Here is a 144,179-nt window from a genome sequence, read left to right as displayed (position 1 = left end):
TCCGTCTTGCTGCATCGGGCCCTATAGGGAGTCAGATTATGCTGGAAGTGACTGTACATTTAGACGCTATCTACAGTGTACATAATGTAATCTAGGCATCACTTCCTAGTATTTTGATTCCTGGTTCATAGTTTTTTTTTTTTTTTTTTTTTTTTTTGGTTCTTTTTGTTCCTCTTTTACTAAAATCTTTGCCTTGTAAATGTTTAATCGCTGCTCTTGCTGAAGGCTGGGTCACATGGTGCAGACCTAAAGTTGCAGATGCTGGATATTTTAAGGATATGAATGTTTTCTTTTTTTAGGTTTGATCAGTCAGGTTTGAAAACTATGAGATGATCACTGCTTCCACCGCTGGCTAACCTGACCTTTTTCCCTTCTCGGCAGAGGCAAGTTGCAGGTGAGGTGCAGACACAGCCACAAGACCGTGCCATCAACCAGATAGCCATGATGCTGGCCATCATGGGCCTGAGTTTATCTTACTACAGTGCCAGACAAATGACAGAGAAGGTCAACGCCCAGCCTGCACCCTGAAGAGACCTGGTGCAGTTTGTTGAGATAATGGGTGATCCAGTGACAAATGATGGCGGTGGAGTGAGGAAGTAAAAGTTGAGACATAGCACTGTCTCTCAGGACCGCACCTTTCTCACCTCAGACATTGTCACACTTAAACACTGAATATTTGGGATCCCTCACTTACTATGTGCAAAACTCTAACCTGTCGCTGAATGTTTTCTACTCTTTCTATTGCCAGGACTTTCAGGGATTTGTGGGGTTGGCTCACTTTGGGTCGTGGATAGGACTATTTTCTTTAGACTGGTTTGGGTGGGTGATCAAAACCTTGAAAGCCAATTGGGTCTGACTGCTATTTACCAGGCTAGATGCTTGCAAGATGCTGTCAGTATTGTTCTGGGCTAAAAAAAAAAAGCAACCTAAACTGTGAAACAATCTTCTTCAGAAGGGATTCAGTGATATGAAGAGTAATGCCTTTTTAAGGGAATGCTAACTGCAACTGAGATTTAACTTGTCATGAAGGGAATGTGAATAAAGGGGATGAAAATGTAGCGTTACCCTTTCTAACTTTTTTTTCCCTTTTTTTTTTTTTTTTTTTTTTTTTTTTCCCTTCATCTGAAGAACCTTGCACAGACTTTTGAACAGAACGGGATATTTTCAAATGACGTCTATGCACCAATTAGCCACAACATTAATATTTTGTAGGTTCTCTTCATGCTGCCAAAACCAAAACGTAGGCTCATTCCACTTTGGGCTCTTGGTGTTAATTTGTTCCCCAAGAGTTTTTTTGCGGTGGGTTGGAACACATTGTTCTAAGGGAGGCTGCTGCCATGGGGGAGTGCCATCGCCATGGGAGTAGTGTGCTTGGCCTGTAACAATGCTTAAAATGCCAGGAGCCAAGTCAAAACTTAACACTGTAATGAAATGATCAATGTTAATCCCGTCACCTGCCAGTGGTTTTTAAAGGTGTGTGTGTGTGCACGCACGCGTGCATGTATGTGCGTGCCCGTGTATAAAACTTGATCTGTCGGGTGTCTGAGATTAAGTGAATATTTGCACAAAACTGCAGTAATGTGTAAATGCTAAGTTGATCTGCAAAGTGACTAAATGCAGTACTTTTTTTTTTTTTTTTTTTTTTTTTCTGGTTGTGGTCTCACTGTTTTAACATTACTTTGAAATCCTGTATGTGCAACAACTTTGATAAGCACCCTGGCTAAGAACCCTTCCTCTGGGATCTACAAATTTTAATGCAAACGTTACTGAAATGCATGGGTGTGCAGAACTGTAATCGAAACAAGTCTCACGAGTCCCTGTTTTTTTTTTTTTTTTAATTTTTTATGAATGTATCACTTTATTTTCATATTGACTTAATAAAGCTGTGAATATGTTAAGATGTATGCTTTAATTTATTGGGAGAGATCTTGCTCATTCCTTGGACAGTTCCTTCTAAAATTAAAATGATGGCCGCAGGTTATAAACCACTCTGAGGTTGGCACTGGGAGCTGCACAGCTACAGCATTTCCTGCAACGCAGAATCTTGTGTCATCTGCATGCAACAGGATGTGGTCACTAATGTCTGCCTTTTTAAATGAGACATGCTTGAGTCAGATGGATACCTATGCAGTAAATGCATTTGCACATTAAAAATTGCAGAAGATATGCTGGAAACGTCCACAATGTCTTTCAGCTCCATTTTCCTGCTGTCTTTTATACTGAATCTCAAAGTGTGGAATGTCGCCAACAAAACAGCTTAACATAATATGCTCCATATAAAACAAAATCTTCATTCTAACATGGTGGAAATATTCACAATATATTTAGAACGAGTTCCTCATCAGAAGTGCCCTGGCCAAAGGTCCAGTGCAGCAAAATGTGACGGGTTAGTCACACAAAACTGACCCCTCAGTGTTTTGGTGCTTGATTCTCATCTACTACACATAAGTGTGAATGAAATACACTAGCAATTGTTTTTCTGCACGCTCTCCCTTTCTCTTGCACGGTGTGGAGGATATAAATTGCGCATGCCTGCTCACAGCCTGATGAGATGCCCTCTGACAGGCTGAGAACTCGTTGGGCGCCACGTGTCCCCTCTGCCCCCGCCAAAAGCTCCTCCCCCTCACACGTTACTGGGGAAAAAATTCACTGATGCTAGCATTGAGACACAGCCCTTAACGAAGAGCGCCCATTGGTTGACTGGTGATGCGTCATCAAAATTGGTTCTGAGCCACAGAGACAAAAGAATGCCTACCAATGACCCTATCCCCAATGTGGATTGGAGGATCATTATTTGGGATGAAGGTGGGGGGCTCCATTCCCTCTGGTTTAACCTCTGACAAGTTTTATTAAAGAAGCTTTGGATTACGCTCGGATAAATGACTCCAACATTTAAAACCAAGTGGAGTTATGTAGATGAGATGATTTTGCAGAGATTTGTTTTAGGGCAAAAAATATTCAGTTGTGCATGACATTCAAAGCTGTAGGTGGTGCAACAAACAAATGGATTGTGAGGCTGATTCTCAGATGAGTCACCTTTTATTATTCGATCCCTGAGTTCACAATCTCTCAGAAAAACAAATGCCACTTGTATGTGCACGAGATTCCTTTGGAGAGCAACAAGGAAATATTGTTTAGGGATGAGTTTCAGCACTGCCTCTTCTTGTGGCACGAACAGCTTGTGAAGTATGTGCTCAAATTTATGTTGGAAGTGTTTGAGCCTCATAAATGTTTTAAGAGCCATACCAACTGACATAAGCAGGTGTGTTAAGCTACAGTATTAAGAGTATAAACCTATTTGTCATTTTGTTGCATCTGGCTTTTTCTTTTCCTGTATTCATGTCTGTCCTGAGATTTTGTACCCTATATTAGGAGCACATAGTGTATATGTGCAGTGCTGGGTTAAGAAACCTTACTGCCGTAGGCTAAAGGCCTTTGGCTTGGATAACACAGGTGAGTTCATGGAGATGGAGGTGCTAACGCTAAAAGGAAATCTAATAAATGTTTTAAGAGCCGTTCCTGTAGGTGCGTTTCTTGAAATTCTTGTTGGACATTATCAAGTTAGGATACTTAACGGCAAAAGATAATGTGAAACCAGAATTCCAGCTGACAGTTTCAAAATAAAAAGCAGTATCATAACTCCAGTCTATTTCCAGGCCCTACATTTGTGTTTAGCTTATAGAGGGTATATAAAAATGAGTATAGCCACTGTGACATCATACTGATTTCCCAACAGAAGTATTTTGGCTGCTGTCATGTTGTTTTTTTTTTTTTTTTGGTGCCCAAAGTCACCATTTTAGGGCAGCAAAGGGTGAAATGCTAAGTTATCAGCTAATTCTAGCGTCAAGAATGGATAACACAGAAACAGGTAACTGCTAATTCATGCTGACAGCACAAAACAAGAATTTTACTCACAAAAAAAAAAAAGTCTTGCTTTAAAAGGCACCAACAGTCAAAGTGGCCACTCCCCTAAATTTAATCCTTAATAAAGTTCAGATGAGTGAGTTATACTTAATACTATACTACCAAATTAGCTGTAGAGACTGTTCTTTGTAGAAGGCTTTAAACATGTTTCTCTACTGTGAGTTGGGCATTTTAAAGCAAGCATTTGAAGGCCACTGAAGGAACTACACTGTCATTTTTCAGCCTTAGGGGTTGCCACTTGATTGGTAGCTGCGTTCATCTTTTTCTTTCAGTTCTAAGACCTAAAACAGCACAGCAGAAATTAAATCCTCATGTGCAATGCTGCATCTTTAATAAATAAAAAAGAAGCATTGTTATAAAAAAAACTAAACAATTTAGAGGTTGCAAAAGGTTTTCCGAGTTAGATATCTTGGTGTAGCTGGTGCAGAAATGAAAAAAAAAAAAAAAGCTCTTAATCATAGTGTATTATAGCCGTTAGCTGCACATCTCTTCTGTGCTCAGAAATTTCTTGCTGATTTATTAGACACACAGAAGTTTAAATGCACAAGCACATTGCAGTCACAGACCACATGAGGTCACATCTCTGCATCCCTGGCAGAATCAGGCTGAGGAGACGGCAGCATGCACGTGTCTGGCTGGAGCATGTGCTGGATGGGGGGGGGGTTCACTCTGGGGTGGCCTCTGCCCAGGGAGCCGCTGTTTTGACTGGCATTCAATGTGCAGACTGCAAAGAATACTCTGTCTCTCACATCCCACACACTCCCATCCTGCAGCACATCATCAGCTTCCATTTTTATTCATTGCCCCAGTGAAGCCTTCAGACTATTTCTGGGTTACTATTAAATTTAGTCTACTTTCTCAAAGATTTTTATAAACTGTAATAAAAATGAACAGCCCTGCTCTCAACTGCAAAGTGAGAGATACAGAATTCACCTCTGTTAGTAGATTTTCAACAGAAATTAATGTCTCTATATTGCAGCCCTTTAACCTTCTTGGTCAGTGATGTAGGACGCCATGTTCTGTCTCTTAATCGCTCTGCTTTTTTTCTCTCTCCCTGTGGGTCACATTTGGTTGGGATTTACTGCAAAGCTGCTTACCGCTCAATTTGAGAGCTGTTTGTTTCTCTGTTTCTGGGCTCAGATGTTTTGTGTTGTTTCCCTCAGGGTTTATTATCCTTGTCTTTTTATCACCTTTATCTGATGTCATTCCTTCAACAGAAATAGATAAAGAAGCCTGTGTCTGGATATCAAATTAATCCGCCAAGCCTGTTTTTAGTGAATCCGTTTCACACCTGGCCTGCAAGTGCAAACAGTTATTGCATAAGAATAAAGGGACTGACACCAACTAATATCACATGTCCGTTAATATCAACAAATTTATTATGCATACAAATGTCAAATTAGAGATCAGTCACTAAATAAGAGATGAGTCACTGCTGGTGAAACAAGGTAAAGACTATGGTGAGATGCGATATCTATCTATCTATCTATCTATCTATCTATCTATCTGTCTGTCTGTCTGTCTGTCTGTCTGTCTGTCTGTCTGTATTCATTCTTCCCTTTCCGCTGACTCTTCAGGATTTGCCTTACTCTGCAGGTACTTGGCAGTTGCAGCTTTCATAGTGGCCTCTTTATGGTTGCGTGTGGGATTCCAAGGTACTTGTAGCTGTCTTCACTGTCTGCAGCAATCATTTCGTTGTGTGCACAATGACAATGAGTTGAATCTTAACATCTAACATCTAACTGATGGCTTCTGGTAGTGCAATCCCCTCAGTTCTAACTACCTTCCCTCTCTTTGTTACCATCTAACTACACTTCTCCAGTCTGAATCACATTCCGATGTCATTGTTGTTGATCTGTGTGGTGTGGATCAGTGAATCGATATCGTGTTCACTCCTGGCACACAGCCTGATGTCATCCATGTACAGGAGCTGGTTGATGTTTACTATATGTTGTAGTCAGTATCCGTAGCCAGTCTTGTTGATGATCTGGCTGAGGGGGTCCAGGCCTATGCAGAACAATAGTGAGACAGAGCATCTCCTTGGTAAATCCTGCACTTGATGGTGACTTGTGAAACTGGATTGTAGTTGGCCTCTAGTGTTGTTCTCCACATTTTCATTGAGTTCCTGATGAAGGCTCTTAGGGTTGATCATAGTTTTAGGCATTCCAGGAGCCATGTGTGCAGCATCAAATCACAAACTTTCTTGTAATCAATCCAGGCGGCGAACACGTTAGTCAGTCTAGTCTTACAGTCTCGAGTGACTGCTCTATTTACCAGTAGCTGGTGTTTTGCTCCCCTGGTATCTCTGCCAGTTTCTTTCTGGGCCCCACTCATGTATTGTGCCACGTGCCTGCTCATCTTAGCTGCTGTGATGCCGGACAGGAGTTTCTGTGTTGTACTGAGGCAGGTTATTGGCCGATAATTTGATGGGTTCACTCCCTTTAGGGGATCCTTGGGAATCAGGACCATCCCCCCTTTAGTTAGCCATTCTGGATGTGTCTTACCTTCTAGCAGCAAGTTCATTTGTGCTGCCAGGCGCCCATGGAGTGCAGTTAGCTTCTTTAGCCAGTAGGCATGAATCATGTCAAGGCTTGGTGCTGTCTCATATTGTTCCCCTTCCACTGAGAGTATACCTTGGATGGTTCAGTGGAGAACATCTGGTTTATTCCCCTGGCTTCTATCTCTCTGGTATACCTCTTCAAGCGGTTAGCCAAGGCTGTGAGTCTTTGCATGGCAGTTTCTAAGGCCTCAGGTATGACACCTTGTTGTAGTTCTTAGGCACTCCTTTCTATATAGTGGTGAGCTCCAGTAGAAAAAGGAGACAGAGATCTTGTTCTAACTTTGCAATTCCTGTGCTCCACCCACTGATCAACTACAGGAATGCAGCTTTATTAACTTAAAACAAAGGCGCACCCACAAACAGGAACAGTGAGATGCCATGGCCATCTCAGTCATTGCTGGCTAGCCAGATAAACGTGCAGTTCACAGCACAAACTAATAGTAACAGTGAGAGACCAATCTATCTATCTATCTATCTATCTATCTATCTATCTATCTATCTATCTATCTATCTATCTATCTATCTATCTATCTATCTATCTATCTATCTATCTATCTATCTATCTATCTATCTATCTCTCTCTCTCTCTCTCTCTCTCTCTCTCTCTCTCTCTCTCTCTCTCTCTCTCTCTCTCTCTCTCTATATATATATATATATATATATATATATATATATATATATATATATATATATATATATATATATATATATATATATATATGATTTGTCTGAGGTGGCTAAATGGCAAGACTTGCTTCTAGGAAAGCTTTGATTTAAGGGGTTTTACTGGCAAAGTAACAAGGTATGGGCAAGCAAGCTAACGAGTAGCTGAGATCTGTCTGCCAGTAAAGTGTTAGTGGACAGACTCTGAGATGACTAAGTGCTGCTACCAGCTGCAGTTGAGTGTGATAGTGGTGCATTTGCTTGTACACAGGAAGTGTTGTTCATGCCTTGTTTCATATGGCCGTGTACTTCTCCGCACATGTTTGAAATCATATACATACATGCATAAATCATACACATAGTTTTGCTTGTAATTTTATTAAAAGGATGTTTGTTTGTTTTCTAATCTACAAAAAGTTTCTGCTTTTTCACACAGTCTAAAACTACTGACTACTAGCAGGCCTTCCCTTGTATTAGAACTGCGACTGACTTTAGTTTTCAAATCAATAACTTTTGAGATGTTTTATAACTAAACACATGGGGGATGTGATGTGTTATCTGCAGAGCCTGCTGCAAAACTCAGAAGGAAATCACTGAATGTGGAACCAGAAACTTGGTAAACCACAACTATTTCACACTGTCACGCAAATTCGTGTCTGTGCTGTCATGGAAGGATATGATCTGACAATCTAGTTTCTATATAACTTTGCTGCAGGATCATCATTAGGTTATTATAGATTAGGTTATTATAATCATTAAAGTGTTCAAATGTGAGGCTTTTTGTCTTGTGCATGTACATTGTAAATGTACAAGTATTTACAGAAGTAACAAACTTGCTGATTTGTTGTAACACTTTTAGTAGTTTACAATGTATGTACAAATGTACATACATTAATGTAAATGTACAAAGTATGCATAACATATTTATTCTTATTAAAATAATTCAGACTGCATTCAGACTATTCTTTTTGTTGATCAAAATCCACGGCCTGAGATTGTTGTTTTAATTCCAACATAGTCTGATGGGCACAGCTTTTGCTGAGCTTTTGTATGAGGGCAGCAGGGCCGCTGAGCTGCTGATTTCCTGACTGTATTGGTGGGGAATGCTTGTGAGAATACCAGTGATTGTGGGAGCCAGAGCTGGAAATAGGCAGCGGTTTGGGAATTACAGGCTCTCACTCACTCTCTTTTAAAAGCTGCGTACTCTCATTATTGTCTCCCTCTGAGAGTTATTTCTGTCATATGAGGTTTTGAAAATTGTTACTGTGTGAGATAAAAGGTGCTTTCATAGATTTTTATGTTATGAAAACTGCCTGTTTGTGAGCTTTAAGTGTTGCATTTCATCGATTTAGGGGAAATGTTTGTGTACGTCTCAGGCATTAGGGAACAGCATTTTCTTGTAGATTATTATTTTCGATGCCTACTTTATCTTAGATTTGTTTCTCTTCTGAGTTTCTGAGTAAATATATATATCATCCCGAGGGCATGCCTTTGGGCCTTGTTACCTTTTTCAGCCATAAACAGAACCTTACGTAAGTGTTACGACATTACACATTACTTATTTAAACCTCTCCTGTTTTACCATTTTTAACTCCTCTTGAAAGTAAGTGGAATCTATCTGCAAATGAAGTAGCACTTTTTGTCAGAAGAGCTATTTAATGATGATGTGCCAGTTATCCTGGTATTTATTTACACACGTAATCACCAGATTCTGTGGCATTAGACATTTATATTAGTTCTAAATAAACAACGCAAGAACTGTAAGTGTAGCACTGCAGGTCATTTATGCATTAAGTTTACATTAGATGTCTTTGCTTGGTGGTATTTGAAAATTTATTTCTCACTTGTTCTCAGTCTGTGTTCGCACTTTCAGAACAGTCCAATTTTGGTCCAGCAACATATTTTGCACATTGTGTCCTTAATTATATGCCAAGCTGCTTTAGCTCATAGTTTGATATGTTTTCCTGTTCACAGACTTTCCCAGCACCATACAGTGCTGAGCTTCTACCTGCTGACCCAGGGTAGAAGTCCTGCATGGACTTCAGTGAATTAATAATAATGTCCAATATATTTTCACTGTGTCAGCGGCTTATACCTGCATCTTTATGGACTTTAAAATATGAGCTTGCATGCTGGAGTGTATATTTACTATACATAGCAAACTCAAAGTCAAGAACAGCTTTGTAACCTGGCTTACATTAAATGTCATGTTTTCCCTGCCACACAAGTTGATCATGTACAAATGAAAGATACGCTCCTCTGTTATTTCCCCAACCCCTTCCCTATTTCCTTTTCTGTCACTGCTATATCACACAGCACCTGATTTAGTTCCAGTTACACTGGTAGCTGTTCCAGCGCTACACACCCAAGACTGCTATAAAGAGAATTCAGAGTTGAGCGATAGCTGTTAGGTCCTAATCCTCTCATTTCATCCCTCTGATCCCCCGATCTTTCCATCTGATCTTCCAATGGCAGCAGCCCCTCTACCTCTTCACTGATACTATTAACAGGCTATTGCAGGTTAATTTTGGAGACAACATTTAAAGACAGGTGTGCATGGATATCTGAGAGACTTGGGTGTTGCAAGAAACGCTGGAGAGGCATGTGATGCTTCATATGAATGCTGATTATAAACTGTGAGGCTACATCCACTTGAAACCTCGAGGACACCTAGCACCAGAAAATTTACTGCCAGTGCAGGCTTGTGAACATTTTTCTGGATCAGAGTGGCTCCTCAGTGGTCAAAAGAGCTGTCAGATGATTGATATATTAAGGTCAAAGGTCTAGGATTGGCACGGATGAGAGAAAGAAGTTGCTTGTGCTCGATCATATGAGGTTGTGATTTGCTGAGGTCATCTGGCTCTGTTGCATTACAAGATTTGTGGCTCTGTCATGTACACTGGTCATTTATTTATGCTTGCTAGCATGCTCTCATATAAAGAACACCCCCCCACAAGCATACTGATATATGATCATGTCTACTAACACACATGATGTGTATGAGTGTCGGTTGTTTGCTGCATTAAATCTTGTTCAAATTCTTTTTAAACAAAATAGCAAGCTGACTGCTGGGAAACTACCTCCAGCCGTGCGTTAAAAATGTGCATGTAACCGCTTCACAGCCAGTTTGAACAGGTTATATCCAGGAAAAAAAGTATAGGCAAGCGTGCAACCACATACACTGTTACTGAAATGGGTTGGGCTTTCTCCTCAGGGTACCTTGTGACTGTGGAAATAACAACCTAGAGGATGTACTATACAATCATACATACACTATATTGCTAAAGGTATTCACTCACCCATTCAGATCATTGGATTCAGGTGTTCCAATCACTTCCATGGCCACAGATGTTAAAATCAAACATCTAGGCATACAGACAACAACATACAAACATTTGTGAAAGAATGGGTCACTCTCAGGAGCTCAGTGAATTCCAGCGTAGCGTGATAGCACCTGTGCAACAAGTCCAGTCGTGAAATTTTTTCACTACAAAATATTCCACAGTTAACTGTTAGTGGGATTATGACAATGTGGAAATGACTGGTATTGGCAGCAACTCAGCTACAAAGTGGAAATGACAGAGTGGGTTCAGTGGATGATGAGGCGTATAGTAAACAGAGGGTCACAAACTTTCTGCAGAGTCATTTGCTACAGACATCCAAACTTCATGTGGCCTTCAGATTAGCTCAAGAACAGTGCATGGAGAGCTTCATCTAATGGGTTTCCATGGCCGAACAGCAGCATCCAAGCCTTACATCACCAAGCGCAGTGCAGTGTCAGATACGGTGGTGTAAAGCATGCCGCCTCTGGACTCTAGAGCAGTGGAAACATGTTCTTTGAGGGACAAATCATGCGTCTCTGTCGTGCAATCTGATGATGAGTTTGGTGAGGAAGAACATGTATGGCCTTCATAGAGTGCTGACTGCAACCCGACAGAACACCTTTGGGTTGAATTAGAGCAGAGACTGTGAGGCAGACCTTCTCGTCCATCATCAGTGTCTGACCTCACAAATGCACTTCTGGAGGAATGGTCAAAAATTCCCATTAACACACTTTTAAACTTTGTGAAAAGCCTTCCCAGAAGAGGTGAAGCTCTTATAGCTGCAAAGGATGGGCCAACATCATAGTAGACCCTGTGGATTAAGGCATGGGATGTCACTCAAGTTCATATGTGTGTGAAGGCAGACGAGAGAATACTTTTGGTAATATAGTGTAAGTACACCAACAAAAAAGTGACTACAAAAATATTACTGAAGTAACCGTCAGGCAGGTTTTGTAGGGATTCAGCAGACCTGCAACATTAGGTGAAAAGTTGTGACTGTAAAACTAGTTCTTCTAACCCAAATAAACCGAGTGTAGTTATGCTGTTGCTGATGAAAGTACTACGGTGTAACAGCAGAAATGTCATGCATTTAAGAGTTATCTTTTATTTGTGTTCATGCATTGTTTGTTGTGTAATTATTCTGTTACATGCTCCATAAAACTTCCACTGTTTCCATCCATCCATTTTCTTGCTCCCAGCTGTCATTGGGTGAGAGGTGGGGTGCACCTGGGGCTGGTTACCAGTCCATCATATGGCCAGAATGCCAAAACACACAACGACACACTCTCACATCCACCCCCACAGCCGTTTTAGAATCATCAGTTAACCTAGCAAGGATACGTTTGGACTGCAGGACTGAGCCCATAACCAGGCTTTTCCCTTTTCTTATGTGAAGCCCACTGCAAATTATAAACACTAAGTGAGAAATCTACTGCACGAATAAGAGTAAAAAAGGTATTTTGAAAGAGGTGTATTTTCTTCAGAAATGTCCTTTTATTAGCATTTTTACCAAGTTGTGAGAAAAAAAAAAAGATTGCTAGTAATAACCTTGAGAGTTCTTATGTAAAACAAAAGCCTGAAGCCAAGATGGCCACAATGGAACCATAACGATAATTAAAGTCTGTTTTGGAAGGTAAGACGAGCTGTGAAAGGGCATTTTACTGTATGTTACACAACTGCTGGCACAACAGGAAGCAACTGCGCTGACACTCACACGCCTGCAGGCCCTCAAAAAAGAATGTGCAACACATAGAAAAACACGTGCATGGAGAACTATTTATGCAACATGCACAACATTGCATTATATCACTGCTGATTGAAATTACAAAAAAACCTCACGCATGCTGACACATGCATTTTGCCTGTTTTGTTACAGTGCAAGATCCTACTAATCTAACATTTTTCAGTGCGTCCATTCGTACAGCTGGCTGTAAATGATCAAAACATGCCTGCTTGATTACTTCATTGATTCTCACAGATTTCTTGTCTTTTTTGCTTTTTGAATGGTGCTACTCTTCATTGTTTAAACCAATGCAGCTCACCACACCGTACTAAGAACCCATGTGACATATTACATTTACATTTGGCCATGTTTTCATTTGCATAAACAAAGTGTGAGCGAGTTTGCTGCAACCTGACTCATTTTGAGACATGAGAACATTTTAAAGAAACAAAATGATAATTTATTAAGGTGCTATTAAGTAGTTTTACATATTTATGAACATCCATGTTTACCTTTCCACATATTTCCCAACCTGGGGAAGTGTGTTTGTGGTAAATTTTCTCAAATCTTTCCTTATTTCTGTTAAATAATATTCTGCTAAGAAGGAAGGAAATTAGTTTGTGGAAGGAAGGAAGGAAGGAAGGAAGGAAGGAAGGAAGGAAGGAAGGAACTCTTGTTTATTTCTTGGTTTCTTGAGTCTTTAGTTCTTGTCATCCATACATCCTCTTCTGCTTATCCAATCCAATCCAGGGTCACGGGGGCCTAGAGCCTATCCCAGCTACCATAGGGCAAGAGGAGGGGTACACCCTGGACAGGTTACTGTTCTGTCACAGGGCCAGTTCTTGGTATATCTTATATTTTTTCCTATATGTCTCCCCCTCTGTTCACTTGTGTCCTGTATATCCTTGCATTTAGTTTTACTTCCCCTCCTGTTTCAATGTCACTGTTTACCTTTACCTGTGTGATTGCACTCACCTGTGTCCTATTCCCTGAAAATCTTATGTGTGTATAAAAAGTCATGTCCTTCCCCCCGGTTTATGTTTCACTGTCTGTTTTTCCTGTTTCAGTTGCTTGTGGATGTGTTGCTTGTTTAGTTCTTGTTGTGGACTGTGAATTTTTGGATTTTTGGATTTCTCATTTCCTTTTCTGTTTATTTCAGCCTGTGTCAATATCCTGTATTTGGGTCCTTTTTACCTGCAAACACAAAGGTGTTCTGCATTCACTCACAAATCCAATCACTGTTCCAATCACTTCCATGGCCACAGGTGTATAAACCAAGCACCTAGGCATACAGACTGCTTCTACAAACATTTGTGAAAGAATGGGTCGCTCTCAGGAGCTCAGTGAATTCCAGCGTGGTACCGTGATAGGATGCTACCTGTGCAACAAGTCCAGTTGTGAGATTTCCTCACTGCTAGATATTCCACAGTCAACTGTTAGCGGTATTATAACAAAGTGGAAGTGATTGGGAATGACGTCAACTCAGCCACAAAGTGGTAGGCCACATAAAATAACAGAGTGGGGTCAGCGGATGCTGAGTTGCATAGTGTGCAGATGTTTCCAACTTCCTGTGGACTCAATCGTTACAGACCTCCAATCTTCATGTGGCCTTCAGATTAGCTCATGAACAGCGTGTAGAGAGCTTCATGGAATGGACTTCAGTTGCTGAGCAGCTGCATCCAAGTCTTACGTTACCAAGAGGAATGCAGCGTAAAGCACCCCACCACTGGACTCTAGAGTAGTAGAAACATGTTCCCTGGAGTGATGAATCGCGACTCTCCATCTGGCAATCCAATGAATGAGTATCCAATGACTTTGCACCAGAGCACAACGTAAGTTCCATAAAGACATGAGACATGGACAAGCGAGTTTGGTGTGGAAGAACTTCACTGACCTTCACAGAGTGCTGACCTCAACACGATAGAACACCTTTGGGATGAATTAGAGGGCAGACTGTGAGCCGGACCTTCTCATCCAGCATCAGTGTCTGACCTCGCAAATGTGCTTCTGGAAGAACGGTCAAGAATAACCATAAGCACACTTCTAAACCTTGTGGAAAGCCTTCCCATAAGAGCTGAAGCTCTTATAGCTGCAAAGGGTGGGTCAACATCATAGCAGACCCTGTAGATTAAAATAAGGGATGTCCCTCAAGTTCATATGTATGAAGGCAGATGAGTGAATACTTTTGGTGATATAGTGTTGTTTACAGCCTAATACAAAAATAGTTTGGATCTCTAATTGCCAGTTAATTTGTTCATAAGTTTAAGCTTACCTTCTTAAATTGTAAATTTTAAAGTTGCACGTGACTAAGGCTGCGTGGTTTTATTTATTTTCTTTTGTACTTTTCTCAGTTACAAAAACACCCCCAAACAGTTGGCAATTGATTTTTTATGGTAAGTGATAGCTACCACGTTTTATCCTCCCATCTCTTGTGTATCTTAAAAATAAGCAATTAAAGAAAAGGAGGGACAATATATCAAACCAGATGCATCAAAATATTCCACTCTAAAAACTCTGGGTGCTTGAATTTCTGTTCTGTTAATGTATCTGGAGCCAGAGAAGCATCAGCTTAGCAAGAGAAACAAGAGAGTCATATAAAACCCACTTACAAGCAATTATAAGGTCACAAATTATTATTTTATTTTATATTTCTTTACTGCTCACAAAAGGGGCTGGGAGTTTAAGATAAACCTAAAAAAACTACACTGCTCAAAAACTCAAAGGAGCACTTTTTAATCAGTGTTTAGCATCAAGTCAGTTAAACTTCTGGGATATTGATCTGGTCAGTTAGGTATCAGAGGGGGTTGTTAATCAGTTTCAGCTGCTTTGGTGTTAACAAAATTAATAGCTGCACTAGAGGGGCAACTATGAGACAACCCCCAAAACAGGAATGGTTTTACTGATATTTTCTCCCTCCTCATATTTTCTGACTGTCTGGCTGTAGAAGGTCCTTAACCCATCAGCAGGACTGGTATCTGCTCCTATGTAGAAGGAGGAATCGGGTGAACACTGCCAGAACCCCACAAAATGACCTCCAGCAGGGCACTGCTGTGATCCTCTCTGACCAAACAATCAGAAACAGACTTCATGTTGTGGCCTGAGGGCCCGATGTCCTCTAGTGGGCCCTGTGCTCACCGTGGAGCCTGATTGGCATTTGCCGCGGAACACTAGAATTGGCAGGTCCACCACTGATGCCCTGTGTTTTCCACAAATGAGAGCAGGTTCACCCTGAGTGACAGATGTGAAGGGCTCTGAAGAAGCCGTGGAGAACGTTATGCTGCCTGTAAAATTAATCAGCATGACCGGTCTGGTGGTGAATCAGTGATGGTCTGGGGAGGCATATTCAAGGTTGGACACGCAGGCCTCTACAGGCTAGGCAGCGGCACGCTGACTGGCATTAGGAAGATGCACCTCAGCCAGGTGCTTTTGGTAGCCGTCAACAAGCTTTTGGCATAGTTCTGGATGGGATGAGTGTGAGTAAACTTCTGATCGGAACAGGAGATTTTTCTCACATGTGCTCAGTTCCAGGTCATCATTCTAGTTTCCAATTTTTAATATGACCAGGCTAAATGATTTCTGCTGCAGCTTCATATTCACCTCATGTTACAAAAGCCATTAGGCACATGCTTCAAAATCTGAAACCTTTCAGTTAATCTGCTGTACTAGATGAGCAAGTGGCCATGCAGCTGTCCTGCAGCCTGACCTACTGACATGCATACTGGAACGTCACTGCAGCAGTGAACATATCTACACGCTCTTGTAACTTAAAACTGAATGTCAGATCCCTTTTCTTTAAAATCAGCTGTATTTGCTTTGATCTTCAACACTACAGTATATGACTCATGTTTTTCAGACACTGCACACTGCAAAATAAATCAAGCAAAGGGCCCAGTGGGTTCATGTGTACACTAGGGTAACCAGACACCTTTGTTTTCTCAGTACATCGGGCATTATTTTTAGCTAATGCTGCTCAAACACATGACAGCGTTTTTAAACAGCTGTAAAGTGGAAAAACATTTTATTTGGCAAGAAACAACTAGTAGCAGAGCCTTACTATTGATATCTCAAGTGCCCTGTGCTGTTTTAGGAGGCTAAAAAGTGGCATTTGTATATAGTAGTGTAGCATGGTTGTATTTTCCTTTAAAAAGTAGCATTCGTAAAACTGAAATAACTCCTTATTTATTTCACAGATAATCACATTGGATCTTGCAGTGATATTAAACTGGAAATTAAACTGGCTTTCATTCCAGGCATTCCACTTTATTCACATTATTCAACACGTGACGCATAGCGTTTTAGAAGATTGGTAATCTTTACATGAATTTGTCTTTACACTGAGGTCTCTTCTGGTGTGGAAACATTTCGTCTGGTGTGCATTTACGCAGCATCAGCTCCTATATGTTGCAGGCCCACGCACACACTGTTCCTTCCAAGTCGCTGCGGGAGGCGAAACAACAAACTCTTAAATAGCCTCATGCCAGCGAATATGAGCATGTGGCAGTGGTGTGACAAGATACCGTGGCTGGGGAGGTGAGAAGAGGGAAGAACACAGATGTGAGTCAATGCCTGCTGCTAACTCCAAATTAGTTATAAATGTGTTTTTTTTTTTTAAAGGAGGAGGTCAACCGGTTCACCTGCACTGACTTCTGGGTGTTTCCTGTATAGCACATGTTCAACACACATGGTAGTTTAGTGGTATTTTTCACACCAGTGCTGAGAGTAACAATACACTGCAATGCAAGTAAGAACACGCATTTACTATACTAGTTTAATGTGACTTTTCCTGCCTCGTTACTCTGACAGTTAATTAACTGTTATGGGGAAAATATTTTCATTGAAAATCAAATACAAGCTAATAAAATATGGTGCATTGTTATAGATCAAATTACCAGCCGAATGTTAATAAGTACAAACACATTGAAATGCTGTTTGAGCATGATCTACAGGGAAGTCACTCCAGGATTTTTCTTTTTAAATAATAATGCACGAACATTTTCTCATTTAACTTAGTTTAAGCACAATGTTGTAATTAAGCTATTTTATAAATGACATACTACATACCTACAGTATGAAAACTGGGCTCATTTAAACGTAAAGTACTAACCTTAGCTCCACCTCAGCAATAAAGTGTCACTTTAACATCACTGAAGATAAATAAAATTAAAAACTGCAGATGATGTCAGTTTTACAACATCAAGCAGCTTGACAGAGGAAACCAGCTTTAAGCTCAGTCACTGAAATGCGTGACATTCCTCTGTGGTGGGATGTCTGCTCAGACAATAGAGCTTGTACAGCGCCTTTGTCCACATGATTAGCTTACATCAAAATCTTCCTAATTTCAGTTGGCTGTGATCTCTGGCATGACAAAGGAAAACAAAAAACAAAACAAAACTGGATCTAGGAAAGCAGCTCCTGTGCAGTTACATTTAGATTGCTTAAGATGCTTCCTGTCCCAAGAAAATCATCTTCACTTTTTAATATCTCTGATGACGTTGGGGAGGCTTTCATGTGTACACTGTATCATGAATGCACAGACAGTGTATGGATGACATTAGGTACACTGTGTTCTGTACTTTGTGTTCCACATCTCTCAGGCAATCCGCTGAAGCAGGAAACTGTTTCACTGTCGCCCCCCAGTGGTCGACAGAGATAGGCTACACACAGAGATGAACTCAACAACCCCTTGCAGACAGCATTGTTTTCCCAAGAACCAAAAGGAGGCAGTATTTATTTATCTCCATGAAATCAAGAGTGGTAGATTTTTTTATTTTTTTAAATTGTTGTTTTTGTCTTGCCAGCTATTTTTGAGAGTCATGCAGTTAAAACATTGCGAGCAATCAAACTATCAAAGCAGTCCTAACTTAATATTTAGTAGTAAGCAGCATGCTGAGAGAAGACCCATTCTTGTCTCTGGGGAGTCATTTCCTGTTAAGGAGGACCAGCTAAAATGCAAATATACTTGCTCTCAAACATTCAAATACAACATAAACTGCCGAGACAAAGACCTTTGGCCTAATTTAGACACACAAATTTTCTGAATTGTGTGAGACCCCACACAAAGTACCTCACTCTGACATCAAAATGATACAAATATAGTTAGCCTGACAAAAATAACAATAAACTGGCTGACAAAGGTGAAATAAAACGAAACAATCTTGACTTCAGGATCTATCTGTATAGAGTTTATTTGCAATGCAAAGAAGATCATTTGTAAAGCAGCTAAAGGCTATTGTTGCTTGTGTGGGATAAAATCATGGTGATAATCATTTAGCATTTGAAATAAAGGAAAGGATTGCTTCCTCTGGGTTCTCTGAAACTGATGGACATAAGGACTCTTGAGCCACCTAGTGGTAATCTAAGGCTATCTGTGTTTAATGTGGAGAACTGATGGGTGGAAACAGAAAAGGTTATAAAGAAGTAAATACCCATATAAATTAAAACAAGGTAAATAAAATCCAGAAGGGGAGAGCATAAGAGGTGCCGGCGCAGCCTGAGTCAATAACAGTTACAGTCTTTTGTTGTTGCGCTGATGGTCACAATGCATTTTTTTAACTGATCAAGTGAATTATTTGTTAAAAGAGCCACGGAAATCTAAACAAAGAGGCTAACAAGTAGTGAACAATACAAAATGTTTTTCATAAAATGTGGACGTAATGGGTCAAAACTCAAAAATGCTCTTCATGTTACAATGAAAACAGGATTAGTGCATTTACAAATGTGTTATAAACTCTATATTTCCTACATAATGCAGTGTTTGAAATCTGAGGCTCATAGTTAATGCAAAGGGCAAATTTAAATTTAAAAAATATATAATTAAAAAAGGAACTTGCAGTCTTATTCTTTTTCTTTCGGCTGCTGTCACTGCAAATCATCAGCCGTCTCACCCTGTCTCTTCCATCGTCCTCTGTCACACCAACCCTCTGCATGTGCTCTCTTCATAAACCTCCTCTGGGGTCTTCCTCTTCTCTCTTACCTGGCAGCTCCATATTCGACATCCTTTGTCCAATATATCCACTATCCCTCCTCTGTACATGTCTAAGCCATCTCAACCTTGCCTCTCTAACTTGCCACTTGCCACTTTCCTGTGTCATAAAATCAGGAAAATATTCCGGGAGCTGGAGAGCCAGAAAATTCAATCAGAAAAAGGACAATTTCTTTTCTGGGATAAAAAAAAATGTAAAAATTAAATCCTACTGACTCGTGCTGGTAGGATTCGAACTACCAACTTTCTGATCAGGCCTGACCCTGCTGAACTTCCAAGCTTATTGGACTGTAAGCTGTCCTGACAGTTTACTAGTACTGGCAGATGTTACATACTACATCCATCCATTTTCTTCCTCTTATCCGGGGCCGGGTTGTGGGGGCAGCAGCCTAAGCAGAGAAAGCCAGACCTCACTCTCCCCCGGTCCTCCTTCCGGTAGGACATGCCCGTAATACCTCACCCAAGAGGCGCCCAGGAAGCGTGATCTTTGGTCACTACCCAAAGACTAGACCCCCCCGAAAGGAGTCAGTTGCGGTGGTTCAGGCATCTGACTAGGATGCCTCCTGGGTGAGGTGCTACCAGGAGCACCTCACCCAGGTGACAGAGGAGGCCCCGGTAGCACCGGGGAGGAGGCACGCTGGAGAGAGTATATCCTTCGGCTGGCCTGGGAATGTGTCGGTGTCCCCACAGATGAGCTGGAGGAGGCAGCTGGGGAGAGAGAGGTCTGGGCTTCTCTGTTTAGACTGCTGACCCTGCACCTGGCCATGGATAAGTGGAAGAAAATAATACATTTTTTTTCTGGTCCTTTAGACATGTTAATTCATGGTCTGTTTTGTGGTTTTATTGATATTTCACATATTTCAGAATAATAGGGAAATTCTGTAAAATGTATAGAATAAATTCTGTTAAATCACAGAGTTTTTTTTTTAACAGTGCAAGGTTGAAAGCCCAGATTAGTGTTATGTTTTTACCTAATCTAAAGAAATATTGGGCAGTTAATATTCCCAAGGAGCCACACAAGAAACTGGGACTGTTGTGGACGGCCGCACCAATAATCTGAACTCAATTTCATCTCTTCATAAGCTTGTAAAGGCATAAAAATGATACTAAGCAGAATTTTGGTTCAGCCTATTGATGCGGCTGCACAGCAGTATCAGTTTCTCATGTGGCCCCCTTAAGAAAATTAATTGCCCTCCCCTAGAAGGGTTATATGTAATATCACCACAGTGATCTGCAGGTATGAAAGTCTATTTTCTGTCACATACCTAACAAAAATTTTATATGTAAAAAGAAGTTTTCTGCTAATTAAATAAAACTATTGCTGTCAGATAAATGTATCAGATAAAAAGTATCACAAAAATACTAGTATGTCAAGATTTCATTCAGGTATAGTAAGTAGATGCTGGTACCATTTAACTTCTGAAAAGTTCATTTCAGACAAATATGTCACATATGATCATTTAGGCTTGCAAACTGTAGTTTGAGGAGCGTAGGGATAGAGTGAGGCTGTACTGGATCAGCTTCATTTCCAGGAATGCTTCATTTCCCAACAGCACCTAGCTCTCCTTGATTCAGTTTCTCTTAAATGTATTTTAAACACCTCGCCACATACATTACTTTGCAGCTTCCTTTGTAATGCTTTAAAAGATATGTAGGTCATAATGGGTCAGTCATCCATAACAATCCACTGCCTCCGTGTGGTGTGTGTGGTGTGATAAATCCTTGGGTGTGACCTTTCCCGTCTGAAACCTGAGCAGCTCAGGTTGCCCAACCTGGCTGCTGTTCAAATGTCCAACTTCCATCCATCTTTATGCATAGATGCGTCGTCCATAGACGTGCGTTCATAATTCATGCTGATCATATGGATCTGCCTGACCTTACAGTTTCATTACTGTAGAAGTCTGCATGGTAATCAAAACCAGGATCAGGAGAGCTATAGAACAGCTCAGATCAAATTTCTCTGCTCTATAATCAAGATCATGATCAATCTTTTCCTGCAGCTTTCAGGAGGTGTTATATTCCTGTTGGTTGAATCTATCACTGCGGTTAAAAAGATAATTCTGTCAGTGTCTCTGAGTGTTTGAAGCAGGTAAGCAAAACATAACTTATTTCTGTAGCCGGCTGTTGTGTTGTGGCTGGTGAAATCCAATCTGTCATCAGAGCTTTATACTTCTCTCTTTATCTGCATGACACTAGCCGACCGGCTTGGGTTGCCAGGCAACTAGTCACAAAAAAACAAAAAACCTTGCAGTGGTCCTGAATCTGATTGGTATTTGGCTCATCTGCTGCAGCAACCAATGAGAGCAGAGAGGAGGACAGCAAGGAAGGAAGTGGCCAGGTGACAGCGGGAAAAAAGTTGCTTGTTAGTACAGATGGTATAAAGATGATTGGCCATAAATAAAGCAGGATGAACATGTGTGTGGGGTTCATTCAAATACAGTTCAGTTTACAAGTGACTGATGCAAGTTTTTACACAATCCCCCTCTGGGTATGTCGTTGAATAAGACTGGAGTTGGAAGGTCAGTGGTTTGCAAATCTACAACCCTACTACACAGCATTTGTATACCAGTGAACCTGTGCACACACTGTGGTGAGTACCCACATTAAACTAGAAACAGTACAAAGACAAAATATAAACTGGGAAAATTTCGATTTTTTTATTTTGTTTTTTTATTATTTTATTGTTAAATTGTATTTACATTTTGACACAACTTTCTTCGAAGCAGGTTTGTAATTGTGTGCATGTGTATCAGGGTTATAGGAGCCATCCTGCCAGCACAGGATGACAATGGACCTCTGGCTCTGTAAAAGAGACCCTCTGAAATATGAATGAGGAAATCCACACCTGTTTCCAGGTAACCAAGGCAGAACCATGACACTGACAATTAGTGCGCGCGCGTGTGTGTGTGTGTGTGTGTGTATTCCTGCGTAGGCGTATGCACAAGCAGCACAACTTCCTAGCTGTACCTGCTCAGACACTCTGTGGGGATGAAAGCAGCTGTCAGCCCCGTTAGCTTGACGAGACAGACATAATCTGACCAGGAGAAGCAGTATGACAAAGTTCGGGCCTCAGTTCTGAACAAGTTCAGCGCATTTATAATCTGCTGAGAACGTTACGCATGGAAACAGGCCAAAGTCGGCCCAACTGAGCTGAAGCTGGAAGTGGAGACTTGGCGGAGGGTGGACCACAGAGGCATCTTCACAGGTCTTGCCCCTCAGTGTTGATCATCTGTCTGTGCAACTATGAATCCAATGTGGAAGGTTTATAAAAGCAAAGTGCTGAAGACTCTTAATCCTGAGTATGAGGAGGACACTGCTGAGGAGGTACAGAACATACACGCTTCTCCACATTTATTCATGTTACTCATTCATTTGTCAGAAACACGGTAAAGTGTGAGAACGCCGACATGATTGTTGGCACTGAAGTCAGAGAGTCAGCTGGTTTTGTTTTGCTGATCATTTCTTATTCATCACAGCATTAGATGAGCTTGCGGGGCTCATTTGTTTTCCATGCAGTGGGAACTTTAAGACAGATGTTAGGCCTTCAAACAGTAACTCTCATGCACACTGGCAAAATTGACTCTGTCAATTACTGACAGATGAAACCGTGTTTGCTAACACTCACATATAAATCTACACGGATCAAACCTACTTTTTAAAAATTCTTCTTAGTGCGCTCTGCGAGACGAGAAACTAACGTGAGCTGTAAATGAAACCCAGAAGCATGAAAGCATTTATAGCAATAATAAAACAGCTTTTAACCAAAGTTCAGGCAACACAGAAAGCAATATGCAAAGTTTTCAGCAGCCGAGAACTGTGCCTAAATCTATTTATTCAACTAATGCATTGAGTTACTTCTCTCCTACTTCCGCTCCACTACATTTTGAAGGAGAATAGCCAAGTAGACACTTTTTAGATTAAAGATTATATATTTAAAAACATACATTTTAAAGAAAAACCCGTGGCTCCCCGGCCAGTTTTGGTTTGGAGCTTCTTTCATAAGGCCATTATTGAGGTTCAGTCTGTGGTCATATTTTAGATGCCTGAAGTGATTTCAGCTAAACATAACCAACATTTTATCACAAAAAGAAAGAAGTTTGAGAGAGAATTAAAAAGTTATTACAATATTTAAATTAGAACAGGGATCCTCACATCCAGGCCTCGAGAGCCCCTGTCCTATAGGTTTTAGATGTGTCCCTGATCCAACACACCTGAATCAAATGTCTGAATTACCTCCTCAGTATGCAGTCAAGTTCTCCAGAGTCCTGCTAATGACTTCTATATTTGACTCAGGTGTGTTGAAGCAGAGACACATCTAAAACCTGCAGGACACCGGCCTGAATGTGAGGATCCATGAATTAGAATATGAAACAGAACATTCTTTTTCTTCTTTTCTACCTTTTTAATATTCTCGTGGTGTCTCAGTTACATTGTTACCCTTTTTGCAGGGGTCTGTATATGAAACAGTTAAAACTGGCTTCACTTGAACCCACTAGCACTACTTGCAAAGAACTTTGGATGCAGAGTTTTGCTATTTTTTTTTTAGTAGTTTTAGTTGGTTTATACACCTGAGTACTTTTTCCACCACTGATATTCACTGCTCCATTGCAACACCTGCACTTCATGCAGCATTTGGCTCTTGTGAAACAGTGTTGCGCTGACCCAGATCTCTGGAGAGCTGAGAAATTCGATCCTGCACAGGAGCTGAACAAACGGATTAGTTGGCATTCCACCGAGTGACGGGCTGACAGGCGGACGAGACGGACAGCCAGGTTCCTCACCAGTGTGTTCAGATCTGCCAGCTGACTGCTTCAGACTGTGGCCTCTAGAGCTGCCAGGGCATTTGCAAGGACAAGAGGGAATCTGTTAAGATAGTTTCCATCTAGATAGATATGTAGAGATGTCATCACCCGCTATTTGAGTCGCCATTGCTTCACACGTTCTTGTGAAAGATGAGACAGGTGAAGTGTATGGCTATCACTGTTCCTCATGTCAAAACATCGACTGATGTGCAAATGTGACTGTTAAATAATTAGTAGGTTAGTAAAGAGATAAAACAAGTAATTTGAATACAATGTTTAAAATGTTAAAGTTAGTTTTAATAAAGAAATTTCTCCAGTAATCCATGTGTGACGCCAAGTCTTGTCTCGTGTATGACTTCAGGTCACATGGTAGGTCTGCTTCAGGTCCAGCATCCCCTATATGTGACCACTGTCCACAGATTCTGTTATGCATTAAACTCAGACAGAATGTGGTGAATAAATTGATGACACTGCAGTGTGTGTGGACGCGTTCATTAAGTGTTGTACTGTTTGCTCGTGTTGCAGGTCACAGAGGCGGAGAACGACATGTGTCCAGTGCAGGAAGCTGAGGGGCCCAACGCCGTCTCCCAGCTGGCCAGGAAGGTATGTGGACACTGGCAGCTCTTGCAAAGCTTGTAGAGTAGTTTCTGTTTATTAATCACACAGACTTCACAAATACTTCATAAAAGGGTCACACATGTAAATTCACACTGAGACTGTCCACTGAAAGGTTAACCACCAGCAGAAATAATACATCACAGCTTGTGCTAAACGTATGACAGAGGACCATTATTCAAGTGATCATTTGAAAGCACTAAATCCCTACTTTGACCTTTGACCTTGTCCAGATGCAGGGGGCAGGAACTAAAAGCTGGAACCGGCTATCATCACTCTTCAACAAAGATGACGAACACCAGCTCCTAGAGGAGACTGAGAGCCCCCCTGTCGCTGACCAGTGAGTTTGTTGTTGTCTGTCTTCTCAGATGCATTCATGCACATTGGACCAATAGAGCTTTAGACTTTCCAGTACAGATTCTATTAAATTTTGGAAGTCATAAGATTGGAGTTTTAATTTCATTACACTTGAAAGTTTTCTGGATAATCTTGTGGCAGAAACTGGAGAACAGACTGAACCGAAGGGAATGAAAGGATTTTGAGTAAAAAAATACAAGTATAAATTAGAAGACTTGAACTCTTATTTGATGCAAATACAGGATAAAGAATGTTTAAAGATGAGTTCATCAGACTCTCAGATTAGTGATCACGCATTTACAGCATTGCCTTAGTTCTTCTTATAAAGTCTCTGTATTCACATGTCATTTAAAAACATTTGGCTGAGATGAATCCAAATTTGAAGCACCCAATACTTTCTCTAAATTCTCAGTCCACTTGCAGCAAAGCCAGAGGAGCCTGCACGACCCACCAGGCGCACGGGATTCTGGGATAGCTTTGCAGCCAACTGGGCAGCCAAGAAGCAAGCTGAAGCTGCAGCAGCAGCAGCTGCAAATGAGGCAGCGACAGGGGAGGGTGAGGAAGGGGTGAGCGAGGCTGGAGGGGAGGAAGGCCAGCAGGATGGGCAGGCCACTGAGGGAGAGGAGAGTGAAGGGGGAGGAAGGAGCAACAACAGCTTCTCTAAGTACGTCTCGCTGGGAGGAGGCAACGAGGATGCATCTTTCAAATGGAACTTTGTTACGAGCAAGCTGGCAGACCTGAAGACCAAGAGCATGACCAAAACCAATTAGACGTCCCGTGAAGGAGAAATCAAAAGAAGATAAACAACACGATGAGGCTGGTAGATGTAGGAGGAAGGTCAATTTTGCAAAGGCGACCCTGTAACTAAACTGGTCCCTCTTATAGTCCCTCTTTACTATCAGCTATTTTATGCTCCAGAAAGATATTTGTTCACAGCCACATTACAACCAAGATTGTTGATATAAAAAGTCTTTTAAATCTTTGGTTCCCCTTTACTTTAACTCTTTCCCCCATAAAGACAACATTTGATGACCTCTGTAGTACCCTTAATGATGAGTGTGACACCTCACACTCAAAAAAAATATTTATGGCCAAAATGCTGAATTGATTTTAAATGCTAACTTGATTACATGTAAATTGTCCACGTAATTTTGTTGCATAAGTACAATGTGAAATGTTAAATTTCATTAAATCTGGTTAAATTCAGTTTACTTGATTGGTATAAATTCAGTTTATACCAATCATATTTTCCTTAATGATTAATTATATGAATAACTAAACCATTGATTTTTATAGATTTCAGTTGCATTTGACTCTAAATTATTACTTAATGTTTATGAAGGCAAATAATCATTTTCCTGAGTGACATATCAATAAAGAACCATTAGAACAGGTTCGAGGTTTTTCCAAGGGTAGCCCCGGTAAGATGGATAGCTCACTAACTTCTGATGCACACGCAGTCATTTTGCTCTGGACGCAGGCCTGACTTACAACAGAAACCACTCAGAAAAGAGGAAGAAGGGGTACCCCTGGCAGGTGTCCAAAGGCTGAAAGAGTTCAGATCAGTCTGTGTATAGAAGAGCAAAGAGGAAGTGTAACATAGATGACATTTAACATTTAACCAGAGCTTGAACTCGAACCACTACTACATTATTACTACACAAAAAATAAAACGTTAAGAGTTTCGCTTCAGAGAAAAGTTCTAAATTTGCTTGAAATTAAAAGTTGTTAACGATAATTTATGAAATTCTTTATTATTTCTGGAAGACGAGTTGAGGATACTGCATAACTGTACACCTTCCTACAGCTGTCTCTTAACTGTCCTGACATGCAGCACAGAGAAAGGCAATACATGACAGTGTTTTATTTTTGCAGTTGTATGACGACATTTACTTTCTTTCACCATGAACATGTGCCTTCACACCTGTCAGCAAACTTAATCTAATCTGTAGGTGAACAAAAACTGGATTAAGAGATTAAAGGCATTGATAGATGGATTAGACGAGGATTATCTCACTTAACCTGTTCAGAGGGCAGCGGATTACAGAAAGCAGATTTGGCAGTGTGATGTACTTATTACATAATATTCTGAGTTTTTCCTCAAACTTCGGGAACGCAAATTGTGGCGCACATTTATGTGACATGTGTGCGTGTCTGGTGAGAAAAAGCCAGTCAGACTGATGACTTGATTTTCTGATTGCGACTGAGACTGAAATGTGTAAAGTGTGACTTTTTGACTTTTCTAATTTTGTGATTTAAAAAAATTTAGCCTAAAATTTTATTATATTCTGTTCTTTTGTGGTTTTGCCTTATTCTGTGTTTTATTCTGCTGTTACAACTATGCTATAATAAAGACTGTTGCACTAAAAGTCATGGTAAGCATAAGCTTGTGACTGAAAAATGTATTTTTTGAGCCACATAGGCAATAATTTGATGTCTATCAGATTTATTTGCTGATCTCTGTGGTTGTTTTTAGAGGCTTTGACTTGGTTTCTTTTGTTGGTTTCTACGACACAAACCTGCCTCTGGACAGCAGGGGGCTCCCTTTGCCTCTGAAACTTTAGCTCTACTTCTATTCAGATGGCTTTTTCCTGCCTTCATCTCCATCACACATTTACACCAAATCTGTCTTTCAAAAATGGCAACATTCTGATCAGATACTTACATAGGAAAAAAAAAATCAGATGCATATCAGCTTTATATGCATCAGATTGTTAAAAATAGTTCATTTTCCCCCTGGTCTCCCATTTCCTTCATCTCTTTTATGTCCTGTTTTTCACACCCATTTCCCCTCTTACTGTACCATGTTTCCTCAGATAGAATACAGCTTCCTTTTTTCATTTAGGAGTTTCTGTTGACAAGTCTATATGAATTTGGCAGTGCATGAAAGGTGAGAATGATGGAAGCAAATGCAGCCCGCGCTCAGGCCCATGCTTTTTGCACCATTATTTCCATGTGTTTTTATGCTGTCAGTCATATTTCATCCTGTCATAGTGGAACATGGGAAATCAGTGAGTTTCACTAGCTTTGTACAGACTTTCAAGTCAACAGTCTCAGTTTGAGTCAGAAGAGACCCTTCACCACTCACAACTCAGTGACAAGCTCAGCCTTTGAATATATTTAAGACAAGCTAGGAAGGAACATTTATTCCACAAGAGCTGATTTTTTGGTTGCAGGGTGGATGGCTGGAGTTGGGCAGGTTGATGAAATTCTGACGACTACTTTCTCGATGTTTTGAGGTCCATATTTTAGTTTCATGACATCAAGTCAGCAATTCTCAGTGGAAACGTGGTTTGTAGAGCATGAAAGCATCAGAGGGTGAGCAGGCAGGGCTGGCAGTCTGCACAGGGGGAGATGAGAGGGAGTGAAGAGAGACAAAGCTGGATGAGGACTCGAGGGGGTCTGGTAGTTTTGTTTAAGATGCATCTCAGGGAACTCAAAAATAATGAGCTGCTTATCAGTACTGGAAACCATTTTTGCAGAGACCACAAGCTGAGGGGAAATAAAACAACATACAAATACTGCAAGTAATGCAGTTTTTGTCAGTTCTGGCTATATTTGAGAGGACATCTTTGAGAGGAAAACATTAAAGTAGCCTAGGGTAAAGATTTTTGGTCACTTTGGCAGTAGATTAAATTGACTTTGAGACACCTCCTTAAATAAGATGTCAGGGTTTTGTTAATCATTATTCAAGCTCCATTTTTTGGTCTCTCAGTTGTCATGAAAGTTGTCATGAAACTGATGAACAGTGAGATCAAACGGCACTACTGATTTTACTCACTGAAGTCTGTTTACAGGTCTTAGAGAGAAGGCCACAATAATCCATACATACTGTTGGTAATGGAATTTTGTCAGACTCTGTTGGCTCTGAAAACTACAAGTCATAAAAATATAGATTATTAATAGACGTGTGTGTGTGTGGAGTTAGAAAAAACTACGTACTATGTACTCTTGTAAGACTTAAGGCTCTACTTGCAAAACACACACGAATCTCCCTCTGGAGACACAAGCAGCAACATCTGGGGTGAAAAGGTAGCCAACACAGTTCCACAAATGACCACTTCAGGCTGGCTCAAAAAGTGGGTCAGTCCCTGCAGGCTGCAATGACATAATGCTCAACTTTACAGCACATATTTACAGCCCACAACCAACAGCGCTTTTGGACTCTATGGTCGATTTCTTATTTCATGGCAGCTCTATAGAATATATATTTTTATATCTCACCTGTACTTAAAATGATCTTTTATTAAAGGCCAAAGAAAGTATGGTGACAAACATTAAAAAACAACAACCAATGGGTGAAGCCTTGAAGTCAAAGTCAGTGAGCATGCTGGATTTAGGTTGGTGTAGATACCAAGTTTTAACGAAAATGAATCCTTTATTTCCTTGTGCATCATTAGTCTGCAATAATGGAAACTGTTTTCTGGATGCAGATTAACATTCTTGTTACATTATGATCACCAATTGCTGTAACACCAGTTCATTCACATGGGATTTATCTAACAATGTTGATACTTCTCAAAGAGCTTCATCTGATCATCAGATTTCGTTGCAATCACTGTTTATTTTTTCAAATGCCCTCTTTTGTTTAACGCCCCTTAAGCCCCTCAGAAGACTCCCACAGGTGTTTTCTCTTAGTCTGCCTGATAAGATCTCTTCTTGGGCCTGTGTGGTTTTGGGCAAGGCCTTCCTCAGCAGGCATTTTTGTGTCAAAGCAGGAAAAGCACAGACGCATTACCGATGGAGTCATTCCACTTAAGAGTATATCCTGCCTTTGTGGATGCTGGTTCAGTGCCGCAGTTTATCATGAGTTTGCTGTACTTTCTGTACTGTGATAAGTAAAGAAAAAAAAAAAGAAAAGCATATTTTTTTCATCTGATAAACAGAATATAAACTACTTTCTTACATCTGCTCCTTTCATACACACACAGAGCAGGAACAGGTTCAGCGCTGAGGACTCGAACATTAATCAGCTCACTCATGCACGCATGCTCATACTGGTAAAACTCTTTGATCGCTTGTAGTCCTATCAGCCAAGTGTGTGATCGCCCCACTCTCTCTCTCTCTGTGTCCTGTAGACCTTTGCCATTTGGTTCACTTTTGGCTTTCAGTGCAGCACAATCATCTCACTACCCACCCCCCCCCCCCCCCCCCCCCCCCCCCCCTCCACAGAGACAAAACACAGACAGGAACACAGTTTTTTTTTTTTCTCGTTTTTTTTCCTGCTCTTTGACTGATCTTCTTCACTGCTTGCCTTGGGCTTTGTGCCACGCACTGCAATTACTTAAGACAAAAGAAACCCACAAAGATGTGTGAGCCCACCTTAATTGCTACACAAAACCCCAAACTCAAGAGAAGATGACATTATCCTGTTTATAGATATATTTTTTTTGTGTGGTGTTTACACCTTTGACATTATGATGGTGCATGGTAATAATGTATGGTAATTAAGGAGACAGGTTAATGTTACAAAAGTGTAGATACTCTGAGTAGGAATCTAGAAGTTTAGGCAATCTAAAATAGAAAAAGATCAAATTTATACCATATGTAGATGCTTTCTAAATCCTCTGAGGCAAATGTGGTTATCCGAAAACGATTTTCTTTATGGATTTGCTAACAGAGTTTTAAAAAAGCATCACATGAGGTCAGCGGAATAAGTTTTAAGACATAGTGTAGTCTGATGACTTTGGAACAAACTACCATGTGATTATGTTGTAAGCTGTTGCACTGGCATCGTCTGTCCCTTTGTGACCTCGATTGGCCAACACTGGTCATAAATCATGGAGCCAAAGTGACCAGGCCGTGCCAGATTCTAAGAAGTTTGTCTTCAAGATCACAGCTCAAGGTCTCAAAGTTATACTAAGCTTATGAAATGAGGTTAATCAGTAAAAGAAATGTGGGCCTTCTCATTGTAGGGGTGTTCTGTCTGTAAAATCTAAGCTCAGAAATAGGAGAAGCAAAGATTTATGTGGGTTGTAAAAGCAAAATAGACATATCTTTTACAAAAGCCCTCACAGGTGGACAGAAATGTCTGGTTGCGCTCAGGTATGACCAAGTTGTGTCGGGCGTCTCAACAGACGAGATGAGTCACACAACACAGCAGCCCCATCTGGAAGCAAACCTATGGGACCAAAGCTGTTCTCACAAAAACAGTGACTGAGCTCTTTCAGCAACTCACCACCACACCTGCTTGAGGCAAAAACTGTGGCTTTTCTGAGGGAGGCACATGAACACTTACTGTATATACAGTGTAGTCTAGAGGAGAATGGCATTTTTCCACTATTTTATGAAAAAGGAATACACACGATGCATTTTGGTGAGAGCGAATGTGATCATTATTTTCTTGTTTACAAAAACCCCCTCCCCTCTAATCTAATCTTGCAGTGGTTCTTTGTCTTTTTTTTGACTTTCATTTGCGAGAGTGCAACATGCAGCGTTTATCGTAAAGCATTTCTTCCAGTCGATTTAATGTGAAATCACACCCAGTAGCAGCCACAATATAAAACGTCCTCCGAGGCTCCTTATCTCCTCCCTAATGGTCCTGTTTGTTTACAGAAATTACACTAATGTCCCAAAGTAATGGGCATTAGTATATTTAAGAGAGTGGACGTTTCAGAATCACTGCACAGGGGTCATTTTCAGGGAGAAGACTTTGACAGATTAGCTGTAACTTTGCACTAGACATCAGCCTGATAGGTTTATCAGCTAAAAGGAGGAGATCCACCAAACAAACAGGCAGACAAAGCAGTTCGCAGGGTTAATCTCCACTGTTTGCAGTGTGTCTGCATAGATAAGGTGGCGACTTGAGTTTTGAAGTTAGACTCAACTCTCTGCAGGGTTATTATGACCTCTGTTTCTGTGGCCTTGTTAATCCTCAAGTGCTAATGTGTGGATGCCTGCATATTAGCGTATTTATTTAAAAATGCCGACCTGCTTAAACTTTGACTGCGTAGCAAATTCTTGTTACTTAATATTCAGAAACAGGATGTCCCTGGAAATTAAGCTCGTTAATTATTGTGCTAAACATATTTTTAAACAATGTTACAAATAAATATATAAATTCTACAGCTACATAAGGTCAAAGGGAATAAAAAACAACAGCATTATTAGTTTTATTGTGTCTTCAAGGGGGTCAAGGGGCCCAGAGGGGTAAATAATTCAGAGAACCACAGTCCCTCACCTCACATTACAGAAGTTCACACGGTGTCTCATCCCTGTAATCTACCGGCTCAATCTAAGCTTTATAATCTTGTGACTCTTCAGGAATGGATTTGGGATCCCTTCGAAAATAAAACCTGCCTCCTGCCCCCTCTATTTCCCAGCAAAGAGGGTAATCTCGCTGCAAAGCACACCCCCCTGGCCACATCACGACCCGGTAAAAAACACACAAGCACAGGCACGCAAACACACACACGTCCTGCCACCCTTCAACTATCTGTATCTCTGCTGAAATCTGAGCACCCATCTCCAAATGCTGGCCTGTGTCTGTCTGCTGTAAATAGATCGATTTTTTCTGGGCTCATTCATACTTTCTAACAAGAGCTCAGGGCTTGAAGGACTGTTGCATGACCACAAGTCGATACAATTTCAGTCAATATGTGTGTTTATTCCTCGGCTCAGGTTTGCACTTGTTGGCTGCATTGATTATTTTCAGATAACAGTGGCGACCTAACGGGAGGAGCGCTGAGCCCGAAGAACTTGAGCTGTGGGATTTCCATACATGGCACAGAAAATATAACTCAGCAGCTGCGATGTTTCTCTTCTGAAATTATAGTTTGTGGAGTTATTTTTAAGGGAGCTATATGCAAGAGGGGGTTATGATCCATCAGTCATGCTGATTTTGAAAGCTGGTTTGTCAGCTTGATGTTAGGGGTCACTGGCTGTAGTGGTCACACACGCACAATAAAAGTGATAGTTTGTGTTATATCTTTATATTCTATTGTATAGTTACTGGAATGCAAATTCTTTGGCCCTCCACAAACTCTGTCAGGCTCAAGTTACTGTTTCTACAGCTGTTATGGCTGTTGTTCTTTGCTGTTGCTCCTGACTTGCAGCTAAGCCTAAACACACACACAAACACACACCAGACACACACACACACACAGCTCACCATGAGAACCAGCAGACTCCACCAAGACACTAAGAAGGCATCTGAAAAATGTATCTTGAAAAGATTCTTTAAAAATTCCTTAAAAATATCCCATCATATAATTTTTTTCCTACATTTTGTGTTTCAAATAATTTCAGATTTAAAAAATCAGATATAGCAGAATATTCTTTTTTTATAGTTAAATAAGTCTTGCCACTCAAAAATACTCAACTGGTTTTGAAAGCTTTTGGATAATTAAGGTCATAGTATCCTTCAAAAACTTATTGTTAAATTATTGAACACTTCAAAATGTTTTGTTCCAAAGTTATTACCAAAAACCGAGTAATTGTTTCACTTATTAATGTTTCATACATGTTATGGTAATATTGAATAATGGCACAATCAGCACTGGATCCATATAAGCATTTCTTTCACTCTGCAATTCAGTCTATCACTGGATATGAAATCTCCCAGGAAAGCTTTGAGAAAAAGCTAGAAGAGGTTAATGCTTTTATTTCCCCAGGAACAACTGGTAAGTTTCCAGTTTGCTGAAATGGTGGACAGCAGAACAACTGAAGTCACTGTAAAAACATTTACAGAAAAAAGGAAAAGAGGACCAAAAAAAGCAAAGAGGGAACGTGAAGGAAGTTGAAAGTCAAACAAGAGTGTATCTCAGTTGGATGCATTCAGCAGAGACTTGAGGGGGATTCAAAAGCAGCATTCAGTTGACATTAATTTCTACTGGACCAGTAAATAACAATTATCAACTGCTGCTTTAAGGGAAACCCTTATTACTGATACCAGTCTACTAGGTACATACTCTACTAGGCCAGTAGATGATAACGGCCCTTTTTAAAGCACAGGAAATCACGTCTGTGTAGGTTCTCAGTCATCCAGGTCATAGCAGTCTCTGGAGCTTGAAAAAAGGGCGACTCCTGAATCCAAGCTGGGAGCTGGTCCCACAGAAGAGGGGCCTGAAAGCTGAAGGCTCTTCCTCCCATTCTACTCTTAAATATCCGAGGAACCACAAGTAAGCCAGCAGTGGGAGAGTGAAGTGCTCTATTGGGGTGAAACGGTACTATGAGGTCTTTAAATAATTGATGTGTGTCATCTGGCTTAATGGATATAAAAAGCTGGGTATTATCTGCATAACAATGAAAGTGTATGCAATGCTTTCTAATAATACTGTCTAAGGGAAGCATGTATAATGTAAATAAAATTGGTCCTAGCACAGAATCCTGCGGAACTCCATAATTAACCTTAGTGTGTGAAGAAGACTCAACATTTACATGAACAAAATGTCTGTTAGACAGATATGATCCAAACCACTGCAGCACATTACCTCTAATACCTACTGCATGCTCTAGTCTCTATTATATTATGGTCAACTGTATTGAATGCTGGACTGAGGTCTAACAGGACAAGTACAGAAACGAGTCCACTTTAAGAGACCATACGAAGATAATTTGTAACCTTCACTAATGCTGTTTCAGAACAGCCTACATCTAGCAGTCAGCAATTAAAAAAATAATCTTCCCTTCAACATTAAAAAAAGTGGCTTCCGTCGCAAGTACACCACCAAGTTACATTTTTGATTCAAGGAATACATTTAAATTAGAAAAAAAAAAAGTTTCTTGTTTCTCCACTACATTATAAATAACCCTCATGCACCACAGACTGATCATGCATCCATGCTCAAGCAAATCGAGCCTCAGGGAACCAGTGACCCATAACTAGCCAAGGCGGAAATTACTCATTGATGCACAGCTGGAGATTTCACTGCCCCTGTTTCTCATCATTTATGATCAGTGCAGGTATGAAGACACACTGGATCATAGTGTAAAAGACCAGACATCTATTCACAACTATACAAGCCCATATGGCTTATCTTACACCCTTCTCTTTCTCTGCTCCTGCAGGAGTCTTGCATACTCCCTTCCAGCCTGTCATCAAAATGTCATTAAAGCCCACTCCATCTCTCTTTGGCTGGTCAGACATTTGCCCCCCCCAAACAGAAATTCCTGTGCTCTTTTGCATGTTTGCTTCTCCTCTGAGTCGTTGTCCTCCTTCCGTCCATCTCTATTTTTGACATGGGAATCTGGGGTGTCAGGCTGTCTGAGTGGAGAAGTGGAGAAGGAGACAGTGCCACTTGATAAATTGATGGTGGCTGTCAGGAGGTACAGCTATTGTGGGATAAGCCTGTTGTGGGCAGTCGGCACTGGAGTTCACACTGAATTTGTGTTAAATCAAGCAATTTCAGCACAGCCAATTTGTATGTGATCACTGACGTCGTTTATGTTTAGCAAAACTGAGAAAATGTTTCTTTACTTTTTATCTTATCTAATTCACACTTTTTTTGGGTCTTTTTTTTTTATCGTTTATTTCTCAGATATTATGAAGTCATCACATTGGCCTAGCTACTGCCTGCCTAGCAGCGGGCTAAAATAACCCATTTGTAGCACTGATATACCCATAACACCTTAGAGAAGCATTGCATCATTTAAATTTCATGACAGTAACATCTCATTTATATCCACAAAACTTTCATTATGTATGTTATATTATGATGTCATTATATTGCCTGGCAACTCCCTATAAGCAGACTAAAATCCCAGACCAAACAATACTGTGCATGGACATGTTCTATGTTTTGAAAGTACATAATGCAACATAATGATCAACAGATGATATATGATCAATGTCCAGAGGCTACAGCCATAAAATTAAAAACTGGCTGATCTCTCCTCCAATATTGTCTCCTTGTGCACCTCTGGACTGCTTCTGATCACATGCCTTCACCTCAACTATGTCTGCTTCATCTTGTGTTTTATCAAGTCCAAGCCACCCTAAATGTGTTTAAAATTCATAGCACATCTTTTATTTTCATGGGCATAAACAAAGTATCCACCAGTTTGCAATATGTCACACCAAATGTATCAGTTAAACATATTATCCATTTGGATAATATTGAAATTCCTCTAAAATTTGACCAGTCAGTATGAAGTGTGACCATATTTTAATGGAATTATGAGCAGAATCTGATTGAGTTTAATCTCATAATACTTTCAGTCATTAATTTTGAGTCCAAGAGTAACAAATTATCTATGTAATTATTTAATTAGTAATAATTATCTTGTCACTTATTTGCTTTGCTCCTGTGTTAATGAAATCTACTAAGGGAGGTAAAATTTCTCCACACCAGCCCCATTCTCTGTTTGGTGTCTCCTGTGTTACACTGACAGAAATCTTGTAAAGAATCAAAGGCTTAATCCTTAAATTCAACACCTCTGAACTTCTTTAATGTAGTGAGAAACTTTTGAGAACCTTTACACTGGTGCGAGTGACACACTAATCGGCCAATTGGACGCCCGGATCGCTCTTTTCCCAGGAAGCACCGATATGACTGCCAAAGTTCATGACCTAGTCCCAAAGCTGGATGTCAGATATATGCACCATATCACAGACAATAGTGCAGGCTCACCTGTGGCCTTCACTCATGCCGTCTGATGATGTTACAGAGTGTCATGCAATCCTGTGCTGAGCCTGAGGCACTTCAGAGCGTAAAGCTTTATGATTCAAAGCAGCATCCCCTCTGTGTTACTGTAAAAGCAAAAGCAGAATCACTCCAGCCAGTAATTTCCTCTGCTTGTTTGACGTGAAGTTGCATGCCACACCCAGTGTGTAATTTAGATAGGATTAAGACTAATTAGTAACTCTGTGGCAAGATCCTCTTATTATTTCTTAATGTCTGAAAGTAACTGTACAAAAAAAAAGCACAAGCTGTTGCAGAGTTTCAGTTTAATCTTTTTTGCACTTAGCAATAAATGATGGCAAAAATTGCAATGACATCGTCTTTACGTAACGAAGATATTCTGCTGTATGTGCGTCACAGCGCTGCATTCCTCTCTGTGCAGTCCTTCACGATCTTGGCAACAAGTCATGAGAGCTCATGCTGATGGACTGAAGAATGTAATTAGAGGAAACAGTTTGTATTAGATCCAATTAGACTTCACCAGGTCAACTGGCAGTTCACATGTAATTTTTTGACTGATAATTTGTTTTCAAGTTTCTTGTCTGCCAGTTATGATCAGCACTATTAGATGGCTGCCATCTGAATTACCACAGTGAGCTTTATATATTTTTATACTTCTGTCCAAAAGCTTGTTTTTCATTTTACACGTAAGCTGTTTCACTATTTCACAACATTAAAGTAATATTATTATAGAAGCAGGTGCTGCTCTTACTGTACCTGTAGATAATACTTTAAGTAGTAATACTTCAAATACTTCAAAAGTCACTTTAAAACTTCTATTGAGTTCCGGTCAATAAAATTTTGAACTGTGATATAATAACACAGGAACTTGCAAAATATTAACATTCATGCATTACAATGCAATGAAATTCCACCAATACTGCTTATGATTGACAGGTATTCTCTCCCATGGTTCCTGTCGTTAGACGTCACTGAGGATGATCAGGTAGGAATCCTCTGTGGGTTTTGAGGGAGATTACTGGCTCCTCAGAGGAGGTCCTGCCCATCACGGCGCCACAGAGATGGGCCTTCCCTCGCCCTCACAACCAGACTAGGGTTAAATTAAGAAAGGCTAACCCCAGAACTGTGGTGAAGACGAGGGCGAGGTCAAGCGCTCTGCTCTGCTTTGATGATGGTAGAGGTTGGAGAGCACAGCCAGCAGGCGCTCTTCAGCTGGAGCTGGCGGGCTGAGGGTGAATTGCTAATGCCGTTCATTCTGGGTGCACGCATTTGAAGATGAGAGTTGTGTGCATATAGCCGAGCGGGACGGTACACATGAATAGAAGCCATATGTCAAAATTCATTCTCATCTCTCACAATGGTTTGCAGAATTTTTCACCGTCCATTCGTTTTTTCAGACCTGCTTGGTGAGATATGCATAGGAAGTGTAGTGTACTGTCCTCTGTAATTGGCAGTTGCTTGTTTGACAAAGAACTTCACAGAGAAGCAATTTTCCAGTTCTGGTTTAGCTTCTATGGCATCAGCTGCATGCCAGGATTTGGATTTCTCTACATAGTGTCCACACTAGGGCTCTAAAAAGAAATACACTCTGATCTAAAAGGTTTAAAAGCCAAAAGCACCACTGAACAAGAGCTTTGAATGTATGTAATGTCCCGGTAAGTAGTGTACTACCTTCAGTAGCGACTTGACATTACTTTAAAACCTAACCAGCAAGAAAAAGGTCATTATGTAACTGTCAAGATGCTCCTGCATCATATTAATCACACACTAACATACAATAAGCAAGCCTGTCTGCATATTTTTGTCCATATAAAGCTAATGTGGTCAATGTTCTGCTACATTTTTGTTTTTTTCTCCCAATAAAACCGTCTGCAATGATGCTTTATTTGGAGTCACAATAACACGTGCACAACCAAATCATCTGAAAGATAGCTTTCTAACACTTTAATTTAGATACCCAGTTCTTGTATTATGATAAAATATGTAACTGGCAGTCCTCATCTAAGACCAAAATAAACAGCTGTTGGTTAGAAATATGTATCCTCGTGTTTTTGTGGGGGAAAAAAAAATCAAAGGCTTGTTTCAAAAATAAAAACTTAGAACGTGCCTCCCTATTGCTGCAAATTATATTTTGGATTGTGCAAAAACTAAAAGCTTGACAGGTGTGGCAACGGGAACTGAGTTTAGCAAATAGTCAATTAGTGGTACAGAAAGAGACATGAAGACCAGACAGTGATTTACTTTGCAGCTCCCCTGCCTCTGCTGTGCAGTGAACCTATTTATCTCTCACTACAGCCTCAAGGTTACAGCCTGTCTGTACTGTAGCTGTTCTCAAAGTTAATCTGTGCCAGAAAAAGGGTTTTTACCTTGGCTTGAGGCAGAAAAGTTGTTGTCTAGACAAACAAACAAAAAAACAGGAAAAGGAAATTAATGTGTTGAGCTATTAGTAGTATAAGGTTGTGTATCCCTCATTATGCCATACCAATGCTAAATAACCCCAAGCTAGAAATGTGTTCTCATAATGTGCACATGTTTTTGTCTAGGAGGATAAAATACAGTAAACATCATGCACCTTAATGCTTTTACCACTTACACATCCTCGTCCTCTAACGCAGGGGTCACCAACCTTTTTGAAACTGAGAGCTACTTCATGGGTACTGAGTCATACAAAGGGCACCAGTTTGACACGCTCTTCTGAAATAACAAATTTACTCAGTTTGCCTTTAGTTATACATTATCAATAATGATTAATGATACTCATCTATGAGAAGACACTGATCATGTTAATGGTTTCTCCCAATAATTAGCAATGAAAACAAGGTGGGAAACATATCAATATTCAGCACTTTATCTCTTTTAATCTCAGTAATTGTCACATTTTTAGATAATCACTTACATCACTACATTTCATAGGAAAAATGTCCAATTTTCACTAGCCATTCACAAACATTTTTTTAGCAAATCATGAACTATGTTGCACCATGTTTCAAAAAGTTATTATGTAATGTTAAAGAAAAATCAACTTACATATTTTTAAATAAATCTTGTCACATTTTGAACTCATGACCAAATCTGCTGCATTTTTAACAAAATTATAACTTATATGTCATGAACACACTTTTAAATTGAACACAATTCCTCAATATTTTAATTAAACTTTGCCATGACACTGCCATGTTGCCACTAACATCTGGCATTGGTTTCTTTATTAGTGAGAAGACTGGCATTGCATGCTGTTCACCAGTGCACTGTAATCTGGTGTGTAACTTGAAACTGCAACTGTGAGTGCATCTTTCAGATGTGCATCAGTGAGGCATGTTCTGTGTTTGTTCTTGATGAAGTTCATGTCAGAAAACGCTGATTCACAGAGATAGGTTGAACCAAACAGGCTGGCAACCTTCATAGCTGCTGTGCATACACCACTGTACTTCTCTGTGTCAACAAGGGACCAAAAGTTTGGTGCAGTCTGGTAAACTTTGAGGTGTAGGTCATTTTGCAATGTTATGATTTCCATCTCCACCTGTCCAGCATCCAAGTTGAATGTTGCACTTAGTTTCTCAGCAAAGTATGTTGTGTCCACATTCATGAAAGGATTGGAAATGAATGACACACATGGCTCAAGCTGATCAAGATCACAAAACCTATTCTCAAACTCTTGCCCAAGTCTGTTTATGACTTCACAGTACTTTTCTGCAACTTTGTCAAATGTGTCAGATGCAGAAGCATTGTTTTTCAGCACCAACTGCACAGAGGGAAAGTGCAGCACTTTTTTTCTCTGTAAATCCACAGAGAAAATGTTCATCTTGGCTTTAAATGCATTTAAAGCACTTATCATATCAACAACAGTTTTACCTTTGCCTTGCAGCTCGCAGTTCAAGACGTTTAGTTTCCCAGTAATGTCCGTCAAAAATGCAAGGTCAAGGGTCCACTCTGTGTCTTCTAGCAGTGAGACGTCTTCGCCTTTGGACTGCATGAACTCTTTGATTTCACCCAAAAGTGACAAAAAACGAAATAAAACTCGTCCTCTGCTGAGCCATCGGATTTCTGTGTGTAGCAGCAGTTCACCATATTCAGCTGACATCTCCTCCAATAGCACCTTGAAAATCCTGTGCTACGGTCGCCCCACAAATGAGACACACGCAGGTTTCTTTCACAACCGTAAAAAAGAACTCCTTCTCCCATTCCTCGTTAAAGTGATAAGTTTTCTTTCTTTTTTCAGCCATATTTTTGGGGAAAGAAACTGCACTCAGCGCCCATCTTCGCTGTGTCCGCTAGCCTACGTTCCATTAGCACTGGTTTTGTCATGCGCACAATACTGACCATTGAATTAGAACTAGAGTAAGTCAGAGTTCACCCTAACTTTTCTAAACGTCATGTATAATGAGGATATTTTTAAGATACTGTCATTTTTAAAGCTATATAAATGCAAGTGTGATTATAAAAAAGAATAGCAACAGAATAAAAATTTTTTTAGACACAGCTCACTAGTGAGTTGTGCTATTTTTAGAACGGGCCTGCGGGCGACTCATGTGGTCCTTGCGGGCGACCAGGTGCCCGCGGGCACCGTGTTGGTGAGCCCTGCTCTAACGCCTTCATTTTAAACTCCTTTGTCTTCAGCCATGTGACGAGTGTCACTTCCCTCACTGCTGTTCACAGTGACACAGTTTTATGTTGCAGAGGCAGTGATGGTAATGGTGATCTGATCCAGCCCTACCTAAAAGATATCAAAAAGGAATGAATTTGCCCTAATTAGAAACCACAAGGAAGCCTGCACTAAGAGCAAAATACTCTGTTGGGATAGCATGGTACCTTGATGCAGTCTGATCATGACTTTTACACTGAAGTTTGGCTTTCAGCACTTATTTACGCCGTATCGCTTTATTGCCACTTACATAATCGGAAAAGGCTGCAGTGAAGTAATTGCAGGACTGACCTCTAGCAGCAAACACTTATCTGTATTACCAAAGTATACTCAATAGTAAGATAGAAAGCATGCATTATTAGCAATGGTTTTGACCTGAAGGTAAAACTGTGGGGCTCAAAGAACTTTATAATCACCAAGGGCTTGTGTGAGGAGGTGATGGTGGTGGGGTGTGTGTGTGTGTGTGTGTGTGTGTGTGTGTGGGGGGGGGGGGGGGGGGGGGGGGGGGCACTGAGGAGAGCATTTGAACCTACAGATGATTTGTCTTTTCAAACACAAGTTTTCCCAAACACAAGTTTTCCCAAACACATTTAACGGACTGCAGAACACATCAAAGCTGCCACCTAAAAAGGAAAGGGCCTATCACTGGCTGGAGCCAGGCCATATTGTGAACATATGGTCCCAGGAGATGCTTTTACCCTGCGTGGTGAGAAAAACCATCAAGAACCGAAAGTGAAAAAGGTGTAATCAAAAACCACAGGGATGCAATAAAGTGACCGATAAAGCGACTGGATTGCGGAGTTTGGGTTATGAACTCTGTGCCCTTATGGGAGTCAAATATCAGAGCGGGAGAAGTGTAGACGAATGTTTTCATGGATGCAGATGAGGAGCAAGGGCCAGCTGTCGACCTGACAGCTTTTCTTGTTCCCACATGACTGGGAATAGATCTGACTGTGTGACTGGGGTGTTTTCTCAGTACAACGTGGCCTGAAATGTTTTCACAGTAAGGAACTCATTGCAGAATGGTACTTGGATTCAAAGAGTTTGGTCACCACAACATGATTAATTCTTTGAAGGGACTTTTTATGAAATCAGCAACTTTATGTTGAATATTTTATTGGCCACAGAACAGCTATTCATCATAATCTTCTAGGACAACACTGGCTGCTTACACAAATATAAGGTCATATTTACTGCTGAATGCACTAAATGTATATTTAAAAAATAGAAATTGCACAATAAAGTGTAAAGTTAAGGCAGACAAGTTAAAAAAAAACTTTACACCTCAAATCTAATTTAATGTCATGAATTCTTAGAACTATAATTAGGGTTTGCAGCCAGAATCAAAATGGCTTTGATTAGTGCGCATCTTTGCTGTCCTCTTCACCAGCATCAACATCTGGTCAGAGATGTCATGTGGCTAACCTTGTAGTTCTGATTTACTCCCATAGTTTTATTATAAATCTGTTTACTTCTCGTTTTTAGAAACATCTGTTCTCAAAGGGACACACAAACTTCTCCAAGGAGTTAGACTACAGAAAAAGCTGTAAACAGTTATTTATGCTGAAAAATGCAAATCGACGGTGCATGAAAACAGGTGTCATCCCAGTTTATTTTCATCACGCGTTGAAAAATCACATAGAAGAGCAGATAACCGTCATAATGGTCCACGATTCTGTCACCATTTCCTCCACATCACCTTTAACTTCTCAAAGTTTTTCAAAATAAAAGTGCACCGTTCCCTGCAGGGTCCTGTTATCCTGCCTTGTGACTGTTCCTGTGTGCCTGCCTGCTTGTTGTTTATTTTGGATTTTTTTTGGATGAACTTGTTTTAAACTTTCCACCAAGTAATGCCAGTCTGAAATGATGGATACAAAGTAAGATGGATCCATGCTTTCATGATGTTTACACCAAATTCTGACAATACCATCTGAATGTCACAGCAGAAATTGAGACTATAATGCATACAAAGTATAATGGTGGGGTGGCAGTGGTGCAGTGGGTAGGTGCTCACCTCACAACCGGAGGGTCGAGTCCCCGTCTGAGCGCTTGCTGTCGTTTTGTCCCTGGTCAAGACACTTAACCCACATTGCCTGTGTGAATGTGGTTGGTGGTTGGTGATGGTCGGAGGGGCCGTAGGTGCGAATTGGCAGCCGCGCTTCTGTAAAACTGCCCCAGGGCAGCTGTGGCTACATTAGTAGCTTACCACCACCAAGTATGATTGAGGTGCGAATGAATAGTGCATGGAATTGTAAAGTGTCTTTGAGTACTGTGAAAAGCGCTATATAAGGCATTATTATTATTAATGTATTGTGCATTTAGAGATGCTCTTCTTCATGCTTGAGTTGTAATGAGGGGTTATTTAAGTTATTGTTGCCTTCCTATCAGCTTGAAGCACCCTGGCTGTTCTCCTCTGACCTCTGGCATCAACAAAGCATTTTCACCCAGCTGCTGCACACTGGATATTTTCTCTTTTTGGACCATTCTCTGTAAATCCCAGAGATGGTTGTGGGGGGAAGTCCCTGCAGACTAGTAGTTTTTGAAATACTCAGACCGGCCCATCTGGCACAACAACCATACCACGTTCAAAGTCACTTAAATCCCCCTGAACTTCAGTGAGTATATGTTGATATGATTATTGCCAAGAGTTTTACCCTATAACAACTGGGATATGCTCTGGTTCACCCATGACCCTAATATGGATCAGTAAAGAAAATACTAAAAACCGGACTGTTTCTTGCAAGAACTAAAAGTAAAAACTTTCTGGTAGAAGATGATTGAAATCATCAGTTATTTTATTTTTCTGTGAATATGTAATGCAGCCCCCCCAGACTGGAAAGATTACCTGAATAATCCTTTCTGTCTGTACTGGAAGCGTCTTACCAGTGCGAGAAGGAGCTGGAACACCGGGATAGAAAACTGCAGGAAGAAATAGATCGTCTCTTTTGCTAACTTTAGATTGTATATACATTTAACCTACTTAACACTTAAACCAGGAAACTCTCAGTAGCTGTTCTGGTTCAACCCAGCTGTGGTCAGTCCCCGTTTTTGTCCTACAATGAGGGTCAACTGACCTCCCTGCTCACTGAAAAGAAAACGCATAAAACCCTTGTCTCCTTTTTCACTAAGTTTCAGTTGGTGTTGAACCGGAGGCCCTTCAGCAGTCCTGCTTGTTGTGCTGCCGCAGCTTTTCCTGAGGTTAGATGATTGTTTGTCTGTGGCTCCTGGTCAGGTTTCCCACAAGGCTGTTGCTCAGGCCATCTTCTTGACCCCCCTGGGAAACAGAGGTTGTGCCTGACAGAGGGGAATGAAAGGGGCCTGGCCTCTGATTTATAACCCAGTAGTGCTATAGGATACCTTTAGTTCAGGGATGGTTTTTGTTACAGAGGTGGGGGCAAAGCAAAGCAGATTGTGCTACCTCCTCCTGCCTACAATAGCTCAAACTTTGAGCCTTACTGGGGGTAGTTATGCAGTTGCTAAGGGGTAAAACAGGCAGGTACCACACAACACTTATTTTTAAAATAATTTTCTAGTGGGTTTCATTCCCACATGTAAGCCAGCTGATGGACTTTGGAACAGCATTACATAACTGATTGAAATGCTGCTGTGTTGGATCATTCCAGACATTCCTTGGACTCTGTTATAAGGATTTTATTTCAGTCTTTCAGAGGACGTGTCAGTCAGGAGCTTGTGTCTGTATCAGGTCAAACTGTGGGGTCACGTTCTGGTGCCCTTTCATCCTCGTGGCTCAAGGCTTCACCTGGTGTGGGTTGTAATCATGTGATTTATTTGAATTTGTCCAAAAAACAACCCATGGTTCATCCAAACTGTGACTTTCAGTTAATGTTAATCCAATCATTTTCACTGGATCTGAAGAAGAAATAGCTTTAAACCCATTTTGATTTTGACCTGATCGTACAGCACCTGTTAGGAACTAGTTCTGACAGACCATAATCCTAACAGGTTATTGCAGATTCAGTATATAGTTTTCTCATTTTTTTGCAGTTTGACAATAAATTTATACAAGACATGTCTAGACAGACAACACGCTCTGCCCTCTGTTCTGGTGCATCAGCTGGTAGCGACTGCACTCACTGCCAGCCCACATCTGCTGATGGCACAGCTTATTCTAGTCTAATTTCATATGTAGGGTGTACTCTTTCATTGTCTTTAGCCTGATTAGAGATCCTGCTTCTTCTGCAAGCTTCTTTGCAACCCACCCTAGCTCCTCCTGTTGTCAATGATGCCTGCTCCGCTCTGCAGCAGCTGCTCTCCCTAGCTTGGGCTTTTCATGTATGCAGATGGAAGGGCAGGGAGGTTTTCTCCCAGAACAATACTGCCATTTATAAATCACTACAGATGAAAATAACAATACTGTTTTGACTAAAGTGGTCCAGACTGAATTGAACTGAGACTTTTGAATTATGCTGTAAATCATCACTGGGAGAAAACCAAAGTGGCTTCCCTGAAGCTGCAATATGAATTTGTGGGGCTTTGGCATTGTCACTTTTAGTTTCTTCAAGCTCTTGATGGGCCTTCAAGTTTTGTGTTATATTAAAGGTGCAAAAATAAATCCAAGTCAGTACATTTAGGGCAATTTCTATTGATATGATAGTGAATCACATGGTTCAAATTGAATGCTAATGTTTCCCAATAAGTCCTGCAGGCAGTTTACGCTCATTGTTGTTGTCCTTACACACAGCAACATTGCAACTGCTAGCACATGACGTGCTTCGGTGTTGTTTTGGCTTGTTGTGCATCCTCCCACTATTTTTTTTTTTTTAAAACATTGCAAGGGTGCAGCTCGGCCTGTACCTGCCACTACAGGCATCTCTATGATACATCAGTGAAGGAGCACAGAGATTCCCAGATGGCACAAAGAGAGATTCCTGCAACAGTTGGAAAAGATAAGGCATTTTGTATTAAAATTCCTGTCATTTTGATCTTAATTTCAATTTAAGGGGGCAACTGTTATTACACCCTCTCTCTCTCTCTCTATATATATATATATATATATAGAGAGAGAGAGAGAGAGAGAGAGGGAATGGAGAATGCTGCAGTTGTCTTCCAACGGCAGCATTATACCCCTTTTTTCAGACCACCATTACTGTGTCAAACAGGTCATCTTTTGCTTTTTGATGTTTCTAGCACATCTGTGACGAAGGTGTGTCTTGCTAACAGCTGAAATAGTTGACTTCTCTCCTGGCAGACCACTGTGTGCCAGGTCTCTGTGCGTGCATGTGTGTGTGTGTGCGTGTGTGCGCGCGCATGTCTGTGTGTGTTGAAACTTTCTCTGTCCCTGAGTCATGAACCAAGCTTCTCTCAAGCGTAGACATCCGCAGTCTGCTGAAGCTGCTGGCACAGAAGAACTAGGCCAGATTTGACACACTTCACATCCCATGCTAACCCTGACACACAATATTACTTCTCAGAGCACAGAAGAAAGATCCCAGCTACAAATGGATCGCAGTTGGAGGCCACACGGGCACAGAACTGTTTGACCTAAGGTGTTATCAAACAGCTGAATTAGAGGCTTTAGTGGAAAAGAAACTCGTATTTTGTCTCACTGAGAAATGCCAGATTTACAAAAAAGTCTTGTGAGTAGAAACAAAGCTACAGTAAATTTAAAACTCCTGGCAAAATGGAATCTGATTTCCATCCACTGTCTGCGAAATAAGTGTTATGCTTTAGTGGTACAAAAGGCCTTTAAGCAGAGAAACAACAAAGAAAACTCATGGCTGCCCATGTAATTTGTAAACAGTTTACATGTGTAGCTTATTAAATTACCCAAAATAGTTTGGGGGGATTTCAAGAGATGGCTTTACTCAGTAAAATATCCAGTTTATCAAGTCATTAATGGGTCAAAAGACCACATTTGCCATTTGGCAAAAGTGTAATGTGGGAGATTTTCGGACCGTCTGTGTGTGTGTGTGTGTGTGTGTGTGTGTGTGTGTGTGTGTGTGTGTGTGTGTGTGTGTGTGTGTGTGTGTGTGTGTGTGTGTGTGTGTGTGTGTGCTTTAATGTGAGTGAAAAACCACATCAGCAGTAGCAGCATCAAAGCCCAGAGTGCTGGATTCCTGCTGGTTTATCATCCACTTTTCAAACTACCTGGCTCTTTTCTTTCTTTTTTTTTTGCAAGCACACTAAAATCTTTAACAGGTACACCAGCTCAGTTTTATGCTTGCTCAGCACTAGACCAGCCTAAACCGTGTCAACCCTGTAATAATCAGATCCAAATAGTCCTTTTCCAGCTGTTGTCTGTTTATTTCCAGGCAGACTGAGGAAGAAAGGCCAAACCCAAAACATGACCATATGTTTAAACCTTGTCCTATGAACCCAAAACAGGATGTCACAGCAGGCCCTCCGGTCAGCGTAGCTGACAGAGACACAGGCACACAGGAGGGCTATTGTTTTGTTCTGCTTTGGGAAAGACAGAAAGAGGGAAAGGAAGTGTGGTATACTGGAAGATGAAATTAGATTAGTGTGTGTGTGTGTGTGTGTGTGTGTGTGTGTGTGTGTGTGTGTGTGTGTAAATGTCAGATATTTGTATGCTTAAATGTCCTTAGACTGTGTTGTGCTTCTTTAAATGGAAACTCCCTGAAATATCCTCTTTGTGAATTTGGTCAGCTCTTTTCTGTAAACTGCTAAATGAGTCATCCGCAGACTAATCCTGGGGCTGCTCTTTGGCCAGTGAATAATTGAGCACTTTGCAGGAAAACAACCCACATGATGAAAGCTCATACTGATATCTTAAAGGAATAGATTATATTTGTGGATTTGTTTTTTTCTGCTGAGACTTGGCTAGAAAGATGGTTCTTGAGTCTGTATGATAAATGATGTTACCTTTACCCTGTGAGGGCTAAGTCATCATCAGTGATGACCCTAACCGTAACCCTGTGCCATCAGAACATGTAAATTTTCTTTTTTTTCTCTCTCTCTCTGTGCTTTTTTGTTATTTATTGTTCTTGTAAGACTTGCCAATCAGGAGATCAAAAGGTGAGGTCTAGGGTTGGGGGTCAACACTGATGGTGACTCAGAGCTCACACAGTTAAAATGTTTTTACCATTGAGTGATGGCAGGACACTGTATAAGATCATTCCTGCTTTGTAGCAACAGTTCAGGCTGCTGGTGTTTGTCTAATGATGTGGGGGATATTTTGTTGGCACACTTTGGGCCCCTTAGAACCAACAGAGCATACCAGGGCCTATCACAAAGCTCAGATCACATCAGGCTGGTGTCTTGAACATGACCATGAGTTCACTGTACTCAAATGACCTCCACAGTCACCAGATCTCAATCCAACAGAGCACCTTTGGGATGTTTTGGAACAGGAGCTGCTCATCATGGATGTGCAGCCATGCACTGCAAGGTGCAACATGTTTACAGTCAGATCGTAGCTTCCATTAAAAACTGTAGTTAGTTTCTTTTTCATTGGAAGTCTGAACACAGCACTGCTACCTGTGCTGCTGGACTGCAGACTTGGAAGTTCATTTGCAGTTTGCAAGTGACAATCCTTAGAGAAATGGCACCATATCAGCACCGTCTGAGATCTGCATGTAAGTAGTTCTTGCAGATTGCTTTTGTAAAACAATCCCATGGTGCATGAGCCAAAAAGCTTTTTTTCCCCTTTGGCTCAAAGAATTTGCATTGGAATCACATCATGTGAGCATGAATCACTTTTTCTGACTTTGGGAAAGTTTTACATATATAAAGAAACTCTGCAGATTAAAATTCACAATGCACCCAGATTGTGCTTCGTGACATTCTTTCAACAGGTCCACAGATGCCTTCAAGAGGTGCCAGTGCACAATGTTTTTGCTTTTAAAATATAAAGCTGTGACTAAATTTAGGGAGACAGATGTCAGCGTCAAATCAAAAATATTTTTAGATTTCGGTCCACTGTGAGCTGGAGCATGAAAACCAATGCTGACTCAGAGAAGACACAAAGAGTGTCAGGAGGAGGCTGCAGACAGGGTGGAGAGTCTGCTCTCCAAGAGCATAGACATAGCATCAGGCCACACAGAGGCTTCCTTGTCTATAAACACAACCTGTTGCTGCTCTCTCAAGAGTATGCTATGCAGGGAATGCTAAAAGGATTAGCGCCTAGCCATTTGAGATAATGGGGGGAAAAATGAGACGTGATGTGGTGGAGGGAGGAAACAAAGAGTCAAGGACGAGATGGCATCACATTTCTTTCTTTCTGCTTACGTGTGCTGCTATAAGTGGTTACTCTACCACCCCCCCCCCCCCCCCCAAAAAAGAAGAAAAGACATTCTTAAAGATATTTCATTATTTGTTTATTTGCTGTGTACATCATACACAAATGTCTTTGGAATAAAAGCCAAACCTCTCACATGTGAAATTAAAAAAAAGGAGAATCAGAGGTTACAGCGTCACTTTGCAAACATGCAAACAAATACTTTTTAACAGGGAGATCAGAAATTAAAAACAAGAAAGCCCAGGTGGAAAGATTCTCAGGAGTGTGCCATGCTCACGATAAATACAGAAAATAATATTGACATTGCAAGTAATTGTGTTAATTTATCACGAAAATAACACGCCCTTGAGTTCAGTAACACTCTCAGTCGAACCTCCACATACCCCAGCAGACCGCCAGTTCACATTTCAGTGGTGTAGTCCAGGGCAAGCAATGGAAATGACCTTTCATGGAGATAAAGTGGAAATAACTGAAGAATGGATGAGGTGAGGTAGGATCTGTGGTTATCAGGGTGAGCAAGGCAGCTTCAGCCCCCCCCCCCCCCCCCCCCCCCCCCCCCGCTTGTTTTGAGATGGGATGGGCTGAGTTAACATTTGTAAGCTGCCAGATGGTAAAAACGAGGTCCTAAAGCATCTGGCAGGAAAGGTCTTTTGAGTTCTTTTCCTCTTATAATATATTACTTTTTTATAGAGAGATTTTATTCAGTCTTGAGATTTCAGTGAAATAGAAAAATCTAAATTTGCATATATTTGCTTGCTGAAGTCCAGTTTTACAGTCACTGACAAAGATTGACAAGGTGTTTATCCCTGTTTTCATTCCTGAAAGCTTACCCAGCAGTGACCACTGAACAGGTGTCGCAATCAGCGACTGTGTCACAATACATTATTGAACACTGATCTTAACTAAGGGCTGAAAAATGACTTTCAAATAATGAAAACTAGCCAAGCACGGCTCCTTTTTTCCAGGATGAAGACACTTCTTTGAATCCAGCTCAGTGTTTAACATTATATGAGATGACATCTCTGGAAAGAGTCAAAGTTATATTTCTACATGTCATTTCCTCACTCTGTCCAGTTCAGTGCATTAACAACCCCATGGGGGTGCCTCACATGTTTGTTCCAACGCCTGCGTTTAAGGAGTAAAAAAAAAAAAAAAAAAGCAACACACAAACTAAACTGGGACAGATTCGAATGAGGTACTCATGGTTCACTTCACACTCACACAACATTTTTCCTGTTCGGAAAAAACATAGCTTAGTGGTTTTCCATTTTAAATTAGTCATTAGGAAGAGTGGTGATGTCAAGGAGGCTAAGCTGTGCCCATTGTGTCAAACAAACATACACTTATGTGCCTTGTGAAGGCTCACAGGGGCTCATTTCAAATCAGTTCTTATCTGGTTATGTAAATAAATGAAAAGAAGATACAAATAGAGAGGACAGTAATCCAGTGCCCACTCCACACACACACGCAATCATACACATTTAAAATAATGGGGAAAATGCGATGAATAACAGAAAAATGAGCTGAGAAAAAAACAGCTCCGTTTGCCATAAAGGTCACAAAATATGTCTATAGGCTCTATAAATACAACAAATCAAACTGACAGGATATAAGCAGTAGCATTTAGTCTCTAATTTGAAGAAGCAGTCTCTTTGGAGTGAAGGGACTAAAGCTAGTGCCATGAAATGCTAATCCCAGACATGGACATTAGCGACTGAACCAAATCCAGTGTCAACTCTGTGGCACTCATTAGAAATGTAAAAATTAAAATCATACTTGGAAGCCAGATTTGCCTAATGACGCTCAGGTGCATCGAATTTTCCGTTTTATGTTGCAGATTTATTTTAAATTTATCTGAAATTCTGTGCTGGTTTAATCCTTTCACGTTTGGTTTGTAGTGCACTTCAGCAGCACATTTCTGCACAATGCACTGTTGATTTCTCTAAATGGTTCTCTCCTCTTGGTAGAGAAATCAACAAATTCTATGAAACACAACACGTACACAGCTCTCTCCATGGCACAGGAATCCTTGTCCCTTTATCAAACGGTTGATTCTTTGGGCCCTTCACGAGCGGCGTTTTTACACCCATAAAGCCATTTGATGACACGAGCATTTCTCTCAATTATTGACACACCAGTGGGAAGCTGTTCAGCCAGTTCCTCCTCGAACAGTCCATCTCCTGAGTGGCGGGAGAACTCGCTGGGCTCCGAGCCTCCACAACCGTCCCCACCCACACTGCGGAGCGCCAACGAGAGAGTGTCTATAGAGCTGGCGCCAGAGAGGAAATTCTCACGACCCAGACGCTCGATCATATCCATGTCCAGCCCACAGAAGTCAAAGAAATGCTCCTGCTCTGATATTGCTACTGAGCAGCGCAGGTGTAAGTCTGACTTGGAGCGCTGCAACTCTCCAAACTGCCTTCTGGGTGCTGGTGGTGACGCTCGTTTCCACGGGTCATTCTCATCATCATGCTTACTTGAGTGGTTTCCATTGGTAACTCCATCTCCAGTGCCAGATGTAAAACCATTCTTAGTCGGTTCGAGTGTGCAGCTTAACCCAGAGCTGGGGACAGACTCTGGGCTGCGCTCTTGGTCGGTTTTGCTAGACCTCCTGCTCCCTGGTCCACCGTCTGTCACATCTTTATCGTTGGTCCACGACATGCGAGAGTCGCCATCCCGCGATGGTGCTTTCTCTTCACCGATGACCATTTTTTGGACTCTGCTCTCACCTCCACTACTCTTCTCTCTCATGGATCCCTGGAAGAGGCGGCGGACAAAACTGTAGCCCTTTATCTCCATGTTATTATTTTCTCCCACTGCTGTACTGCTTGGACTTTTGCACTCTTTCTTCTGCCGGTAGATGACGAGGGAATCTGGCCTCAGCATGCGCTTGCCCGTGCTCCTTCTGAGTACAGGAGCGCTATGTGGCGCTACCAAGGTGTTGCGTCCAGGTGAGTGGGGGCTGGGAGGCACATTGTTCACATTGCTCCTGTTATGTGCCTCAACATCGACAGAAGTCCGTCTGTTCTCCTTTCTTGAGTCATCATTTTCATTTTCATCTCTTGCAGTTAAGGAGCCAGAGACTGGAGAGAAGGGAGTGTTGGATGAACGGCGTGGGGGAAGGTGAGGAGTCAGGCTGCCAGGAATGGTGATTGCTCGACGGGGTGGCGGCGGTGGGGTAGCAGAGGGTACAAGTACAGGCTCTTGCTTGGTGTTGATCACCTGCTGGCTCTTAACATATTTGGCTTTGTCTGCCTCAAGTCTTTCCACAGCGCTGACCGAGCGGCCATGACCGCCGCCATCAATCTGCCTGCGCAGGTAGTCTGGACCCTTGTTGAGAAGCCTCAGAGGTGAAGGGGATCCAACTGGCGTTAGGGGCTTCATGTTAATTCACCAAACTGGAAAAGACATCAAAACTGTAGCCTCCAAACTGACTCACAGCTTCTGGTGTCCCACAGAGAGCTGTTGTAAGCTCTGTGATATTTTCAAACCTACTGGGAGTGTTTAGAAAAGTTTCTAACTATAGAGAACTCTGGCAGCTCCCATTCCTGTGCTCACAGCTCTTAAATCTTTTTTGAAGAATAATAGACCAAGTAGCAATTCAGAAAACCACAGAATCCAAGATTGTTGTAGCGTTTTCTATAGATAGCCAACAGGCTCTTTTTGGGCAGTGTTAGAATCCAGGCAAATTGATATCTCTATCCAGTATTTATATAGGCATTTGGATAGGCAGGCAGGGAACAGGGAAGTCCTTTTTTGTCAGCCTGTAGCTCTCCCAAATGAGATGCTCCCTGCCCACAGTGCAGCAGAAATAGCAGACAGGGTGCACTTTGAAAGGGTTACTTCTTCCTCCCCCACTTTTTCTTCTCTCTTTTTCTCTACCAGCAACACCCTTCACTGCCGTGAGAAATCAGATATAACAGCCTCAAATATTTGCTTTGCCTATGGTGTTTAGGGGACACCGGGTCAAGACTTTTGTTTGGTGCCCTTCGTAGTTGAGTTGACTCGAGTGTGGCCGGCACTGAGGCGCTTGATTCGTTGATGGACAGATGGCAGAGTCTGCATCCTTGTCCCCCCCCCCCCCTCACCTGTGTGGACCCCTGAAAGAGACATAGAGAGAGAGAGAGAGAGTGTTTTTAGTTCTCAGTGCTACTTTTCAGGGCAGTGGTCCCCAAGGATCAACACAGATTGTGATAATTAAAAGCAGGAGGGAGTTACATGTCTGGATCTGGCACAGCTGACATGTATATGTACTGAAAATATTCAAAATAAAAATATTGATCCTGAGATCATTACAATATCCTGTGAGTGGTAAATGATTGAAAACATTGTTTGCTGTCCAGACAGGATAATGACGCATCAGCCTCCACCTGTTTTCTGAACAGGAAGACGGACAGACTCATTATGTGCTTGTATTCGGACAATTGTGTCAGCTTTGTTTATGGCTGCAAACTCAACATCCTTTATTACTAATGAGTGAGACAACCTGACAAGTGTTATTCTACACTGCTGCTGCTGCAAAAAACATCTCTGCACCAATTCCTCTTCTTGTCACAGCTATTGTATTCGCACAACATGACATGTAACTCGAGAGGCATAAAAATAAACAGCCCGCTGTAGCTGACTTCTTTAAATTAATGTAAACTAAAGCTGCTGAACATCTCTGAAGTGATCTTTTATAGCCACAGTAATGCAGCTTGTTGTTTAAATTAAAAGCCACTACAAAAGTTCAGTGACACATTAAACCTAAGGCATGGCACCATGAAACACACTGCTTTTTTTAATGACTATGTTCTGCTTTATGTTACATTTTCATGCTACATGAAGATATGGTGTAGCAAAAGGGGGGGGGGGGGGGGGGCACGTGCCTATAACGGGCTCAGCCTGAGGAGAATTTATAGCTTTAAAACATCCCAGCACAGCTATCATATGTCTATTTATGCGTATATATGTCCCTGTAAATGCATGCAGTCATGGGTATTTGTTTCCTGTAAGCATGTGCATGTGTGTGTGTGTGTGTGTGTGTTTATCAGCACAAAGCAATGAGAGGTTGCCCTGTAAATGAAAGAGGGCTGCATGCACTGTTTGGGTGCAGCCAAAGCCTCTCTCTCATTTTTTGATACTTTGCACCTTTTTCATGAGTGCGAAAAAGCAGTGAGTGTCTGCTGGTCAGCCAAAGAAGACATCCTTAAAACTTGAAGCTGTTATTAATACTCAGGGGCCACAGGTGGAAGTGTGTTTTCAATCCACCTTCCTTCAAAAATGTATTAAAAGTCGATCTGGGGAGATAAATGCTCCTTGTGGTGTGCTGGGCAGCAGGAGGGTGTTATATTGTTGTGCTTACTGTTCCCTCAGGTCTGCTTCAAGTGTTATCAAATGCTATTTTAACTTTTCCTTCACAAGCGCTAAAACAATGACTGACCAGGAAAAAGGATACATGCTTCCAGTCAGGATTAATCACATGACTCCTTCCTTATATTTGTGATTTATACTAATCAGATAACAGAATGACATGAAACTAAGAAAACAAAAACACAAGTGATTTATGCAACTAACATTCACACAGCAGCAGGTCCTTAAGAAAGTCATGCACGCACACTTGTATGTTCTTATTACTGGTTTTCTTAAAACTGGAAATATTCTGCCCATATATTTAACTTGGTCTCTGAATGAATCCTATAACAGATTTTTTTTTAACTCCATATGCCACTATTTGGCAAATTTTAACAAAATCTAAACACAACTGAGAATCAGCATATAAGCTCTTGATGCAAACGATCACATTTAAAAGTTAAAGCACACAGTTTTTGTTTTATAAAAGAAGCAAATTAACAAACAGCAAATAAACATTAATTACAGCTGATTCGATCCCTACCAAATTCCTGAATTCTCTCTTTTTTGAAAAAATATCTTTGATGTGACTTTCTTTTACTTTTTACTCTACTACCTCTGCCACTGCATATCGACTACTAATATCAAATTGTTGATATTTAAGAAGGTGAGCTAAAATTTCACCAGACTTTCGACCCTTATTCAGTCTCCATACCCCTCAGAGACCCTGTCAAATGGCACTATAAATTACCTGAAGAAGGGGGAAATGGCATACTGGTTAGGTTTTCCAGATGTTGGGCTGTGGGAGCTCGGGAAACTCAACCATTGTTTTGGTAGAGTTCCGGGAAAAATGTCTCCCAACAGGTGTGGAAGTTTAAAAAAAACAAAAAACAGAGAGATTCGAGTGGACATAAAACAAGAAACATTGATGGAAAATGTGGAGGAAATGGGGAAGCAGGTTATGGTCTGTGGTTAGAGTTATGGGGTATTTATTAGACATTTTTCTTCCGGGACAATCTGTTCCCCATCTGAGTTCAAAATGAAAATTGAGAGGGTAATGCTACTCAAGGATTAAAGAAGATTACCGCCATAGGAGCCTAAACCAAGTCATTAATGCTGATGGTGCTGTACTAGTGACAGAGGGGGGGTAAACTATGGGAAATTGCATTAAGAGTAGAAGGACCAATAACTATAGTTACAAGAACGAGTAAATCCCAACCAACCTTGAAAACTGCAATAATATACAATATTTGTATTTGTTATACTTCCAATGCGTTTTCTGAGCTCTTGTAATGTCAGTGCGCATTCAATGAATCTGACAGTAGGAGCCTCAAGGAAACCAGACATTTTCATAGGTTACGTCTTGCTCCAAGTGTTATCTTGGACATCATGTGACTAAATGTGAGTCACGGTTATTGCTATTATTAGTTTGGGACATAATATATGAATGAAAAACTGCGCTAAGGATAAATAGTCATCGATGTGAGTATGTTAAAGTGGACATTTTTAGCTCCATTTCTTTATTCTTGGACTCTACTAGAGTAGTTTTGCATGATTCACAGTTCAAGATAATCCTTAGAAATCTCATACTGGGCCTTGCTGCAGCCCCACAGTTCATCCAAGCCATTTCAGCTCCTCTTCCTCCCTTTGAGCCGACTTTCTACTGATTTGCTGCCCCTCACAATCAGAAATTGTAGCAGGTGGGTGGGGTTTCTGCCCTCACAACCAGAGCTGAGATGACCGTATTAGAGACACGCTGACATCATGCAGAACCAGGAGTGAAAAAAATGTTTGATGTTAACCACTTAGAGCTGTCTGAGCTTTTGTTTCACTGGGATCACTTACCTCAATATTTCAAAATATGACCATGTTTAATAACAGCATTAAACCATTATGACAGTAAATATATGAGAGAAAAAGAGAAATAGCATCATACTGTAGGTCATCTTTCTTCTGAACATAATATTTAATGAAGCACTAAAACAGAAAGCTGGAAAACCAGGGAGAAGAAACACAAGGGCACACAGCCACAGGGGACACCAGTGACTCAACTGGGGTTTACTGGAGTACAATAGCCACCATTAGTTCTATTGACTGTAATGAGCCAAATTAGTACCCAGCACCTTCTCCCGTGATCCTGAAGCTTGTGCGAAGCGTGAGATCGCCTTAGAATTTTCTCTAGTGTTTCACAACCTCTTTTGTCTCTCATTGCAGGTTGTCATTAACCTCTAAACCCATTCCCTTCTGTTCTCGTCTCTATAGTGAACATCACCCCACCTTCTCCTCCCTAATGCTACCCAAGCCAATTTGCCTACACTCTCCTGCCATACTTCCCACTCTTCAGCTGCTCTGCATATGCTACAGGGCTTCTCTACTCTTTCATTTCCCTCCCTACTCTATCACACTCTATCTATAAACACATATCTGCCTCCTCTCTTTCTATCTCTGCATCTCTTTCCTTCTCCTGCTCCATTTACTGTTGCTTGCAGTGACATCTTTGAAAACCTTTGCTCATCACAGGCCAACATACATGTTTCATTTGTCAATTTAACTGACAAACAGGTTGCACAATGAATTTTTCTGCTCATTTGTAGAGAAAAGCAGACAATTTTTGCTTCTCCAGGACACACGTTTTTCACACTGTTGAAAAGACAACCTGCCAAAAAGGTCCCTGAGCTTCCTGACTACCAGTCAGCTAGTTATATTTGCCATTTGTTAGACAAGATTTCAAAAAGTGTTGTCTAAACTTAAAGATGGGGTGAAAAGCTGGCCACTATAAAAGAGAGCTGAGACACAGTAAGAGTCTGAAGGGATATAAAGGTTTAGGCTGTACACATGAAAACTGGCTGAACTAGTTTTGTGAGACCCAGAAAAGGAAGTTCAAACACTCGGCAACACCTGGGGAATTTCTGTGAGGCTGCAAACTTGTCCGAATCTCAGAAAGTTACAAAAACTGCCTGCCAGATTTTGATGCCTGAGGCGAATGTTTCAGACACTGTAAACAAATTATGTAATACAAATAATTACATCAGCCTGATGCTATTTTATCTAACTAAACAGATGCACCCCCCCCCCCCCCCCCCCACACACACACACACACAAATACAAAAAAACAAAACAAAAAAGTGGAGCCTGCAGAAACATCAAACACGTGATTCAAAAGTAATACCTGGGACGTGCAGCAGAAAATATGCTTCCAAAATCCAAACATTAATGAATTCTCACGTCACCAGTTCTCCATATTAAGTTTGTGCAAACTCGTCTGTCTGTCTGCCTCTCCTCTCTCATCTCCTGCATTTCCCCTCTGTGAAGAGGATGGACCAGCCTGCAGGGGAGGCTTACCCAGGCGCCCCCATGCAGCTAAATAGGAACCAGATGTTTTGTGTCATGCTACATCAAGATGCTTGGACAGTCTCTGACAGAGACCTGTCATGGGAAGGGATCGTGGAGTTCAGTTTTCTTTTTAATCAGCGGCACTGTTTGTGCCACATGCATTTGACCCAGTGAGAGAACAAAGCAGGTCATATTTAGGTCTTGTTATCAGTTATATTGTCAGGTGGTTCTTCTTGTTCGGATGGAAAAGTGGTGCATCAAAAAGAAACTAAACACACACACACACACACTCACACAAATCCAGGAAGGGTTTGTTTGCTTCAAGCGAGCCTGCAGAAGGCTAGCTTCATCTAGGCATGCTTGATGTTGCCAGAGAAAATCCAGCTGGTCTTGGATCAGAAAGTTAAAGGAAGTTCCTCTGTGAATTATGTATTTAGTGAAGTAAACACAAGATAAGATGTTAATAAATTCACAAGGACCACCTTTGAAGCTCTTGGGAGGGTATTCTGAACTCTTACCTGTCAAATTAATCTTTGGGCAGATGAGGGGCATCTGCTGCAGACAAAGAGCCAACTGGCTATCTCCAACATCTTTCACTGTCTTGCATTTCTCACTTTCTTTATACGAACATCTGGCACAACTATTAAGGATGACAATGACTAACAATCCTCCCTAATGGATTGAAATGTCTGGATGTTCAAACGTTAACCAATGCTCATTCAAAGAAGACTTTACGTCACGATGGAGCATCTGCACACATAAAGACTCTACAGTGTGGATAAAAGTGTCTGCCACTAATGAGCCACGATTCATGACTGTGAGCTTCAGTCATTAACCAACACTGCAAACACAGAATTCAAGAAATCTGTTGTGGGGCAGGACGAAGTAAAGGAGGCGTCGTCTTCTCTCCTCCAAACAAAAGAGACAAACCGGGCTGTGTTTGCATCATTAATGGGCTGCAACAATGGTCTCCTATAGGTAAGTCTCTCTGCCTCATTAGTCAGGGAGGGAAAAGAACAACATGACGACAGTAAAATGTAAGAGATGAAGCTACTTGATAGATAGGCTACTGTCCCCCTCAAAAACAAAGCCAACTGTAAATCTTATCACCCCTGTGAGGCCTCCAGCGCTATTAGCCACGTGATCTGCGGTTCGAGGCTACGAAAGCTGTTTCTCCACATTCATGAGGAGCAGCAGTAGGCCACCTGGGATGACTTAAGAGACCCCCAACCTCAATAGATCTCCCTGCAAATTGTAAACTGGACAAGATGGTCTCTTAACTCACTGCTGCAGCTCTTTTGTCATTCACTGCTAACCATCGTGGGGGCAGCTGAGCACTGGAGAGGCACACCAAAAACATGTACTCAGGCTAATGCTTGTTGTGGGTGCGAGTACATGAGAATTGGATAACCACAAAAGGCAAGAATGAAAAAACAGGGAAGCCTGTAAAAGGCAGCAGCAAAAACATTTGGCTGTATCTGACAATCAGGTATAAAACTTACACTGAAAGAAAAAGTAGACTGTTAGCAGAGTTATTAGCCAAAATTCTCCTAATTAAATGAAGATCATAGATAAGGCTACAAAAGACAGGCAGTAAAAAGACAACAAGTAATTAGCCAGTAACTAACATGTGACCAGTTGGCCAACAGGGCAGCTAAATGAGCGTATATGCTGATTTTGATTTATCCTGTTGAACACGTAAGCATATAATCAAAGAACAGAGGCCTACCAGAGGCAGCGAACATGTGCAACTCACAATAACCCAAAGCCTTTTGAACATAAGGACTAATTATCAATCGATTAACTCTGTGCTCTGCAGTATAATCAATCAAATTAATCACCTTATTTGTAAATGTTGACACAGTTCCACTTTATAGCATTGAAAAACATTTTAGCAGTTGAAAGTAAGAGTACTATGTTGCATATAAGAGTCCAGTAGAACTATTTTTTTATACTGCACTCACTCTGCAATCAGTCTAAATATGGTAATAAATAGCTTCATTAGTAGTAAAGTTTTAATTGCAGGTTTAGGTAATAGTTAAGAAAGCTATCATCCTGATATTACAGTAATTGAATTAGCTTTATGCAATCTGTCCCACCTATTACAGTCATTATACTGGAAGTCGAGCCTTTATCACGGCTGTAACACCCAGGCAGGGCTTACACTGATAAGGCCAGCTCGGATAACATGTGCACATTTATTTTTGCTTGTATCAATAGGCAGGGCAAGTTCCTTATTCTTCTGAGCAAAACCCTCAGGAAGGCTGCTGTTACTGGTGCTTACTAAACAGCTCTGACCCATAAAGTTTTATGAGTCACTATTTGCTTTTCCAGCTACAACTTTACAACAAAGCAAAAAAGAAGCTTTGCCCGTCAAAGTCTCTGACATTAAAAGGCATCTTAAAATCTGCTCTTCATCAAGATAGAATGAGGACGCTCTTTTATCGTCTGAATGCCAGTTTTAAAACTTAAAAGTTTGCAACTGTAAAGAAAGTTAGTGGCCTGTGCTCTCTCCACCAGGTGCCGTGTGTGTGGAAATCTAATGATTCACGCTGTAGAGAGACACCTGACCCTGGCTGTAATGCAGGAATGTTAAGCTGCCTTGCAATACCTCACTGGGAGAAAGGTACAGAAAATATATGCTGAAGGCCAAACACCCAGACGATGAAGCCTGAGATGTTTGCTTTGCACTGCTGAGTTGTACAGCAGTACAACTGCTACAATCTACAATTTTGTAGATTGGTATTCCCTTTGGTTTAATTATGAGGAAATTATCAGTTTATTGGAGATTAGATCAAATATTAGTATCAGCACAGGTATACAGCCTATTTTGCCTTTGTTGGACAGGAAGGTGGGGAGAGAGAGACAAGGGGAAGATATAGAGCAAAGTACCACAGGTCAGATTTGAACTCAGAACACTGCCTTTTGACCATACAGCATATGAGCGCCTGCTTACCCAGTAAGCTAAACTGGCGCCCTTTGTGCTTGTCTTTAATAAGGAATTGATTTTTAACTGCCCCCATTTTCAGCACATCGATCTATTTACACAAATGAAAAATGTGTCCTACAAAGGCAGGTCATCCAGCACACAGACCAATAATGCCCTTTGGTCTGACATCTCAAATGTGAATACAGAAAGGAAGCATCGAGGATGTGATGACCAGAGACCACGAAATGTCCATGAAGTTCAGCAACAGGCAAAAATAGCTGTGCAAAGTGTGCAGGTACTGATTTAGACTGCTCTGAACTTTGAGGCAAGCAACTGAAGCAACAACCAGTGGGAGGAAAGGATGCCAAGAATATGACAGAGTGGAAAATATACAAAGGGGTTTTATTTATATGTGGAGGGGGTTTTAATCTTTTGTGATTTGGATATATTTGGTGGTCAGACTGCTGTTCAACATCAACATGGACTCTGGGAAACGAAGAGATAATTTATCAACCAAACTGATGAACCCGGCAGATTCATTCATTCTGAAAATAGGTGTTAGCTTTCAAAATTGTGTCACATTATTAAAAAACACATACACAACAGAAATCCAATACTGGAAAATGTAGTATTACTGGCTACTGCCTCTTGTATGACCAAGAACCTCCAAAATATTGTTTCTCTTTAGTTTTTCCAGCTCTTCTTCTTGATATTGTGTATGTATCACATAATCTGGGTGCTGATATATCCGTTGAGCTGTAGCTCCAACTGTGGTTGTTACACCATACCACATAGGTAGAATAAAAGTTTGGTGTAATTTCCAGGTCTGAAACGTGAAATCAGTGCAAAAGTGCCATAAACCTGCATTCTTTTTATCGCCAGCAACGGTCGACTCCTCTGGCACTTCCACTCTTTGCAAAAAGACTTCTGGTTATGGTGAAGTCTCAGGGAAAACAGACTTTGGCTCTCTTGCTCTGTGGCCTCAGTAAACACTTTCCTTATGACTTTATGGACTCAATTGCTAGTTGCCAGAAGTCACCAGCAGTCTAAGCAGAGATTCCCAGACCTCCCTCTCCCCAGCCCTCTCCTCCAGCTCTTGTGGGCAGACAACAAGGCGCTCCCAAGCCAATCTCTACGCAGTGTCCTGGTTCTGCCCTGAGGCCTCCTACCACTTTTACATGCCCAAAGCACCTGACCTAGGAGGCATTCAGGAAGCATACTGTTCAAATGCCAGAACCACTTCAACTTGCTCCTTTCGTTGTGGAGGGATAGCAGCTCTACTCTGAGACCTTCCAGAACGACCAAGCTCCTCACCCTAACTCTAAAGCCTTGATTATACTCGAACAGCTGGAGAAACCATCACCAAGTAGTTATTCCTGTTACATTTCTTTAAAGTCCACGTGAAGTCCACAGTTGGTGCATTGTAATGTAAATTTTACACGAGTCCATGCTGTCACAAAAAAAACAGGCAGGCGTGTGGATGTCTGCACTCACATTTACTAACTGATGACAAAATTTACATTACTCCAACCCAAGTGAACCGAAGCGGATCATAGTGGATGCAGAAAGCATAATAAAGGCCTAAGGGAGAGCCAAGACAGCCTTCAGAGGAAGGCTCATTTCCACTGCTTGTATTCGTCTTTCGGTCACTACCCACAGTTTGTGGTCACAGATCCACTTGCCACTGCAACAAACCATGGCTATGTTAATGTTATAAATAATGGCCATTCTAAGGGTCAGAAACAGCTTGTCAATTGCATTTCACTAGCCAATAAATGTGCCGTGACTTGTCACGTCCACTTTGATGACTCATTGTCTGACTTCACTAACCAATGGGTGGCAGCAGGGTGGCTACATTCTTTTTCTTCAGTGAAATTAATTGGTCAAAAAAAAAAAAAAAAACTTGTGTGGGACGTGTAATTTCAAGGGGGAAGGGAGAGTGTAGCATTAGATGGTGTGTGCAACAGTTAAGTTTCTATATCAAGTATGCACGTATTCCAATTCTGGACAGCATTGTTTAGTAAACTATGACCACCACTGCTGCTCCCTCCACACGCCGGCTTGGATTATGTGACCAGCAATACAAACTACTGTGACCTAGTGTGTGTGTGTGTGTGTGTGTGTGTGGCACATCCCTGGACTGGGAATGCACTGTGCAAGTCAGGGTAACACAGACTCCCCCCCTAAAAAAAGCCTGCCCTGAGGCTGTTTATACAGTACAGTAGAGAGGCATAAATCTGGGCACATCTCTCAATCTCCCAGAGTCTTAAATTATGAAGCTCTGTTCTCACACTGTGAACCCTCATTAAGCTCTCAGCTGGTGTGAATGCTCTGAGAGACAGCTTTGTCTGGCCAACTGCCAGATGTTTTATTTCACAAAGTCGGCACATTTTTCACTCTGCCAGGCATACGTCTGCTTCAACAAAGTGACAAAAGAGGCTTCAGCAGATGATGTTTGTTAGACTTGCAAAGCGCAACTAAAAAGTCAAAACATAATCAGTGGTGTTAAATTATACACTGGTTTACCTGCCTTTTTGTTGACTGAAATACTGCAGAAATATAAAGCCTCCTTACAATGAGTGAGTGAATCCACTATGTCTACTTTATGACTGAGAAGGACTGACAACTAGATAAGTAACAGCACACAAGAATTAATTGAAGCTGTGCGAGAGCACGGATCACATATGAGAAAAGAGCAACTCAATCCAGAGCTCCAAGTTGAACTAAAAGGAAAGACAGCTGAGAAGCATCTTTATAGTCCCACCCTCTTTTCACACACACAGGGTTGCTAAAAGGACACTCACACAACACCTGCAAAATTATTCTAAACACATGTTGCTGATGTTAGCGGTAAAGGGTTAGCACTAACTTGTGAGTACTTGTGACAGGACTGTTTGGGGCTGGTTAGGGCTTAAAGCTGCTCCAGCTGTGCTGTGTCCCCAAAACACTGGGTCATCTGTAACTGCGGTGCCCGAGCCTTACTCCCTCCTTCTGTGTCCCCACACTCTCCACCACTTTAAATGTGTCAGCATTGATTTGCAATCTGCACAGCAGGGCGCAAAAGAGTGCAACTCCAGATGAAATAAAATGCTCTGCACGCTACTTCTTATCACGTAAACTTTCTTAAACACTTTTGATGACAGAATAAATGAAGGTCCAATTCAGTTTTAAGCCAGGAAAATCCCCGGTTTAAAATCCGCCATCTTCAGTGTTTAACAGTGGTCATTGATTATTAAGAGATAAACAGTCAAAAAGCTAATGCAGCAGGATGGCTGCATCAGGAACGTGTGGATGCAGTTAGATTTAATCTGACTGACACAGCTCAATGCATAAGCAAAGTACCCCATGAATCTAGAAATACTGCAAAAGCCAAATCTCAATTGATACCAAAAGTTTTAAAAGGAGATCTTTTCACAGCTTTGTGCTGTCTACTCAAACCCAGAGAGAAACTAGGACATTATAAAAAAAACTCACGTACAAAAAACATGCACGTACAATCCCAAGAAACCACAAAAAGGACAGATGAGGACTAAATATTCAGTGTGAGATGCCACAGATCATAATCCAACAGTTATCTATTTCAAACTACCCCAAATAAGCCTATCTCCTCCTTATAAACTGCAAGAATCCCCCATAAGCTCCCACACAAGGACCCTACACTAAGCTCTTCTGTTTTTCCTTGCTGCCATCTATGCTTAGCTGTTAACCTTTGCTGAACCTGCCAGTTGTCTTCTCTCATTACCAATCAACCGACCTGCTTCCCCAAGTGCCACAGAAAGAGGCCCCTCGATTTATCCCTCTTCCCTCCTCTCCTCCCCTGCGTCTGTCAGAATCAGAAAACATCTGGAAGAGTCCGTGGAGTTGCATCGATGGTCTCCCCCTGTGTCAGAGGGAATGTCCAGACCTGTGTCGTCTTCCTCGCGGTTGAGCGGACACAGCGTGGCACGGCTGAGTGTGATGGGATGTGGCAGAGCTACAGAGGCACCCAGTCGGACTGTGAACAATTACAGGGATGTGAGAGCAGCGGAGAGAAGGGCCGCTCTCACAGCTGTCACCCAAACACACACAGGGGACCATCAGGGGATGGAGATCTGTCAGATCATGTTTCATGATTTCGTTGCTCGCAATGAATTATAAATTGAGTTAGGAAGCCTGTGGAGATGGGAGTGATGTAACAGCAGAAACTGTTCTCAGCTCTCTGAGAATGGCCAGACTGATTATAATAATCATAATATCAGTAAAGGCTCTAGAGTTAGGTTAAAAACAAGGCACAAATTTAGATTTGAGGGAACAATGCAGTAAGAGAGCGCCGTAAAGCTTCCAAAAAAGACAAACTAAGTAAAAAAGTGTCAAAACTTACAAAGACTCATTGCTCCAACCCAAGTTTGAAAATCGCATCTCTCCTCATCAAATGGTAACTTCAGCGAGTCTGATTCCACACTTTGCAAAACAGAAGAAGCACCAGCTTGGTACATAGATGACAGGTTTCACTTCTCCTTTCAGCCAGCAGTCCTCTGTAAGAGTGGGTATGTATAACTTTATACCTTTTTTGGATATGCTTGTTTTGTTTCTGCCTGTAGCCTCGAAGCTGAGTTTATCGACAGGTTGTTCCGCTTTTACGTGCAGTTCCTCCTCAAAACGGTTCCCAGAGACTTTTGCCACAACGGCACAAACAAGGCGACAAGGAGCAATAAAAGCTAAATTATAAGCCTGACAGTTTGTGTGAGAGTGTTTGAAGTCTTACACAGTTGTGAACGTCAGATGTCTAAAACCAGCTGTTGTGAAGCAACACACACGTACACACACACACTCCCTTAACGCAGTGCCAGGGGGAAGATGATGTCATTAGCAGGGCACATTTTCCCCTCTAATTAGAAACTCAAGCTTCACGTTGTAACTCGGGGGTCTTTACTTGCAACAAAACAGGGTTTAAACAACACTAATGTTTGACATGCCCTCTTAAAAAAGCTGTGCTTTCAAGCCTGGCTCTGCAGGAAAGCAAAACCAAGCCTTGAATTTTGATAAGAAACACATGAGTGGCCCATTGTGAACTGAAACCGTAAAACATCCTGCGGCTTCTGCTTGTTCTCTGCATTCAGCTATAATGTGGTTGAAAATCAATCAGATTATACACTTGTGCTGCCTCAAAAAATAGTGTGCAGTAAAAACAAAACACAGAGAAAAATGTAAAAGATGAGGACTCTCAGTGTCCCATAATATATATTCACCTCTGACCTATGCTGCAGTCAGATGATGGTTTCTCAGCTCCTGTTTAAATGTGTATATATTGTGGCGAGCGCATGAATATGCACCGGACGTCAAATCAAACTCTCTCAAAAGTCATAAAGTCAGCATGATTCTGCATGCTGCTCTACAGTGTAAGCGTTGCATCACTAACACCATCATCATAAATATCCCTGCTGGTGCTATGAGCCAGGCAGGACGGCAAAGACCCAAATCACATTTTATTTAGTCATGTTAATGATGTCAGGGCTCCTGTCAACACCCCAGACGCAGACTGCAGTGAGTAGCTCAGCGCCCCTGGGCTCTCTCCGCTTCACAACTGGAGGAAGAATTCTTGTCTGCTCCGCCGGGATCAGCATCAAACACAGACGCAGCTGTATTACTGTTGGAAAATTAGCACACTGCCACATGAATCTGGGCAGAAAAGGCAGCTGTTTACGACCACGCTGCACTGTAATTTTGCAGGTAGGTATTCAGCCAGAGAGATGTTTGTATCGTGCGCTGAAGCATAAGAAATATATAAATGACTGATGTCATCAGTAAGTGTTTAATTTCCATGAATCATTGTAGCCGTGAGGCACAGATAAGCTGGGTTTGAAATGGGGGATTCAAGCAAAAGTTAAGGTAGTTAAAGGTAGGAGGAGAAAGAGCTAAAGCAACCTCCTGAACAGAGGGCCTCGACTGTGATTACACCAAAAACGGTGTGGAAAATTTGGTTCCCATTTAAATCTTCACTCAAGTCCTTAAAGTAGTTAGAGAAGAGGACTAACATATCCGCTGAGGAAACTCACAATATGCTCAGAAGCAGCACCACAGCGACTAAAGCTTGTGCTGCGACGTTAGCGTGTCTGTCTTTACTTATATTGCTGTGACATCACATGCGGGGAACTGGGAGAAGGTACGAATAAAAGCAGCGTCACGGTCAGCTCAAGAGCTGCATCAAAAAGCGTGAATCAAACCTCCAGCTGCTTATCGCGGGCCAAACCGACACGTGCTCACCTATGAATCTCGGGGCAAATGTGTTTACAAGACATGTGTGGTCTGTTTAGTCTGACTGCTGAGTTGTTTATGCTCCTGACCCCACGCTGATCGAACCAACTCAGGATGCATGAGCCTTCTGCAGAGAGGTGGAGCTGCAGGGGCAGAGGTGAGTCAAGGTGGAGCTGACCTCGAGGCCACATGATTGTCAGTCTTTTCAGTCTAGAGTGGGAGGATTGCATAATGCCCCTCCCCAACTTTTTTCCCCTATTGTTTTGAAAGTTCTCAAGTAGCACTGTCTTAGCCTTTAAAATGAGTTCTTATGGTTTCAGTCGTGGTCTTAAATGATCGTCTGGTTGGTAGAAAAAAAAAAATCTTAATTTATCAGTCTTTCCTGATTAGATGTTTGGAAACCAGATCCTCATTTGGGCAATTTTCCTGATTTCATCCAGATGAACATATTTAGTGCAGATCAAAGCTAAGCAAAGACCTGCTGCTCCAGGCCACTTGTATTTGCAGTGATCATCAGCTGGACTTCAAGGTTGAGTTAAACCAGGGCGTCCACAGAGCACATGATGAATTGATGCACTTGCATTTCTAAAAAAAAAAATGTTTAGGTCGATTCAAAATGCTGCTCTGTTGGTTATGGACAGTTTAGCTGCCTACAATTAAACATCCATCATATACACTCCTTTTAGCGCACACACAGTAAACACATCATAAAGATTTCAGACATGAATGTTGTCTTAAATAAGTCGTGTAGTGAATATTAAAAGGAAAACACACGCTCTGTTGCTAAGGTTTATTAATATTTAACCCATTTTAATCAAAGAATACCTCAGCAGTGGTATCTAGGAGGTGAATGCATGAGTTATTAGTTAAGGAATAATAAGGAACGATGGGTGCTGACTTATTTAAAACCTCATTATTCTGTGCCATTAAACCAAAACTTTACACTCACCAAAATAATACACCCACATATGGAGAGTACAAAGTAATCACTTTGTGGACAGGTCGATTCATGTCCGAGTCCGCCTGATCGGTAACCGAAAAAACAAAAAACTTCCAAACACAAATGTCATAAATCAGCCTCGACGCAAACATCTATTTAAAAAGGAAGCAGTGAAAACGACAGCTGTGTCCGCACTCACCGTGTTCGCTTAGTTTATCCACTGCTGCTGTCTTTGAAATCCAGTAAAGGTGCAGAGCTGCTCTCTGTGACAGACCCACGGTCGGCGTGGCGTTGCGCTCTGCGCTGTGAGCGGACTGCTGGCGCACTGACGGGAAGCGGCACCGCAGCAGCAGTAAAGAGGGAGTCCCGACCTCCCCACATCGGTGGGGGTGGGCAGGTATGATGAGGCGGAGTAAAGCCGCTCCGGGAAGCTGAGCAGAGCAGTAAAAACGTTGGGTTGTGGATTAGAGGGAAGCCCATGGTGGCAAATAGCTGAATTGGCAAGTTATATTAATTTTAATAAACATTATTTGCAGCATTACTTATCTATGCTAAAAAAAAAAAAAAAAAAAAAACCCACAGAAACATATAAACTGGTATTATAATTATAGCTTAAAAGCTATATACTAACATATTTTGCAATGAGAGTGGAGGTTGGCATTTTAACAGAACATTAATGACAGTATAAATGATAAAACAAAGGTGTAATAATTAAAACGTAATCGCTGAATTTATATCCTTTATCTGAAAGACTAGTTCAGAGATAGGCTGCAGCTTATATTCGGGGGGGGGGGGGGGATAAGTCATTAAGACCATTTTATTAACAATTTACCTCCAAACTCTTTGTGTGGCCTGTTAATAAATTGACTTTCACTAAAAATATGCCAGTACCGGCGAAATTTGAAGTGAAAGGAGACTATGCTAGCAGGGCTGTGATGCCAATGTGCTAATAAGCGCCACAAAGTACATATTGTGATCTTCTAGTAGTGCATGAAATTCAGTTCATTACATGCTGGCCATGAAGAAGAATTCAGATCTGAACCTCATGGTGCAAGAGGAAATGTGTGGATCATAAGATGACCTCATCAAACTGCTAAGTCACTTCACTTTTATTATTAGTTTTTTACTGAGCAGCTAATCGTTTAAGAACTTTGTTCCCATGACTGCTAGTGGTAGTTTTCTTCAGGGTGATTGGTTGTGATGCTTGTTAACTGTTATCAGTAATCCAGCATTTGATGGGATTTAGTCTTTAATCATTATTGTTTCTTGTTGGTGGATCTGATTAATTAACACATTAAGCTTGCAATTACCATGTTTTACATGTGATCTGAGTAGCTACTGATAATATCAGCTAGCTGTTGATGCTGTCTGAGTCACCTGTAGTGCAGGCTTAATATTAATATAATATATATACCTGGAAAACCTACTTAAACATTTACAGAGTAGTTTACTTTGGAGGGCATTCACAATGCTTATTTACATCTTGTGTTCCACTTTCCTACATAGAGCTGTTTTTGTTGGTGAAAAGGATTTTATTTAGCTGCAGACAGTTGCTGATTAAATTATGCCAAATTAAAAAGCTGATTGATCTGTTGCTTATTCACTGTTATCATCCTCTCTCCATCTGTGTTTTTGTTGCTCGTTCTAGAGCTCAACATGACACGCTCAGAAAGGTCAGGACAGCGGGAAAGAGAGCGAGAGATAAAGGAGCGATCTCCACATTTCACACACACCTGTTTCTCATTCCCAAGCTCATCACTCTTGACGGGGCAGACAGGCCGGTGAGGAAGCACGGTGCAGCCGAGAGCCACTGGAAATATTTTACTGAGAATTTAAACAGGCTCCAAAACACAGACATGCTGAGGCTCACGTGATCCACACAGGGTGCATAAATCATACATAAAGTCTCCTCTCCTTCAGTAATTTCTGCTGTGCTGGCTTTGACAAATACTTTACACTTTACATTCAGCAGACCAAAACTCCTTCAGCAGCACTGTAGCTCATGGGAAAAGTGTTAAATTGATCTTTTAAAGTAGGAGAATATTTAAATGTGAAGCCTAAAAATAGTAAACAGGTTCAACAAAGCCTTAAAAGGCTAGATCTTTTTAACTGAGATCAAGAAGCACCTGTATTATAGAGTAAAGACACTTCTCAAAATAGAAATTCCAGTTTCTGCAGAGTTAAGTTTGTGCAGGCAGTCACAGTACATTTGGGGCACCTCGAGACTGGAGCTGTGGCTTTCCTTTGCAACATCTGGGGGCAGTAACATGATCTGCTGATCCTGATCCTGTTCTCTGACCTCTGCCCTCACGGCAACGGCTCAAGGAAACCACACTTCCTGCTGAGCACGGCGTACGAGGTGGCGAGCGACCTCAGCCTTGTTTGACGCCCTCCCTGCACCCAGGAGGACATTCAGTCCATCTCTCTCTGCTGCTGTGTGGATGCGGATGGCCCGTGTAGCAGGTGGTAAATTCCTAGTATGATTCCTGGTGCCAGTGAGTTATTTAAGACCCTGTTAACTCAAGGCGATAATCCTGAAAAAGCTGTGAAACGTCACGTACTGAGAGGGTGGCTGAGAAAACAGGGTTGCATCCAGGGTCCAAAAGGAGCTGTAAGGTTTCAGAGAAAAATAGGTTTTATAGTTTTATAGACACCATGTGGAAGTGAGAGAATCTCTCCACCTTGAACATTCTGCACTGGGCAATATCTCAGTCATACTGAAACATTTAGTGAAATCTTGTTCTCTTAAAGCCATAATAATTTAAATTATTATTATGCACTCAAGCATTGTTTATTTATGCAGGATGATCTTAACACTTATGTTCCATCTTTACAGTTTGGTCACTTGAGAATGACTAAACTACCCGCCAACGGTCCTCTGATTCTGATTCAAAGGTTAATGCATCCTGATTGTTGCACCAGATGTGTCACCGCCTATTTTCAACTAAGCCCATCCAGCCAGAAGAGCTACTGTATGAGAGGCCATAAAAATACTCAGATAGGATTCTCACATAGATTCAGATAGGACTACTATGCTCAAAAACTATATTAATGAAATGATTGATAGCTTCATCTGTAATTAACAAAAAAAAAAAAGACCTGACACTAATTAACTCTGACATAGAGCTAGGCCGAAAAGCAACTTGCAGAGTGCAACAGCTGTTGGCAGGCTAAAACAGCTTCAGTAATGTGAAGATGTGAGATCTGCTGCATAGGACTGTATAAGCTGAGCCATGAAGTGGGTTGGTACACAGATCAGCTGATGTGTGGACAACGCTTTACTGGATAAACTGAACTCTTGCTATGCTCAATAAATTTCAAACGAGGAAGTAAACAAAACTGCTGGAACTTGGGCAGGCAGTAGAGTCTCAACAGGCCTTTAAAACAAGTGAAAAATATAATGACAGGTATCTTCATACTCTAGTCGGTGTAATGGTTCTTTACTGTAATGGTTCTTTACACACCATAGACTGTAGGTAAAAGATGGACTTCTTAAACGTGAGGCCAATGCAGAATTGCTTTCCATAGCAGTCCTCGGCTTCCTGTGACCTCAGTTAACATTTTCCTGATTAGTTTACAAGCTCACTCAATAGTTTTAGTCTTGTGAATATTTATTTTATAAATTATTGTCCACACCTGAGTCAAAAAAGATGGTAAAGTAGGATATGCTTTCCTGTAGCCTTGACAACTTGCAAGCCAATAAGTGTGCCGTGTTCCTCGGTTTCTCAGTCAAATCCACCCCTCGTTCATCATGTCTGCTTTCAGAACACCAAGACGGTGATGGCCAAAGCACCAAACCCCAACAGGACTTCACTACACAATTAATAATGTCACAGTAGCAATATCCATCCATTGCCACTTTATTTTCCAGGCAGTGATCTTTATGTTTTGGTATTTAGAAGTGATATTTTAGAATTGAAGATTATGACACAGAAGAACAAAAAATTATATAAAAAAAAAACACGTTGACTCTACAAAATTATTGCATAGCCTGAAATTATTCTAAAGCACTTTTTAATTAAAAAAAATGCTCAATAAGACTAAACTTTTTTTAGTTTTCACTGGAAAATGAAAACTAAATGTTTTTATGGAGCATTTATATCAAATATTATATTTGGTTAAATCCCCATCTGCCTGACAGAGGTTTTAAAAGCACTTTCTCACAAACTTTAGTACTCAAGACTCTTGAAGTATCTGCTGTAGCACACTTTAAAGGATTGATGGACAGAGTCATGCTCAGCTGAAACGCTTTTTTTTTTTTTTTTTACGTCTTCTTATGTGAATGCCTACCTCTTTCCATAAGCCAGCTTTGAACTAGTTTCTTCAGGACCCTCTTTGGAGCTTCTGCTTGCATGTATTATCTAACATAAGAAGCCCTAATTCCCATAAAAAAAATCAAGGAGGTATTAAAAGTGAGGTTGTCAGATTTTTTTTGTGCATGTGTACAGCACATGTGCAGCACATAAATGCCAGGTTTGTCTTCATTTACATTCAGGTAGCCGCCTGCTTTTTATGGCCTGCAGGTTAAAAAAAAACATCTGAAAACATGTGATTAAACCAAAGCTATTCATATTCATAAGGATAAATAACACTTTAAAAGTTAAATGAGTCCTCACAAACATAGAAGCACAAGCTCACACACAGACGAACACATGGGACTGACGATTAATGACACTTCAAAGGGAGGAAGCTGCACTGTGGCCAGCTTCCTGTCCTGGCCCATCTTGGACCATTTGCTGGCATCTCTGTGGCTGATGAAGGCCCGGTGAGCCATGTGGTGACTATTTGGAGGTACAGAGGTAATCATCTGAGGTGACTACTGTTGTAGCAGCGCTTTGCATTCTGTAGGTTATGTTCAGCAATAAGTGACAGTGTTGGAGCTTTAGGTTAGGTCAGATGATTTGGATTAAAAGTGTCTACGATGTAAAATTATGCATCTATTTGCAAGTTGATTATGGGCCAGAAATGTGCATGTTTTATGTCATGATGAACTCCCAGACCATTATCCACAGTGTATTCCCAAAAACCTACATTTATTTTGGGGTCTTGCTCAGTGATGGACTTCTTTACCAGCAGCTCTGTTCATCTCTAAGAAACGCTATAAGGAGTTTCAGTTCAGCCTCTTTAGCCACTTAGTCTATAAACATAAATCCTAATGTGCACTCAGTTTTTAGTCACTACAAGATCTTGTAGTCACTGTTTTCTGTCCTTGTCTTCTGATTTCTACATGATTGTAATGTCTTGAGGCCTGATGGGTAACCTAAACATGCTCAGACTGCCTTGTCCTCCTCTTGTTTATTTAGCTCTGTGTGCTGACCTTTACCCCTCTCCCCACCACTCCTCTGCCAGTTACGACGCCTTTTGTTTGGAGTTTGGAGTTCATCTGGTGGAGGAACACCATGCCCCGGTATTGTTTTGTTTTAGTACTCACAATCTCGCTAACAGAAGAAGGAAACGAAAAAAGGGTGGGGGTGGGGGTGGGGGGGGGGGGGGGGTGTTCACAAAGTCTTAAACGTGTCAGAATTGTTGACCGAGCGCCACAGCTGCTTGGGTGTACATAAAGTCTTGTTTTGCTTTAGTTCCAGTGTGCTGTTGCAGTTGCGGCCAAATCCTGGCAAGGTGTGAAGGCCTGTGTTGTGGATCATAGCCATTTGCTGGCATGTCTGTGGACAGCTCAGAGCTCTATCATGTTGTTTACTAAAGAAGGGAGTCATAATACATCCTTCATTTTCAAGTGTATGATGAGAATTGCAGGAATGAATAGGGTGCATTATTTCCTTATATTAAAGATTATTATTTGTAAATATTATAGCCCCTATTTCATCTCATGGGGGGGGGGGGGGACATTCTCCTGGTATTTCCAGCTGGCTCAGGGACTCATGGCCTTTGGCAGAATATCTTTCTTGTAGTTGAATGGCTGCACCAGAGAAGGAGGTGGCATTATGAAAAGCTGCAGAGAGACTTGGAGGTCAGTCAGCCGAAAGGTCTCCACATAAACAGCCCAAACTAACACATTCAGACTGTCTATGAAAACAAACACTGGAAAGTAAAGGTTTAAGGCTTGCATGCGGGTCAGAGTCTTTCAGCTGCATGGCTGGAGAGTCTGTCATGTCTGGATGGCAGCACAGCCACCTGCAATAATACTGAACACTTTAAAAGTCGAGGTGTTTGTTGGAACAAGATTAGGACATTGTGCTGGTTTAAGCGTCCTATAATTCCTGATATTAAAGTGGCACTCTAATCCAAAATCACAACTATGCCTCAGAAACTTTATAATCCCTACAGCGTTTACAGCAAAACCTCTCCATCCTGAATCCCATGAGATAAATATAGTGTTGGTAGCGTGATATAAAAGCAGCTCATCTGTCAAATTTCTCTGACAGTATCAAGAATGTACTGAATTTAGTGCAACCAAGTAGCAACCTCTGAGGTGGAAATCAAACCAAAGAAGCCTCTTCATGACAACTATAACGGTGCTGAAGTGACACATTTAATAATATTAGGGAATGGTGAGTAAAATTCTAGTGGTTTAATTGTACAGTAGCAGTCAAAGTTTGGACACACGTGTTACATGTGTTTGTATTTAGTACTAATTAGCAGGTATCTCTGTCTAGTCAAACTAGCTAATGGTAACTGACAACTTAGCACTCCACCTTCTTGCAACAATATGGTCACTTCAGCTTCATTAAACAGCCAACATGGCAGATGCCTGAATGCTAAAAATTAGAGGCTTCAGAACAGGACTCGACATACCAAAGAGGCCATCTTAACAGTCTATGAGTACAGCCTGCATCAATCCTGTGAAAAACTAAGTACACCCCATAATTCAGTAGCTTCTAGAATTGCACTTATTTAGCAGCAGTAACTTTAGATAACGCTGTGTGAATGTTGGCCCATTTTCTTTACAGTTTTGCTTTAGCTCATTGAAGATTGCAGAAATTTGTTTATGCACAACTCTCGTAAAGTCCCTCGACAGCATCTCAGTCAGGTTTAGTCTGGACTTTGGCTGGGCCTTTGCAACACCTCAATTCTTTTCTTTACACCTGGCTGCTTCTCATCCTTTAGATTCCTATGTAAGCAGTAAAAGCGTACTTAATTTTTTACAGGACTGCATGGAGGCCTGTGAAAAAGTTTCTCTTTTTTCCTTTTTTTTTTTTTTTGCCTTTCTTTTCCACATGACTATGTAGTAAATATGTTGTTTTGCAAATTTTGTTAGATTTTTACCTGCAATAGGACAGCGAGGGCAAACTGGTTGAAAGCAAAGCAGACTTCAGAGGGTTTTATTGCAGAAGATGTTGCCAAACAGCCCGCCCATTCAGTCAAGGAAAACAAAAATCTGCCATACAGTTGACACAGAACAGATGCAGATTTCACTGAAGCTAATCACCTCAGTCTGCACAAATACAATCTTCTTCTCAAATTAGAGCAGCTCAAACCGTCAAACCTGCGTCCATATGCTAAATCTGGACCACCAATTAGTAGCATTAAGGAGGGTTCAACATCTCAAACAGGCCACTTCCACCTCAACTGTACTTCTTCAGCAGATTAACCAGGTTAACATAAAATGGTTTCCATATGTATCTCTGTTGCTAGTGATATATGGCTCCACCATGCTTGCTAATGGGCTACACTGAGCACATGGGTCATCTGGGAAAAGATGGTTTGCACATTGAGCCCAAATCCCACAGTCGGTAAGCTAAACAAAGCCTCACCTAAGGAGAGCAATGCTCCAACAACTTTCTTGTTGTAATTCACCCTTGAATGAAGTCAACTGAAACAGGATGTTGTGTATCCCTCAGTGTGGCAATAGTTCTCTCTGATTTATGCTCATCCTGCAGGAAGACAGAAGTCTCATCATGTGTCCCATAGTAGAGGTGCTGATGAGCATAAGTGGCCCTGTCAGAAGCCCCTATTGTCCCTTTAGGGATGGACATCTGGCCTACCTTTGTGCTTGTTCCTCAACAGGAAACACACTCCTTTTACCATGTAGGGTTTGAGCCTGTGGTGACATGCGTGGGCTCACTCTTACCTTGTGGAGCAGCTCGGCTCTTTGAACATGAAGGTGGTCGGATGCAGACAAAATGCTCCTTGTCAACACCTATCTTGTCCCAAAACATGAGACTAAGTGGGCGTACCTTGTAGGGACATGAGCTGTGGTGATGTGGCACAATTTGCTAGTCTCTCGTCTGTTATTGATCCTGCTCACACAAGTATGAAATCATGGATTTGATTTGTTTTAAACTTTAACACATACGCTGGAGCAGAGTGCTGCATACTCAAATGGTTTTTGGTATGAAAGACAGAAGTAAGCAGAATGATATAATTTGAAACGTGTGGTATAGTTAAATAAGATTCAAATTTTAATGAAAGAGGTCTTGCAACTGTTTGGATCGGCCATGTGTTCACCAAACGTTGCTCCAGTTAATGAGGGCTGGAGCGCAGCAGGTTGCTCCCAGGCTAAAGGCTTTGCACCCATGTGCCAAAGCGCTTGTTGCCATTTTGACGAGGACAGCAACAGGCAACCGGCATCTGTGCCAAGTTTTGGTTGTAATTCAACCAGTGTCCAAATGACCATGAAACCACAAGCCATGGATCAAAGCCAAGGCCTTGGATACGGATAATACTGTACTCTTCTATTGGTTGAGCGTGCTTTTAAATGACAGCCATTTATCAAACACACCATCTGAATTTATAACTTTATATGATGTTAATTCCACTGAGAGAATATCTGTTTGTCACTAATGAGTTTGTGGCCCCCAGGCAAACAAATTTACAGTCGCCTGAAAGATGTGCCCCCACCCTAACAAACGTTTCATGTTAATTTGTTCAGCTCAAACATGTGGGTACAGAGAGGGCAGCTTTTTATGTGTCCCAGTGGGGTACTTGTGTGCAACTTTGCAAGATCTCACCGCGCTCACAGATCTTTGATTCTGCTGTTTGCCAAGTGTCACTCTGATGCTGGCCGTCTGCGAGCGCTCATATTTCACGGCTGTCATTCACAAGAGGTGGCTTAGAGTTTGAAAGAGAATGGATTTTTCCAGTACCATCAGCCTTAATCAAAATCACACTGTTTACAGAAATTGGCCCACGGTGAAACTTGGAAGTTTATCCTGAATTTAACTTTGATTAGACTGGGTCTTTGGAGTTGGATGGAGTTGCCCACCATACTCTGCTCTTTGATCTAGTAGAGCTCCTGCAGGAAGCTTTAGTACCCCTAATCAGCAGTGCATGGACCAGTCCATGCTTCCCTGAGGGGTGCAGAGGGAAGACGGACCCACAATGTGAGCATTAAGGGGTGAGACTGAAAGAGGAAAAAAAGGCCAGATTGGCAGACGCACAGTCTGGCTCCAACCATGGATAACCTCAGGGTATTCCTATGCCTAATGTCGCATGGTCATTAAATCAGGGAGCCTCAATTAAAGTGGACACAACTGCTTCTGAAGCCAGGATCTAACACACTGACACTCTTTATGTGAGCATTACAGGGACCATTGCCCACTGCACAATTATTGACAAAAAGGGAAGTTTGTCAATGCTTAAAGGCAGTGATAAATTGACAAAACACTTCTCCTTGATGTGAGGCTTACTAGTATACAATATTGTACAGATCACCTAGCGTGGATTACAGTCCAGTAGTTGTTGGGGGGTATGTGAAAAGACAAAAGAGCAGCTAAGTTATAAAAAATAAAATAAAATTCACATTTAAAAAAAAAAAAATTCATTTAGGAATAAAATGAAGTAACTGTAACCTTTAAATTGCCAGTTGCAAAAGTCACTTTAAACCTGCTTTTCACATAGTCTAATAAAGTACTGTGCAAAAGTCTTGAGCCACCCCTTCTTTCTTTGCATTATTTACCAGCAGCCAGAATTTCTTGTCATTTTTAAAAGCAATAGTTCTCCAGGTTCTCATTCATTCTCATTCAAAGCTTTTCTGTAGGCACTGGCTGCTTGTTCACTCATTTTCAGTCCAGTCTTTGTACCTGACCATTTTCAGAGGAATGTTTTTCTTGTTTGTTGAGCCACTTGACACTGACCCGTGAATCATTCAAGCATAAAAAGGCATCTAATTCAAGGGATGAACCAGTGTTATGTCTACACATGACAGACGCCTTAGCAAAGAACCCATTTTAAGTTGCATCTTTAGGCACTTTGTTGTCCGCAGCCTGTCACAAAAACATATAATTTGTTTCCGTCCCTTAAGTTCTACAGAAATTGCTTAATATAACACAGTTTGACAGGCAAAAAATAATATTTTTGCACCAGCAAGGTGACAAGGTGCCAAAAACGTGGCATACCTTGACATGCTGTGAAATATATCCTTAAAAAATTTGAGGAAAGTGGACAAGTGGAGTTAAAAAAGAAGTGGCAGTCCAAAACACTAACTACAAAAGTCATGTCCTTAAGAAAGAGAAACAAATCCAGGACTTGAGACATGCATCTGGCACATCTGCTATTCAGTGAAACCTCATCAGAAATGATCTCAGTGGAAGGGAGGCTGTCAAGGAGCCATTCTTAAGGATAGGAAACAGGAGGAAAAGGCTGAGGTATGCAAAATTTTATATCAATAATAGTTTCATCCAGTTTAGAAGTAATTTAAATCGATTCAACTGAAACATGACAAATAATGCTGATGAATGGTACATCATATAAACTGGCTGGCAATCACTTTTTGTATTTTATTTTTGTGACCCCTGGTTCATCTTTGAGCAGGGAGGGATAAGAATTTGGTTCCCACTGGGACTGTGTGAGCTAAAATCCAGGGTTGTCCAGTTTTATGGGGAAACTCAGCAGCGTGTGCTGGTCATCTATCAAGTAACCTTCACGTGATGTTGGGGGCCAAATAGCTAGGCCTTGGTTGGAGACATTTATGCCCTCAAAATAATGTCAAATGGAGCTTGACTTTAGTGTCTGCCTCATGATTCAGACCTCCCGGTCACAGGTTGTTTTCAAAGGTCACATGTCTGCTTTGGTCTGTGTCTTTTGTCATTTTGGGTAGCTGACCCTTGTTCCATTATAAGCTGTGGAGGATCCTTCTCTTTCTTGTTTCATACCTGCCCCTTCTAAAACCTTTATACAATTTTTTTTTTTGGAATGACTTTGTGAGTGAACATTTTTATTCTGTAGTTCGCAAAGATCAGATTTGGTTTGACATGTGTTTGTGTCGCACCTTTTCCCACTTATGTTGAATTGGTATGAAGTAGTCATAGGTGAAAAAGCAATTAAACATACTCTTCAAAACAGACACACAAGTATAAAAACAGTTTCTGGCATACAAGTAGAACCATGTTTCAGATAGTACAACAAGATTACTGTCCTGATATCACTAATAAGAGATTAGATGGGGGCAAAAACCCACCATTGCAACCTCAAATGTGTTTGTCCTCGTGTTATTCTTAACCCTTCTGCTGCTTCGTTTATCAGCTGGAGGATTCTGTGCTTTCTCCAGGGACAAAGTATTAACAGCAGAGAAGCTATAAACAGGAAACAGTGGCGCTCTCTGGTTTTGGGTCATTGCAAGAAGACAGCCTCATTTCAGAGAATGAGTGACGCAACCCAGACACACACACACACACACACACACACCAAAGGTCCTCAGTATCTATTACTGACACCTTAATCTTCAGCTTGTTGACATGGTGAGTGGAAATTTACTCCTGGAGCGTTGGTCTTCCTGCGTCACAGAGCTACACGTGGATGTGAAAAATACTTAGTTTTTGCAATCAAAGGCATGTGAAAGAGATTCTAGTGGAAATTCTGTGAATCATGAATACCGGGAAAATAAGGCATTTTCATTTTTACTTCACTTCCTGCTGAACTGCAGCCTGCAGGAGTTATGTTATCTTTTGATTCTTGAGACAATAACCTGAGCATGAACAATGTCCATGAATCAGTGGGAAACGTTTCCCTGAAAGGGCACAAGTTGTTTTGAGTGCTGAAGTTTTGGAAACCCCGTGGAAAGTTGCTTCAGGGATCACAATAATGTGCTTCATATTCATTATTCACTTTTGCTAACGAGAGGAATTTGTGCATGCCTCTCTTGCAAACCTTTCCTCTTTACCCTCCATTACTTGGACAAACACATGCCCACATACAGATGAAGCTTGTTGGAGTGGGAGTCTAACCTGACTGGTTTGCAGCTGTGTCAGCAGGACAAAAAAGAGAGAGACAGACAGAGAGAGAGAGAGAGAGAAAGGAGGCAGGGGAATGAGAAGAGATAAGAGGAGGGTGTTTGTGTTGGCCCGTCCCTTCCTTCAGTCCCTGGTGTTCTACTTGACATGTGTTGAATGGTTCTGGTCTTCATGTTTAGGTGTGTGATTGAATCAGGCCCTCTTCTGTCTGTGTATCTGCACTGTGTTCTGTAATGACTGAGTCAGCATTTTCAGGTTACTGCTAATGCTACTAATGGGAATAATGAAGTGCTCATAACTGACAGACCCCTGTTAGCCAATGTGAGCAGGACTGTCAGGCATCAGTACATTTGACAATGATGATTCATAACTCTTCTGATTGACTCTGATATGTGAAGAGAGAAAGTTTGTTCGAGTATTTTCTTTTTCTCCACCTCCACGAAGAAAAACTAGGACAGCATATTACACATGACATGAATTTCTTAACAACCCACAGTTATAAATAAAATTCAGAGATATTCAAGCCCTGCAGTAGACTAGTAACTTGTTCAGGGTGCACCCCACTGCTTTCCCAATGACAACTGGGATAAACTCCAGCCCCACAACCCTGAATTGGATGGGTGGAAGAGGATGGATGGATGGATGGAGATTTTCAAACCATTGTGCACTGCTTCTTTCTTCCATCAAATGGTCATGAATTTTACCTGGTAATCCTAACCTCTGAACCTCTGTGGTGCTGGTGACTTTTGGAGTAGTTTTAAGGGGATTATTAGAAGAAGTCCAAGAATTCTGTGCAGTTTTGATGAGTGATATTTTAGTATTTTATTAGTCTGTTACTTGGCAGAAATGATCAGGTATCTGTCTCTGTGTTGCAACTATACAGATTAAAGATTTAGCTTTATATCCAAGTATTATCTGATAACTGGTGATATCTGACTCAAAAAACAAACAAACAAACATGCAAAGAAAAAAGAAACATAGCAGCCCTAACAACACTAACACTGAGACCAAAAAAAAAAAAAGGCAGAGTCGAGTATATCTAGTGCAATCTTTTATATACAGTCTATTGCCCAAACCTAAAACTTCTAATCTGTTCTGTTACAGTGGCCATAACTGTGTGCTCACACTACATCTGAATGGGAAAGATGGCTTTACTTTGTGCATTCTAGTGTCAACTTTATAGAAAAGTTGTTCCATCATAACTCAGTCTTGATGAAAACACATTACTGTTTTCATAATAATAAATCAAGTGCACTACGCTTTTTGACAAAAACCATGTTGACTGGCATGAAATTGGACATTGGAACAAATTGCAGAGCAAAACTGAAAACTGCAGCCAACCAAAGCCAATCAAAATTACTGACATGCCAGAAATGCAACCATCATATTGCAACAATGCTCTTAAATGGTAAATTTGTTTATCTTCTAAAAATAATCACATGCTCTTTGAGATTTTTCATACAATAATCAGCACAATCAAGAAATGTAAGTTACAAAACACAAGAACAATGTTTGATGAAGTGGAAACAATATTTAAGTGCTCACTATAGCACACAAAAACCCGAGCCTGCTCCTACACAGACTCCCACTTTCAGCACTAATTTTGTATCTGGCGGTGTTAGACTGCATTAGACTGAGGCTCTTGTTACTTTCAACTGAGCAGAAATGTGAGGACAACACATGAACTCAAATAAACCCTAGAAGCCTCTTCGGAAGACTTATCAATTAATAACCTATAATTATATAAAAACTATGGTGTTTCATGCTGGTAAATTATTCAGGTAACCCGTTAAATTTGCTTTGTAATGGCATTAGAGCTGTGTGAAAATTTAGCAAATTAGTGATAAATAATATATCAAAGCAACACTTATTTATCTACTTTTACTGCATCAATTTTGATTCAGCAAGTGGCCAATTAAAGCACTCTGAGCAGCTTCAAGCCTTTGCTGACTGTAGTTTGGAGCGACTTCTCTAAAACCCTCTTTTTTCTTCTTTAGTGCTACACATTATTTGGGTCGTGTACACAGCAGGTTTAATGTGCATGTATGCTATACGCTGCTATGTTAGCTAAGAGGTCTGACCCTGCATTAGTTTTAATGAATAAATAATTACTTGGAAACATCCAGTCTTGGCTAGAGCTTAGCACTGGACATTATTGCATTAGAGAGACATCCAAAGCTTAAACACATACGTAATTTATGTGTGTCCGTTTTCTTTTAAGTAACACAAACACAGAAGCCTAAATTAAGAACAGTTTCTGCTGCTGTGCATGTTAAGTGTAAATTTGTGCCACCATACAGTATAATAAAGATCACACACATACCCACCAAAGAACACACACATGCACACGCACCACATCACACAGCCCCCTTGTTTTCTTCAATATTGGGGACTGCGGTTCAAGTTCTACCCCAAACGAGCACCATGACATGTTTCTTTGTTTCTCCGGCCCACTCCCCCCTTTTCTTATGATCGCTGGTGTGGAGAAACTCCACAATCTCCACTTTTTGCTCCTATTCCAAAAGAGCAACAATTGTCAGTTGTTTTCTGCCGTCTTTCTTTCTCGTCTCTGTGGACCAGAGACACAAGACAATGGCTCATTCAGAAAAGGCCCTGTGAGTGTGTGTTTTCTTGTGGCCAAGTCAAAAGAAGGGTTCCAGTGTTAGTGCGGCAGTGATTGGACACATCTGCACAAGCAGGATTTTGCTAAATATTATGCTTTCTATCCTGCAGAGTCAAACAGTTTGGTTTAAGACTCATCACTTCACACAAGTTGTAACTTTTCATTTCTGGTGTATTAACCTTCTGCTTTCCCTGTCCAGACTGAGTCATCTGTCAGTACTGCACCAGACTAAATTCCTATCAACATGATTGTTTTCCACGTAGACTTGTGTAGTAAATGACATCTTCATTTGGAATCCACCAGTGGGCAGGGCTGATTACAGAGCTCTGTTTGTCTACTGTATCGTTCCCATGGTTGCCAACATGTCTGACTTTTTTCTGTGGGCATTGTTAGTGGCTGTGACTCAGATGGAAACCCAACACAATGTTGTTTTAAAAAGCTTTATCATGTGTGACTCCAGCACTTTACTGTGCCTGATGTGGTTAATGATTAAGTGCGCTGTAGTTTGGGGCTCATGTTTTGTGGTCTTTTTTTGTCTTGTTAGATGATGTTGAGCTGAGGTGCCAGATCTCCCTGGGGCATCTCTATATTACCATTTAAAAGGAGGCGAAGCCTATAGTCTATTTTTCTGTGCCCGACTGCAAGAAATATTATATACTATAGGCCACAAATAATTTAACATTTTTCAGATAGACTAACTTTAAATTCAGGAATTTCCAGATCTGAATATAATTTACTAATTTTGTAGATCCCTTGGGATCATAAAGTTCTTCCTAATTTTAATATGTAGATCCTTATTTTTGCTCTGCTATTCTGCTATCCCTTCTCTGCTCTTTACACACAGGGTTCTGTGGTTTTGGGTTTGGTCCAGAATACAGTTCTGTGGTCAGCCACTACTTAGGAAGACTAAATGTAACAGGGGCTCAATTTCCCTTTCCTCACAGTAGCACCTACCTAACATGTCATCACATTTATACATCCAGACAAGCATCAGCAAACTGTTGCTGAGTTACCCCAGAATGAGAGGTTGGCCTGGAATAGAACTCCAGAGATCCTTGGGGGTTAGAGAAAACAGCTCCACTGCTCTAATGCAATATTTAAATCCAGCCTGTGTCTGATGTTGCAGTGTGCCCAGCTGCTGCAAAGCTGTCCTTTCTTATCACTGTCCACGCTGAGTCACGCTCCCCACGCAACCACTGCCTCCACAGCCTCTTGACATTCTTGGTACTGCTCGAGGGCAGCAGGGGTGAGCATGCATGTGAAAATATGGACAAATACAAATGGATGCAACCATGTGCTTGGAGATCCATTGGTAAGTAAGCACACACTTTATGCAGCCATACACATGCATATGTGCACTAGTGAACACATGCAACCTGTCTTTTGGACTGATTTACATGTGTGGTTTTGGGTGATATTCAGTCAGAACAAGAGTAAAAGAGCAGAGCATATAGATAGATATGCACATTTAAGGCACTTCTTATAACACAGACTCACCCGTTCAAAATACAGTAAAACAAGCAAAACCTTTTTTCACATAAGTTAATCACTTGAGCTCTGTGACCAGTGAATAAAAACCTTTCACTGCTTTTTAAAGATTTAGACTTTTATCAAAATCCTACTGACTGAAAATTACTGTGAAATAAATGTGGCCCTAAAGTAGAAGACACAAAACGGAAATGAAGGATTTGTTTGAACCTTTACACAATATAATTGCTGAAACTGAGAAAAGCAAAATTATACATGTGAAACTATATGCAACAGAAAGCAAAAAACAACAAACAAGCAAACATAAAAACTGAAAACATAGCACCAACTCCTGTACTGTAAAGTCACAGTACATACATTTATTTTATTAGGCATGTCTGTTCAACTGCTTGTTCTCACAAATATCTAATCAATCAATTACATGGCAGCATCTTAATGCATTTAGGCATGTAGACATTTTCAAGATGACCTGCTAAAGTTCAAACTGAGCAACGAATGGGGAACAAAGGAGATTTAAGTGATTTTTAGGGTGTCATGGTTTTTGATGGTCTGGTCTGAGTGTTTCAGAAACTGCTGATCTAGTGTTTCTAGAGAACGGTCCAAAAAAAGAGAAAAATATCCATCCATCCATCCATCCATCTGTAGGATATTGTAGGTGCCAGTATTCCCCTACCTAATGTTGTTTCACCTTTATCATTTCTTAAATGTTTTATGGCTGGTTGTTTTCTGTCTCTGTGTCTTTGTCTTTGGCTCTGCTGGAGGTTTTTTCCTGTTAAAAGGGAGTTTTTCTCCCCACTGTGACCAAGTGCTTCCTCATAGAGGGCTGTTTTGACTTGTGATTTGGTGCTATATAAATAAAATTGAATTGAAAGAAGCTATATATATATATATATATATATATATATATATATATATATATATATATGTCTCTTGCTCCAGCCTCTGACGGGGACGGTCGCATTCTATCTCTCTCCCCGCCCTCCCTATCTTTCCTGCTTGCTGCTTGCTGTGAGAGCGTCTCTTGCACACTGTTCGAATAAGAATAAGATTAATATGGATTTGGCAAACTGGGCCTTCAAGACCATTGATCGAATTTTTTCCACTATGAGATCTGGGAAAGGGGAGCCTGCGTGTCCGAGTGGAACAGACCCGGTTGGATACGTCATCGACTCTTGGAGCTCGTGGAGACCGGTGTGCTTCTCGGCCCTCGAGGTGGAAGACGTGGAAGACGCTTACATATTTGGCTATCTGGTAGCGGTATCTTTTCTGTTTGGGCTTGGAGGATACCTGATTTACCGAGAAATCAAGAAAACCTGGACGGCAGTTCGACATCTGCAGAGGCTGCCGACCCAGGTGGATGGGCTGACCAGAATGGTACAGACTCAGACTCAAAGCCTGATGAACCTGAGCCGTAGACTTGGGGAGTAGCAGGTGAGAGGGGTTCGATCTGGAGATAAGGTACGGTTCTGCACAGTGAGGACGGTAACTAATGAATTTGGATTATTGGATTTATTGAATGGTTTCCCAGTGAGACTGAAGGCTGTTGAAAAAACAAGCAGCCTGTTCCAAAACAACATCTGCATTATCAGAATTCGGCTCCCTAGCCGGCCTTGGCTGGCAATCATATCTCTCCAGAGCTATGCGTAACGGCCGCCCTCCCCCTCAGCCCTCTCTGTGATTTGTGAAGCTGGATCTGGTGTACCAAGGCCGCTGATGAACTTCCATCACTATCAGCGAACTGTTTGGCTGGGAGCTGGCATCTGGGCTCCACAATGCCCCCACCCTCTCGTCTCCGTCTGCATCCCCTCCTGACCCTGACCCTACCCACCATACTGCTATCCCGGCTTTATATGTGCAATATGCTTTTTGCTGAGGTGTTTTTTGGAACCTCGTAAGGTGTTCTTTATGAACACAGTATGAGATGATTTTTTGAACCTAACTATCCCAATGTATCTCTTTCTGTCTCTCTGCTAAAGGTAGCGCCGTTGAGAAACGGTTGCATGACCTCAGACATCTGTCCCCCCTGTCTGTGTTATGTTTTTGTTTTGGATGGATGTTCTGTTAACTGCAATTTCCCCATTTGTAGGACTAATAAAGGCATTCTTGATTCTTGATTCTTGATTCTTGATTCTTGATGTATATATATTACTACTACAATATATGCTTCATGTAAGGACAATACTTTGCTTTGTGAGATGGTATTTTTTGGTTTTGCTCCTTTATCTTAAAAATATTTGAGCCCTTGATCAGTTCATCTTTGAATGTCATAAACATTTGGTTAAAAAGCAGTTGATGGGTTAACAGAATTCATGTGAGGAGACAATGATTTGCATGCCTCCCTTCAGGTCTCCCCTCATTCTTTTTTCATCAGCATAACAAATTAACGAAGGTTGCAAATGATTTCATTATCAGTGTTTTAAGCTCCTCTTGTGGTTGGTTAAACCCCTAAAATTAGTCCTTCTTAATGCGTGTTTGTTGTTGTTGTTTTTTGTTTTCCATGACAATAGTCCCTTTGTGCTTTTTCTTAGCCCTGCAACTTCTTAGGCTCTAGCTGTCCACATCCGTGTTTTTGAGACTGCTGTGTCGTGGCCTTGACTGATCTTTCTGCTCATGGTACGTCTTCTAGCATAAAAGGTCCATAATACACAATCAGATTGAAATAACAATCCCTGTGTCTGTTACAGTTCAGTGAAATTACATTCACTGTATTTAAATTCATGTTACCATTATTTCAGCATGGAAGCATCTATTTGGAGCTCTCCTCCTTAAATGGGTTTCATTTGAAATGAATTAATGCATTAATGTTCTGGGGTTATACCCACATAATAGCTACTCATCAGGAAGCAGAATTCTGATGTATAGTGAAGTGGACAAAGATAGCCAGGAAGGATGTGGCCTGGCCCGTACTGCGCTGGCTCTTCCTGGCTCTATGTACTATATATGTTTACAGGCAGGGTTACACTATTCTGCATTCTCCCTAGTTCATAAAACAAGTCATCATGTTGTATCAGTGAGTTTATAATTCAGTTTAAGCGTGCCCATAGCTCCCTCGAACAGAAACTTTCAGGGGACTACAGTAGCTTCCTGCATATTTTATGAAAAGCTATATTTTTATCATTCCTGCACTGAAAACGGGGTAAAGATAAAGTTTTGTGGTTCTTTCTGAACAATGAGCTGGTCCTTTTATAGACTCAGTGGTCGCTGTGTTCGTTTTCATGTGGTTTTACTACATGGCACAGTGGCAGTGACCTTTGGAACCGACTCTTCACAGTGGCAGTGTGTAAAAAAGGTTGATGGTGCATGGTGGCGTATTTTGCAAAGAAACAGTAAATGACAGTTTACCTAAGAGTAACAGTATTTAGAAACAAATATATGCTATCATGCTGCAGTGGCCCAACCCAAGTCTGTGTATGAGCAAGATACATTCAGTCATAAAAATTCTCATCACTATGGAAATTACAGCCTTTCTACCCACTCAGAAAGCATGTCATGTACGGCAGGATTAAAACCAAATGTCTCTGGGAAAGGAGTGAGTGAAGCCAAGGCATTACACTGCGATTCAGTGGTATGATATATCATGCATCAACTGTGGAAAGATACGTATCTACTTTTATTCCTGCCAAAATGCAAAAATAATTCTAAAGTGTTTGTATTATCACCAAATCATTTTACAGTGTGCTGTTGATATGAGTCACACTCGGTAATTCAGATCCAATTAAAACCAGTTTTCCACCACATAGCAGCTACGATGAACAGGAAATTTTCCAGAGAGAAATTGGCAGTAACACCAGAGGAGCAAACTACCAGCTACTTGTAGATAGAGCAGTCAATCCAGACTGTAAGACTAGACTGACCACCTGTGCACCACCTGATTGATCACAAGAAAACCTATGACTCAATGAAAGTTATATAAGTAACAAGTTCAATGGGACCCTAAGAGCATTCATCAGGAGTTCAGTGGGGATGTGGAGAACAACACTAGAGGCCAACTTCAAGCCAATTGCACAATTCACCATTAAGTGTGGGATTTACCAAGGAGATGCTCTGTCCCCACTGCTGTTCTGCATGAATCCACTCAGCCAGATCACGAACAAGACTGGCTGCAGTTACTGACTACAGAATGGAGCAACCATCAGCCACCTCCTCTAAGTGGATGACATCAAGCTGTATGCCAGGAGTGTACGAGACATCGATTCACTGATCCACCCTACTAGGATCTACAGCAACAACATCAGAATGTCATCCGGACTAAAGAAGTGCAGTCAAACAATAACAGAGAGAGGGAAGGTAGTCAGAACTGAGGGAACTGCACTACCAGATGGCAACATTGTAGACACTGAGGACAGCTACAAGTACCTTGGAATCCCACAGGCAAATGGGAACCAGGAAGAAGGCACTAGGAAAGCTGCAACTGCAGAGAGTAAAGCAAGTCCAGAGGAGTCCGCTGAATGAGAAGAACAAGATCCAGGCAATCAACACTTATGCCAGATACTCAGATACCCTAATAAGCCAAAGGAATAGATAGAAGCCACTGACAAGAAGACAAGAAAGTACTTTACCATGCATGGAGGCCAAGGACTCAAGAGTGTCAGAACCACTATCCAGGATGAAAAAAAAAAATCCACGAGTACATCAGGAAGATGGCCACATCTGACCACGTGCTCAGTAAATACCAAAGACAGCAGAAACCAAGAAAAAAAAAAGAGAAACAAGATAGAAGAAGTGGCTGACATCAAAAAATCCTACCAACGGCTGGCCAAAGCTGGGCTGAAATATAGCACAGAGGTTCTAATCAGCTTCTAACCTTTAGCTTAGAAGCTCTAAGCTAAAGGTTGATAGAGGCTGAGGTCTACCACACCAGGTAAGACCCCCAAGTGCAGTCTGTGCAGAGATGCCCCTGAGAAAATCCAGCACGTAACAGCAGGGTGCAAGATGCTAGCTGGCAGGGCATACATGGAATGCCATAACCAAGTGGTTGGCATAGTACACAGGTTCGAACATCTGTGCTGCATATGACCTGGAAGTCCCAAGGTCAAAATGGGATACCGAGAATCACCGAGCTAAGCTCCTGTAGGACTTCCAGATACAGAAAAACAAGCTGGTGATGGCTAATATAGTAGTCGTGGACAAGAAGAGGAAGAAGGCTGTAGTGATAGATGTAGCAATACCAAGCAATAACAACATCAGCAAGAAGGAACATGAGAAGCCCAAATGAAGAGCTAGAGAATATGGTGATGGTAACAGCAGTCCCTGTGGTAATTGGCACACTCAGGGCAGTGGCCCCCAAACTGGGGCTGTTATATATACAACTAATCAAAGGTTATCAAGTAAAAACTTGAGGCATCAGACTGCTCCTCATGCTCTGTTTCTGTTTTTTTACTCTTGGAGCTGTGTGATGTAAGTAGCAGGGATTATCCTTTATCAGGTTATCTCAGGCACAGAAGCAAGCTCCACCCACCTGCTGTTCAAACTTTGTTTTGCAAGGGACAGCAAATAAACAGAAAGCTGGTTTAAAGCTGAAACAGCTTCTTTTTTTTCAGACAGTGAATGAACTAAGGGGCAAACTAAGGCCCAATATAAGATAAATAAGGAATGTATTCAACTGTGACTTGTGCAAATCTACTTCAGTAAAGTCCTAGAGTACAAATATGATGTTGCAAATGAGCATAACAGTGACCACCAAGGGAATGAACATTTCAGGAATAGATGAATATAAGTTTTTAACCACCCTTCCTTCATGTTTCAGTAAAAGTAACTTCAATACTCATTGTAAAAATCTGCATTATTCAATGTGAGGCATTCGATTTGGCTGAAGGCAACCCCAGGGCACATCTGCAGCCAATCAAAGTAGGTAGCTGTATTTATTTAACACCAAATACATTCTCATGGCCACCTGTGTGTAAAAGGAGAATTGAATAGATGTTATTATATCAAAGCCTAGCCTTCCTAAAACATATAATTGCAGATAAAGTGTTCAAGGTACCAGGTGTAACTGCAAAAACAAACAAAGAGTAACAGTTATTTGTATATTTTTCACTCTATTATGTCTCTAGACCTCCTATTCAGCTTCACGACTCCTAGTCAGCACAGTGTGGTCATAATTGCACAGAATAAAAAGCTTCTAGTCCAAATGACTGGTTATTCCATTTAATAATACATGGAAGAAGAATTTCTTGCAGTGGTAAATTATACATGAAAACTCTAGTGGTGAATTACAGTCCCACCATGTCAAGGTACATGCTCAAACAACTCCTCGTGGCTGGCTGCAACTAGCTCAGAGGATGATTAGTGTTCATGCCTGGAGATTGTGAGTGCAAAGGTTGAGTTAAATCATTGTTAAAGACCAGCAAGTTTGTGAGCGGCTTAATGTTTGTGTGTTTGTGGGTGGAGCAAAAAAAAAATCTGTGAAGTATAAAGGGAGAAGCTAACAATATTTGTTTGATTAAAGAAACAAAATGAATACATTTTTTTTCCTTACACTGTTTGCAATTTCTCTTTTTTAGCCCTTAGAGTACTGATGTACTGACATGTAGCTCCTATCTGAGCCGGCTCGTGCAGCCTCGAGTGATTTACTGCGTCTGTCGCTTATCCTTGGCCTTTTAGATGAAGTCATAAGTTTAGCAGATGTTCACAAGCAAAACTGCACTTTGGAATCCATGTGGGCCATCTGCAGGTCAAGTAAAAAAACGCAATTTGGTACTTATGAACAAAACAAAACCTTATAAAATAAACCACAGCCACAAGATGATCCATGGGTATTCTCTGAATTTAACAGGAAGCATTCTCTCTAAAGCACCCAGTCTTTACGAAACATGTCACGTGTGCAAGCAGTGAAATACTTCCAAGGAAATTTTGCTGCCTGCTCTGGGGTTCAAAGCCCCCCCCCCCAACTTCAGTTCTGGATGTTGCCAGATGTGACCTGAGCAGAATCGCTGAGTGAGCGCACCTTTCATGGAAATGAAGTAAGACTTATGGTTTGCCCTCGAGCCAAAAGGTCTGCCTGAAACACAAAGACAGGATCGCTTTGGAAATGTTGACCTGATGGTGCAGAGCAGAATCTGGCTGTGGTACACAGAAAAAACTTTTATTAAAACAGCGTGTGGGGAAAACACAACTTGATTTTATTTTTCTTTTTTTGGGGGGGGGGTTCCGACCTGAAACTGAATTTCAGCAGCTGGATACAAAGTGCATCTTTGCTTGAAGACTGAAGCCTACCTTCACTCAGAGAATTTGTCATTACTCTTCATTACATCCATACATTTATGTGAGTGTCACTATCATTATCTTTACATCTTTTTTTAATATTTTAATATATTTTTAATATTTATTCAGTTTGTACATATTTTTTTTCTTTTTATATTATTTATTCTTCTTAACATATTGTCATAACTATTACAAGGGCAACACTGGGACCTGAGGACAGTATTTTGTTCTACTCCATGCAAATTTGAAGCTAATGACAATAAAGAATCCTTGAATATATCAATTTTGTACAATATTCAACTTATGCCCCCTTCACAGACCGTCTGTAGTCCCTGCGCACTTATTTGCTAGTTCAAACTTGCAGGAACATGCTTGTACAGTGCAGCTTGGATTACCATGATGACAATTTTTGCAATTTTTTTCAAGCTCATTGTCAGTATCCTTTGAACGGAGTTCTACTTGAATGTTGTGCCAGTATTCCTTGAATAGTGGCGCCACCTTCAGGCAGACACTTGCACATGCACTGCTCTGCAGAAAATTTTGACACTGGGTTGCTGCGTCACATGGAGAGGGTCAGAGTGAGTCAGAACAGGGTTTTATTTTTAGATAAAACTGTATGTTGAAATACATTTTCCATACAGGCAGTATTACAGAGAGAAAGGAAAAAACGGGTGAGCAGCAGAAAAGGCTAAACAATCACCTTTTGTTGCAGTGAAGAGGTTTAGGTTGACTACTGGTCAATCAACAAAATTAAGCCAGGAAATGATATCACACCAACAACAAGTTTGGTTTTGTAACTTCCTCATTTGTTACATAAATTTCCCTATTTCTCAGAAGAAGCTTTCTTAATCCAGCAGTTTCATAATATCTTTCTTCATCTTCCAGATGTGTGCCATCTTGAGCTAAGAACAGGGAGAAACATTGAAGTCCAGGGAATAAAGAGTAAAATCAGAGTAACCCCAAATGGTATACTTATTAAGACTGTGACATATTACACAGCAAGGATGTATGTTTGTGCATCAACTTTTGTTGTTCTCTGTTTCAGGTGTTGTTGTTTTGGGGTTTTTTGGTGAAGCGGTTGGTGACCCGTTGTGCTTAACTTCCCCCCTCGCCCCTCGCCTCTTTTCCTTCCTTCTCTTCTCTTTCTGATAATCTGCGCTTCCCCAGCTTTCATCTCTGGTATTGCAACAGTACATATAGTATATATATATATATATATATATATATATATATATATATATATATATATATACTCATGTGAAAAATAAAATAAATAAATGAATAAAGAAAAGAGGAAAAAAGCCTTTGACACATTATGTGGCAGAAAATAACTTTTTTTTATGATGTCATCTCATTGACCCAGTGCTGTGAGAAAAGTATTTGCCCCCTTCGTGAATTCTTATTCGTCACACTTGTGTGTTTCAAATCATCAAACAAATTTTAATATTAGACAAAGATAACCCAAGTAAATCCAAAATGTTAAATCATGAATTAAATGTTATTAACCAGATTCTTTGGAAAGCTGAGTTCAATTTCATGAGCTACACCCACACTGTAAACCCACTGTAAAAATACTGAGTTCATATTACTTAAAATTACCTAGAATGTGAACATTACTTGTTAATGCTGAGTAGACTGTACTTTTTGATTGTGTATCTTATTGTAATCATGTGTTTGAGTTCAAACAATTTAATATCATCAAGTTTTGCACCTGCTAAAAATCTAGTTTATACCAGTTTTAACAGACTTGATTAATGTGCAGCTGCATGGTGGCATGATGGTTAGCAGTGCTGCCTCACAGGCCTCAAGGTCTAGGTTCAATTCCTGCTTGGCCCTGGCCTCTTGCTGTTTGGAATAGTAGACATTTGGTGTTTTTGTTTGGTTTTTGTTCACAACGCTCTCTCGTATAGTTTTTTATTGTTCCATGGACAAATGTTATTTGTAAATGTTAATGTACCAGCATTCAGCAGGGCTGAGTTTAGTCTATTTACCAAATTTAAACAGACACAGTTCAACACTGTAAAAAATATTAGTGTTACTGGGCAGCATGGTGGTGTGGTGGTTAGCACTGCTGCCTCACAGCTAGAATAGCTATCTGATAGTCTGGGTTCAATTCCACCTTAGCCTGGAACTCTTGCTGTGTGGAGTTTGTATGTTCTCCCTGTGTCTGTATGGATTTCCTCCCACAATCTGAAGACATGCAGTTACTGGAGTTAGGTTAATTGGTTTCTCTAAATTGCTCACAGGTTTGAATGGTTGTCTGTGTCAGCCCTGCAGCAGGCTGGTGACCTGTACGGGGTGTACCCTGCATCTTACTGCCTTGTCAGCTGGGATAGGCTCCAACCCCCACACAACCATGAAAAGGATAGGGGTGGGGATTGATTGATCAAAAGACATTTTATTTTTTCATGAACTATAAAAGATACGTTTGGTCAATTAAAACATACAATTTAGTTCAATTGGAAATGGAGTAGTGCTTACTTAACAGGCTGAGTTAAGTAAGCACTAACTCAGCCTGTTAAGTAAGCACTACTTAACAGGCTGAGTTAAATGAACTGTTTCATTACTTAAAAAATGTAAGGCAATGAGTTACCTTGGTTTTTTTTAAGTAGATTCAACTTATCCGGGTTTACAGTGCAGTCCTGATTACTGCCAGACCTGCTGAATCAAGAAATCACTTATGTAGAACCTGTCTGACAAAGTGAAGTTGGCTAAAAGATCCAAAAAAGCAACACATCATGCCACAATTTAAAAAAAAAAAAGCTGAGAAGCAGATTCACTGACATCTATCAGTCTGGAAAGGGTTAAAAAAAACCATCCCTAAAGTTTTGGGACTCCAGGGAACCAAGCTGAGAACCACAAATGGAGAAAACTTGGAACAGTGGTGAACTTTACCAGGAGTGGCTGGCCTACCAAAATTACTCCAAGACCACATTAATGATTCATCCAGGAGGTCACAAAAAAACCCAGAACAACATCTAAAGAACTGCAGGCCTCGCTTGGCTCAGTTAAGGTCTGTGTTCATGATTCAACAATAAGAAGAAAACTGGGCAAAAATGTCATCCATGGTAGAGTTCTAAGGTGAAAATCACTGCTGACCAAAAAGAACACAAAGAAACATCTTGATGAGTCCCAAGACTTTTGGGACAATATTTTGTGGACTGCAAAAGTTGAACATTTTGGAAGGTCTGAGTTGTTATATCTGGTGTAAAACTAGCACAGCATTTTATAAAAAGAGCATCATACCACCAGTCGGTGCTGATAGTGAAATGGTCTATGGTTGTTTTGCTGCTTCAGGACCTGCGCACGGCTTGACATAATTTAAGGAATTGAAGGAATGCTCTCTGCCAGAAAATCCTGAAGGAGAATATCTCACCCTCAGTTCATGCCCTGAAGTATTTGTGTTATGCAGCAGGGCAACAATCCAAAATGCACCAACAGGTCCACCTCTGAATGGCTCAGTAAAACAAAATGAAGGTTTTGGAGTAGCCTAGTCAAAGTCTGGACTTAAATCCCACTAGTATGACCTTAAACAGGCTGTTCATGCTTGTAAAAATCAGACTTTATACTACACTTGATCTCCAACTGCATTGGATTGTATTTATTCCAAACCTTCTGTTAAAATAAGTGTCACTGTTGGTTGGCTGTATGTGACATTTCTCCATGCTGTACAGTACCAGTCAAAAGTTTGGACCCATGGGTGAGTGCATCCAAACTTTTGACTGGTACTGTATACTACAGTAATTACACTGGTCAACAAAAACAACTTTTGTCTGCTTCCTGAGGAAAAACAGCTGATTTTTACTCATTTGGGTATGCTGATTCCAAATATGCAAACAGAATTTCTCTAGCATGTCAGGATCTTGAGTTATATAACTATGATAATAAATGCCAATTGCCAAACTTGACGCCAATGATTTTATAAGAAAAGTACACCATGAACATAAAACTGGAGAAAAAAAGACACAGATACCAAAATCAATCATATGAGGAATCTCAAACTAATAAAGTCCACAAATATTCTGCCTAAACAGTTCAAATGTGTGACAAACACTTGCTCTTGTGCTCCACAGAAGTTTCACGCTGTAGAAAAAAGCAGTAGTCAACCATCATGTTTGCATTATAGTGCCCCTGGTACCTGGTCTCCATTTCAGAGATGTCTTGATGGAACCTTTCACCGTGCTCATCGCTCACATCACCCAAACTGGGTGGAAAGAAGTCAAAATGAGAGTGAAGGAAGTGACTCTTAAGTGACATTCTGCAACCCATGCGTTTGAATGATACGAGCATGTCAACAACTAGTTCTTCATAGTTTGTGGCTTTGTGGTCGCCCAATAAATTCCAAACCACCTGAACAAATGATTCCTGAGCTCTTAGTTCAAGAGGTCTGAGCTTAGATGGAAAGTATCCCAGCTTTAAGCTTGACATCACTTTGGACCGCCCCAGAAACACTACTCCATCACTTGATGTAGCACTAAAACTTTATTTTTATCTACTGACAGGTCAAAGCAGTCACTAGAAGAAACTGCAAATTTCTGGCATTGTTGACCCTCAATATTGGAAGTTAAACTTTAGTTGATTGAATTTTAATGACCATATTTGGATTCAGCACCCCCAAAATCACCCCAATTATTTCTAAATTCTGTTCAATTTCAAAATTACATGTAGAAAATCTTAGCACACTCTACATTTGCGTGAGAAGCACCAGTACAGCAAAACATTATCTAATTATTGACATGTGCATAACTCAAGACGTGCTAGAGAAATTCTATTTATAGTTTTGGAATACCTGAAATGCCTTAGATCAGGTATTTTTCTCCAGGTAGCAAAATCATTGCTGACCAGTGTTATTGGTCATCTTACAGTGATCGGTTCCAAGAGTACATGCTGCCAGTTACAGTAATCTGCTTCAACCACTGATGTTATGCTGGTCATGTGGATTCTGACCAGTCACCAGATTACACCGACATTACAGTCACTGTCTGACCCATAGCATGCCATGAACATGTGGCCATAATGAGAGTGTTGGCTTAATGTAATATATCACAAATGACACCGCATGGACATTAGTGCTCTCTAAGAGCTACTGTATATTTATTAAGCATAATGTGATTTGGCATTAGCTAGAGCGGTAATATTTCAGCAAATGTGGGGGAAAGGTTGGAGAAAGAGAAGAGGTAGACAAAGAGACAGGGGGGGGGGTGATGTGGGGGGGGTGGTGGTGACTGGACATTATCAAGATGCTTCAGCTCAGTGTCAGAAATGGCTCTTAGCCTAGAGAATCCTTAAATAACTACTTCTCCCTAACAGAGTGTGATTAAAGCCATCAAAATATTTTGCTACTATCCCTGCTGGCAGACATGCTGTCAGAGCTCGTCATCATTTACACAGCTTATACCAGGTGGCACCATGTCACCATTTGTTTTTCTGAGTCTCATTCCAGATCGCTGCTGGTGCATCGTTACAAATCCAGAAGGTGACAGCAATAGATCCTGCTAGCCTCTACTGCAAAGCCACTTTATTAGTGTTTAGCCAGAAGCCAGGACTGCATCAGTGATGCAGACAGCTTCTGAGTAGAGTATTAAGAAAGAAGTTTGCAGCTAAACAGTTCTCTGAATTCAATATGTAGTTTTCTAATCTGATATGGCCCTTGGTAAACTGCAAAGATTTATGTAAACTGGGATTTATGATCCTAAATATTTGCTATTTGTGTTGTGCATATCTGGTCACAACTGTACATGCTTCAGGGTTTTATACTGGAATCCTTTTTATTCCCCAAATGAAACAAACATGAAGGCAAACAAACACAAAACGTAGCCACCAAACTTGTCAATTGCCTTGTTTTTAAATCCAGTGGAAATGGTAAAATTTACAGCCAGCCTTATCCCCCAGTGGTTTAAATGCTGCCTGGAATAATTGACTTGTTTTGCTCCACATTACGTGGTTTGTGGGCAAAAACAGTGACTAAATTCATGCCGATAAACAGAGAAAATAGAAACTTCAAAGCAGATACATAAAACATTTTAGTGTCAGAGTGAGCTGGTAGAGTTTTATAATTGAAAATTGTGTAATTGCACAGTTAAGAAGGAAAAATATGGACTTCTATCATTGAGACTGTACTTTCTTTAGCTCCAAGTATTTAAAAGAAGGGCTCCCAAAAGCGAAAGCAAATAAGCTTTGGACTGCAGGCTTGGTCACTTGGGTTCAATAAAATTGTTTTTGCCTGATCTCGGATGAAATGCTTTCAACATGCGACTCCCTTTTCTTCAGGCTGAGGATTTATTTTAGTCAAGTACAATTTATCTTTGATCAAATCTGAATTTTTGGCTTCAGCTGTATGGTGTAAAGTAGTCTTAACTACAGCACTGAACCCCCGAGGCTTTCAGTTCATGTGGCCTTAAAGCACATAATCTATTTGCTATAATTAGTTTCAGCATCAGTATGATAGGCCAGCCATGTGGCCAGTGCCGTCTTCCTGGGTAATTTCCCTCATATCTGCTAACCACAGAACCATGCCCACTATTATTTTCTCCAAGGGCTGGATGACATTTGGAATCATGCTGTAGAAATCTGGTTTCATGCAGCAAAGCTACTGGCAACCTAACTTTACCACAAGAAAGCTGAAGAGGGCAGATGTAGGTTATGGTCTTAAGAGTTCTATAACAGGTCATCGCTGTTTTTGTATGGGGTTAATTTACACGAAGTTTCAGAAGGGCATGCTCTCTCTCTCTCTCTCTCTCTATATATATATATATATATAAAATACCACTGTATGAATCAATGGTACTGTAAGAATCAACTGAAATTAAAAAAGACTCCACTATGGAATAACTGCTCTATATTCACATCCACAACAATAATTTATTTCTTAAAATCTTTAAAAAATAGTGAGAAATCAGAACATAGTATAATAAATTAAATAGTAACAATAAAACCAGGATGCGATACTTCTTCCAGGTAAATGTGGCCAGCTTAGCTGCTTCTCAATTCCGGGACGGCAATCTTTCAGAAGACAAAAGGGACGGGAGCACACTGATTAATTTGCAGTCTTTAATTTTGCAAACACTTAAGGGCTGTGAATTAATCAGCATGTTTCTGCTCCTTTTGGTCCTCTGCAAAAGTCACTAAATCAGTGGCACCAGCTAAATTACATTTCAGAATAGAAAACAAATATGCAAATGAATCCATACAGTAGAAGTGTGTTTAGTGAATCCTGTAACTAATAACATGAATACAGCCACCAAATCAAACCTACTACTCATTCTTGATTGACACCCAGTTCCATACTATATACAAAACAGTCTTTGCTGCTTTGCAGTGGAAAAAGTGATGAAAGTATTTATATTCTAAACAGTCATTAGGCATAGTAAATCCTCTAATCGCAGGTACATAATACAGAAAGGAACTGGATATATTTGTAATTTCCAAATACAATAACATCTCCTCACAGCAGACATTCAACTTGCCATAATAAGAAAAGCACTGGAAACATTATTAGTGGCTTATTAATAAGCTGTGACAGTGAGCCACCATGCAAATCACCAGAACACTGAAACTTAACACAGCTAAATTAAATTTAGTCATCATTATTTAGTGTTTATTATCTGTGCTTTTACTTGTGGGAAAACTTTCATACTAATAACAGTATCCTACAAAGATCCCTATTACATACATATAGTCTATAATGTATACATTTAGTACAGCAATTTAAATTGGTGGTTAGCACACAGATTCCTCCCACAGAGGTCAGCAGAAGTCAGTCTCTCCCCAGGTTCTGCATTCCCTCTGGTGGAAACCACGACGCTCCACAGCAGCAACAACAAAGAGCTGTAAAACCAACACCCTACAGTCATAAACAGTGATAAAGACATTAAGAGACAAAATGACAAACAGCACAGACACTGCGTCGCCTAAATTCTGATTGAAACAGTGTTTAAATGGAGGGTGTAATGCAGTACACTGTTATCACCACTGACCATACCTTATTAATGGTACACTCGAGATCATTCTGACAGACCACATGTAATTTAATTCACTTTTGTTTTGCAGGTTTGACGTAGAAAATTAGCATCTTCTTTTCACTTGACAGTCTCTTATCTGAAAGTCCAGAACACTCGGGGCTGTGTGTACTACTTCAGGGTTACCTTTAAGAACAGGAAAAGCATTACTGGTTTGACATGAACGAAAGCTACTGTTGTAATACAGCAGGAAATGACATGTTACTAAATCCAACAGGTGTGTCTGAAAAATCACTATTTTGCTGAGTCATTATTTTTAACTTGCAATGCCCGTAGTTTCCAAAGCCACTCCCACAGACATATATTGTCTTGACTTTTTTCTCAAGACCTATCATAATAACAAGCACACACTCCAGATATGTGTACATTGAGGCCCTACCTACTCTGTGAGCTGCAGCTGGCAGTTGAAAATGACTGCTGACCTCCCACTATGCAGCTATCATATTACTGCCATTATGAACGTCATTTCTCACACTACTACATTTAAGCATTGAAACTGTGTCCCCGAGGAACACACACTATGGTTATATTCAAATGATCCTTCGTGATCAGTGCTCACTGGACTGTGGTCTGGAGTTAACCTTGTCGTTTGGCCTCCCTGCTGCATCTCCATGAGATCTCAACAGACATTACTGACATAACATGACAGACTCCACATAGCCCATTCAGGAGCAGGTGTGCAGAGGAGAAATGCTGTGGGGATCCTACACCTCAAACCTCCTTTCCTATAGGTGTCACTATATGCGGACCCCCCCCCCCCCCCCCCCCCCCCCCCCACGTACCCCTCCCCTCCTTACTCTCCTCCTTATCCCACCCACTAAAGCTCCGCGAAAGGGTGTGCTTTTTGAAGGTTGTATGAAGCTATAATACCACTGCAGACGAGACAAGTCGCCACTTGGTTTGACAACTCCGGGGCGGAGCACGCGCAAAGGTCTTTCCACATCCTCTTTCTGGGCTCAGCCCCCGACCTAGGTTTTGTCTTCTCGGGCATTCCGTGAAGATGCGGCATACACGGAGGTTAATATCAGAAAGTTGGTGTACACGGTAAAACACAATGTGGCAGCTGCGTGACTTCTCTTCAAGGTCAGTATCTGAGCACAGCCGCCTCACGGACGAGTTTCTAGGGCAGTAGGAAGGAGAAAGGAGACGCTGAAGGGATGCCGCTGTGCCTCGTTTACCCCCAGCTTCAACGATGACATCTTCCACCGAAGAAGACGTTGATAGTCAGTGACAGAGAAACGCAAAAACTTGTGAAACACCGCTGCGAAGAGCAACTAAGGTTACCGGGCTGTTGTGAGGGGGAAAAAAGAGACTCTTTCAGCATCTTGCCGTGTCCTGCTTTCTTTCCGCGACGGCCTGTGCTGGAAGCGAATGTTTACCTGGCTACAACAACAGCGCAGACGTCTAGCTAGCTAACGTTAACTGACAGAATGGGAGGTCTGGTTCGGTTTCAATTTGACGAACCGGCTGTCAGAATCTTCTTCGACTGAGGAGTTTTAACTAACACAACACTACGAAGTGGCAACTGGCTCAACTTCCTTGAACTTGCTTGGGTCTTTAAAACGTAATTATTTTCACATCAGGTCTCTTGTTATTTTTTTTGACAACATGCCTTCCAGGACTGTGATATACGGCTCTTCGGGCCGGCTTCGGAGACTGATCCTAGTGATGGTTTTGTTGTTTCTGGAGGGCTCCGTGCTCACTCTCGGAGCTGCCAGCTCCAATCATTATAGTCCCACCCCGGCACATTCGGACAGCCACAACGCGCAGAACCAGAGCAGTCAGCACAGGGAAAAGGCTTTCCCAGTGCTCGACTTCAACTACAACGGTGTAAAGACGCCGTTTGAAATCGCACTATGGGTCCTCCTTGCCTCTTTGATGAAATTAGGTGAGTATCATGTTATGTGAAAGCTGCCTCTGGCCTGGCATTGATTTCAGCCTTTTCAGGAAATGCTTGCTTTCGTGGTTGCTTGTTATACCCCTATTCAAAAAAAAAAAAAAAAAAAGTGTCTCTATAACAGGTATAGCCCTTTTTTTTCAGGTGAAAAGCTATACAGCAACCAAATGCAGATTTGTGGTTATTATACAGCTCATTTGAATCAAAAATAGCTGGGTTAGATTGCATTTTTCCTGGAGGTCAAGGAGTGGATCACACATAAATCAAATTGCATGGAGGTTTTTACAGAAACCAACTGTAATCTTACCAGCTAATCTCTGACCTTCACCTTACTTGTGTTGTGCATAAGAATTAATGATGGCTGTGGTATGCTGACTTAACCAGTTTGCCCAAAATAGCTCATTTCATTCTGTGAGAGGGCAAATCAATATTGCTATTAAGGCAGATTACTCATCAGATCTGCCAGTGCCATGTGGTGAAGATGTTTAAGAGCTGTATTTACCCCCTGCTACAGTGATGACTAAGCAACCTGATACAGCAGTCTGGATGTTGGAAGGTGTCTGGTCTTCAGCACAATGTACGTCTACCTTGCAAAATTGTCCTGAGGAATGTTTCAGAAGCAGCACACTACTTCGAGATGTTCTGATTTTTAAAATTTTTTTTTATATATATTATTTTTATTATTTTTTCCCTCTGCTTGCATTCTCCTCCGGTGCCTGTCCATTGTCCTGTCTTTACCCTCAATAATCAGTTTCTCCTGGCTTGGTGTTTTCTGCAGAACACTGCATTGTCCCCACCTATCTTTTTTTCTGAGAGCCAGCAGCTTGTCATTTGCCTGTGACATCAGGGGCCTGACTGAGCAGCAGCCTGTAGCCAGGGAGGATACTGCCTCATTATCTGGGCAAGAAGCCCAATACCTCAGGGGAGTGGACAGGAAGAGGGGCCACCTGGCTTGGGTGACTTACTTGTTGGGATGCAGCTCAAGGACTTTAAGTAAAAATGATAGATGAGCATGAGCAGAAGGAAGGAGGAAAGTACAGGAAGGCAAATAAAAAATGAGACTAGATGAGTGTGTAGGCTGAGAGCAGCAGCAGACAGTGGTGACCTTAAGCCTCCGATTATCCCAGAACTGCTGAAAATGGGATCTGGGTAATTCGAAGTGGCTGCTACCCTGTTCTACCTCAGCCGTGTCTCTGATTCATGTTCATAACCTTCATATCTTACAGGCTGAAAAGCACATTCACAGACCATTTATCTCTTAAGCAACCCTGACTGTGCATGCTGCCTTTCTCTCCTTATTTTTAAACTGAACACTTTATATGAATTGATTATAGCCACCCCAAAAGCTTTTCATATAAATCAAAACCAGGGAATGCACTTTCACTGAGACGTTGTCCATTCCATGATGAAGGGTTAAAGCCTTTATATTCATGAGGCTTCCTCAATGTTTGACTCTGTAATTAGGCTATAAGCCACTGTTACACAAAACATCTCGTGACCGCAAAGCTGTAATTTCACTGAATGTGTACCATAGATGTAGTCCTCATAAAAATATGTCTCTGTGTTTGCAGCAAGGGTGTATTTGAAAGCATCTGTTTGTTTTTGTTTTAATTATAAAGAAAATATACTATAACTGAATGACTTTACCCATTTAGAATTAATGTAATATGTTACCTATCACAGCAAATAAGTGGATGGGCATAACTTCACCTGCAGACTTTCTGTTACACTTATAGTTCACTGACCTTTCATGTGCTTTTGGTTAGGTTCAGCCTGATAACATCCATTCATAAAGTGTGTGTATGGACATTGGGTCACAACTTTTATTTTATTTTATCAATTACCTTGATGTGTTGTGGAGCTGCTTGAGTCCTGTGTCCCCTTGCTCCTAGCAAATAGATCAGAAAATAGATCGATTTCTGGAGCCAGGGTGGGCACGAGGGGTTAGAAACTGTTAGCGTCTCCACAAGAAAATCCCAACATTGACTGGTCATATATATGAGTGCATGTTTTTGAAGAGGGTAACCAAAAAATATGGCAAATCATTGTTAAACAATGAGAAGTAGCACATAATCAGTGTAAATTCATCAGTGATGAATTTACTGACAGTGTTAAATATCGTGGCACATTTTCAGAGTTTTAACTGTTTTCATGTCTTTGGTCACTCTTTTGTTTCCTTCCTGTTTTTAAACTTGATGAACTGCAAGTTTATGGTTTGATTTGTTCACTCTGACTTATAATCACTAGAAGCTGCACTGTGACCTTTAATCTTGTTTTTGTAGCTTGAAGTTGAATTTGTAAACTGCACAGAGGTTGAATTTTCTCTGATCCATTATGTCTTGATTAGAGCTTCTGAGGCTGTTAGGCTTATTTGTTTGCTGAGTAAATGGTTCCCCAGGAGACCTGCCCATACCTTTTCAAGACTGCTTTATCTATAGTAAATAGTTCATGATAACGGTAACTGAAGCTGCTAATGGTTTACTTTTTCTGTCACTGTGTTATAGTCACTGTATTTTTTTCTTATTCAGTCACTATATATTGAAGCAACCTACCAGAGTTAACCAAGGCCTGGCTTATAATTAATTCACAAGAGTGTGTGGTCACACTCGAACAAAGCACATGATTCCTTATGAGTAAGTTTCATTAATGCATTTGTTCTCTGGGTGGATTGACCAAACACTTAATAAATATGGGCCATAATTTCATTTTGCCTGTGTGGGAAAACATTCCCAGTACAACATTTGAAACCAAACCCTTGGCAAAGAATGAGTCACTTGGTCACAAGCTGTACTCCACATATCTTTATGGTGTTGTTTAGTTAAAACTTAGCCCAGATTATTCAACAGAGGGACGTATTGATCTTCGGAAATTAAAGATAAATGCCTGTGTTTAAAAATACTTCACATATAGTAAATATCAAGAGCATTCATGCAAAAACCCTTTAGAGTAGTTAGAAATATTGACTTACTGGTATAATGTTTTGTTACTCTGTGTTTACGCCACTGGCAGGAAGAAGAAATTGTCATGTTAGTTTTCACAAACTAAGGGCGCTCAAACAGTGAGCCTAACTCAAGCAGCTGTATCTCAGTTTAATTTAGAAAATTGCCTCATGGGTAAATAAATGCAATAAACAGTCATAAAGAGAAAGTTACTTAAAGATATTGCTGTTCTCTACAAAACAGTCTTGTTAGTCACACAACACCATCAAATTTTCATCCTTTTCCTGTGACTGCTTTCTGTTCATTTAGAGCCTTAATCTAGTCGCCTGAAAGCATGTGTACAGGCCTTGCTTGCAACCAGCATTTGATATGCTCACTGTTGTACTTGCCTATAGTTAAAGTAGAAGACACCTTTGTTAATGATAGTAAGAATCCAGCAGGTGTTAATGTCATATTATGGCCAAAGCTCAGCAACATATCCTTGTAAGGGAACCCTGCTGTTAGTTTTGTGACGATATGATGCCAGGGATCGTACTAAATTATACCACCACAAGGCTGTAATAAATAATTCAAACTAATACATTCTTGCAAAAGCAACTTGAGTACCATCAAGTTGATCTGCATTGAACACTGACTCACGACAGCTTTTATATAGCACCAACGTGTCCTATGTCTCTCTAGAATACATGCAAATCTTGGCCTCTCTGTGAGCGCCTGTTGGAAAGCTGACAACCACATCACAGTTTCTGCAAAGGGAACCAGATGAATGTATCATCAGCCACAATTTTTAACAAAGAAGTTGTTAAAATATGTTCTCTCTCTCTCTTTTGTGCTTGCTTAATCCAGCTGAATTGGTTGCCAGTGGTTTGTAATTAGTCACCTGGCAACAGGACACCCTTCCTGGCTTTGGGAATGACGATGTGTAGTTTGTACCAGGCAGCACTGACACTGGGTACACATCAAGAAGTGAAAGAGCTGTTACCCTTTGCTAGTTTTCAATAACCTTGTTGCATAAAGACTCCCAGGAGGCACTGGGGCAAGGAAGCAGCAGCTGCCCTTGTTGAAAAGCAGCCACGACAAACTGTCTGATCTTCAACTTTAAGAACATGGCATGAGAGAGTCTTTACAGGCATTGAAAGGCCGTACATTACACTGTATCAGACGCTCATGTTCTACACACCCATGTCTTAATCTTGATGTTGTGTACCAGCTTGTGCCAGTGTTTTTTGGAGTTCACTTCCCTCCTTTTCACTATCTTATCTTCTGTGTTATTGCCCTTCAGCTGATGATGGCTGAAAGGGTTTTGTGTTTCGTTGCACAGTTTTGTCATTAGAGCTCTTTAGAAATGTTTTGCTGGAGGTATGTCTAGTCTTCAGTTCCTTTTTTTTTGTTTGAGTTTTATTCTAGTTTCTCCTGAGGGACACTCAAAGACATTATGTTGATTTGAATGTTTATAGGCTAATATTGTGTACAATAATAATGATAGATAGTAGGGCTCGGCGATATGGACCAAAAGTAATATCTCGTGTTTTTTAGCTGAGTGGCGATATATGATATATAGCTCTATTTTTTCCTCCCAAAAGGTATAAATAAAAAGGCACTTCTGAGTCAAAGCTACATGTCTCAGCTGTCACACAGGCACTTTGATTAACATTCAGCTGTAGATGTACATGAGAAATTGCTCAAAAAGAAAGTATTGGCATATTTAAATAATACCCACAGCTGTGCTATTAAAATGTAAATAGAAAAGCAAAAATAGCAAAAGGCTGGCTTATTCCTTAAAAAGCCAGTCTGGTGAAGTCTGCTTCACTGGAAAGTGCTTCCTCCTGTGTGCACTCCTGTACATCCAGTACTGTGACAGACTGAATGAACAAAATTCCATCCTTCAGTCAGCAGGACTCTAATCCTCAGTAAATCCAGAAACATATGCGCTGACGTATCACAACAGTAGTGTGTTTTGTTTTGTTTTTTTTAGACCCCCAGCTTCTTCTTTTGTCTTCTTCTTGTCTAGTTTCCTTATTTATTTTTTTTAAAGGACACACTGCACACCATGCCAAGATTTTGGTTAATAGCTTATTAGTTCAGAAATACAATTTTATGTCTGTCAAACTGTTATCTTTGGAATTTTAAAGAAATGTAACTAAAGTAAAGGGAGCAAATGATTTTATATTTTCTGATAGGCTACTAGTAGCAAAGTGCCTAAAGATACAATTCATGGTTCTTTGCCAAGTTGTCTGTTATGTGTAGACACAACAGCTGTTTAACAGACAAAATAAACATCTCTCTAAAAATTGTCAGGTATAAGGACTGGACTGGAAATGAGTTAAAAAGCAGGCAGTGTCCAAAGAAAAAGGCATTCAGGAAGTCTGGAGAGGTATTGCTCAAGACTGTTTTTAAAAAATTACAAGACAGTCAGGCTCCTTGGAAGCAAAATGTAAAGAAATGAGGGGTGGCCCAAGACTTTTGCACAGTATTGTTTGAAAATAATGCCTATTAAAGAGAATAACATAGTTAGCAATTATCAACAGTACCTTTGGAATTTATTGAATTCTTTGCAGCTGTTTGTGCATTTATGATTGAAATAAAGCGATAATAAACTGATATGATTTCCCCACAGTTGCTGGCAGGCATTTTTATGTAAAATGCTATCATGGGTATTATATCTGAGGAAGGCCTTTCACTTTAATCATTCTGTGCAGCTGAGTACCAATTAGCTTAGCTGGGGGTGTGTAGGCCGGCTCGTGTAATTTGATGTCCCCCACACTGTACAGATATCCCTGTAGTGTTGATGCCTGTAACACATTTAGAAGCAAATTTGCAATTATAACCCTGTGAGCTGGGAGCTGAGATGTTGTAATCACCAAGGTGCTAATTTAGCTTTAATTTCAAAGCCTCTTGTGAGCACGTTGATGCTTTCTTCTGAACAGACACTGTGTTTTGAGAAATCTCAGAAGCAGCAGTGGAATTTACATCCTGCTCAGATTACATGCCTTTGGGTGAAGTTTCATAAGCTTTTTCTTTACTGTGTTCAAGCAGTTATCACCGAGTATCTTTGTTGACCCACTTGGATACTGAGTGTCTCAGAAGCTGTGTGGTGCTTTTCTTTCCTATAAGAGCGCTCTAGTTTTGGCATCTTATTGTGAGAAATTAAAAGTCTCCTCAGACTGTTTAAGATAAACCGTCTCACTGTCTTTCCTCAGAGCTCTAATCCTGCAGCTTTATCACTCAGTCATGCACTTGTTGAGCTTTCTTAATTTCTAACTTGTGATGCTGGTGTTTTACTGTTAAGACAAAAGGGAATTAACTCAAACTTGTATGCTTTGACTGTAAATGATTGTGCTGGAAGAATAAATCTCTGTACTGGCATAAAGGCCTGATATTTACACGACAAACTGTAATGTGTTAATTCGTGAACATTAATTAGGCGTGGCATTACCCATATTGTGTAAAAGTAAGCAAATCGGAGCATGCTCGAGATGTTCACCTTCCTGCTCTGCTTCTCTTTGCTCAGGAGGGAGCACAAATCCTGCAGCTACCATTTCAGGTTATTCTAGGTTTCACAGGACCGTCCAGTTTTTTTTGTTTTTTTTTTTCCTTTTATTAAAATGATTTAACTTTATAGCTGTGGTGCTCACTCATAGTTAAACATGTGCTCTTTAGGATGTATTTATTCAGTATTAAACCAGCACTTTAGGTTTCAATGCTGAAGTGAGTGTGAATGTTAGAATCTAAAATTATAGGGCCAGGTGGACCACATGTGTCAGTGTTGGTTAGGGTGGTTATGGAAAACAACTTGTTGTTATGGGTCAGTTAATGCATCGAGTTGTTGTTCCTTCTGTCTCTTAATATAAACATTCACACAGTAATAGAAAGTGTTTCTGTGTCACTCAGAATGGCCTCGAATCCTTCTGGGCCATGTAATATGAAACGGTACCTTTTTTCACACGCATCTAAGATCAAGGTTCCTTTTTTGTACAAAACTGGATGGAATTTCAGAATATGTCAGATTGAAAGTGTTGTTCAAGTATCAAGCAGTATTGCCAGATGATAAGCTGAGGCAATACCTCATTTATTGGTATATTTATGTTTCCCCCCAAAAATATTTGGCCTGGATGTGAGGTTGTGATCTTGCCTGGTTTACATTTCTGTTTATGCAGTATTATTTGGTACATTGCCAGCAAGAGACTGACATGCCTCTGTGTACAGTAAAAATAGCCCGACTGGAACGCCTGCTGCTGTCTCTTTGAAGTCTTCATCCCCTTTTGTTTATTGTTTTTCCAAAGGCTGCAGTTGTTCTGTTGCCTCAAAATACATATGCAACCTGTGTTTACATTTTGAAAGTCAAAAAGATAGCCTTTAAAATATTAGCGGCATATGTCATTTGTCAGGAGTGGAAAAGTCCAAGTGACTGTGAATGCATCAACAAGAACAGACTTTATGCTGGGGCATGAGCCATGTAGCCACAAGCAATGTTTATTTCAGTCATGTGGAATGCCTGCAAAATTAGTTTGGTAGATTTAATAAAATTCAAATAAAGGCAAAATATACACATGTATATATTGTCTCATGTCCTGAATGTATGCACAGAGCAATTTTATTTAAACTGCACCCTTAACTTGTCTCTCTCATGTGAGATCTGTCTGCATTTTGTTTTGTATGTTATTTTCCATGTTTTCCTTTAAGAATGCACAAGGCGATGGTGTTAGTACAAGCAGCTACACAGTGCACTTTTCATATTCTTTAACATACTGGTAGTTTCAGATCTTTAGATGTTGGAGTGAACAAATGAGGACAGGCAAGCTCTGGCATGTCGACACAGCCTAGACAAAAGTCACAGAGGGGTTTCCTGTTGCATTTCCTGCAGATGTCACCACTGTAGAATAGTGATTTTCATGCTGATGTTAACATTATGTTTAAATATAGAAACTTTGTTTTTTTTTTTTAACCTGAGAGTTCTGCCCTAAACACATAAGTGTAGTGTTACAGCTCACTGCTCATGGAATGGTGTTAGCATGTTTGAGTTTGTTTTTCCTGTGTGATTGCTGTAAAGCAGGAAACAGCTGGGAGCAATTCTAATTTATTTTAGGGTGTATCCACAAAATGTGTTTGAGTTCTGTTTGCTAAAAACCCAAAAACCAACACAGTGTGTTTTTATACTTCAGATCCATCTGCCTGTATTTTACATATGGAACTACATTTGTGTTTTGCTTTGTTTCCATCCAGGATTCCATCTGATTCCTCACCTGTCCAACATTGTGCCAGAGAGCTGCCTGTTGATTACGGTAGGCCTGCTGGTGGGGGGAATTATCAAATTTGCTGGAGAAGAAGTCCCACCAGTGATGGACTCTAGATTGTTCTTCCTCTGCCTGCTGCCCCCCATCATCCTGGATGCTGGCTACTTCCTGCCCATCCGTCCCTTTATGGAGAACCTGGGCACAATCCTAATATTTGCTGTTGTGGGGACTCTTTGGAACGCCTTCTTTGTTGGGGGCTTGCTATATGCTGTGTGTCAGATTCGTCCAGAAAACCCTTCATTCCTTCACCAAATAGGGCTCCTGCAGTGCCTGCTCTTCGGGTCCATCATATCAGCTGTGGATCCTGTTGCCGTGCTCGCTGTGTTTGAGGAGATCCACATCAATGAGCTCTTGCACATCCTGGTGTTTGGCGAGTCACTGCTCAATGATGCTGTGACTGTGGTGAGTGACCAAATTGGTGCCTCATTAGTGCACCAATACTGATATACAAGAGACATCTTTCAGGAACATATGTAATATCATACTATGTGAGCCCTTGGTTGTAGCTTTCATATGCTCCTGTGTTACAATTCTAAATGCATGGTACAGTGCCTCTGTGGGCACAGAGAGTTCTGAGTGCAGACCTTGATCAGAAACAGAGCTCATCAGGCTAAGACTGCTTAGCACTTGACAGCCTGCTGATTTGTCTGCCTGGCATTACAGGGGCTCGTATATCCCCCGTTAGATTGTAAGCAAATCTTTGGTACAGAACTCAAACAATTTCTATTCAATTCAAATAGTGCCAAAACACAACAGTCACCTCAAGGCGCTTTGTATTGTGGGTAAGGACCCTGCAATAATACAGAGAAAACCCAACAGTCAAAATGACACCCTATGAGCAAGCACTTGGTGACAGTGGGAAGGAAAAACTCCCTTTTAACAGGCAGAACCAGGCTCAGGGAGGGGCAGCCATCTGCCGCGACCGGTTGGGAAAAAAAGACATGCTGTGGAAGAGAGCCAGAGATTAATAACAATTAATGATTAAATGCAGAGTGGAGTATAAACAAAGTAAATAAGGTGAATGAAAAGAAACAGTGCATTATGGGAACCCCCCAGCAGCCTAGGCCTATAGCAGCATAACTAAGGGCTGGTTCAGGGTCACCTGATCCAGCCCTAACTATAAGCTTTATCATAAAGGAAAGTTTTAAGCCTAATCTTAAAAATAGAGAGGGTGTCTGCCTCCCGAATCCAAGCTGGGCGCTGGTTCCACAGAAGAGGGGCCTGAAAGCTGAAGGCTCTGCCTCCCATTCTACTCTTAGGTATCCTAGAAACCACAAGTAAGCCAGCAGTCTGAGAGCGAAGTGCTCTATTTGGGTGATATGGGACTATAAGGTATAAAGTCCTTGTATGTGAGAAGAAGGATTTTAAATTCTATTCTAGATTTAACAGGGAGCCAATGAAGAGAAGCCAATATGGGAGAAATCTGCTCTCTCTTTCTAGTCCCTGTCAGTACTCTAGCTGCAGCATTTTGGATCAGCTGAAGGCTTTTCAGGGAGCTTTTAGGACAGCCTGATAATGATGAATTACAATAGTCCAGCCTAGAAGTAATAAATGCATGAATGAGCTTTTCAGCATCACTGAGAAAGGATGTTTGTAATTTTAGAAATATTGCACAAATGCAAAAAAGCGGTCCTACATATTTGTTTAATATGTGCATTGAAGGACATATCCTGGTCAAAAATGACTCCAAGATTTCTCACAGTGTTACTGGAGAAAACCCTTCATTCCTTCACCAAATCTTTGAGATGGTTATGAATAATTTTTTTCTCTAGTGTCTAAAATTTTATTTGTAAAGAAATCCATGAAGTCACTACTACTTAAAGTGAAAGGAATACTCTGCGTCCATTTGCACAAGTCAAAAATATATTCCACACATATATTGTGCTATACTCTATGTTCATCCTGATGTTTTTTTCTAGTACAAAATACTGATTATACTTATCTAGACTTCTTTATAAAGTGATATGCTTTGTGACTTGTTGTCTTGGATTTGTCATTTGCTGTACTATTTATATATTTTTTTTGCCCGGAGGCCAAATTTATTATCATTTTATTTGATGTTCAAACAAATTAAAAAAAAAAAAAAAATTGCCCTCAAAGTGTTTCACAGTCAGTAAACACCCACTGTCCTTAGAAACTTGACTGATTAATCCATTTTAACTGAGGCTTGACTGGATGACTAAGATGTTAGTTCATTTCTTATCACATATCATAATAATTAGTATCATGTTGACTATCTGTCCATTCATTCATTCCTTCATCCATTCACTAGTCCGTGCCTTTTTATCGATCTGTGTTTTAGTTGCTCACCCTTTTTCTTCCCTCTTTCACTCTCCCTCTTACAGGTATTGTACCACCTTTTTGAGGAGTTTGCAGGCATCGGCACGGTGACATGGTTGAACGGCTTCCTGGGAGTCATCTCCTTCTTAGTAGTTGCACTGGGTGGTGTTCTAATAGGCGCCATCTATGGCATCCTGGCTGCCTTCACCTCACGCTTCTCCTCCCACACGCGTGTCATCGAGCCTCTTTTTGTCTTTGTGTACAGCTACATGGCCTACCTGTCAGCCGAAATGTTCCACCTGTCCGGCATCATGGCGTAAGTTCCTGGGTTGTTGTATAACAGACTTGGACAGAGACAGCAATATAATAGCACATTTTCAGATTGTATTCTACATAAAGTATACAGCAAAATTTAATTCAGACTCAGAATTCAGACTCTGCAGTATCACTGAATTTAACTGAGGTTGAGAGACTTCACAATGAAGGGACAGAATTAATAAGCTGTTGCAACGCAGTTGCAAAGGTGGTTAGAAACAGCCTCACTACCGAAATTAGGGGCTGCAGTGGCCTGGACTCAGACCTTCATATTCATCCACATTATCGAGTAGACCGGTTTGTCTGGCATTGTGACATGAAATGGTTGTTTTATTGTTGCAGACGATGAATGTGCTGCTATTGGCTATAATGTGAAGTGCTAAATACACAGCAGAACAACAGAGCTGTGAACCTTTGCACACAGCAGAGAGAGGAGGGAGACAAAAAGGGACACAGGTTTATTTCATATGTTCAGCATGAGAACATCAAACGTGTATATAAACTAGCGGGAGATCACCAAATTATATTTAACAGTGTGAATGACCCAGCCTACCTTTATTAGTAGGCTAGTCTGGCTCTTTGTCCCTTTTTAACATCTTTTTTGTTTTTTGCTGTGTCTTTATCTGTTTTTAAAAGAGCAATTAAAGTGTGAAATCTGAAGAGCAGTCTGTGCTCTGGGAGCTCTAACGATTGGCTAATCAGTGCTGTGGGTGAGACTAACGCCACTGTAAAGCTGCTGCAAAGCATCAACGTGTGTATTGCAGAGTGGTATGACAGTTTTTTTTTTTTTGCGTGTTTGTTTTTTAACACCCATTGCATAGATACTGTACAACAAATGGAGAACCATGTTAAACTGATTTCACTGCACTTTTAGAACCCCAGCAAAACCAAATACAGTGGCATGACCACACATGTGAGCTGACTTAAACTGATAGTGATTGGCTGGGGAAAATGTAATCTCATCACCCACAGAAATCAGTCACACTGGAGCCAGTGTGAGTCTAAAACTGAGGGTGTGGGGAAAAATGATGACAGTTCTGTCTGATTAGTGTTTTAATGACTTGGTTAATCTGTGGTCATCATCTTACGAGTGAGTGGGTGAGAAGTATTCTTGTGTTGCATTGGATCTCTCCTCTGTGCTTAGATGTCATACTCTATATACATCCTCACCACTGGGAGTAAATTATGTTTCTCTTATAAATTCAGAGAAATTACACTCGCTATATTAGCAGTGCTCTTCTAGTATGTGACAATCCATTTTCTGTTTAATTTTAGGCTGTTTAAGATTGTAGGTGTTATTAATGTTCCTGACTGGCGGTGCTGATGCAGATGCTCTGGATTTGGTTTTTCGTATTACTGGTCTGTAAACGAGGAGTGAAGGAGCTTGTTGATGTGAATTCCTTTTATCATTTCTGCAAAGCTTTGAAAGAAAAATTAATACTGACAAGGAGGAGGACTGCTGAGCAGCTGCTGTGACCTGTTGAGCATAGTGGTCAGTTGTTTTTGGCCTCCACTTTTTTTGACACAGAAACACTGCATGACTAGAGTAGAACAGAGAAGTGGTTACCAGACAGGAATGAAGATATCTTTGTTTGTTTTTTGTCATTAGTGTGGAACTAAAGCTCTCAGCTGTTTTTTAATGGTGGCTGTTGCTGCCGGCTCAAGTAAAACTGGTACTCTTTTTAACCATATTTTCCTTTAAAACATGCTGTAGCTCTGTGTTACCTGGCTTTATTATGTGGTCAATATTTTCATTTGGATGACAAGACAAAAACTATTATGTTTTCTGAAAAATGGATATAGATATATATCTTTCACCCATCTTACCATCTGTCAAGAAAGTTAATTTTTACCATTTCTCTTTCCAGGTTAATAGCATGCGGTGCAGTGATGAGGCCATATATGGAGGCCAACATATCCCACAAATCCCACACCACCATCAAGTACTTCTTGAAAATGTGGAGCAGCGTCAGTGAGACATTAATCTTCATCTTTCTGGGCGTGGCCACGGTGGCTGGACCTCATTCGTGGAACTGGACCTTTGTCACCGTCACTGTCATTCTGTGTTTGCTTGCACGAGTTATAGGTCAGTTCTGCTTCTTTATTTGTGCACAACTTCTTCAAATATATGGATCAGTGCAATGTCCACATGTGACCTATTGTCATGCAACAGAGGAACTGACATATATACAATACCAGTCAAAAGTTTGGACACAGTGTGGTTAGCTTTGGTCAGTGAGTGTTTTTAGATTTTATGTTGAAGTGATTTTGAAACACCTGGTTTCTGATTTCTGGGGTTGAAAAAAAAAAAGCTAAAAAGTTTTTTTTTGTTTTTTTTTGTCTTTTTCAAAGGAGGTGAATGTGTCACGGTACATTTTATACTGATGTTGTAACGTGCATAAAAATGCTGCGTTCTTAATAAAGGAACTGGGATTAAGTGTTGCCATCATGTCATTACACAGCTGTTAGTGTTGAAGCACCACAGGACTTTGCCTGAGTTTAGGATGTCACAGGTCCTTCTGTTAATGATCTAGTTACAGTTACAGTTACAGTTACAGTTACTGTTACCTTAATCAGAAACGGTAGAAAGATTGCATTTAATCTAGGTCTGCTGACACAAAGTCTCTGACATTCAAAGACAGACTAATTTGTACATTGTGCTTCCCAGGTGTTGTTGGTCTGACTTATATAATCAACAAGGTCCGCATTGTCAAGCTGACCACCAAGGATCAGTTCATTATAGCCTACGGTGGTCTGCGAGGTGCCATTGCCTTCTCCCTTGGTTTCCTGCTGGACAAGAAACACTTTCCAGAGAGAGAGCTTTTCCTCACTGCCATTATCACTGTGATTTTCTTCACTGTCTTTGTTCAGGTATGAGTACTTTTTCTAGGTCACCTTTTACAGGAGAGGAAAAAAACTTGGAAATGATTGGACTGAAAATTTTGTTGAGGGTTATAGACAAAGACTTGATCAGAATTAAACTTCTGTAAAATGAAAACACATTTTACATGCAAAGGTCACTATTAGGTACTAATAATAATACTACTACTCATAATAATACTTCAACTGCTTATTAATGCAAATCTAGTCTGCCAATCATGTGGCAGCAACTCAGTGCATTTAAGCATTGTTCAAGATGTCAGGACAACCTTCTGTGGTTTAAACTGAGTGTCAGAATAGGGAAGAAAGTGACTAAGTGATTTTGAATGTGGCTTGGTTGTTGTGTCAGACTAGCTGGTCTTATGTCAGAAACTGCTGATCTGCTGGGATTTTTCCACACAACCAGCTCTATGGCTTACAAAGAATGGTCTGAAAAAGAGAAAATATCCAGTGAGCAGCAGTTCTCTGGGTGAAAATGCCTCGTTGATGCCAGAGGAGAGTGGCCAGGCTGCTTTGAAGTGATAGGAAGGCAACAGTAACCCAATTAACCACTTAAAGCAACCAAGGTATGCAAAAGAGTACTCAACATGTCAAACCGTGAAGCAGAAACTACAGCAGGAGCCACTCCTCTCAGCTCCTCTCTCCTCCACAGGCACCAGATCTCAATCCAATATAGCACCTTTGGGATATAGTGGAACAGGAGATTCACATCATGGATGTATAGCCAACAAATCTGCAGCAACTATGTGATGCTGCCATAGTCTAAATCTCTGAGGAATCTTTCCAGTACCTTGTTGAACCTATGCCGTGAAGAATTAAGGTAGTTCTGAAGGTAAAATTGGGTCCAAGTCAGTACTAGCTGGGTGCACCTAACAACAAAAGTGGCTGGTGAGTTGTTCACATCAGTAGTTCACATGATGTTTGTTTCTACCTGCTCATCTCCATCTCTCAGCAGTCTTTATGCTGGTTTGCAAAAGAGCTCCTTTTGGTGCCATGTATTTGCATCTAATACATCTAATTTGAATGTTTCCCTTCACTGTTTGAATCCCCCACAGTTCACCAAAGTAGAACTTAGTCTATCTGAGAACAAATGTTTTTGCAACCATTCATACAGCTGGCCATGCAGAGAATTGAACTTAAAATACATTTCATATTTGATCACACCAATTATTATTATTATTATTATTATTATTATTATTATTACTGCTATAGGCCTAATTATTATTTTCTTTTTTCTGAGCTCCTGTTGGTTGAAAAATGTAATTTTTGTGCTGTAGCTGTGTACGCTAACATAAATGCAAGTGAGATAATTTGTACATCACATGTAAAAAAATAAAAAAATAAATAGAAGGAATAAAAGACATGGGTTATCTAAAGACTCGGCTTGGTTAGATGTGTGAACCTTAAGATAAATACAAATGTAAAAGTGGAATGTAAATTCAAGGTAAAGACACGTGCAGGTTGCACATATATTGAGTTTTGCTTATTTTAAGCACACTGCATCACTCAGCCATCAGTCTCCACAGGAAGGTTTTCAGGAATGATTTAGACTCAGACCGGCAGCAGCTAAAATAAAACCCTGGAAGCATGTTCTCTCTCCTCAGAAACTAGAGTGGAACATATTTTATTCAGTCTGCTCGATTCACCAGTGGATCTCTGGTTCTGTAACTGACTCAGACCAGGAGTTTGTAGGTAGATGCCTCCTTTTACCTGCAAGGTTTAGTGTGTGTGTGTGTGTTGCTATTTGGAAGTGTTAACCATCCATCCAATTCAGGGTCGGGGTGGGGTTGCTGGTTTCGATCCCAGCTGCCATAGGACAAAAGGCAGGGTAGTCTTAATGATATGAAGTGAACATCTTTATCATTTTGTTTGTCAGTAGGCATATGAATGAGATTTCTCTTCTTGGGTTACTTCTGTTTGCCTATTATACTAGAAGCCCTTATAATTCTGGATTTGTGACCTTGGTCATGGCTTATTATCTGGTTAGGTGTCACTGGGTGTCTTAACTGACACGAGTGTTTATTAAAAAATTGCCATATCAAACAAGTTAGATTGGTAAGACATCCATAATGTTTGTAATGCAGTTAAATGTTATACTCTACAATACAGAGACTGTTATGCGGCAGATTCTGTAAGCAGATATCTAAGCAAATGTAAGAAATACAGTCAGTCTCATTTCTCCATTATGACATAGGGTAACTGCACTGATCTGGAAATGCAGCATTTTAAGCAAGAAGTCCGATCCCTGAAGAAATAAGTGTCTTCTTTGAAAGGTCTTGTATATTACTGCTTTTATATAAGTAAACATGGAATAAACATAAGGTCATCAAGGCAAATGGTCCTTTGCATACATACCTGCATTATTAAACAGCAGGAGTCATGTGTCATCCACTGTTTGCCATTATACTTAACCATATGGCTTTCTTAATCTATTTAAGAAGCAGAATAATAGGAGCAAAACTCCATAAATACACACACACACACACACACACACACACACCATTTCCCTTAAAATGCTCTAATGCTGCTTTGACCAATGCTTCTGGGTTTGACCTTAAAGTTGGATTTGAATGTCTGAACCCACAGTTTTATGATTTTTATATGATGGTTAATTTTTCACAGTTAACAAAATAATTCTTTAACAGTTCCAAAATAGACAAATTTCAAATGTTACATGGGTGTTACAAGAGAGAGCAGAATAAAAAAAGAGTCAAGCCTGAATAAAAAAAATAAATAGTAAAATTCAAAAGAGACCTTTTAAATGTTTTGGCTGACCTAATGAAATCATGCCATGTGATTACATCAGAATATTTCCAGGCAGGGTAGATTTACTGGTATGTATGATTCCATTTATCCTAACTGAAATTCCCATATGAACAGGCTGCTGATAGCAGAATCATACAGAACACTTGTTCCTGTTATGCTAAGTTGTAGCTCCATATTTTGCATTTGCTGTGTAACAAATGATCTTTGCTTGATTTTGATCTTTAAAGCTGAAATCTGGGACTTTGTGTATGTTGCAAACCTCCAGTGCTGACAGATGTTGTAACCAATGTGTTCATGTAATGCTACTCAGCCTTCACCTGATTTCAGTAACTGGGGCTGGTATTATCTAAGAAGATGAGCACATGTCAGAGCTGCTGATTTGTATTGTACATTTTACTGACAAAGACACAGAACTGTTAGAAAAATATTACCATAAATGTTTTAAAGCACTTGCATGGATAGGTAGATAAGGAAATGTATTTGTTTCTACTACTTCAAGCACAGTAGGGAAGTGTGTACATTACATAATGTTTTATTCTCCTCATCCTCCTTGAAGGGCATGACCATCAAACCCCTGGTGGAGCTGCTGGCAGTGAAGAAAAAACAAGAGGCCAAGCGCTCGATTAATGAAGAGATCCACACCCAGGTACAGCCTTCACTGTCAGTTTTAGTGATTGCAGTTACAGATGACCCAGAACCTTTTGGGATGAATTTGACAAATTAATTATCAGAACTGTTTGAACCAAGGGAAGTGTGTTTAACATCCATCCATCCATTTTCCATTTTCTTAACTGCTTATCCAACTTAGGGTCAGCGGGATCTGGAGCCTATCCCAGCTATCGTGGGGTGAGAGGCAGGGTAAAACCTGGACAGGTCACCAGGTCATATGACAAAGAGAAAATGATAAAATGTATGCACACCTGCTGGCAAATTATAATCACTAATTAACCAAACAAGCATGTATTTGGACTATGGAAGGAGAAAACTCTGCATGGATACAAATATTACCAATATTGGTCATTTTAAATGCAGTTCCCCGGGTTAAGGAATGCACAAAAGTCGCATAAATAACATTTTGATGCAGGAATGGTATTTCATATTCCTTTCAGTGCAGCTATGTGAAGAGCAGCCATTTAGTCAAACTTTGGTCATTGCTCCCACCTACTGGCTGTGTGGTGGTACTTCATAGTGCAGTGTGCTTTTGGTACTTGCTGCCGTTATAAATTCAGACTTTCATTATAAAATGACTTTTGTTGCCCCATATTATAATTTCAGCTGTTTTTTTTTCTTTCTTTTTTTTAACAGTCAGATTAAATTAAAGTCATAAACACATCCAAAACAAATCTTGTATCTGTAGTTTTTGATAACCACAGTCTTCCACAGTCGCTGAGCTGCTGTTAGATATTAATGCATCTCAGAAAATTAGTCCCCACATCAGCACACACAGACATACACAGACATACACAGACACAAAGAGAGAAAGACACAGAGCCATCTTTGGGGCTTGGTGGTGAGTCACCAGTTCTCAATGGAAAAACGAGCAGGTGGCTCTAATGGCCTCCCCTTCACTGTAAAACACCAGAGATTAGATTCACTGAGGTGCTCGAGCAAATACACACACACACACACACACACACACACACACACACACACACACACACACACACACACACACACACACACACAGAGAGTGGTGACATATCTATTCCACCTGCTGCAGATCCTCTTAACCACCTTTTAGTGGTTTTTGTTTGTTTGTTTTTTACTTGTATTATAAGAGCCCACAATACATTCCTACTGGGATATATTTCTTGTGTTGACAGTGGTATCACAATGTAAATGATATTCTGAAAAGTGCAACTGAAAAGAAAATATTACCTTCAGATGACATTCGATGCATAATGTGGTGCTGTTAGTGTTTTACAGTGTTATGAATGACAGGGACAAAACAGTGTCACAAAGAGTTAAATCACACATCATGTCCTGGTTTCTGTGTTGATGTGTTGAATAGACATAAATTGGGCTACGGAGCAACTCCACAGTTAAGGAGCTTGCAGCTGAAGAACAGTCAGAATGGATCTCTGTATATTGACAGATTTTCCATATTCTTACCGCTTTTAAAAAGGAGACCCACAGGTCGGCGCAGTCTTGATATGAATCAATCCTGACAAAGCAGGACATTTCTGCGTACTTGTTCCCATAGCAACACTGCCTGTCAGAATGTCATCTACAGGCTTAGTCAGCGCAGCAGGCCGATCAGGCCAGCTGCAGTCTGAGCAGCAAATCCATCGGTGTGTTTCTCCACTTCTCTGAACAGGCATATTCCCGCTGTTAACAAACTGTGTCCAGGCAATCACCTGGCAGCTGCTGCTGCTGGTTTTATACCATAACATGAATTGTCTGCTGATGTTTATGATGATGTTGGCAGGATTCTTTCTGGAGTAGAGTTTTCTGTCTCCTCAACAACTCTTGTTCCTTTTTTCCATCCCCAGTTCCTTGACCACTTACTGACAGGGATTGAGGATATCTGTGGACACTACGGACATCACCACTGGAAGGACAAGTATGGATTTCAAACAGGATTGACCTGACACACATTTATTATTAATTTCACAACTATTACTTATCAAACATAAAACTTGTCACAAATTAATTGAGCCCAAATTTATTGACAAGCTGGGAATATTAAATATTTGCTCTTTTTTATTCATAATTATTGTCAAAATTGTAGTTGTTTAATTTTGTCTCTTGTTCAGCTAATTACAGTGTATTTATCTATGGTCAGAAATGTTGTAATACAGCTGCCAGTAATTAATTCCTATATTTACCATTTTTACCATTTTTTTTTTTGTCAGTTTTAAATTTTTGCTCCCTTCTTCCTCTCAGACTAAATCGTTTCAACAAGAAGTATGTAAAGAAGTGGCTGATTGCTGGTGAACGCTCCAAGGAGCCGCAGCTCATTGCCTTCTACCACAAGATGGAGATGAAACAGGCCATTCAGCTGGTTGAGAGTGGAGGGGGACTCAAGCTGCCTGCTACACCTTCCACTGTTTCCATGCAGTAAGTACTGAGCAGCATCATTCTCAGTCATAATATATATATAAATAATGTCTTCAGCCACCTCTTCTATATGGATAACATCAAGCTGTATGCCAGCAATGAATAAGACATCTATTCACCGATGCACACTGCTAGGATCTCCAGTCCAATTGACATTAGAGTGTCATTTGGACTGGATGAAGTCAAGTCACGTTTATTTATATAGCACATTTAAAACAACAACAGTGCTGTACATAAGGAATTTAGAATCAATTAGTAGGATGGTAACAAAGACAGGGAGGTAGTCAAAACTGAGGGGATTGCACTACCAGATGGCAACGATGTAGACATTGAGGACAGCTACAAGTAACTTAGAACAGGCAAATGGGAACCATGAAGAAGCTGCTCGGAAAGCTGCAACCACCAAGTACCTGCAGAGAGTATGGCAAGTCCTGAAGAGTCAGCTCAATTGGAAGACCAAGATCAGAATCAGAATCAATTTATTGTCATTACGTGTCAAACATATAATCTGGGCAACTAACACCTACACCCTGCTGGTCATCAGATACCCTGCTGGGATAATAAGCTTGGCGGTGCTGTCACTTGGTGTTGGCTCTCACTGGGGTATCATATCACTTCCTGTTCCGGAGCACAGTGGTGTTTTGCTGTATCTATTAGCAGTTTAATCTGTGTAGCTCAATTAGTCTAGATAACGACATATTTCACTGTAATCTTTACGTGCTTTATCCAAAGCACACCCTCTGCTGAATCACCTGTAAATTGTATCCACATTATTTACATAGTTTGTTTTTAGGAATTCGCTAGCTTAGTGTATTCTTACTTGACTCATTATCAGCATGGCTGCTTCTCCCATCTCTCCCACACTTTCCTGCTCTGTGTGTCAGAGAATGACCGAGCTAAGATCCTGTTGGACTTTCAGATATATAAACAACACCTTCTCTCTTGTTTTTCATTCAGCAAATATTGAGGAGTCTTTGGTAATTGTAAAGGTCTCTTTGGATGGTTATACGATCCAAGGAGGTATAATCTGCAGTGAGAAGCAGTAGGTGATACCGTAAATCGCTAAATGAATCCTTGGCCAGTCTTAATTTCCAGTTAAGTCCATGAGTCCATTTCTTCACTAAATGTGAATAAAGTGTGGACAGTTGTATGCACAAGGGAAAATACTTATAAAATAATAAGATTAATGGCTATAGTATCACATACATCTAATATACAAAGGAAATATTAAGCATGATTGATATATGTGTACAGTAATCCCTCACTTATCGCGGGTGTTACGTTCCAGGTCCACCCGCGATAAGTGAAAATCCGCGAAGTAGGGACGCTATATTTATTTTAATACTTATATATTATTTTAGTAGTTATGCACTATTTTAAGTTTTTATAAACCCTCCCCACACACTTATACACCAAATATATACATTACTGTACAACACGTACTACGCATGTGAAGAACAAGTACCGCAAAAACCTGTGAAACAGCGAAAATACCGCAATAAATATTTTACACTAATATTGATTGAAAACCCGCGAAACAGAGAGTCCGCGAAAAGCGAACCGTGAAGTGGCGAGGGATTATTGTACACATCTGAAGCCTTTCAGATGAGAGGAGAAAAGTCATCAAGAAACTTAAAGAAGTACAGTTGCCGTTTTCAAGCTCCAGAGACTATAAGCTGTGTAAGTGCTCTGATATCCAAAATCTCGGATCATTTTTTCCTGTCTTTGTCAGGAACATACAGCCCAGGAAGCCGGCTCCTGCCAAGCCTGCAGAGAGAGCTCTTCCACAGCTGCCTAAAAACAGAGAGGAGGAGATCCGGAAAATCCTCAGGACCAATCTTCAGAGGACACGACAGAGGGTATCTCTGCCTATAAATGAATAGACTCTTTATTTACATGTTCATTTCTCATTTGTATCAATAATTGGCTTTGTGTCACTGGCAGTTGAGAATTTCATTACAAGTATTGATTGGTGCTTTTAGGGGATTTGTTTATAATGTATTGATTGATTTTGAGGTAGAATTTGAGTTAAAATCATTAGCTCTGCTCATGCAATAATTTATACTGATTTTTATTTAATTTTTGAAATTTGTAAAAAATATTATTCCAGTTCCAATCATGACCTGACTAACTATGCAGTGATGTGACAGAGCGGTAGTACAATCTCTTTAATGTGTGTTCTTGTGTCTTTCTCAGCTGCGCTCCTATAACAGGCATACTCTGGTGGTGGATCCTTATGAAGACGGGCTCAGTGATTTATTGATAAAGAAGCAAAAGATGTTGGAGATAGAGAAGAAGGTAAGCATCAACTATTGGAGTCAAGAACATCTCCTAAATGGAGCCAGCTGTCTCCTTTGTCAAATATTGATCAGAGCTGAACAAAAGTTTGCCAGCATAAATAAAACTGTATAAAAATTGATTCCTGTTTAGGCTAAATTGAATGTGCTAGAAGTGACTGTAGGCTCGAAAGGATGTCTGCAGAGTCTAATGAAGAAACACATAATTTTAATAGAGTTTCTGTGTGACATTGATTAATGGTGTACTCATCATCATATTTCACTTTGGTTGCTCTATTTCCCAAACAGTTAAATGAAGCAGAAACTGTATTTCTGGCAGTTTTCTACTATCTAAGTTTTTTCTAAAGTATTGATTTTGAATGTTTATGTACAATACTGTGCAAAAGTCTTGAGCCACTCTTCCTTTATTTATACTTTGCTTCCAAGGAGCCAAACTGTCTTGTAATTTATTAAAAAATGGCCTTGATCAATAGTTCTCCAGGCTTTTTGAAGGTCTTTCAAAGTTTTTCTCTGTTCTTTGTACCTGAACATTGACAGAGAAATGTTTTGTTTGTTTTTTGTATGTGTTTGTGTGTTTAAGCTGCTTAACTCAGAGATATGAATCGGTCAAGCATAAAAAAGGCGCCTACCTCAAGGGATGAACTAGTGCTGTGTCTACACATAACGGTCAACTTAGCACAGAACCGCATTTAAATTGTATTTTTAGGCACTTTGTTACTAGCAGCCTGTCACAAAAACACATCATTTGCTCCTTTTTTTTGTTTAGTTGAATCTATTAAAAATGCCCTGAGACAGTTTGTCGTCTTGTTCCTGTGAACTTCCTGGGGAGCAATGGGCCACCTAGATGCATCCCCCAGGAAGCATCTTGCCGGTCCCAAGCCAGAATAAAGGAGGAGGGTTTGGTGTAAAACCCCACCGCTACAGAAACCGCAATAACAAAAACAGCAGGAGCCCAGTCAGGAAGATTTCTCTGCAGAAGAGTTCATGACACGTGCTGGTGAAGGATTTCAGGAAGACAGTTTGTCATGCATAAAATTGTAGTTTTGCACCAACAATTTGGTTCACAAAACGCTATTAACTAAAAACGTGGTATATCTCAGCGCAGTGTGCCCTTAAAAACTGACAAAAGAAGTAGTGGCAGACCTAAAAGATACAACAACTGAGCAGAATCTCAAAGTCATGTCCATAAGAAATAAAAAATTCCAGCAAACACCTGACACAAGACCTGAGAGATGCATTTGGTCCTTCATTTGATCTATCTACTGTTCACTGAAGCCTCATTAGAAATGGTCTCAGTGAACAGGTGGCTGTCAAGGCAAGCAGGGAGAAAAGGCTGAGGTCTGCCAAATTATACAAGAACTGGGCTGAAAATCAGTGGCAACGGGTCTTATGGAGTGATAATCCAAATTTCTGGTCCAAATCATTGTCAGTATGTATAGAGGAGGTCAGGAGAGAGGTCCAACAGCGAGTACCTACAGCCATCTGTAAAATGCAATGGAGGCTCTCATGGTTTGGGGCTGTATTTCAGCCAGTGGTGTTGGGGATCTTGTCAAACTGATGGAATTCTATCAGATTTTGATCCATGATGCAATACCATCTGGAAAACCTCTGATTGGCAACAGCTTCATTTTTCTGCATGACAATGATATCAAACACACTGCCAGTGCAGTAAAAGCATAGCTGGATAGAAAAACACACAGTGGAACACTACCAGTCATAGATTGGCCTCCCCAGAGCCTGGTCCTCAAATTTATCCCAGCAGTGTGGGATCATCTTGGCAGGAACAAAAGGCAGCCAACATCCAAAGAAGAGCTTTGACTGTCCTTCAAGAAGCCGGGAGAGCTGTTCCTGAAGATGACTTAAAGAAATGACAAAACTGAGAGTTCAGGCTGTGTTGAAGAATAAAGGTGGTCACACCAAATATTGACTTTCCACTTTGTTAGAATTGTACAAACTCCTTCTGCCCTATATACTGTAGTTCTGTGCATGTTTGCATGTGTTTTAGTAAATTGCTGCACCAACAACATCCCTGTGTTTTCCTAGATTAAAGAGATGAATAAGTACCTGACGGTCCCCGCTCCTCCTCCAGACTCGCCCACCATGTGTAGAGCCAGACTGGCATCAGGTAAACACATTTATCTGAGCTCCAGCCAAATGCAAACACTCAGTAAATTCAACCATTTTACTTTCAGGTACCTCCTGAAATATTAGAAGAAAATGTCTATAATGGGAGCCAGAAGAGTCAGATATTGTATTTTATTAGGTTCACATGATACTAATCAATAAAGAGTATAGAGACACTTACTGTTCCCAGCTGCACCAACAGATATTTCCCCACTGATGGAAATCTGTTTGCATGTGCCAGCCAGCATGTAAAACAGTGTGTGATTTTATTTTAGGCAAAGGTACTGATATCAGAGCTGGTCAGGAGCAAAAAGGAAACAAAATGTGTTCAGGTATGTTGTGAGTGTAGAGAAGATTCATTTTGAGCTGTGATAACACAACAGCAATCCTAACATGCATGCGCCAGTTGTCCTGCTTGTAAACACTCATTAATTATTTGTTACTAATGAGGCGACTCTCATTAAGAAGCTGATAAAAGCCAAATGCAGGTGATTTATTGCAGGCAAGCAGTGATGCTGTAGACTAGAGTTGAGCATGTTACATGTGGGGAGCTTCAGTTTGTGTTCACTTTAACTAAAAGTTGGCCTCTTCCAGCATGTGCTGCACCTTAAAGGGTCGTGACTAACCTTACTTTATTTTTGGGAAAGGTCTTAAAGCCTGTTGTTATGTAATTTTGTGCAGTGACTGTGTTGCCCTTCATGTTTGTTGATCCCCTTGTACATTCTTTGTTCATGCATGCTGAAGGAGTGACTGTATGATGTTAGATCCCTGTTAATGTCCACTAAAATAAGTTTAATTCCCTCATATTCTACCCTTGTCCCACCTGTAGACCCCCAAGCCTACAATGTGAAGCCTGTGTCAGACAAGGTGCCCGTGATCCAGGTAGACCTGGCCTCTCCTCAGTCTCCAGACTCTGTTAACCTGTTGGATGAGTTTGGACAGGCTAACCAGCAGCAGCAGGAGGAGGAGCAGGGCCTGATGATGAAGCCCCCATTGAGGCCAGGGGAACCTAACAAGCCGGGTGAGGCAGACGGAGCAAAAGATCAGCAGAAACTAATGAGGTGTCTGAGCGACCCTGGTCCCAGTGCGGACGAAGATGAAGATGAGGCCTTTCTCCCCTGAGATAGCAGGCCAGTTATGGAAGGGCCATTAGTTTGTTCCTGCCATTGCTCTTTTTTTTTTTTTTTTTAGGCTGCAGTGGTAGAGCAAATTCTGGAGTTGGTACTTGATAATGGTGGAGGGTGTGGATGATGGTCTGAGATGTTCAGGAAAGAACTATGCATTACCAAAGGTTTGGACTGTTCTAGTTTCAGACAATGTTATTTTTAGTGTCCGTTTTTCTGTCTTGGTGATAGCATAGTTGTTAGCTTTACGTTTGGTCATGTTTTCTGTCTTCAAAACCACATTCTCAGCTGCTGGGTAAGCCACAGAAAGCTACTTCAGCCTAGTTTTGACTTTTATTGCACTTGAGTTTCTTGCTGTCATTCTGTCACTTGAACTTGCTGGATATCCAAACATTTAGATTGTAGCTATTTAGAAATATTTGGCCTTATTTGATGTCAAACATTTTCACTTGGTGCAATTTTTTAATTTTATCTGTCTTATAACACATTTTAATGTCAGGGATGCTGATATCTGTTTGTGATCAGTTTGCTCTGGTACTTGTGGGATAGTTCAAATCTAGATGTATTTAATTAAAATACAAACTGCAGTTGTTCCCTGGCTGTGGAGGGACTTGTGGGGTCTCCAACACCTACAAACCTGAAGAGATTTAGATGCTTCTTAGGCCATAATGCAGTACAGATGTTTTGGTCTAACATTATATATATTTTATTTTTCCAACCCAGTGTTTTATGTTCAATTTATGACACCTTTTAAAAGTCACTCAATCATGGGTGGAGTTGTTCACACTCCTTTAGACTTCTACACATTTAAGACCTTTAATCTTTTTTTTTAACTTTTTGAGAAGCATTATTATTCAGGATATTACAAGAGTCAAGAAGTGATAGTTTGTACAGAAATCAATCCATGCCTCCTAACTTTCTTTAAAAATCTAAGACTGTAGGCATGTCATGGCAAAAAACTTTTACTCTATGCAGGTCTGTGACATATTTAAATTGAACATAATATGCTTTTATGAATGAATGCCATTCATAAATCTGTCATTGCTTATACACATCACTGCTACAGGCAAAGCTAAAATCAAACCTGGGCATTAAGACAGACCTAACAAACAGTTAACTCGACTTTTTGCACATCTGAGCAAGACTGAAAAGTTACCTGCAGGCATGAAATCAGAATCTAGTGTTTCTTTATAATTTTATTCTATATAGTTGTACAGTGTGTTTGTAAAATACATCACACATCTTTTAACAGAGCTACTATATGATAACATAAATGATTTATGTTACTGATGTGATGATTTGCTGATTCGAGTTTGAATAGCTTAAATAAATGGCCGTATGTGGCCGATGCCACAGAGCGATAGGATCTTAAACCCGCGGGTATTCTTTCACCCAAATCTAATATCACTTGACTTAGTTTTTCAATATATGGCATGCAGAGATCTTTCTATGGAGTGGTGACTCCAGCATTGAAAACCGGTGAATTAACTTCAGTAGTTTGAATGAGCCTCTTTCAGTTTTCTGGTTATTTTCTAGGTGTCACTGACAGCTGAACCCTCCTGGGTCTTTGTGCATCCAGAAACTTCACATTACAGCTGAGGAAGGAACAGAAGAACCTGACAGGCTCGTTAATGCCCTTCACTCTTCTTCCAATCATCTATTTTCTAGATTTCTAGATATGGTTACAGTAGCAGGGGTTATAGGATCACATGCGCTCATGTGAATGTGCACGAAAGGGTGAAAAATCTGAGCATAGCTGTGCTGTTGCAGTTGAGTTTGGTTCTCTAAAAGGAGTTACAGCTCACGAACAGGAGGGTCAGACCTTTAAACATCTCATTTCCCCGTTTCCTGACTAAACTGAATTTACTTTTTCTCTGAAATGTCAGCATGCCGGTTAGACTGTCAGGAGATAGGTGCTGAAAATGTCAACAAAGATGAGGTCAGAGGCCAAAGAGTTGTTTCAGAACTGAACTGAAGAGGCAAAGTTGCCTCAAGGACCGTAATATTCACACACAGCTTTGGATTTTTGACCGTTTAAATTGGTGTTTAACTGAAGTTGCTGAAATCCTGAGAACTGTTTCCCTACATCTCTTTATCATAGTCCCAAATGCTCTTTGTTTTAGCCACTTAAAGGTACTTGGTTTTAACCCTTTACTGCTTGCAGGAACTGATTATTAGATCATTATTAGGAAAGCTGCAGCAAGTAATACATTTGTAAAACTGCTCCTGCTGAGTATGTTTAGCTGTTTAAATGCAAAGCAGGTTGCAGTGTTGCATTCATTTATTTACTTTCTGGTCTAATTAAAACATGCTAATAATAGCTGTGTATGTGAACAGATAGAGGGAAACCAAAGGACACACATTTAGACTAAAACAGTTCCTACAACAAGGCGCCACATCATTAATTATTACATCATTATTTTCTTCCAAAGACTTGTATTTGTCAAAAAAAAAAAAGGAGAGAAATCTTTATTTTTCATATCAAATGCATATTTTGGGTGAGTGTTTTCACACTCCTTGGAGGGTAATGTTTGGAGCAGAAAACTTTAATCTGAAGCCATACAGCCTATAGAAGAACCTATTTTATCGTACTCATATATAATACAAAAAGTCATATAGTGATCACTCTTGCCTTTGTTTTGCTTGTTGCACAAATCAAACAAAAGCCCTTTACAGTTTAATTGTCCGTTTTCTTCACGTTTTTTTTTTTCAAATGAGTGCTTTTTGTTCGCTGAATGTTTTTCTACACTGGTAACTCGTTCCTTAGCGAAGCTAAAGCAGAGGTGGATGTATGTGATTGGTGCCATTTGATTTTTGTCTGTTTATCAACAAGTTTATGCAGAAACTGTCAAGCAAAACTTCATAACACTTGGTGCAGAGGTGGAGTGTGTGCAAAATACAAGAGTTTGGTGAGGATCGGGACTGCTTTTGTTGCATAATCCATCATTGGCTTGGCAGAAGATGTCCTCTGCGAGTGTCTAGATTTAAGTTGTGACACGTCTTTAAATGTGTTCTCATGTTTACTTTTACTCTGGAATACTTCATGTGCTTTATTTCTTCAGTCATTTTGTTTTTCATTAAAAAAAAAGGTGTTTTACCAGCTTTATCTGTTGTGAGAGCTTTTAGTTTAAGTACTGTGTCTGCATCATTTTATGGGCTTGTTTTTTTTTTTTTTTTTGCTGTGGGTTTTCGCCATCTTATGTTTATGTTTAACAGCAGTTCAGAAGCATTTGTCGCCCACACTTCTGAAAAGTGAAGTTCAAGCTTTGCAAAATAGAAATGGGCTGACTTTGTGCTATAAAGCTTTTAAAGCTTTATCTTCTAACTCAGTGCTCCCAACTCAGATTTTTCCCGTGGACAACTACAGTTGACCCTTGAAAGAGACTCTACCAAAAGACTCTACTGCTGTATTTATTTATATATTGCATGCTTTAGACTTTTCCCCCCAATAGTTTTCCCTGATTTCCAGGCACCTATTGGTTTCCATTCATTCCCTACAGTATAACAAATCTCTGTAAAGACTTGCTTCAGCTCAATCACATCAGGTCTGCATTTGCATCAGAAATGGACGGATATTAACGATCTCAAGAAGGGACGACACGTTTTCACAATAACTGTGAGCACTGATTTGGTTATGATATGTATTACATGTGAAAACACTGCTGTGGTCTTCTATGTACTCTTAGCATTTCACCAGCTGGGCAGCCATGAGGCTAACAATTATAAAAGGCAGTAATCTGAGTGTGACACACAGATGTACTTGTCAGTACTATAATGACCTGCAGTGCCATAACATCACCATCCAAAGATTGTTTTCCTCCTGTGTTTACTTTATCTTTACCCAATTTGCCTGATCCTGTTACATGTCACTAATTTATGCTGAGCTCTTTTAGTCAGGTGGTACCTTTACCTCCAAACACAGATGTTACACAGAGCAATAATGATTGTAATGGAGTGTACACGTTGTGTACACGTTGTGCGTGGCTGTCAGCTGGAATGTACTTTTTGAAGGGCCTTATTATTAGGGATGGGTTTGATATTCTTAATTGTAAAGCAGAGAAGCTGGAAACAGTGGATTATATTTCCCTTTTAATTCATCTATTTAATTTATGTCAGTCATTTATTTGTTTGCAAATAGAATTTTTTGCATTGATTGCAGGTTATTTTTAATTTTATATACACATGAATTATAATGTAGAAAAAGGTGCAGACTGTAATCTTTCGCGCACTTTCTTGTTGGATAATCTTTCGTTTTCAGCATTCCATAGTAATGACCTGTAAAACTAACAACTGGTAATGAAACTACATCTGAAACTATATACATGATTAAAGCTTTACTTTATAACACACCTGAGTCTGTCGCATCATTTGAAGAGGTTATTTTATTTTATTTTTTCTAACTAAATGTAAAGGAAAGGTGGCTGGAGCTTTCAGTCAGCACATGATGGACTATTGAGATGTTTTAACATTTTGGGGGTAAATAAGGTCTAGTTTTAGGTTATGTGGGTTGATAATGAAACAAAACTGGGTTTATCAAAGACTGAAAACCTTCAGCTTCCAGCATCTCTTCACCTCGATGGATTTGTTCATACTGCAAACCTTAAGTGCTCAATTTACTGCTCAGAGCAGATTGATTTATTTACTCCGTGGCTTTTTACACTCACTGAACACACCTTGTGATACCGGGTTGAAACCCTCTTTTGTCTTCAGCGCTGCCTTAATTCTTCATGGCAGAGATTCAACGAGGTGCTGGAAACATTCCTCAGAGATTTTGGTCCATATTGACCCGATAGCATCATGCAGACGCTGCAGATTTGTTGGCTGCATATCCACAATGCACATCTGTTTCACCACATCCCAAAAGTGCTCTACTGGATTGAGATCTGGTGCCTCTGGAGGCCATTTGAGTACAGCGAAGTTCAAGAAACCAGTTTGAGATGATTTTAGTTTTGTGAAGCAGTGCAAGAGGCCCGACGTGTGCAGAAAAAATATCCCTCACACCATTAGACCGCCACCAGCAGCCTGAACTGTGAATACAAGGCAGGATGGATCCCTGTATTCATGTTGTTGATGCCAAATACTGACCCTACCATCTAAATGTCACAAAAGAAATCGAGGCTCATCAGACCAGGCGGCACGCTTCAAGGTTTGACATGTATGCCCAGAGATGCTCTTCTGCATACTTTGGTTATAAAGAGCGGTTATTTGAGTTACCATCATCTTCCTATCACCTCAAAGCAGTCTGGCCATTCTCCTCTGACTTCTGACATGAGCAGACACCAAATAACGTAAGCGGTGAGAGGACATTGTGTTTTCAATGTGGCCAGTATGAAGATGTCACCCCAATCACCCTGTTGTACAGACGTAAACATGGAGGCCAGTGACCTCAGCATCAAGGTTTATTTATTAGAAGAGGTACGGTAGAAAGCAGTTAGTTGAGCATATGACAGGGACAGGGTTTTGTTTGTTTGTTTGGGGGGGGGGGGGTCCAATGGCATTTACTTCTGTACATTTTACAGCACCACCTCTTACAGTTGTGTACATTAATTCTCATTTGACTGAAATCAGATCTGAATCTGTTTTAGGACCGCACATCGTGGTGACAACTCTGAACTGGAAAAAGACTTGATTCATTAAAAATTCATGAATCTACATTTACTGCAGTGTGATTACTGACTAAAGGTGACTCAAAAAGTATTTTCTGTGGATTCAGTGTTTACTGATATAACGTCTGTTTATTTCTGGGCAGTTGAAATATATTAAAAGATAAAAACTTGATAGTTATAAGTAAATACTAATACTCATGTTTATTTCTGAAACTGTATGAAACCACCTGTTGCACTGTAGTTACTGAGGTACTGATGCATAAATAGAACCTGTTCAATTGTTGCTTTAATAAATGCATCTTCTTACTCGTCCAGTTTTAAAGTCTTAACCAACAAATTTCATTCTGCAGCTACAGGTGAGTGTAGTGGATTAAAGTGGTGCAACATGTCCTTGTAAAATGCAGCGGGGAAGAAATATAAAGTCACATAAACTGAAGTTATTCCAATAAAGTAAAATTGCCACAAAAATACAAAGGTTACTGAAGCAACTGTGTGAAGAAAGGATCAACATGATTCCCCTGCTGGATCATCACACTAGTTTGAACGTGCAATAACCTTTTTCAGCCAGAGGGGGCAGCGTGCTGCATCTCATAATTAAAATGAAGTCAGACAGCAGTCAGAGCAAAGAGTCCCAAAAGTAAAATATAACGGGGATGAGCTGGATTTATATATCTTGGAGACATTTTATAATTGGATACTTGCATGTTGAGTCTAATAAACTCAGAGTGAACTGTCGGCCTTGTTAAAATGTAATGGGATTACTTGGCTTGGCAGTGCTGCAGCTTGCTCAGAGAGAGCGTGAGATCCAGCGAGAAAGCTGCAGACGCTGTGACAATAGCTTGTTTTTTTTTTATCTGTTAAATGGAAAATCACAATGACTCGTGTGCTCCTTAACTAGCTTGGCCTGACAAACACATTTACTCTGCAATAACTTCAGAATGGCTATGCTCTATTTATCATATCCACCCATTTACATTGATGGCATTTGTTGCATTCTATCAGTTTCCAGCAGAGACATTTGGTTGCCAAGTGAATTTTACATCTGAAGAGTCTAATTTGAGACTCCAATTACTGGAACTGCTGTTGGCTTAAAAATCCTCTTTGTATTTAAATTTGCTGACATTTAGCTGATACTCATCCAGAGGAATTAATGGTCAGTGAACAATAAGATAAGCTTAAATTCCCGGATCACCAACATAACAAACAAACAAGAGTTAAGCTCTTCTGTCCATGATATCAGTGATATCAAATAAACTGAAGGATGATGTGGGTGGAACAAATGCACAGTGCTTTGTCTGGATCCTGAGGTACAGCACAAAAACAAAGAACAATATAAGTCTTCAAATAACGTGTCTCCAGTTGCAGCTTTGGAGCCAGTTTGCCAAACGGTTCAACATGTATCCACCTGCTAGTGGTGCCAGTTGATTTTGTTATTGGGCAAACTCAGACTAGATGTTTCCAGCTGTTGCCTCTGTTTGTGTTTAGTGAAGCTAAAGTGTCACCACTGAATATGTACAGTTTCTCAAAGGCTGAACAATTCCTTTAAGCTGTCTGCAGCATTATGGCAGTGGTGTCAGACTCCTTTTAGCTCGTGGACCACATGCAGCCCAATTTGATCAAGCAAACCCATTTCACCATAACCAGTTAAAAAATATAACACCCCTCATTTCTGTATATTTTGTTTCTGAGCCAGACTTTATTGGAATTTTTTTAAGTGGTCTTGAACAATAGTTCTCCAGGCTTGTTTACAAATTCTGCATCTTCATATCCAAGTATCACTGTTATACCTGTTGGTGCAAAATGCAGTAAAAAGCTCCAAAATTATTCTCTTTGTTTCCAGTTGTTACATTCTGTAAGGCCATCCAGTCAGCCAGACAAGAAAAGCTGATTTTTGCCCACAAGCCACATTTTCAACACACTTGCTTAAAGGCAGTGGATCTAAAATAGCTTTTATTTTGATCATATCATAATCAGTTGTATAAATTTAACAGTTTTGTGAAAGAGCTGGAAACGCTCCAGATGACTAACATAATGTCACGTACCATCCTTTAATACATATATGATGTTGTTAAAATTTAGATTTTTCTCATCTTAACTCATCTTGTGTTTGTCGCTTTTCAAATCAAATGTAACTTTCCAGTCAAAGTAGTTCAAATGAAGTTGAACACAAAATGAAATACACACCGTTAGCTGCTGTGACTTCACAGGTCGTTTTGGCTGTGGATTAAACACACACTTAGCTGCCATATACCTGATATGTAATAACCCTCCCCGCTGCTGCAAATTTACATGTGGAGAGTGAAGTAAGCCTGAAAGCTTTTCAGATGGATTTGTCCAAGTGTTTATTTATTCCTAGTTAAATCACTGTGTCTAATTTGCCTGTCAACTGGGTTCCCATCATTGAGGAGCCAGTCAAACTGGTCTTGTTTGCATGAGGGCTCTTCTGTTTATTTTCTCCCAGTTGCTCTTTAATGCTCAGAGTGGCTGCTCTTTCCATGTAATGATGTTGTTTGTTTTGAATATCAGACTCATCTGACCCCATGCCACCTCTAAAGGCACAGAGAAGCAGAGATGTTAGTGGACGCCTTAACATTTTTAGGATTGACAGGGAGACGCAGTTTCTGTAAACGTGCAAATTATTTGCATTTTCATTCTAAAATCCACTCAGCTAAAATGCTGAACATGTCAGTGCAAATATGAGCAAGTAGCTGCTTCAAACGGGGGCTGCATGCCATATGCCAACCTACCAGCAGATGGCACTATGTAACCGTACAATTACAGCACTAAAGTCTCTAACAAATTGATCCGGCTTCTACTTTTTCACTTGGAATTTCTCTGCTGGGATGTTTTGTATGCTGAAAGCACAGTGGCATGTTTAATTGGCGTGTTTGGGAGGGAGTGAGGCTTTCTGTGGCCCCATTCCATCAGCTTAATGGTGTGTTTGCCGTTGCATTCCCTCTCATTTACATGGCCCATGTACCACATCTAATGTATGGCTAATTGTTGTGTTTAGGCAGTAAAAACACTGAACCGTCGCAGTGATGTGCACCTCACAAGTGAATGTTCTGGTTTTGAGCGTCGGCTGCTGTGCTTTGAAAATATTTTGTTACACAACAAGAAATGTTTTGATTATGAATGCGGTGCAGAAGGGTCACTCGAGGGCCGCATACACACAGCAGTTTGCTGTTTGTTTTCTCTATAAAAGGAACAGACAAATATAACTGCAGCGAGGCAATAATGCCGAGCTTATTGTTCCACTGATTCTATTTATGATGGACAAGAGATGCAGCAGCCCTGCTTCTTAGTTACACACACAGTGGGCAAAGCAGTGCATGCAGCACTGCTGGAACATAAATATATTTCGGAGTGCTTTTGCTTTATCTGAGAATGCTGCCTTTTTTATTTTTATTAGGGCTTGAAGGAATTTAAATAATAAGAGTGTGTGTTGCTGTTTAAGCCTTTAGGTTTCTGTGTGTTGGTTTCATCGAACAGGAATGATACCAACAGGAACAAGGAGTCCAATTATTAAATTTAATATAGCCATTTCAAACAGTTTACAGATTAATCTGGTTCAGAATTGTCGGAGCTGCCTGATGCACTTTATTATATGTTGAGTATATAAAGAAATGTTTGATATAGACCTAATGTATGTTTTTACATTAGTAATTCATTTTACACTTTTTTTTTTTTAAATTAAAATCTAAGGAGCCATTTGGGGGCCGAAAGAGCCGGCTTTTCTTTGGGAGCCGAGCCTAAAGAGCCGGCTCTCTGAAAAGAGCCGGAAATCCCATTACTGGTGCTCTGTCGTCTTTTTGTGGCTTTATTGCTGGCTGGCAAACCAACATAGAACTGCATTACCGCCACCTACTGGGCTGGAGTGTGAATCACGCACGCACGCACACACAGATTCTAAAAAGCTCTCCGTCGCTGCAATGGATTTCCATCCATCCATCCATCCATCCATGCAGCGGCATCCTCCAGGAACCCCACACTCCCATCAAAGGCGGACCGTTTTCAGTCCGTCATGACTGAAAGGGCCTACGGGACTGCTCTGGCTTCCATGCAGCAGAGATGTGAGGCGAAGAAGAGGGAGGACGAAGTTCTTAAACTTTGCCTCCCTCGGAAAACCGAGCCGATGCCTCCTCCGGCCCCGCGACAGACCTTTGCACAGGCTGTCCCTCGGCCACCCCCTCAGTTCAGAATCCCAAAACGTACGAAGCCCCAGCCGCCCTCCGTACCCCCACCGAGGCAGCAGACGGGGGCAGGCTGGCCACGGAATGGCCCGACTCAGACAGCGGCTCTGCCAGGACAACCAGCGCAGCCCCTCGATCAGCAGGCCAGGAAGAAGAAGAAGGCAGCCTGACAGACTGCTCACTTCCCACAGGTGAAGAAGCTGGAAGTTCCCTCTTCACCAGCCCCACCTGCTATGTTCCAGAGTGTCCCCGTCTATGTCCCCAGTGCTATGTCCCCGTCGCTGCGCGTTATTCCCCCTCAGAGCGCACACGCACAGGCCACGAGGAAAGGAGACTTTGTTTCGGGAGCAGCAGACCCTGCCCCTCTCCTGAGTCGCAGAAACACACACTCCTGTTATTTAATAAAGCATGTTCCACTGCAGCATCCAGACTTACTGTCGAGGGCGCAGTCAAAACAAAAAAAACAGCACAATGGCACTGCTGCCTCGGGAGGGGGCTGCACTTCCCCTCAGGAAGAGTGCCATAACCGACGCTGTGAAAAGTTTAACACCCCGCGCATGCGCAGTGTTAACCTATTGTCACCACGGTACCCCACCGCAAGATGGCCTCCTAACACAAGTTTTAGGGGCCCCCCAAGCAGACGAAACACAAGAGGTTGCCACTTCTCTATCTCGGAGGAGAGAGAGATGGGCTGAGCTCACAACTTCCTCCTGGGTACTGAAAACAATATCACGGGGCTATAGGCTTCAGTTTGCCGTTACTCCCCCTCGTTTCTTGGGCATAATACATTCCCAAGCATGGGGAGAGTCTGCTCGCATTCTACAGGAGGAAATACACTCACTGTTAGAAAAGAGAGCTATATGTATAGTGCCCCCCGATCAGAGTCGAAGCGGCTTTTACTCCAGGTATTTCCTGGTCCCCAAGCGGGGAGGGTGCGGACTTCGCCCTATCCTGGATTTGCGGGCTCTGAACGAATTTCTCAGAAAATACAAGTTCAGGATGCTGACTCATGCATCTCTGGTACGTTTGGTGCGCCAGGGCGACTGGTTCACTTCCGTCGACCTAAAGGACGCATATTTTCACATTCCCATTTACCCTCCACACAGGAGGTATCTGAGGTTTGCTTTTCGGGGCATCTGTTACGAGTACAGAGTGCTGCCCTTCAGCCTGTCCCTGAGCCCCCGGGTTTTTGTACACTGCACCGAAGCAGCGATAGCGCCGCTCAGGCAGCAGGGCATTCGTCTGGCTACATATCTAGACGACTGGCTCCTTCTAGCGCGATTGGAGCAGGAAGCTGCGACACAGACGTGTGTCGTCGTGAAGCATCTAACCGATCTGGGTTTCATAATAAACACAGAAAAGAGTGTGTTGTCTCCGGCACAACATATAATATTTCTGGGTTTATCTCTGGACTCGATCTCCTTCACAGCCAGCCTGTCAGCGGAGAGAGTGAAGGCGTTCAGAGTGTGCCTCGCTCTTTTTCGTCTACACAAAATGGTCCGCTTCAGGTTGTGCCTTCGCCTACTGGGACTGATGGCTTCAGCCATCCTTGTAGTGCGACTCGGCCGGCTGCATATGAGAGATTTTCAGCGCTGGGTAGCTTCACTCAGACTGAGCCCCGTGCGTCATGGCGCGCGGAGAGTTACAGTAACAGTGGATTGTGCAATGGCTTTACGCCGTTGGCGACATCCGGATTTTCTGACTCAGGGGGTACCCATGGGCACTGTTCAGTGTCGGAAAGTGGTCACCAGGGACGCGAGCCTGTCCGATTGGGGCGGTGTCCACGAAGGGCGATCTGTGAGGGGTCTCCGGAGCAGCACTCTCCAACGATCCCACATAAATTGTCTGGAGCTTCTGGCAGTGTTTCTCACCCTCAGGCGCTTTCTCCCGTTCCTACAGGGACATCACGTCCTTGTAAGGACCGACAATACAACGACGGTCACTTATATCAACCGTCAAGGGGGACTGCATTCACGCCAGTTGCACATACTGGCACGCAGACTGATCCTGTGGAGCAGCAAATGTCTCCTGTCTCTGAGGGCCACGCACATCGCAGGCTCTCTAAATCTGGAAGTGGATCTGCTATCCAGAGGCACTCCGCTATATGGCGACTGGGCCCTGCATCTGGCCATTGTAGAACAGCTGTGGCTGCGCTACGGCCAGTCTTCAGTGGATCTTTTTGCTTCAGAAGAAAACGCGCAGTGTCCGCGTTTCTTCTCCTTGCGCGATAAAAGCGCGCCTCTCGGTGTGGACGCGCTCGCGCATGTTTGGCCACCCGGGCTCCTGTATGCTTTCCCTCCTCTGGTGTTAATACCTCCCACTCTGTCCAGAGTGAGGGAACATCGCCACACAATGATTCTGATAGCTCCGCTCTGGCCGGCAATGCACTGGCTAGCGGAGATATATCAGCTTCTGTGCGGGCAGCCGTGGCAACTCCCGTTGCGCAGGGATATGCTGTCCCAGGCACGGGGGTCGATTTTCCACCCACATCCAGAGCGCCTGGCACTTTGGGCCTGACCCGTGAGTGGGTTAATCTAAGTATGGTGAATCTTCCCCAGGGGGTGATTAACACTATTCAGAATGCTAGGGCATCCTCCACCAGGTCTCTGTACAACAGTAAGTGGAGGGTGTTTGAGGACTGGTGCCACGAGAAGGGTCACATTCCCTTTCAGTGTCCAGTTGGCCTGATTCTGTCATTCCTACAAGACTTGATTGACAAGCAAAAAGCCTTTTCCACAGTTAAAGTGTACTTGGCTGCCATTGCTGCCTTCCACATGGGGTTTGGCGATAAAACAGTTAGCCAACACCCTTTGGTTTGCCGTTTTATGAAGGGGGCCCGCAGGTTACTCCCTGTCTCCAGGCCACTGGCACCCCCTTGGGATTTGGCAGTGGTTTTGGATGGGCTCTGTTGCCCCCCATTTGAGCCTCTACAGGAGACTGATTTAAAGCATCTGTCCCTGAAGACTGTGTTGCTGCTTGCTTTAGCCTAGGCTAAGCGTGTCAGTGACATTCATGCCCTTTCAGCACACCCTTCTTGCACTCAGTTTGCCCAGGGGCAGGCTAGGGTACTGCTGAAGCCCAACCCGGCATATGTGCCTAAGGTGGTTGGGTCATATGTGCCAATTACCTTGACAGCATTCTCCCCGCCTCCTTTTTCTTCTGATGAAGAACAAAGGTTGCACATGCTGTGTCCTGTTCATGCTTTGCGTGCTTATTTGGACAGGACTAAGGGTTTCTGAGGAAATGACCAGCTTTTCATTTCATGGGCAGGTCCTCACAGAGGCAAACCTATCACTAAGCAACGGCTCTCACACTGGATTGTGGAGGCGATTGCGCTGGGGTATTCGAGTCAGGGGCTGCAGGCTCCAGAGGGCCTGCGGGCTCACTCCACTCGTGGTCTGGCAGCATCCTGGGCTCTGTTTAAAGGGGTGTCAATCCAGGACATCGGTGCAGCCGCAAGCTGGTCTTCACCTCTCACTTTCGTCCGGTTCTACAGACTGGATGTCTCTGCTCCAAGTGTAGCCCAAGCAGTACTGAGCTCTGGCTCCTCACTTGGATAGGTGGACTACTTGCTATTTAGCTGGCGGTTGCTTGAGATAAGCTCATCTGGCAATACGGGAGTCTCCATTTCCCATAGTGAGACATCGAAACGAATGCTAGGAATGAGAACTTTAGGTTACTTGCGTAACCCCGGTTCTCAGAGTAGCATGAGTGAGATGTCTCACCAGACAGCCCTTCTTGCTGGGGCGAAGCGAGAAGAGGTGCTTATCTTGAATAATGACTATGTCGTAGCGTAAGCTACTTAAAGGTGGGTGGCTCCACCTGACATGGTCATCGCGATCACCAGCCAATCAGGTTTGGCGTAATGAGATAAATGCTTCTGAGGAATACGCAGGGAGGCGCATCCCATAGTGAGACATCTCACTCATGCTACTCTGAGAACCAGGGTTACGCAAGTAACCTAAAGTTATCCTCATATCCTTTTTTAAAGTGTTATTTATAGTGGCTTTTCTGCTGGTCAGCCTGATTTCCACTACATAGACAAACCGTGTGTATAGCATTTTAGAGTGGAAATGCCACTTGAAACCTCCACGAGCCACAGCTGAGATTTACTGAAATGCAAATATGACAAAATAAAATGCTGGTTGCTGTGTGAAAATTGCTGAAAATGAAAATATCAATAAAAGTTAGTTGGCCTTGGTTTTTAGCATCTCAGGCTGTTCCATGAAAGGTACTCAGTGTGATTTGTAGGCTGTTGAGTATGTAAAATGGATATTTTAGGTCAGTGCAGATATCAGCATTTTAATATTTTGTGGTAAAAAATACTTTATTTTAAAGCACATTGAAGCTCAGGATTGTGTTCATATGTGGCTTGAAAGTTGTGGCCGATAATGCATCCTGTGTTTTATCTCCTACGTGTGCGTGAGTGCAGGAACAGGTCATCAGATACATTGGAGCCTACTAGATGGCAGAAGGCCGGGTTCTGCTAAGATACTACACACCTTATATGTGTGCAAGCGCATTGGGGCTCAGTGCTTTGTAAGATTTTCACACACACACACACACACACGCGTCTTGTGCTTTTATTCATCTTTTTAATTCTCTCCTTCCTTACAGAGTCCATATTTATACCCATCATTAACCTTTAATTACCAAATACTAATTAATGTTGTTCCAGGAGCTTCACTGAAACTGACCAATCATATTTTTGTAACATGAGATACTCTGCGACACAGAGGGACACTGACTGGAGAAATGTTAAACTGAACCTAAAAGTGACCTGAAACCAGTAAAAGTGATGATTCACAGAGTCGGGGAGTACTGAGGGTTCACAGATGGGAGAGGCCGTCCTTTAAGTAGGTTTGATATGTAAGAAATTTGTCTTTAGGGTTTGTACTTAAAAACTGTGCTAAAACAAAAGTTTTCATCTGTCAAGGAGATGATTTTAACCCCAAACTTTATTAAACAAGCCTAAATCTGAGTAATTATGTTACCTAAACCTGCCTGAACTGTAAGTGAGAAATATTAAAACAGAGCCGTGTTGGCCTTCAGAGCTCTACTGTTAAATGTTTATGTGCACAGTGTGATAAACTGGAACAGCAACTAATTTGGCTGCAGGTCAACCACCAAAAAAAAAAGTCAGAAATCGAAAGTCAGTCTCCCCTTTTTTTTTGTAGAGCCTTACCCACAGAGTATTTGAACCAAGTACCAGTTTCAGTGATGCTCTCGGAACAATATTAAGCATGATATTGAAACACCAACACAGAGACAAATGCACCACAAGGCTGCATGCATGCATGGACAGGTCAGCAGGCAACCACAAAAGCAAAACCAAACAATACATACAAGCATTAGCTAATGTACAGTTTGTTAAACATAAACATTCCAATCAGACAAAAACATTTAGAGGTTTAAAAATGGACGCTTGTGTCAGACTGAGTTAAAAAAAATCTTCATATTGTCCAAAAATGAGCTCACACTCCACAGACATTTAGTTAACACAATATGGTCACAGTTTAAAATGTTGAGCTGATTAAATCATGTATGTATATATGCATTTTTAAAAAATAAATTAATATATTGTGTTAAAGCAAAAGTATACAAGATGACCCATAAACAGGCTACAAAGTTCAGTAATATTTGATAAATGTGCAGGTTCAAAAATGTGTAGAGTTGTGTGTCTGTGTTAGCACCTGGGTTAATTTGTTAAATGAACCTGCTGTTAGCATTAGCAGCTGTCTGCACCACCTTGAAAGAACCTGTTTTCTACCTGCTTCTCTGTCATGTCCTGGGCCGTTGGCCCAGCGTTTTGTGTTAGTTTATTTCCTGAGTGTGTCCTCCCAGTCGGTTGATGTCTTGTGTTTCCTAGTGTTCCCAGTCAGCTGTAGCTCCAGCTCCCCCTCAGTCGCAGTCCCAGACCCCTCAGTTAGCTCCAGCTCCCTCTGCTCACCCTGCTCCAGCTCCCTTAGCTCCAGCTTCCTCGGCACCCGTACCTGTTCCGCGGGTGGGGGCAGCCACGGACGGGCTGACCTCTGCACCCGTACCTGTTCCGCGGGTGGGGGCAGCCACGGACGGGCTGACCTCTGCACCCGTACCTGTTCCGCGGGTGGGGGCAGCCAGGTCCAAGCCTTCACAGCAGTTTTCAGTGTCGTCCACAGTGCCTCTTCAGCCTGTCTCTCAGTCAGCTGTAGCTCCAGCCACCTCCCAGTCTCAGTCAGCTGTCGCTCCAGCCACCTCCCAGTCTCAGTCAGCTGTCGCTCCAGCCACCTCCCAGTCTCAGTCAGCTGTAGCTCCAGCCACCGCTCAGTCTCAGTCAGCCTCTGTAGCTCTCCCCGCTTCACCTTCCCCAGTGCCAGCTCTCCCCGCATCAGCTCCCTCAGCCTCAGCTCTCCCTAGCTCTCAGTCTGTCTCCACGCAGTCGGCTCTCCCTAGCTTTCAGTCAGTTTCCACGCAGTCAGCTCTCCCTAGCTCTCAGTCAGTTTCCACGCAGTCAGCTCTCCCTAGCTCTCAGTCAGTTTCCACGCAGTCAGCTCTCTCTAGCTCTCAGTCAGTCTCCACGCAGTCGGCTCTCCCTCAGTCTGCTCCCACGCAGCCAGCAGCTCTCCCTCGCCCTCAGTCAGCTCTAGCTCCAGTCGCTCTCCCTCGCCCTCAGTCAGCTCTAGCTCCAGTCGCTCTCCCTCGCCCTCAGTCAGCTCTAGCTCCAGTCGCTCTCCCTCGCCCTCAGTCAGCTCTAGCTCCAGTCGCTCCCCCTCGCCCTCAGTCAGCTCTAGCTCCAGTCGCTCTTCCTTGGTCCCCAGTGTCAGCAGTTTCAGTGCTCTTTCTGTCTCCCGGCCTGCTTCCACGCAGCCAGTCGTCTCCCGGCCTGCTTCCACGCAGCCAGTCGTCTCCCGGCCTGCTTCCACGCAGCCAGTCGTCTCCCGGCCTGCTTCCACGCAGCCAGTCGTCTCCCGGCCTGCTTCCACGCAGCCAGTCGTCTCCCGGCCTGCTTCCACGCAGCCAGTCGTCTCCCGGCCTGCTTCCACGCACTCAGCTTCCCCAGGGCCTGCTTCCACGCAGCCAGTCGTCTCCCGGCCTGCTTCCACGCACTCAGCTTCCCCAGGGCCTGCTTCCACGCACTCAGCTTCCCCAGGGCCTGCTTCCACGCACTCAGCTTCCCCAGGGCCTGCTTCCACGCACTCAGCTTCCCCAGGGTCTGCTTCCACGCACTCAGCTTCCCCAGGGTCTGCTTCCACGCACTCAGCTTCCCCAGGGTCTGCTTCCACGCACTCAGCTTCCCCAGGGTCTGCTCCCACGCACTCAGCTTCCCCAGGGTCTGCTCCCACGCACTCAGCTTCCCCAGGGTCTGCTCCCACGCACTCCGCTTCCCCAGGGTCTGCTCCCACGCACTCAGCTTCCCCAGGGTCAGCTCCCACGCACTCAGCTTCCCCAGGGTCAGCTCCCACGCACTCAGCTTCTTTGTCTCAGCCCCTGTCTCTCCCGTCGACTGCTGTTGAGTCTCTGGCCTCTGAGTCAGAGTCCCAGTTAACTCCCATGTCGCCATCATCCTCACCATCAGACTCACCCGCACTATGCCTTGCAAAGCAGCCCCAGCCTGTGCATCCAGTGTTCGAGCATCCGGAGAGTCCCGCTCAGTCCGAGCCGCCAGGGGGTCCCGCTCAGTCCGAGCCGCCGGAGTCTTCGGAGTGTTCCGCTCAGTCCGAGCCGCCAGGGGGTCCCGCTCGGTTCGGACCTTCCGAGTTTCCTGTGTCCTTGACCGCCCTGGGCTCAGGGGAGTCCGGGCATGTTG

The 144,179-nt window shown here is 41.3% G+C and overlaps 3 protein-coding genes, 2 long non-coding RNA genes and 1 pseudogene across 6 annotated transcripts in view; 4 read left to right on the top strand and 2 right to left on the bottom strand.

Moving 5' to 3' along the window:
* Positions 1–1,058, top strand: part of LOC115794461 (uncharacterized) — a 6,123-nt gene extending 5,065 nt beyond the window's left edge. Inside the window, exon 3 of the long non-coding RNA XR_004021172.1 lies at positions 382–1,058. This is a non-coding gene — a long non-coding RNA (uncharacterized LOC115794461). The remainder of the gene's footprint in view (positions 1–381) is intronic.
* Positions 1,059–22,418: 21,360 nt separating this feature from the next.
* Positions 22,419–25,915, top strand: LOC115795134 (uncharacterized protein C1orf232). The gene is made up of 4 exons (XM_030750937.1): positions 22,419–22,499; positions 24,503–24,580; positions 24,826–24,932; positions 25,362–25,915. Exons 1-4 carry the CDS (start codon positions 22,419–22,421, stop codon positions 25,717–25,719), a joined length of 624 nt encoding a protein of 207 aa, XP_030606797.1. The 3' UTR covers positions 25,720–25,915.
* A 24,029-nt stretch (positions 25,916–49,944) lies between these two features.
* fam110d (family with sequence similarity 110 member D) lies at positions 49,945–68,491 on the bottom strand. Its single transcript, XM_030750849.1, has 2 exons — positions 68,358–68,491; positions 49,945–53,491 (listed from the first exon to the last, which is right to left on the bottom strand). The coding sequence occupies exon 2, from the start codon at positions 52,773–52,775 to the stop codon at positions 51,432–51,434; it is 1,344 nt and encodes a 447-aa protein (XP_030606709.1). The 5' UTR covers positions 52,776–53,491; positions 68,358–68,491; the 3' UTR covers positions 49,945–51,431.
* Positions 68,492–99,071: 30,580 nt separating this feature from the next.
* LOC115794250 (uncharacterized) lies at positions 99,072–100,705 on the bottom strand. The gene is made up of 3 exons (XR_004021167.1): positions 100,489–100,705; positions 99,582–99,744; positions 99,072–99,427 (listed from the first exon to the last, which is right to left on the bottom strand). It is a non-coding gene; the product is annotated as an uncharacterized LOC115794250 (long non-coding RNA).
* slc9a1a (solute carrier family 9 member A1a) lies at positions 100,490–130,941 on the top strand. Of its 2 annotated transcripts, XM_030749632.1 has the most exons (13): positions 100,490–101,506; positions 109,678–110,150; positions 112,094–112,344; positions 114,212–114,429; positions 115,012–115,214; positions 118,546–118,635; positions 120,482–120,552; positions 120,876–121,049; positions 122,782–122,908; positions 123,246–123,347; positions 125,390–125,471; positions 125,746–125,802; positions 126,300–130,941. In XM_030749632.1, exons 1-13 carry the CDS (start codon positions 101,227–101,229, stop codon positions 126,590–126,592), a joined length of 2,421 nt encoding a protein of 806 aa, XP_030605492.1. In that variant the 5' UTR covers positions 100,490–101,226; the 3' UTR covers positions 126,593–130,941. The 2 variants fall into 2 exon arrangements, with proteins under 2 accessions (XP_030605492.1, XP_030605493.1); XM_030749633.1 differs by lacking the exon at positions 125,746–125,802.
* Positions 130,942–136,864: 5,923 nt separating this feature from the next.
* On the top strand, positions 136,865–139,953 carry LOC115794218 (uncharacterized; annotated as a pseudogene).
* Positions 139,954–144,179: the final 4,226 nt, after the last annotated feature.

Source organism: Archocentrus centrarchus, chromosome 16, assembly GCF_007364275.1.
Source record: "Archocentrus centrarchus isolate MPI-CPG fArcCen1 chromosome 16, fArcCen1, whole genome shotgun sequence".
Classification (NCBI taxonomy): domain Eukaryota; kingdom Metazoa; phylum Chordata; class Actinopteri; order Cichliformes; family Cichlidae; genus Archocentrus; species Archocentrus centrarchus.
The sequence above is the reverse complement of the archived record's forward strand: the minus strand, read 5'-3'. Positions and strand labels throughout refer to the sequence as shown.

Excerpts from the sequence above, each read along its gene's own strand:
- fam110d (XM_030750849.1), bottom strand. The coding sequence starts at position 52,775 with ATGAAGCCCCTAACGCCAGTTGGATCCCCTTCACCTCTGAGGCTTCTC.
- slc9a1a (XM_030749632.1), top strand. The coding sequence starts at position 101,227 with ATGCCTTCCAGGACTGTGATATACGGCTCTTCGGGCCGGCTTCGGAGA. Across the intron at positions 110,151-112,093 it reads TCAATGATGCTGTGACTGTG|GTATTGTACCACCTTTTTGA; the intron begins GTGAGTGACCAA and ends TCCCTCTTACAG. Across the intron at positions 112,345-114,211 it reads CACCTGTCCGGCATCATGGC|GTTAATAGCATGCGGTGCAG; the intron begins GTAAGTTCCTGG and ends TTCTCTTTCCAG.
- LOC115795134 (XM_030750937.1), top strand. The coding sequence starts at position 22,419 with ATGAATCCAATGTGGAAGGTTTATAAAAGCAAAGTGCTGAAGACTCTT. Across the intron at positions 22,500-24,502 it reads AGGAGGACACTGCTGAGGAG|GTCACAGAGGCGGAGAACGA; the intron begins GTACAGAACATA and ends CTCGTGTTGCAG. Across the intron at positions 24,581-24,825 it reads TCTCCCAGCTGGCCAGGAAG|ATGCAGGGGGCAGGAACTAA; the intron begins GTATGTGGACAC and ends GACCTTGTCCAG.